Raw genomic sequence first — 105,670 nt, 5'->3', positions numbered from 1 at the left:
GCTGCGTGGAATGTTCTGACTTCTCCACCTGGTGAACTCCTACCATACTTCAGTGCCCCACTCACCATCACCTCCTCTAGGAAGCTTCAGGTCTGCATGGGGGCTCACACAGGCTTTCCTCTCCTTCCAGAGGGTATTAGTTTACTAGGACTGTTGTAACTAGGTACCACAAACACGGTGGCCTACACGACAATTGAGGTGTTGGCCTCCCAAGTCTCTGGGGTTATGGGTGTGGGTCACCAAGCCCGGCCTGACTCTACCTGTCTTTAAAAGGAGTAGGTCATTTCTCTGTTTCTCTGGCTATAAGACCTAGAATGTACTCTCTTCTTCTGTCTTGGTAACCATCAGGTATGGGCGACAGTGAGGATGCCAGAGAGAATGATATGCTTTGAGCTCAGATTGTCCCCATGAGGTGCAAAGGGGCCTGCGAGGCCCATAGGCCCCAGTGTCTGTTTTCGGGGCAGCTGGGAGAGACCCCTCCCCTCCACCTCTTGTCCTCAGGAGAGCAGCCTGTTAAAAGAGCAGGTCCCTCTCTGTCACTGGCTCCCACCTCTTGTGTTTAACCCTGTTGTGTCCTGTTTTGTCTGGGGCAGTGCCGGGATTAACCAGGCCTCAGGCTGCAAGTGCCCCACTGAGCCACACCCCAGGCCTCCAGCTTCTTTCTGGATCCCAAACAGACCAAGCCCTTTCCTACTGAGGCTCTGGGTCCCTTTTGTCCTTCAGGCTGGAATGTTCTCTGCACAGAGAGCACACCCCTCCCCAGCAGGATGGATGTGTGAATTCTGTTTAGACCCGCCATGAGTCACGTGCCTATTGGAGTGCAGCCATGTGCAAGAGTTCTCACCTGCCTCCCCTGGAGCTCACAGTCTGTGGGACAGAGAATTTCTCAGCCATGATGCTCAGAGGAGGTGTCATTCGGGGACACTGGGTTGCAGGGCAAAAAGTGGCTGAGCTGGGTTCTGGAAAACGTGAGAAGCCACCAGAAACAGAATGCCCCAGGGATGCCACATGTGCAGAACATGCATGCACGTATACACACACACACACACACACACACACACACACACACATGCATGAAGGCACAGGATGGAGGAGCTGGCTGCTGCCCACCCTTTTCCCAAGAAGGGAGCTTTTAGCCAACCTTCCCCCAGCCCTGGGCCTGCAGATGCCCTCCCTCCAGACAGGCCACCTTCCAGGGACTAAGGACAGGCTCCTTCCTCCCCCTGCTGGGGTCCCAGCGCCCCTTGCCATCCCCATCTTCCTAGATCCTCACCCAACCTTGTTCTCCCCCCAAGCAGGACTTGAAACCCCAGCCTGGCCCTTCAGACTTCACCGGACACATGGGGAAACACACAGAATGTAACTTGTGAACAGCTGGAAAAAGTAAGCAATCTGTAACAATCATGTAAGCAGAAGGGCCTGCAGAAGCCTCTGAATGGGTGAGGGAGCAGGGGGTTAGGACAGACTTTAAACTTGTAGAGTTTGGTCCACTGAAGAGTCCAACCAGAACTTGGAAAACCTCAGAAGAGAAAACTGAGAAACTTTACCAAAGACCGTCAGAGAATGCCCTTGAGACCCTGCCAGTGGGCGGAAAATTCCAATGTAATATTCAATGCCAGCTCTCCCCAAATTAATGTGTGATTTCAGCGTACTCTCAGCCAAAACTCCAAGATCATTTTGCATAGAATTTGACGAGCTGCTTCACATGAAAGGGAAAAAGCACAATCAGGACAATTCTGAAAAAAAATTGAAACAACGAAGGAGCTATATTCTATATGTAAATATTTATAAAGCAATGGTAAATGAGAGCTGCTGTAGGTTAGGAACAGGTACCAAACTGGAATAGACCAGAAGCCAGAGACAACCCTGCACATATATAGGAATTAGTGTAAGATAGAGGAAGCACTTCGTGAGTGGAGAAATGAACCATTTAATAAATGGTGTTGGGGGATCCATTTGAGAAAAACTGAATTTAGATGGAATTTCTTCCTACTGTGTACATCAGGAAGTTCTCTATGCATTAGAAACCTAAACAGACTAAAATTATAAATGTATTAGATAAAATATAACAATCTGTTTATAACTTTGGATTAGCAAAACCACCTTTTTTAGCATTTATTTTTACTGTAATTGGACACACAATACCTGTATTTCTTTTTCTTTTTTAATTAAAATACCTTTATTTTTAATTTTTTTAATTTTTATATGGTGCTGAGAATTGAACCCGGGCCTTGCACATGCTAGGCGAGTGCTCCACCCCTGAGCCACAACCCCAGTTCCCCTTTATTTCTTTCATGTGGTGCTGAGGATGGAACCCAGAGCCTCACATGAGCTAGGCAAGCGCTGTACCACTGAGCCACAACCTCATACCAGCAAAGCCACCTTTTAAAGACCAAAAAAAGAAAAACATAAAGAAGATAAACACATTTGGCAATACCGAAATTTCATTCTTTTATAAACCAAGGTACCATGGGGAACGGGGTGCAGCTCAGCGGTAGAGCACCTGCCTAGCATGCTGAAGGTTCTGGATTCAACCCCCAGAATCACCAAAAAAAGAAAGAGAAAGAGAAATCCAGAAATAAATGAGAAATAAAAAATTTCCCCCTATCCTCTGACCACCATTCACAAAGGAGGGCAGCTTAAAATGGGAATTCTTCTCAAGAAATGGGCTGGGAGAGGGCCAATCACAGTCCCCAAAACACAGGTACAGACAGGGAGGTGGACCCAGGGTGTGGCTCAGTTCTAGAATGCTTGCCTAGCATTCTGGAAGAACTCAAGTTCAAAGCCAGCCTCAGCAATTTAGCACTAAACAACTCAGTAAGACCCTGTCTCTAATAAAAGACAAAACAGGACTGGGGATGTGGCTCAGTGGTCGAGTGCCCCTGAGTTTAATCCCTAGTACCCAAAAGAAAAAAAAATTAAACTTAATAATAATTTAATTATTTACATGCTCATTTAAATGTGTTCAATTTTTTATGATTCTAAACAGACTGAGTTTTCAGAAATTCTTTTTAATTTAAAATTATCTTTACATCTAGAATCAAGTGAAACATATTTTAAATACTGGACTTAGTTTTCTTCCATCCTATGGGGCTTCATGAAGCAAGAAGTTAATCTAGTTAAAATAAGTAAATAGTAAAAAATAGTAAAAAGAGTAGTTTGCTGGTCTGGCACAGTGGCACAAGCCTATTATCCCAGCAATTTGGGAGGCTGAGCCAGGAGGATAGCAGGTTCAAGGCCAGCCTGGGGAAGTTAGTGAGACCCTGTCTAAAAATAAAAAATAAAAAGAGGGCTGGGGATGTGGCTCAAGCAGTAGCACGCTCCCCTGGCATGGGTGCAGCCCGGGTTCAATCCTCAGCACCACATACAAACAAAGATGCTGTGTCCGCCGAAAAACTAAAAAATAAATATTAAAAAAAAAACTCAGGTGGCACAAAGCCTGTGTCATTTATTTTAATAAATAAATAAATAAATTATAAATAAAAAGAGCTGGGGATGTGGCTCAGTAGTAAAGCACCGCTAGGATCCATCTACAGTACACATTTAAAAAAAATAATATTTTTGCTACTAATTATTCTTTTTTAAGCAGGGATTGACCCCACGGTTTCATGCATGCCAGGAAAGCACTGTCCAACAAAGCAACATCTACATCCCTCTTATTAAATTTTTGATTGCACAAAAAAGATAAGGATTAAAATTTGTCATGTGGGGCTAGGATTGTGTCTCAGAGGTAGAGCGCCCACTTTGCACCGGCAGGACCCGGGTTCGATTCTCAGCACCACATAAAATAAATAAATAAATAAATAAATAAATAAATAAAGGCATTGTGTTGTGTCCATCTTAAAAAAAAAAAACTTGTCATGCCATTGTAAAGGACTCTTTGGGAATTCAAGTTTTGTCTTCTTTCTATCCTGATTCCTACAAAGATCCTATATCAGCTTAATTTTTGTTTGAGTATAGTATGGGTTACTACATTTTGATTTTCAGTCTAGTGTGTTAGGGCCTAGAGTATAAATTAGTCCAAAATAGCCACCACTTAAAACTGTTATCTGACCCATTTTTATTTGTATGGAGGATTTAGCTCAGAGGCCCTTTACCACTGAGCTTTATCCCCAGTCCTTTTTATTTTTTTATTTTTAAACAAGGTCTTAACATGTTGCTGTGGTCTTGCTAAATTCAAGTGTTGAGGCTGGCCTCCAACTTGCAATCCTCCTGCTTCACCCTCCCCAGTTTCTAGGATTACAGGCATGTACCACCATGCCTGACTGTTATCTAACATTCTTTAAAATGTCATTGTTCCTTAGACGATGCTTTTTTTAGGATAAAGGGCCCTGGTGCTGTCTGGGGCTCAGTGTTGCGTAGGAAATGCCCCTGTAGGAAGAACCCTGACACTGAAAGACTCTAGGTGGTGGCAGCCATGATGATAGGAATCCATGCTTTGGCCCCCATTTCTTGCTCCCAAATCTCCTTTCACCCTCTGCAGCTTCAGACATGAAAAATCGGCCTTCCGAGGGCTGGTGGTCAAAGCTGCTCTCTGGCTTCAGGCCCCAGCTCATATTTGTTAACAATCTTCTTAAGCAAGTTTGCTGAGCTGATCCCCTGGAAATACCCTTTACCTTGTCTCCCCTCCACCCACACCAGCCCCTGCCTGTCAGGAGCATACTGAGAGTCCTTATCAGCGCAGCTGCATTTGCTCAGTGAGCATCTGCTGAGGCCCAGGCACCTGGATTTCGGCACCTGCCGTGTTCCCAGAGCTGGGGCCAGAGGTGGTCAAAACCGGCTCATGAACTAGGACAGAAAAAAGAAAAGCCCAGGGTCAGGCAGGAGGCCCTAGTGGACCTAGGAAGTCATCTCAACCTGGTAAGTGACCCACCCTCTCCAGGCAAGGCTGGCGGGAAGAAGAGGAGCCCCAGGCAAGAAAGGCCTGGCATATTCTGGAGCTACTTTTGTCCCTGGGTGGTGCATGGCCTCTGAGACCATGGGAAAGGGCTCAGATTTGTTCCAAGAGTAACGGAAACACCTAGAGGGATTGGAGCCTTCTCAGTAAGAAGTGTGGGATCCAGTTGTTAAGATCCACCTGGCGCCTGGTTTTGTTTTATGGATTTTTGTAGAACTGGGACCAAAGCCCAGGGCCTCGCAGGGCTGGGTGAGCACTCTGCATCTGTACCTCCTAGACACCGGCCCAGCCCCACCAGTTCTTTGAGGCCAAGATGGGACTTTGGCTTAGATTAGGACTTGGGATGTTCCAGCTGTCCAGGGCTGTAGGACACACCTGAGCTGGGCCGTGTAGATCTGGAACCATTGCTCGGTGTTCCTGGCTCGGGAATTTGAGAGGCACATCAGGAACAATGTCTCTGCTCCCACGAGTAGGACCTCCCCTCAGGAGGTCTCTTTTTGGTATGAGGTGAACCCAGGGGTGCTTTATGACTGAGCTGCATCCCCAGTCCTTGTTTATTTATTTATTTTTTGAGACAGGGTTTTGCTAAGTTGCTAAGGCTGACCTCCAACCTGTGTTCCTCCTGCCTCAGCCTCCTGAGTGGCTGGTATGTATACCTCAGCACCCTCTGGTTCTCTTCTGTATGTGGCCTGATGCCCACCAGGGCCTCCTTCTCAGCCTGGTGGTCTCAGGAGGGCTGAGCTTCCTACATGACAGTGGCTCCCAAGGGGCAGGAAGCCCAGCCTGCCAGGTGTGTTAGGCTCCTCCCCAGGGCCCAGGTTGACATCCTCCTGCATATTCTATTCCTCGGAGCAGGGCTGTAGCTCAGTGGTAAAGTGCCTGGCTCAGTCCCTTATACCAGGCTCAACCTCTTATATCAGGCTCAAAATTAAAAGATAAAATGAGGGCTGAGTGTGGTGGCACATGCCTGTAATCCCAGTGACCCAGGAGGCCGACACAGGAGTATCTCAAGTTCAAGGACAGCCTCAGCAATTAGTCAGACCCAGTCTCCCAATAAAAGCAAAAGGGCTAGGGGTGTGGCTCAGTGGTAGAGACTCCCTGGGTTCAATCCCCAGTACCAAAAAAGAAAAAAAATTAATATCCTGTGGATACTAGGGGACTGCTGAAAATCTTCCTGCCCATCTCACCCAGAGCTCTTAGTCTGGGTCTCACTGGGCACATGGCTTCTCTTGTGAACACCAGTGTCTCTGAGCCAAGAATGACCAGTTGGTCCAGTCTGGCATGGAGACTTGAAAACTGTATGGAAAGTACTTGGCACGTGCTAGGAGCTCACTGGGTCACCGGGTCATCAGGAGCCTGACTCTCCATCCTCTCCAAGGCTGGGAACACCCCAGGACACATCTGTAGTCAATTTCTCTGAAGAAGCCCAGGGTTCAAAGCAATCTGGGTGACCCGAGTGCAGAGTCCAGGACTCTGCCCCCAGTCCAGGAGGACTTCTAACTCTGGGCCCAGGGACCCTGCTGCCTTGCCACCCAAGGCTAAGGGTGCTCTTACAGAATGCAAGCTCATTGCTGATCATTGGAGGCCAGTCCCTCCCTCCCCCACTCACTTCCAATGGTTTGAAATACTCAGACTCGACCTGCACCACCTTGTGGGCCAGCAGGGGGAGGTGCTGGAGATGTATCCCGCCCTCCTGCATGCTAGGCAGGTCTGGACCTGAGCTACACCTGCAGCCCAGAGCCCTCCTCTGCTATTTGCTGGTTCCATTCTAATTTGTCTGTGTCAATGCTGGTTTCCTTTTGAAGGGCTGGGGCTCAGATCCAAGGCCTCATGCCTGCTGGGTGGGAACTCTGCCCCTAGGCCACACCCCTGGTCCTAGTTTCCATTTCCAGGCTGAACAATGCAAGCTCCTTGGCATTTGCTCTCTTCTGCTTTTATTTATTTTTAAACTGGGGGGGCTGGAATGACCCCAGGGTCTTGCGAGTGGAGCTACATCTGTCTGCTGTTTTTGTGTTTCCCAGTAGTGAACATCTGCCCGTTCGTTCTGTTGGGACCTGCTTGGGAACAGACACACTGGGCAGTGCCTGGGGCCGGGCCGGGCCTGGTCTTGGCTGCTGGTTCTGTGAAAAATGAAGAATTGAAGGGCTGGCGTGAGGCAGCAGGAGCCTGTACGACAGCGCCAATCCGTCCTTGGTTATACATAGCTGTCCAGCAGAAGGTTATGTCATTGACTAATCAGGAGTGAGATGGGACACAGATGGGCCTCTCCATGGCAGGAAGCACATCTTCTCACTATTAGAAGTTCTCTAGTCTGATGTGGCACACGCCTGTAATCCCAGCCACTCAGGAGGCTGAGGCAGGAAGATCGCAAGTTCGAGGCTAGCCTCAGCAACTTGGTGAGCCCCTGTCTCAAAAATATAAAAGTAAAAAGGATTGGGGATGTAGCTTAATGGTAAAGCACCCCAGGATTTAGTCCTCAGTACGTCTCCAAAAGGAAAAAAGAATTGAAATGTTCTAGGGAATCAGCACATGGGCTCTAGAGATGGAAGTCCTGGGTTCAGAAGTCCTGGGTTCAGGTCTTGCCTCTGCCCTCATTTACTGCATAACTGCTGATGGCTGTTTTGACTGGAATGGATTTGTTGGAGAGAGAAGCTTCAGAAAAAATGCAGTTGAAGTGGTAATTCACAGTCCCTGTAACCTTCAAAATAAATTGAGGCCATTTCGGGAGAGGTTTTCCCCTTTGGGTGAATAGGGTACACAGAATGGAGTAAACCTGAACTAAACACTCATATTAAGTGGTAATGGGAATGCACAAACTTGCAGATTATTTCCAACAAATGTAAATTGTGAACCAAGTGATCGGCATCCTCAAGATGGTCCCAAATTGTAGTTTATATTAAGGTCAAATTCAGGATCCAGGGAGTGACCACATTTTAATTCTAAAACACAAGGAGACAAACTGATTTTTACGAGTGTAGGCAAATGACTATTTGAGGCAGTCTGCATGGTTGAGAGTGGATCAATGAGTGGTGGCTGGATGCAGGAGTCTAGCGGTCGGTCAAAACCAAAGCTTGCAGAGGGAGACTTGAAAGGGTTGAGCAAAGAGGAAGACCCTTGGGTTTCCTGGATCTCTGCAAAGCCTCTTGTGGAGGTCATGGGTTTCCTCTTTGGGGTGCTCCTCTGCTCAAAGCACCTGGTGAGTGCAGAGCCCCCTGGCCACTCTCCAGTCTGCATTAGGCAACATCAATCAAGACCAGCAAGACGCAGGGCTCTAGTGTCAGATGTCATATCAGCTGTGGTCCGCCTCTGAACAGAAGGAAAAGAAGCCACCAACAGCACACACCTGTCACCCAGGGCAGCTGATGGCCAGGGTGGCCCAGGCATGGTCACATCCCAGATGTGACGTCCGCCCCAGGATGAGGTGTGGCTTTCTGCAAGAGTCACAGAAGCTGTCCTGCAGGAGGGCTTACCTCTGGGGCTTGCTGGACTCAGAGAAGGTGCCTCCAAAACACAGTGGGGTTTGGGGTGTGTCGGGCTCATGACCTAGGAGAAAGCTGGTGGCTTCTGCCCACCCAAGCACCTGGAGCCCCAGGAGTTCCCTGATCTATGCGAAGAGGAGGCTGCAAAAGGGCCTCCTCCACCCCCACCTTGAAATCCCCTTATCTATCTCAGGAAAGAAGGCTGGAGGTCGCTGCCCCTGGACAGATGTCCCTAACAAGATAGCGTTTGTCCCTGGGGCTCATTCAGATTGTAAAGAGGATGCAGCCCAGTGGTCATACCTACTGGGTTCCATCCCCAGCACATGTACACACACACACACACACACACAATTCTGGAACTATTCATTACCCAAATAATCATTTATATGCTCTCAAAATTGCCAACATTCTACATTCTCTTCCTGCTATATAGAAAAAGTGACATATAAGTTTGGCAGGCACAGGGGTACATGCCAGTAATCCCAGAATCATGGGAGGCTGAGGCAGGAGGATCGTGAGTTCAAAGCCAATCTCAGCAAAAGCAAGGCACTAAGCCACTCAGTGAGACCCTGTCTCTAAATAAAATACAAAATAGGGCTGGGGATGGGGCCTGGCAGTTGAGTGCCCCTGAGTTTAATCCTCAGTACTAAAAAAAAAAAAAAGCTAGCAGTTTTTCAACAAGGCCTGATGGTACACACCTGAAGAGGATGAGGCAGAAGCATCACAAGTTCATGGCCAGCTTTAGTAATTTAGCAAGACTCTGCCTCAAAATAAATAAAAAAGGGCTGGAGATGTGGCTCAGTGGTAGATCACCCCTAGTTTCAATCCCTGGTACTGAAATATATATATATATATATAGATAGATAGATAGATAGATAGATAGATAGATAGATATAGATAGATATGTATATAGAGATAGATAGATAGATAGATAGATATAGATAGATATATATAGATAGATAGATAGATATAGATATATAGATATATATAGAGAGAGATAGATATATATAGATATATATATATAGATAGATAGATAGATAGATAGATAGATAGAGCAGTTTTTTTTGATCACCCAGTAAATGGGTCAGAGCAACACATCCAAATGAAGAATACAATATCTTTCAAGTGCAGAGGTGCCCAATGGCACCATGCTGCTTTCTTGGACGTAGGGGTACCAGATGGAGCAACTGTAGAAGGGTATCTCAGCATACCCACACTGCTGGACCCCTAGATATTTTGCTGAGGTAGAAGGCTCTGAATTCCAGCTGGACTTCCTCCCCCTACCCCTCACATGCACATGGATCACCGAGTGTAGGACAGTCACCACTTCAGCGTGACGACGTCCATGTAATGGGCCAGGTGGTCCCTCGTGGAAGAGGAAGGTCATTGAGATCTCTGTGAACTAAGTTGGGACGTTGATCTAGAGAGTTGATACACTCCTGAGGCAGGACAATGAAGGTGTCTTGCTGTCCTTTCCAGATCTAAGAAAGTCCCTTGTGATGGCCATGATGGACAGGGAAGGGGAAGGAAGGCAAGTTGCAGATCAGTAGCTGTGTGCCAGAATTGGGGATTGGAGTGTGTCATTTGATGGTGTGGGATGGAGGTGAGCATGTCACATGGTGGCTTACGATGGGTGTGAGTGTGTCACATGATGGTTTGGGACCGTGGGACCAGATCATGACACTGTATCTAGATGGTGGCTGCAATAGAGTCACTGAACTTATAATAACCCACACTCATTCCCCTGAGCCTTCTGCACAGACCAAACAGATGGGGGGGATGGGATGTGGTGGGAATCACCACTCCTGCATCTTTCAAGTCCTGACGGTGACAGTGACCTCTGAAATCCCTCTGGAAATGCAGTGTGCTTTTGGTTTATGAATTTTTAAGGTAGAGGTGTCCTAGTGGCTTGAGTAAGGCACTGGGTTCAATCCTCAGCACCACATAAAAATAAATAAAAAAAGGTATTGTGTCCATCTACAATTAAAAACTTTTTTAAAAGAAGATTTCATAGAGTACAGGTCTGGTAGTAATGAATTCTCTCAGCTTTTGTTAATCTGAAGAAGTCTTTGTTTGACCACATTTTTAGAAATTTATGTATGATAATATTGACTTTTTGTATGTACAGTTTAATGAGATTTGAGACATGTATAGAATCATGTATCCACAATCAGGATACAGAAAAATTGTGCTTTCATTTTAAAGAATCCTTATTTTAAAATAATTATAGTGTGCATGTATGAACATGTAACAGTGAATCCCACTATTATGTATGATTATAATGCACCAATAAACAAATTTTAAAAAAATAAAATAATTATAGACTCACAGGAAGTTGCAGAAACTTGCATAAATATTCCTATGTACCCTTTACCTATCCTGCATAAATATAGCCAATGTCAAAACCGGATATAATCACCTCAAAAAACTGTACCAGTATAATACTGTTAAGCAGAATACAGACATTATTCAGATGTCAATAGTTTTTGTATGCATTCTTTTCTTTAATAGCCTTATAGTAAGGTTTTTGTTTTTATTTATTTATTTGTTTTGTTAAGTACTAGGAATTGAACCCAGGAACACTTAACCACTGAGCAACATCCCCAGCCCTTTTTTAATTTTTTATTTTGAGACAGGGTCTTGCTAAGTGGCTTAGGGACCTGTTAAATTGCTGAGGCTGGCTTTGAACTTTTGATCCTCCTACCTCACCTCTCATGACACTGGGATTACATGCATGATCCACCATGCCCAGCAATGGATGCATTACGATTTTTGTTGTTGTTGTTGGTTGGTTTGTTTTTGTACCAGGGTTTGGATTGAACCAAGGGGTGTTTAACCACTGAGTCATATCCCCAACCTTTTTTATGTTTCATGTTGAGACAGGGTCTCGCTAAATTGCTTAAGGCCTCAATAAATTGCCAAGGCTGGCTTTGAACTTGCAATCCTCCTGCCTCAACTTCCCAAATTGCTGTGAACACAGGTGTGCGCCACAGTGCCTGGTCAGGCTCAAATGATCCTCCTGCCTCAATCCTCTGATTGGCTAGAACTACAGGAATGTGTCATTATGCCCCACCAGTTTAAATTTTCAGAGACTGTTTCTGCACCTGTAAGATGAAGCTAATAATGGCCATGTCATAGCTCATGTGAGGTAATGGTTATAAGGGCTTTTCTTTTGGCACAGTGGCTTGTGCCTGTAATCCCAGTAACTCAGGAGGCTGAGGCAGAAGGATCACTTGTTCAAAGCCAGCCTGGGCAACTTATAGAGACCCTGACTCAAAAAAAGAGGGGCATTCTGGTGATGCAGGCCAGTGGTAGAGCACCCCTGGGTTCATTCCCCAGTTGTGCGCACGCGCACACACACACACACACACATAATTTAGAGTACTTTGTGGCATATCGAGCTTACTAAGTATCAGGTTTTTCCTTTGCTTCATTTTAATCCATTCATTCATTTAACAAATATTGAGAAGCTACATGTCTAGGAATTGTGCCTGGTGCTGGGAGTGCCCCATTGAGTGAGATTGAGTGAGATGGGGTTCTTGTTAACTACAATAAAGGCAGTCATTGCATAAGTAACTGCAAGTCCAAAGAGCACTCTGGGAGTGGCATTGCAGGGGAATATAAAAGTGCGTTCTTGGGCTGGGGGTGCAGCTCAGGGTAGAGTACTTGCCTAGCAAAGGTCAGGCCGAGGTTCAAAACAGTGCATCTCTGAGGTAGTCGTCTTTCAGCTTCACAAACAGGAACTTAGCAATTTTCCAGGTACAGGGTAGGGAATTGGCTAGGTGTGGGGCTGTGTGTGTAAAGGCTGACTTAGGAAGTGGCTCAGACAGACACAAGCAATTGGAAGAAGATGAGGAGGCTGAAGATCAGAGAGAGACAGCTTGGAGGCAGGGAGAGAGAGAGGTGGGGACCATTGACTGTGTCCTGCAGGCCATAAGGAGGATGGACTTCATCCTCAGAAAATGGACTCTAGAGAGAGTGTAGGGGCTGAAGATATAGCTGGTTGGTAAAGCACTTGCCTTGCATGCACTAGGCCGTGAGTTTAATCCCCAGCACCACCACCACCAAAAAAAAAAAATCCACTATGGGGAGTATAAGCAGGGAGTGGAGTGAATAGCGTGGTTCATTTTGGGTTCTCTGGCTGGTTATGCAGAGAACAGACTGGAGGAGGCTGGAATGGAGTCAGGGAGGCCAGTCAGGGAGCTGAGAAAAAAGGAGAGTGTGGCACGTCAGGACAGCAAGGAGCCTACACTTGGACCTAAGCACCAGTTATATTTCCTTCCAGAGAACTAGAGCAAACACCTGGTTCCAAAGAGGGCTTAGGCTGGTTCATTAGTGAGGTCTGATGCAGTTTAAGATATTACCACCAGGTGGCACAAGAACCCAAAGAGATGCTTAGAATCAGCAGAGTCCTTGGGGGAAATGAGTCCTGGGAGGCAAAGACAGCCAGAAGGGGGTCCCCTTCCTTTGCCCAGTCAGATGGCTGACTCTCGAAAGCAGGAAGGAAACTGGAAGGAATCCTGAACTGTGTGTCCGAAAATGTGAGTTCAAGTCCTTCCTCCACAGCTTCCTGTCTTAGGCGAGTTATTTTACCCCTGGAGCCCTCAACATCTGCAAGAAGGCAGCTAATTATCCTTGGCAGTGGATTTAGAGAGAGGTCCTGAGTTTAATTTCCCCTTAGACTGCATACTGACTCTATAACTTAGGTCAAGTGATGTCACCTCTCGGATAAACAGTTTGCATCTCTGTTAAATGCATTTGTGTGTGTGTGTGTGTGTGTGTGTGTGTGTGCCAGGGATTGGACCCAAGGGCACTTTTACAATTGAGCCATATCCCCAGCTCCTTTGTATTTTATTTAGAGAAAGAGTCTGCTAAGTTGCTTAGGGCCTTGCTAAGTTGCTAAGACTGGCTTTGAACTCCTGATCCCTTTGCCTCAGCCTCCTGAGCTACTGGGATTATAGGCATGCACCACCACTCCTGGCTTCAATGGGAATTTTAACCTATCCCTTGCGTGGGTGCAAATTTTAAATGAGATACTGTCTGTATGTAGTTAATGCAGGGCTGAGGGATAATAATTGTTCAATACATGTGTATTATTATAGAAATTTAACTCATATTTATTAAGTATTTCATGAATTTCTAGGCCTGGGTCTATGCTACTATCCTCTGCCAATAATTCTGTTGGGGCAGAAGAGAGGAAGAATCCTTCTTTTCTGAGCCTCAGTTTCTCCAACAGAGACACAGGGAGTAAGATGGGATTGGATACTCAGTAGGAGCCTTTCCAGCCCTGATATTCCAGGCTTTTCTTCTCCCTCCCTCCCTCCTTCCTTTTCTTTTCTTCCATTTATCCATCATTTATTCATTCCTTCAACAAATATTTATTGACAATCTACTATATTCCGGGTGCAGGAACCAAAACAGACCCACATTAAAATGGTTGGGCATCACTGGGAGCCAGTCCATTGGAAAAATGCTGGTTCAAAAAGCTTTGTTCTCCCTTCCAGCCATCAATCCTTGTGAGTTATTTTGTGTTTGGAATAGGAAAAAATCATGCCAAGAGTTTATTTCTGTGCCTCTCTGTGTGATTACGTACACACACAGGAGCGCACAGACTCATTTATATAGAACATTTGCAACCCATTGTCATGGGAACCATTCTTTTTTTCAGTGTCTCTGGGCATGAGGGCTGCCTGTGAGTAGAGGAGCTTTTATGGAACACTCCCTGCATGCACTTTTGTGTGGTGTGAGATCCTGCTGCGAGAGCTGCCTCCAGAGCCAGTGTGGGCCCTTTTGATCATTGCTGCCTGCTTCCCTTATTGATCTTGTCAGATATGAGTGAATTTGACTGAGGGAACCGAATGTCTAACTCAGTGACTAGTGGTCAAGATCCTCTGGGACATTTGCCAACTTGGTGGGACACAGAGGTCAGAGTTTGAGGGTTTTTTTTTTTTTTGTGTGTGTGTGTGTGTTTTGAAACCCCCAATTTGAGACTGTTGAAGGATTTGGGAAAGACTTGGATGAAAAGACAGAAAGCAGCCAGGGAATGTATTTTCAGAAACAACAGCTGCAGCAGCCACTTTTGAACTCAGTGGGCAGTGCCAGAGCCAGGAAGGGGCAGAGCGCCAGCCCAGAAGGTGGGGCAGGAAACCACTCTCCCCTGAGCCTCCACTCTGGGGGGGCCTGGCTCCTTTGTCAGGGCTTTGCATGTGGGATCCTCTGTAATCCTCAAATCAGCTCTGTGAGAGGGACATTGTCATTCCTATTGGGAAACTGGGATCTGGAGGGTAAAGGAGCCAGGAAGTGGTGGAACAGATTCAGACCTACTTTGAGTCTGACCTCAAAGTCCACTGTCCTGGTCCATTTTCTATTGCTGCAACTGAGTGTCACCAACTGGGTAATTTATAAGAAAAATAAATGTATTTCTTATAGTCCAAGAGCCTGGCATCGGCATCTGGTGAGGGCCTCCTGCTGCAGGAGAACATGGTGGAGTGCCTTACACAGTAAGGCAGAGCAAGCAGGCTAACTCCGGTCTCTGTTCCTCTTTTAATAAAGCCACAACTGCCATCCTAGGGGCCCCAACCTTGTGACCTCATCTAATTCTAATCACTGCAAGACAAATGATCTCCATCTATTGATCTCCACCTCTAATTACCATTATCAAGATTTCTGGAGATGAAATTTCCAGAACATTGGAGGCTTATTTAAACCATGGTACCCAGTACACTGAGCCACCTCTGCAGTCAGGTTTCTCCTCACCTCCAGGCCAGGAGTGGAGTGAGGGTCAGCCAGGAATGGTAATCCAGAGATTCTAGTCCTTGCAGACCTCAAGTCATGGTGGCAGGTCCTGTCACGGGGCAGCTATGAGGCTGACCAGACCAAGTATAGCAGGAGACTTCTTGAACACAAGAGCTGGCTTGCATTCTGGTTTCTTGAGAGCTTCCTATCTATCGGGAGCTCTGATTTATTTTGGTGCTGGGGATGGAACCCAGAGCCTCATGCAGTCTAGGCACACACTCTACCATTGACCTTTACCCCCAACAGGTGCTTTCCACTTTTCCACTTTTTCATTTATAAAGTCTTAGGAGATCAAGGCTGGTATCATCATGACTACACTACAGATAGAAGCTGAAGTTCAGATCACACGGCTAGTAAGCTGAGATGGGAACCCAAGTAACCTAGCTCCGAGGTCGGGACTCTTAACTGCTGTGCCCTTCTGGCCCATGATTTAGAGCTCTGTGCTGCTACCACAGAGCCGTGTGGCATTTCCCCTCCCCAAAGAGCTTCAGCTGTATGAGAGATAAGGAAGAGCTGAAGAGGGAGGGGGATCCCCATTTATTGACAGTCTCCTGTGTGTGTCCAGAACTGTGCTGGATCTTTCCACCTTGCAACTTCCTGGGAACATTGGAACTATCATCATGTCCTATGCACAGAGGAGAGGAATTGAGGTCCAGAGGGTGAAGCAATTCAACTAAGGTCTCGATCAGTCTGGGAGCCCCATCCTGACTGCCCTGAGCAGAGGCCAGTTGGTCTGAAGCCGGTGCCCTCCCCTGCCAGCCTCTTCGTGGACTCCTCCTCGTGTCTTCCTGACTATGTCCTCTCAGCCAAGCTAGTGCCAGTCCCTGAACATTTCAGTGATTTCCCCAGGAGCCCTTGACTGTAGTTTCATTTAAGTTATGAAAACAAAGCAAAATTAAAATCTCTTCTCTGTCTCACTCTGTCTGCACGCCTTGGGCTGCCCAGGTTGGCCGGGAGATGACTGACTTGGCACACATGTGGCATCGGTTAAAAAAAAATCAGCCAACCAAAAGGGAGGCCTTGAGGACCCACTGTGTGCTAGACAGTCCCGAGCACCTATTCCGTACAGGGTAACAGAGGCCGAGCAGAGTTAGAATGACACCAAAATCAGCTGTCACCACGTACTGACCAGTAAGCCTCTTTGCAAATTCTTGGGCTATTCCTTTTGGATCCTGGTGAGTGTTAAGGCTGGGAAAGCTAGAAACTGGACCCCAACCAGAGCACGGGCTAGGTCACCTCAGTGGGTCCCACTCTGAGTGGTCTGACCTATCAGAACCCTTGGTCCTGGTGATTGGCCAAAGAACTGACACATGTCTCAATGAGAGCCAATGAGTCTTGGATTGGGGAATGTGGTTGAAACTATTGGGAACAATGAATCCCTATTTCTGTTGGAGGTGCTGAGGCAGTAGGATGTGAGCCTGGTATTGCTGGCAGCCACCTTGTCATCATGAGGCGAGAACTGCCAAAAACAGGCCAGGAGAAAAGGAAACTGTTCTGAGAGATGGAGTGAAGGATATTGAATCCTAATGGCATTGTCTGAGCTCCTCAAGGAGCCATGCCTAAAGCTAGCTTTCCCCTGTACTTTGTAGTTATATAGGCAAAAGAGTTCTTTGTTTTTGGTTGGCCAGATTAAATTGGCTTTTCTGCCAATTTGAGCCCTGATGTTCTATGACTGAGCAATCGCTGTGACCAGAGGCTGGAGTAGCTCTCCATCTCTAGGAGTCTAACCAGGGAAACATGTTCTCCCAACCACAATCACCATGTGTTGATCAGAGAGGGCATGAATGTTGAGCAGATGCAGGAGGCCAGCAGATGAGAATCCCTTCAGAATAGCTGTGCTTCCTGGAGCAAATCACTTTCCCTCTCTGAATACTGATTTTCCCACCTGCAGTGTGGACGTGGGTGGCCATGGGATATTATGGGAATCATAACATCTGTAATATAGAATTGTCAGAATTACTAAGAAAATGCCACAAAGCACCTACCAAATGATAAATGTCTGGCACACATTAAATGCTCAATGCTTACTACAGCTGGTGTTCCCAGAGAGCTTGGGGGAGATGACCTCTGAGGACCCCAAGGAGACAGAGGTAAGCATTGGAGTTGGCAGCAAACTTCAAGTGCTTCCCCTTGAGCCGCATAAGACCAGGGGCTGCATCTCCCAGGGCAGCCTGGGGGATGGAACAGACTTGGCTTGGTGTTGGGAGGCACTGGTTCTGCTGCCAGCCCAGTGAGTGGCTTGGGTGGCCCTCTGCTCTTCACCTTGCTCCCTACCTGTGGCACTCCACACGCCTCCTGGCCATCCTCCCTGTGTCCTTCCCTCTACAGTGAAGAATTCTGAGCACTGTCAAACAAAGGGGGCCAGTGCTGCAGAGAGTTATTTGCTCAGAGCCCCTCCCCGCCCTGCGGGTCCTCATACCAGCTGCCCAGGACTCTGCACCTAGCTCTTCTCTCCCTGGTATTCCCAGGGTCACTCTGAGCTAGTTCCTGGACAAGGGTCCAGCCAACTGCTTCTACTGTTCCCTCCCAGTGTTAGGTTCTCTTTTCTCCTCAGTCCACTGTCATCCCCAGCCAGTTCAACCCTTCGTCCCCTGTGGGGAGTAGGCAAGACTTCCCAGGTCTTTCCTTGGGAGCTCACAAACTCTTAGTCATGCTTCAAAACCCAAGTCCCAATTCCTCTAGGCTGCCTTTGCTTTTCTTAACAGGTACTCATCATGCCAGCTCCACATTAGTTCCTTAACCCAAACATAGAGGATGGTGAAACACACACAATAAATGCTCAACGCTTTCACGGCACACACAGTGTTTTTCTCCCTCTGTCTCACAAATTGGGCCACAAACAAAGTTGTAGCAAATCCCTAACCATATCCCTCTCCTGTGCGCACATACACACATGCACAAGAGACACCAAAAAAACCCACAGGGATTTGCTCTCTTCTTGATTATAAAAGAGACACAAAGTCTCTTTCCACCACACCCTTGCACATACACAACATAAAGCAAATGTACAAATTACACATCATAAAAACATACAGAGAGGCATGTTTTCTGTTTTATTTTTCCTGCTTCACCCGCACCTCCACAATGTACATGTAGAGACAGTTTCTCTGCTGAATCTACCAATGCACACACCTGGAAAGCCCGTGCTCCTCTCTGCTTCCCTCCCACACCCACTCGTCCCCCCCCTCTCTCTCTCACACACACACACACACGTGCAGTAACAATCCCCAAATATAGCCGTCTGTCTTTCCTTCACACATAAACACACAGGCATGCAGAATCCACCCCTTCCCCCTTCTCTCTCTCTCTCTCTCTCTCTCTCTCTCTCTCTCTCTCTCTCTCTCTCTCTCTCTCATACACACACACACACACACACACACACACACAGCTGCAGAGCACCGGGTCATACTCCAGTGCAGGCGCCAGGCAGGAGACAAAGGTCGCCAAGACTCCCGCGCCCCGCACAGGACACCACACAGCCTCTCCCCGACTCCTCCTGCCCTCAAAGCCAGTCTCGGCGGGTCTGGACTCTGCACCGCGAAGCCCGAGGCTGGAGCCCGCGCCGGCCCCTCTGAGGTCCCCAGGCAGCCCTGGACTCGAGCTCCCTGCACGCCAAGGGTTAAGGGGCTCACGGGGGGGGGGGGGGGGGGGCGGGCGGGGGGGCAGTCTGGCCTCCGCGTGTGATTGGCTGTGCCAACCGGCCCGGGCTCCCGCGCCCCGCCATTGGCCCGGGGCGGGCCCTGCCTTCCAGGGAGTGGACACCAGAGCCTCGAGCGCCAGCGGGGAGCCAGGCGCGCGGCCCGGGCCAGCCTGCCGCGCTGTCTGAGCTGCGCAGCGCGCTAGGAGCCGGAGACAGAGTCGGAGCCGGAGCCAGAGTCGGAGCCGGAGCCGCCAGCCGGAAGCCGCGAACCGGGAGCCCGAGCCGGGCCGGAGCCGAGCACACGCGCTATGGTGAGTGAGGTTCCAGCCTGCGCACTGTTCAGGTCCAGCCTCGACGGTCTCCGCCGGCCGCCGCGGATGGCACCCGGGCCCGCCCGACTCGCGGGGCCTGGGCGCCCGCTGCAGTGCAGCCCCCGCTCGGCCCTCGGGAGCGTGGAGCTGAGGGGCGCCCGGGCAGGGCTCGGGTCGCCCGGGTCCCCACGCCCCGCTCTGGCTTCATGGCCTGAGGCCGGTCGCGTGGAGCTTGGTTCTGGGCAGCCGGCCCGGGCTGGGTGGGGAGGACTCGCGGTGGCCGGTTCGGCTTGGGGACCGTTGGTGCGGCCTGATTTGGGACATCTGGAAGTCCTTTCACCCTGCTTGGCGTGCAGACCCTTGGCAGCGCGCTTGGTCGGGTTTGAGGGTGGTGGTGATTCCGAGGCTCTGAATCCACCTGGACCTGAGTGTCCGGAAAGCTGGGGGCATTCTGGGGCTCCATTGGGAAGTGGTGTGTGGCTGCACCGTGAGCATTCGCAGGGCTAGACTGGGACACTCCGAGACTGCTGATCCCGCTGTGGCATAAGGGTTGGTGATTGTGGCCAGGCCAGGATGGAGGCTGTCAGTGACCAGGGGCACTTGGAGGCTCCACGTCCAGAGGTCTGGTCTCCCCAGCGTCTCCCAGCAAGTCTTCAGAGGAGGGGCCAGGTGCTGGCAGGGATGGGCAGAGGCACCAGAGAAAAGTGGGACCAAGGGGAGGAAGTTTCATGGGGGTCTCTGAAGCCCTCAGGGAAATCCTTTTGGTCCAGGCTGATCCAACATGGTCCTTGTCTGGAGGGAGTTGGCTCCGCCCAGAGCCAAGGCCTCTGGTCACCTCTCCAGGGCCTGGAGATTTCCTCTCCATCACCAGGAAGAGGCCACCTGCTTCTCTTTGGCCCTTTTCCAATGGACAAGTCCCTCTGATTCTGTCGCCTACCAGTCAGGTTCTGTGCCCTCTGCAGTAGGCACAAGGCATCAGGTCAGGCCCCAGAAGAGCATGTGCCAGTGATGGTGGATGCCAGTCCCAGGGATGCAGCTCTTCTATTTCTCTTGTGATGCTGCTGCCAAGACTGAGGGGCACATTGGGAACAGCTGAAGAGCCCCCAGTGACTACCCAGGACCACTCCCTGCTCTGCTCAGCTCCAAGAGACTCCTTACAAACTCCCTTTCCCTGTCAGTCACTTCTAGAATTTTCTTCCTTATGCACCAACTAGAATCTTCCTCCTGTGTACCACCACCTACCTCTTTAGAGAACTGTGGCTTTATTCTACCTGCCAAAGCACCCAGACACGGTCTTGGACTCCACCTACCTCTGATTTAAGAATCCCACAGGAATGCTCTGCTTGGTCAGTTTCACTGTTAGGGTGCATTACCCGGGGACCAGCACTTGATTCAAAGTCTTAAAATATGAGTCATAAAAGAGGGTAAGTCTGTGAGATCATGTCACCCATTGTGCCTTCAAGCCCACTCTGACCTAAGTTACATGGAAGGAAGTCTTTTTTCCTCCTTAAAAACCATCATAAAGAGGAAGAGGGAGAGGTCCCCACCTTGTCTTGGTGACACTTTCCAGAACCTCACATCTGAGAAGCCTCCCAGCCCATCAGGAAGATTCCAGATTCTGGCATCAAACAGTTCTGGGTTCGAGTTCCAGCTCCTTTACTTCCCCACAGGGACTTTGGTCAAGTTGCACCATTTTCCCTGGGTTACAACTTGGCTCATCAATGACAGGAGATGATAAGTCTTATCTTCTAGGGATGACTTGGAAATTGGTTGAGATAACCCAAGTGAGAATGTTTTGCTTGGATATAGCTTAGTTTCCTTACTTTTACAACCTTGAGCTCAGGTTGGGAAGTTCTACCTAATGTCTGACCTGTTTGAAAGTCTGGAAGAAAGATTAATGTTTATCATGATATGAGGAGAAGAAGACAGTGATATGTAGATAATATTTTGTGTGTCATTCAACAGAGATTTATTGAACACTTATTATACCAAACCTTGTGCAGGGGAAGAAAAAACTGAAATACCATGTTAAGAGAGCGTCCACCAGTCCTTCAATGTCTACCTGGTCCTCAGGCTATGTGGCATGTCCTTAGGAGAGGTAGCAGTATCACACCAGGAGAGGGCTGACTTCTGGCTGGAGAGATGAGAGAAGGCATCACTGAGCAGGTGGCATGTGAATTGGAAAATTCATCCCAGTTCAGGGACCTGGGTGACATAGGAGCTGAGTGACATGGAACTCTGAAAGCCCAGGATGGAGCTGGCCTGGCAAGTGTGTGAGGGAGCCGGGAAGAGGGGGGGAAACAGGTAGAGGGGCGCAGGGGCAGAGAGCAGGGTGCAGCAGGCTGAGTGGAGGCCCCAGGGTGGATCCTTGACACACCACCTGTGACAGGCTTCCTTGGCCCCTGTCATTTAGCTCTCCCCCAAACAGGGGTCCCTGGGCCATCATTCCTGAGGTGGGGGTGATTCAGGACTGCCACAGCGTTTGCCCCTGATCTCCTGCTCTGTGGACACTGAAGTCTAGTGCCCTTCCCCTCCAGCGTGGCCAAGGTTCCCCTGGGTCCTGATGGGGCTCCTTGGCAGACCGTGTGGGCTGCTTCCTGCTCTGCTGCCTGACTCCCCCAAGCTCCGCTCCCCACCAGGTCTCTCCCCCGTGGCAGGGAGTCAGCACTGATCTTAAAACTCAGTGGAGGGTCTGGGCTGGGGCTCCCGGGGGGAGTGCTCCCCGGGTTCCAGCTTCAGCACCACCTGAAAATAAATAAAATAAAGGCATAAAAATATAATAACATTATTAAAAAGGAAAAAAAACCCAGTGGACCCACCCCACCTCCGTGCAGGCTGGGGATGAGGTGGCTTTTTGTACCCCGTGCCTCTGGCTGTCCTCAGACCACCCAACATCAGGCACAGAGAGGTGTGTGAGGCTGCCAGGGCACAGTGCCAGGACAGGCACCCATCGCCTGGATGTTTGAGACGTGAGCCAGACAGGCAGGCTCTGGGGAAGAAGACAAGCCCAGCTTCCCCTCTGCCCGCACGGTGCCTTCCCGTTCCCAGCGGGGACCTAAGAACTGCGGGCCATCTTTATTCCCAGTGGTGGAACTGAGGACAGGTCCAGGACCCAAGTTTGAATCCTGTTGAACTACCAACTTGCTGTGTGACCTTGGGTCAGCCACCCTCCCTGTCTGTGCACCTTCCCTACCAAGGGGGGCAGATTGCTCCGTTTCTTGGGGTACCATTGTGAGGACACAATGGGTGCGGACACCATTAAAAACACGAGGGGCAAGGTTATCGTTTGCAGGTAGGAGGACGGCTGCATGCCAGGCCACAGTCGCGCCTCAGCCACTTGGATGGCCAGCACCTGTCTGGTAACCGGGTTACTCATGTTTCCTTGCATTGCTAGGTTTGGGGTAAGTAAGGATGTTGTCGCTTTGTGTCGAGGGGTGAGCCCTCGTTTCCTGCCAGCAGCCGAGGGCTCACCCCTGGCAGACGAGGAGCAGGGCTCCGGTGCAAAGCCCTGGGGTCGGCGGCAGTGCCCTGGCCTGAGCTGAGATCGTGGCTTAGCTGAAGTCCACGCTCTGGGGTTTATAGGGAGGGGGACCTTCAGCAAATGGTGACGACCTTTTGTGCCTCTGCTCAGTGTCTTTTCAGCTGGCAAGGCCAGTGCCCGGGCCACGGCCAAGGAGCTTTGTTCCTATATATACTCAACAAGTGCCTGGCTCAAATGGCGCTGGGGCCGGGGTCAGCATGGAGGGCAGCAGGGTCTCTCTGCCACAGCTGGGGACAGGCTGATGTGGGCAGGAAATGACCAGTGTAGTTACAGTTGCCAAGGAGACATGCGGAGCCAGGGGAGCAGAGAGGGTACCTGAAGGCAGGAATGGTAGGGGGCAGTTAGGAGGCCACGAGAGGGGCCTGGGGGGACACCGGTGGTCGGTCGCCGGGCACTGCCCTGCACCCCCAGGCCACTCCATCACGCTGCCTAGAGGGTCACGAAGACGAGGAGCTGAGGGCCCCTGCAGCCCCTTCCCCTGTGGGCCCCGGCCTCCCCCCCCCTCAACCTTCCCTCCACCAGGACAACACCAAGCGCCATCCAGGGTGTGATGCAGGCCTCCCGCCAGGGTGCGCGCATCAGGGAAGCCATCCCGGGGAGGTGGCGGCTGGCGGCAGTGCCCCTAGGTGCTTCACTCATCCACAGATAAGAATGGGGGGCTGTCCATCCTTCCAGAGCCATGTCAGCAGGCAGTGAGGAGTGGCACCAGTCTCCGCCTGGGCTGCCACCCTGTCTCGGGGCCCTGCAGGTCAGGGTGGCTGGGGTGTCTGCAGGCCTGTCCTGGCCCCTGACAAGCTTAGGAATGGCTCCCCCCCCAGGGCTTGGGGGGATAATATACAGAGGAGCAGATTTCTGGAGAAAATTCAGGGAATCAGCTGAGGGAGGGGCTGCCATCAGGGCCCAAGAGGGAGCTAAGCCCAGAATGCTTCTGCTAAAGGGGGATTGAGAGCCATGGGATGTGTATGGGGGAAGACTGAGGCGTGAAATGAGCACCTACTACACGCCTGCCTGGCACCTGAATGTGCCCTTTGCTGGGCGTGGTGGTGCACTCTATCATCCTGGTGACTTGGGAAGCTGAAGTAGGAGGATCGCAAGTTTGAGGCCAGCTTCTGCAACTAAGCAAGGAACTGTCTCAAAATAAAAACTGAAAAGGGCTGGGATGAGGATCAGCAGTAGAGGGGCCCTGGGTTGGATTCTCAATCCCTCAAAACAAACAAACAAACAAACAAATGTAATCTCCCTGATCTTTGCACCACCCCCAGGCAGCAGCCACTTTTTGAGTTGTGGAAGCCAAAGGCGAGGCTCAGGAGCCTCTCAGGAGCCAGGGGCTGGTGTGAGGCAGCGCCTGCCACCCCATTCTTCAGAGCCGTGGCCTCACCCCAGGGTGCCACTAGATTTAGTGAAACTCCACTTTCCTGGGAAAGCCCCCCACCCCACCAGGGGTGAAGCTCTCAGAAGCTAACGGGGTGGACAGGGTGGACGCTGGCCATGCTGAGCTGCTGATTATTTATCTTTGACCTTTGTGCTTGTGACAGGTAGAAAGCCCTTTCGTCCCCATTCACTAAGTGTCTTGGAACCCACTGGCAGGGCCAGGACTCAAACCCAGGCCTGTGACCCCCATCTCCCAGACTCCAGGCCCCCCCAGCTGTGGATGTCCCGGGCTTTCTGACCCCATGCCCCTGGCCCACAAGCCTCCTCTCCCCACAGACTCCTTCCCTCCTTGTCTGGGAGAAAGGAGGCGGCAGCCAGGAGGAGTCCAGTTACCGTGTAAACACAGTCATATCAATATTTACCTCTGGCTGGAACCCCAGCCTCCCACCTCCCTGCTGCCTCCCACGCCCAGCCAGGTGCACGTGGCCTGCTCCTGGCTCAGGTCTGGCCACTGAGAGTGAGGCCAAGGGTGGGGACCTGCCTTCCAGCCCAAGATGGGCCACTCACCTTTGATGTGACCCTGAACCAAGCACTCTCCCTTCCCGGGCCTCAGTCTTCCCATCTGTAAAATGACACGGCTGGGACGGACCAACGCAAGGGCTGTTTTCAGCAGTGACATGTAGGGGGACAAGCCCAGTGCTGTGGCCCAGACTCGAAGCTACGCAGACTGGAGTTGGCCTCGGACCCTGCTGCTTCCTCGCGCTGAGGCTGCGCGCACATGCTTGACCCCTGGAGCCTCGGTTTTCTCATCTGTAAGTGGGATCCCGATGGCACCTGCTTTGGAGGCTGTCGGCTACTTGCCGTACCCAGCAGAGCTCTTGGCACAGGAGAGGAGAGGGACAAATGGTCGTGGTGGTAGTTGTTATTCCAAATAAACATTTTATGACTCTCTGAATCCAGACGCTGGGTTGCGTCACTTGGGAATCAGAGCCAAGGGTGGGGACTCTAACCTCAAGCCCTCCTGCCTCTCTGGGGCCACAGGCTGGGCTAGGTGATCCCAGGGGTGGAGAAAGACCCCTAGTCAGCACCGCCCCTGTCCCCAGCTGCCCTGTGTTTGGAGTTCCTTCTTATCGGACTGAGGTCCAGGGCTGAAATGACCTCAGAGATGTGCCCTTAGAGGAGCGAGGGAGGGTGGAGGGAGCGGGAAGGGGAGGAAGGATGCATTTCCTAAGCTGCTATTTTGCGCAAGCTCCTGTTCAGGCCTGGAGCGGAGGGTAGCTGTGGGGAGGGACTGGCAGCCCAGAGTGTGGACAGGGCAGGATGGGGACAGGGGACTGCCGAGGTAGTAGGAGTGGGCCTTGGAGGTCTTTTGCAATGGGCCCAAATTCAAACCTGGCTGCGCCACTTTTTGCTGTGTCACTTGGGACAACGTGTCCCCTCTCTGAGTGGTTGCCGCCTGTTTTGATGGGAGGGTTTCATCTGAAGTGCTTCAGAAGAGCCGGGCTCTGGCTGGCACACGGGGGCTCCATGGCAGTCTGCTGCTGTGGCTGGCGGCCCGCACCTTCCCCAGGGCGGAGTGGTGCGTTCTGCCGGAGAGAGAGGGTACGTCGCAGGCAGCTTGACTGTCCCAAGGGCACACCTGCACACCACTGGACCAAAGTGCAGATCATGTCCCCAATCCCCACGTGGCCCTTTGCCAGTCCCCTGCCCTTGCTTTCCCCTTGGCTGGCCTGGTTTGAAGCGCTGTCTGCCTGGTCCATGCAGCGCACCGTTTGTGCCTGGTTTCCTTCGGCGGCAGGTGGCACCGTTTCTGAGGCCCATCCCGGGGGCGTGGGCTCCGGCCTCTGGTCTCTTTAGGCTGAGTGTGTTGGGGGATGGACGTGGCAGTGTCCATGGATGACATTGGGTTGGCCCAGTCTGGTGCTGCTGTGGCCTTCTCGGGGGTCTCCGCAGACCTGTAACCCCCGTCTCCTGGCACATAGCCAGGAGCAGAAACTGGCCGTTGTGCGGGTGGCCTGAGTCTGACCCTCCCAGGAGCTGCCCAGGATCCCAAGGGGCCATCCATTCTCAGAGCAGATGGGTCTCCTCTACTCCTCAGCTAAGTGGGTGCTTGGAGGCAGGCGGGACTCTGAGGGCCTTCCCTGCCCCAGGGCCTCAACCCCACTCCAGCCTTCCTGTCCCCAGTGCCTGGCAGCTCCCAGCTGCATTCTGTCCCATGCTGAGCCTCTGCATCACCTGGCGCTCTCAGGGGTCCTGGCGCTAGAGTCCCTAGCCATGGGGCCTGCCACTGTTAGGCTCTGTGGCCTTGGGCTGTCCTTCTCCCTCCCCATCCTTGGTCTCCTCCCACCAGGAGGCTGAGGAGTCCCTGGTGTCTGGTGGCCTCCCTCCCTTGGTGCCAATGGCTCCTGCTGACTGCGTTCTTCCGCCGCAGGCTGGAGCAGGTGGCAGGTCCTTAGGAAGTGTGAGCGGTGGACCTGCGGCCTCCTGGGACGCAGCCTGGTGAATGGCTGCCTCCTCACTGTGCTGCTGCTAGGCCTGCGGAGCCCGGGAGGTGAGGGTGAAGCCAGCCAGTCTCTTCAGGAGGACCGCTGGGACAGTGGGGCGGGGCTCACGTCCTGGTACCCTCCCTGAGAGCGTCATTGTGGGCGAGTGTCCTGTGGGCAAGAGCCCCCGGATGTGGACACTGCCTTGTGAGGCTCTCTGGAGACCGCCTGGGCACCAGGCCACCTTGGGTTCGAATCCTGCCACCCTCTTGGCCGGGCCCGAGCAGTCCTCTCCACTTCTCTGAGCGACAGCATCACCTTCTGCCAGGCTGTGGGGACCCAACGAGGCCACGACTCATTGCTGAGACCAGCGAGTGGGCAGCCAGGTCCCTGCCCCTGGGGAGCTCCATTCCAGGGGAGGAAGCAGGAGGCTAAACGGGAACATCGGCCAGCCAGAAAGAGCACGTCGGAGAGGACAGGACGGTGCCTAGCGAGTGGCAGTGAGGGATGGAGCTGCTCCAGGCGGTGCCAGGGCAGGAGCCAGCACCTAAGCTGAGAGCCAAGGTCGTGGGACTTCCCAGCAGGAAAAACAGCAAGTGCAGAAGGACGGACCGGGAGCCTGGGTGTTATGGGCAGTGGGAAGGCCCACGCAACCGGGCAGAAGCAGTGAGGGGCAGGGAGTGGGAAGAGGTGGGCATGGCGGGGGGCCATCAGGGAGGGCCTTCCTTGGAATTGGGGGCGGTGGCATTTTGTTCTGAGTGATGGGAAATCACTGGAGGGCGCCAGGGAGATGACTCAGTATGGACTGTTCAGAGGCCCTGGCTGCCGTGTGGAGCGTGGACTTCAGGGGGCAGCAGTGAGGCGGGGAGGCTGGTGGAGTGAGGGGTGAGCCTGACCTCCGCTGTGCACCTGTCCCCAGGGCCAGGAGGCTCCAGCATCTGGAATTTTAGCTACTTCAGGGACAGGAGTGAGGGGACAGGGCCTCCCAGATGCCTCCAGACATTCCCAGCAACAGGGCAGAGTGGGCAGAAGTTCCCTCCAGAGCCACAGACCTGTCCCCAGACCTCCCCTTGAACTCAGCCTCAGGACTCTTCTAGAGTGACCTCCATCCCACTCTCTCAGCCCCCAGAGACCCGGAGGGCACAGAGCCTGATCCTGCCTCCTCTGCTCCTGTGCACCCTGCCTGCTGGGAAGTGGGGAGAGGAAGTCCTGACTGCATGGGGTGGCTGTCCCCTCTGCCCTCTGGGCTGCTACTCCCATGACCAGGGGCAAGGCAATCCTGTGGTTTTGTGGTTCCTGGTGTCCTGGGCTGGTTTGGGCAAAAAACAGTACTTCGTCTTTCCTTGCCCCTGAGTGTCCGGGGTGGTGACTTGGTGTCCTGCTGGAGAGCAGTGGGCAGGGGAGGGTGGCAGGGGCCACAAGGGCTCACAGGCCTGAGTGGAAATGAGCTTTGGTATCACCCACACTAACTTACTCCTGGAGAGGCTGAGACTCAAAAGGGGAAAGGGACTCTGTCTGAGGCCACATGGCAGGTTAGATGCAGCCAGACAGTGCCACTTAGTCCCAGCTGGCTGAAGCAGGTGTCCATCTCTGACCCTCAGTTTCCTCCTCTGTGGCCAAGATGAAGCTAAAGCCCTCCTCAGGGTGGCGCTGTGAGGAGTGGCGGGTGGCTTCTTCTTTGTGATCAAGTGGTAAAGATCAGGGACCATGGGGCCAACTTGAACTTCAGCTTGTGTGGAGTTGAGAAGCTTGTGGGCTGGTGTGTGCAGCAGGTGCTCAGTGAATGGGAGCTGAGAATACCAGGGAGGGTCTGTCACCTGAAGCCTGGGAAGAGCTGGGAGGGTGGCTGCCTGCTCGCTCTCCAGTCCCGAGGAGCGCAGGGAGGGCGGGAGGGAGTGAGATCTCCGTCCCCGGCCCATCTGCAGTAGTTTGTTCTGTTTGCTTCCCCGTTATAGGGGGCAGGCCCTTTGCCCAGGCTCTTGACTGCCTCCGTCACCCAGAACATGCACACACGCTCATGTGAGCTGGAGCTGTACCCTCAGCGTGGGGCAGACAGGCAAAACTGTCACCCCAGGTAAAGACCGGGTGGCTCTTCTCTTTCTGCATTGGTCCCTCCTTCTTGTCCCCAGTACCCGTTTGTGATCAAGTGGTAAAGATCAGGGACCATGGGGCCAACTTGAACTTCAGCCCTAGATCCCCACTTATCAGCGGGCAGGTGAGTCTCCCTCTGAGCCTGCGGTTTCCCATCTGTGAAGTGGGGTTGATGGCTTCCCTTGGTGATTGCAAATGTTAAATGAGAAAATACACCCAGACAGGCCTGGTGCGCGTGGACTCAAAAAAGTGGGCAGCACTAATGACAGATTGGATCCTAAACTCCCTAGGCCCATTCTTCTTTCCATAGCTGCTCTCCCAAGCTTTCTGGGTCACCTCCTGGACCCTCGTGCATTTCTGCACCGCCCCAGCCTGTCTCCTCCCAGCTCTTTTGCATTCTCTGTGCTCTGGCAGATGAGGAGCTGGAGCTCTGGCCCAGAAGCCCCCGTCTGAACTCCCAGATCCCGGGTACCTGAGCAGCCGTCGGCAAATTGCTTAAGCCTTGGCGGCAATTTGCTTCATGAACAAAATAGGATCAAATTCAGAGTTGTTTAAATAAGTGATCGAAATCTTGTAAGGTGCTAGGATGGGTGCCTGCCCTACAGCAAGTGCCTAATAAATGTTAAGTGATTTGACACTAGGCAGTTTTCCACTGGACAGAGCCCCTTGCCTTTTCACTCTGATCCCCAGCACCTGGGAAGGGTGGTATCGGCTCACTAGGGATCTGCACTTTGGGCAGTGGAGAATCCATTCCAAGAAGACTATGTTTGAGACTTTGGTCAAGGTCACACTGTGAACTTATCTAGTGGGTGGATTGACAGGCTTTTCCCACAACCCTGCACCACTGTGTGCTGGGGACAGGCAGGGGAGGGTGCTGCCCTTACTGAGCTCATATTCTGTGGAGGGATGTAGGGCAGAATGGCCCTGACACCGTTAGAAATGACCAGCCCGGAGTGGGTCAGGTTGCTTCAGATTGGTCGTCCTAGGACCAGTGACACTTGATTCCTAGATGACACCAACTCTGACTACACTGGGTTTTCCTGCCTCTAGTGTTTATTGGTCTTGGCAGTAATAGAATGGTGTCTGTTCAGTGTTTGCCAAGTACAGAGATAAATATTCTGTAATAAAGTCACTTAATCTTCCCATCAGTCCTACAAGGTGTTTTTTATTATCCTTCCTTTCTTGGTGGGAAACTGAGGGACAGAGCAATTGGTAGAACCTTCTGTCTGTTGGCAGCAGACCCAGACAGGTCCTTAACCCCATGCTCCCACGCCTTCTCTGCAACTGAGCTTTCCATCGTCCCTGATGACAGCCTCACAGGGACTCTAGAGAGCACTTCACCTGGAGAGATTCCACAGGGTCTTTCTGAGGCCTCCATCTTGGCTCTGTGGTGAGCTGACATAGAACTCAGGAAAGGGAGTCTGACATTCAAACACTGGAAGATAGAGAGAGGGTGCAAAGCGCCTAGCTGGGGGAAGGGGAGCTCAGAAGGGGAACGGCTGGGATTCCAGTTGAACCAATACCAGGCACGGGGGTGCCTGGGTCCCCCAGGAAGGCCCAGCCTGTGGGAGAGGTGAACAAGTCAGGGGGGGCATTGCCAAATGGTATTTGGTAAGCAGTGGACAGGAGCCCTCATGAGGCCCGGTGAGACTGGACAACTAACTGGCGCAGGGAGTCCACGAGTTGGGTCTTGAAGGATGAATAGGGGTTTACCATTCAGGGCAGTTTATCCCAGGGGACTCTGGTCTGTGTTCCCACTCACAGCGGGTGCTCCGCTCCGCTGCCCTGCAATGTCTGGTCTTGGGAAATGTGACTTCTGTGTCACTCAGTGGGAGCCAAAAGCAGTCCCTGTTCTGTGCCTCATGAATTCCACTCCCAGCGCCATCTGGCTCACAGGTGTGAGGCACTGGGTTTGATCCTCAGCACAACCTGAAAATAAAAAAATAAACATAAAAAAACATTTTTTAAAAGTTAAAAAAAATACCCAAGACTGAGGTGTCCCGAGCACACAGGGCCCTCACCCCTGGTGTGCCTGTGGCAGGGAGACCCCGGAGCGTTGAGAAATCACTGGTGGCATAGCAAAAGCCTATTTTCTGTGAGTACCAATTATTTAGACAAGAATTTGAACAAGATATGAATCTCTTGAAAGAAAGATTTAGAAAAGTGGTAATTTTTAGCTTATCGACATAATAAATGTTCATATTATGGGGTACCATGTAAAGTTTCAGTCTATTCAACACTGTATCATATTACCATCAGGACAGATTTTGAAGCATATTGACCTTATGTCATGGCTTGGATCTATATTGTCCCCTAAGACTAATGTGTTGAAGGCTTGGTTCCTAATGCAGCAATGACCAGAGGTAGGCATACAGCAATCTGTATACTGGGTAAAGTTGGGAGTTCATAACCCACTTGAATCAAACTGTGAAAGATGATGTATTAAGAACTGTGTAATGTTTTGAACGACCAACAATAAAAAAAAAGATGCCCACTCTTCTCATTCCTATTCAACACTAAAAAGAAAAAGCAATAAAGACACACAGATTGGAAAGAAGGTAATGAAACTGTTCTTCACAGATGACATGATTTTCCCTGAGGAATGAACAACAATACTCATTGGTAGAGCACCTCTGATTCAATCTCCAGAACTGGAAAAACAACACTAAGAACTCCTGCTCTTCGGAAGATGCTATGAAGAAAATGAAACAAAAACCACAGATAGCCAAAAAAAAAAAAAAAAGAAAAAGATTTGCAAAACATAGATTTGAATTTAGTATAGAGAACTCTTAAAATTCAATTAAGATTTTTTTAATATATGCAAAGATTGGAGCAACAACCTTACCAAATATGGCCAATACAACATGAAAATATGCTCAACATCATTATTCATTAGGAAAATACAAACTAGAGCCTTAATGAGATACCACTACTCATTTATTAAGCAGGCTACAATTTAAAACAAAATAACAAATGGCAGTGTGAAATGTTGATGAGGATGTGGAGCAACTGGAATTCCCACACATTGTTGGTAGAAATTGGAAATGGTACAGTTGTTTTGGAAGACAAATTTGGCAATTTCCTACAAAGTTCCACACACATTTTACTTTATGACTCAGCAATGCTACCTCTAAGAATTTACCCAACAGAAATGAAAACTTATGTCTGAGCAGAGGAGGAAGGACAATGGCCTATGGCCTGACCTATGGAGTCACAGGTGGAGGAGGACCAGATACGGCAGTGGTGGGGTGGTGACTAAAAGGATCGGAGGTGATGCCTGTGCATCAATGTTTGCAGCAGCTTTATTTATAACTGCCCAAAACAGCTGGGCACCATGGCCCACACCTGTAATCTCAGCAGTTTGGGAGGCTGAGCCAGGAGGATTGCAAACTCAAAGCCAGCCTCAGCAACTTAATGAGAACCTAAGCAACTTAGTGGGAATCTGTCTCAAAATTTAAAAATAAATTTTCATAAAGAAAGAAAAAAAGAGTGCTCAGGGGGTTGCTGGCAATGTGGCTCAGTGGTTGAGCACCCCTGGGTTCAATCCTTGGTACAAAAAAACCAAACCAACCAACCAAACAAACAAAAAGTACTGGCAAAAACTAGATACAATGTAAAAACAAAATCCTTCAATTGGTGAATGTATAAATAATCCATAGGGAATCCATACAATACTACACAGCAATAAAAGGAAATAAACAATATGAACAACAACATGGATGAATCTCAAATGCATTGAACTAAATGAATGAAGCCAGATGAAAATGGCAACGACCCCATTTATACGGGATCCTGGACAAAGAAAAAACAGAAGGGCACAGGGAGGAAATTGACAACAAAAGATCATGAAAGGATTTTATGGGGTAATCAAACTCTAAGCTTGATCATGCTGGAGAATGCAGGAGGATCCTTTGTCAAGATCCCTAACTCTAAAGCAAAAGGGTGAATTGTACTGTTTGTGAATTATTCCTCAATAAATGACTTAAAAAAATAAAAAGTGATTGGATCATGAGGACTTTGACCTCCTCATTGATGGATTCATAATTTGATGGCATTTTCTGGGAAGTGGTGGACACCTTAGGAGGTGAGGCCTTGTCAGAGGAAGTGGGTCACTAGGTGTGTCCTTAAAGAGTATACCCTGTCCCTCTCTTACTCTTGTTTTATTTGCTTCCCCATGACTGTAAGACAAGCAGTTATGAACTATCACATTCTCTCTGTTATGACATTCAGTCTTGCCTCCCGTCAAAGAGGTGGGACCAAGTGACCAGGGACTGAAATGTCTGAAACCATGACCCAAAAGGAATCATTAGTTGTTTTTCTCAGTCATGTTGTCACAGTGATGAAAACCTCCCCAGCACAGCTGAATTTTAAATAAAAGAAATCAAATAAAAGATGTCTGAGTTCCCCAAATATTAAAGCAGGTTTTCTGTTCAGTAGCAGATAACATTTAACTTATAAATCATTGTTGGATATTCCTGTTTCAGGTGCTAATTAAATTTGAATCCCAATATAAATTCATAATATAATAAAAGGTAGTTAGAAAAAGTAAAATGAATCTTAACATGATGCTAATATTTTGAAGCATTGGAAACTTCAGCTAATAAATTATCTTCCAAAAGCATAATTATAACACTTTTGCTGCAAACAGAAGCTTGATGTATATAAAATAAATCTGACTTGGTATCCTGACTATGATGCCAGTGGATCAAGAGCTTAAATACCTTAACACTGATGATGAAGATAATAACTGGTTGGTTGTTTGTCTTTAAAAAAAGAAAGGGTCCTGAGTATGGCCAGTTACCCTTCCAACTATGAACTGGCATCCTTTCCTTGTTGTGAAGGAAGAACAAACAATTGGTTCTCTTAAGTTGGTTCTCTTTGGCATTTGGGACTGGTAATGTCAATGTAAGTATATTTTCAGATTTAATTTGCCCCAACCACATGTTATTAGAGTGGTAAATAGTGGTGGTTAGTAAATTAACTTCTTTCAGTATAGATAAACACAATCTGATTTCAGTTAACGCCTTTCCAATGGAAAAATCTGTTTAAAAGTCATGGTATTTCCTCCATGCTGTGCCATAAAAGGAGAAAGTATTGGCTTTCTTTGATGGCTTCAGTTCCAGTCCTGCTTCATTTGGGACAAATAGAGATCATTCCCTAGTTCTTTATCCATTAAGTGAGAGGAATCAAAATGTTCTGTCTGATTTCATGTCTTCAGAGTGAACTTATCACTGGATGCTCACATAGCAGAAGCTAAACAGTTCCAGTTAATTTGATCTGTCTTTCAGGCTGGCCACCTGCCCTGTTACACAGTTCTCCTCTCATTGACCATTTAAAATTTATCTTGATCTTGAACCCAGTCTGGTCACTGGCTCCCCTGATTTAATCTATGCACTGTGTCTTTGCTTTCTCCCTGAGTCCTTGCTCCAGTAACTACTTGTATCAATAAGACCACTTACCTATCAATGACAAAATTATTTCAAATTGTTCTAATGAAAAAAAATCAGGGAATATTGGTCAATAAGATTTTAAATTTCAAAAGCAATGTTCACTGCAGGACTACTGAGATCTAGCAGCTCAACAATGTCAGTAAGTCTCCTATTGTCTTCTCTTCCTCATTTTCATCTGTGTCATATTAACAATATAAACCCTGGGCTTCCTAAGTTGTAGAGGAGATGGCCACTGTCAGCTCCAGCTGTGTAAACTACTAGCTTACTAGCTCCTTATAGTTCCAACAAAGTTGTAGGCTAGAGGATCATTGGTTCTTATTGGCTTAGTTAAATCACACGATGCTACTTAAAACACATAGATCATTACTGTGGTATATCAGATACAATTAGGTTGTTCTAACCATAAAAGGCAAACTGGATTCTAGATAATCATAAACATCTACCTACCATCCACCACATGCCTTGTAGGAGAGAGTGTCCTACTCAGCATAGACACTAGATGTGCTCAGTGTTCCTGGGTGTCAATATTTTCAGCTTGAAGAACAAGGAAAAGTGTATATACTAATGTATGTAGAGACACAGATCTATAAACTTTTTTATGTAACTGTATCTAAATTAAGCTAAATGTGAGTTCATATCGTTTTCTTCTACTCTAATTAATTAATTCATGGGACATTACAGTGACTTCCTTTTGCTTACCTGGCACTGAAAAATGTAACCCCAAATCCACCATCCATATACTTATTTGTTGAATTTCAGCTTTTATATATGATAACATCACAGTCATTAATACATGCACTATATTGGACTGCAGTGCTTATATACAGTTCCTCTTTTCTTTGGTCTTATAGACTTTATTCATTTCCACAGTTACATAGGATAGCACATTTCCCTCACATCAATGAGTTGTTTCATATATTTATGCCACAGTTAGCTTGTTAATTTATAATTTCATCCTGGATCTCTTTTCCTCCCAAATGATTTTTTTTTGTACCAGAAATTGAATCCTGGGGCACTGAGCCACTGATCCACATCCCCAGTCCCCAGGCCCTTTTTGTAGCACCACTGAGCCCAGCCCTACCTAGTGATTTTTGGATTTGCATACATTAAGGTTTGCTCTTTCTTTCTTTTTTTTTTTTGATATTAGGGATTGAACCTAGAGGCACTTTAAAACTGAGCCATATCCCCAGCCATTTTTATTTTATCTCTTTTATTTTGAAGTGAGAGTAGGATTTCACTAATTTGCTGAGGATCTCTCTAAATTAGCCAGGTGGCCTGGAACTTGTGATCCCCCTGCCTTTCAACTGCATAGTGCCATGAGTGTGAAACTGCAGTATCATACAGACTACATTCATTGCCATAAAACATTGCCTGTAGGCAGCCTATTCATCCATCCTCTGAATGCTTGGCAATCCATAGTTTTTATTATCTTCGCAATAGTTTTGTCTTTTCTGAGAGGTTTCAAATTGTCTTTCTAGACAGGCATCTTTCACTTAGCAATATACATTTAGGATTGATACATGTATTTAATTTTTGTTTCCTTGTCACTTTAAAGATTTCTACTTTTTTTCTATTTATCTCAAATGAGATTTAGCATCTTGAGTATGTGTCTAGGTGATAATTTGGATGCTTTTCCTGACCAGATTTTACTCAACTTCCTGAACATGTAGGGTAATATTTTGTGATGAAAATATTTTGGGATATTTTCTCACTATTATCTTTTTCAATAATTGTATGTACTTCCTCTATATCTTTTTGGACTCCAATTATATGTACGTTGTGGTGTTTAATATTATCCTATGTGTCTCTGAGGCTTTCCATTTTTTTCAATATTTCTATTATTTGAACTATAATTTTCTCTTATTCTTAATTTGATTTCCTACTATTTCTTCTCTATTAAATATGCCCTCGAGTTCATCTGATATATTTTTCAATTTAATTACTGCATTTTTTAGATCTAATTTTTCCATTGTTGTCTTTTTTTGTAGTTTTCATTTCTCTCTCACAATTTTTCATTTATTCATTATTTGAATATATCTCTTAGATTACCTTAACATGTTCCTTGTAACATATCTGTATCATGTGCACAGAAATATTTGCTCTAGCTAATATGTGGTCCCCCTTAGAATCATTTTCTATTGCTTTCTTATTTCCAAAGCAGATAAAACATTTTCCTGCATCTCTAAATTCTCAAAAATTTTTGGTTTTGAACTATGTATTACAGAGAGCACATTGTTACAACTTTGCATTCTGTCTTAAAAAAGTACTTTTCTTATCTATGAAAATTTTTCATTTATTTTCTTGTTTGTTTATTATTTCCTTAGTTTTTCTATATAATTAGTAGTCAACCAATGATTTGAAGTTAAATATTTTACACTTTTGTTGCTTGAATTTTGTGGAAGTTGAAGAATACATGTAGATGTATAGGGGATTCATGTTTCCTAGTGCATTCAATATTGCCAGACTCTTTTCCCCTGCATACATGTAATTTAGAAGTCAGATAGAAATGTGTGAAGAGTATATGGCCAGAGCTCTTCTACAGATCTCCTCTCTCCATGTCCGTGATTTAAGTTTCTTACTGTTCTACTACCTGACCCAAACTGAGTCCACCACCTCTTGCTAGCAAATATTTTGAGTTTTTATTGCTCAAGCTGAGAGAGAGACATTCATCAGACAAGAAAGTTATAAATCTGCTATTCCTGTTTAGAATAATAATGACACAATGTGTAGTAAAGACATAATGTTTATGTCAGTAAATTACTTATCTTTCTAAAAACATTTTATGTATGTACACACACATTTTGCTTAACAACGTGGATACACTCTGAGACGTGTTGTTAAGTGAACTTGTCCACACATGGACATGATACTCTGCACTTTCCAAAACCTAAATGGTGTGGCCTACTACATGCCTAAGCTAATTAGTCTGTATGGCATGGCCTACTGTTCCTAGGGCCATGATGAACAAAACAACATGAGATTGTATAAAGCACAAGAGAAAGTGATGCCATCAAGAGATGCAATACACATGGAATGTATAAGGCACCACCATCAGAGCTTGCAGAATGTCTTACAGTATACATTTTTTAAAATGTGTCTATTAGTGCATAATATTTACCATAATAGTGTTTTGACCTACTCATATATGCATGGAACGTGATTTGCTCCACTTCAGTCCCCAGTGCTTCCTCTCCTTCCCTCCTTCTTCCCCCTATTCCCCTTTCTCTACACTACTAGTATTTCTTCTATTTATTTATTGTTTCTTTAATTAAAAACGTGGAATACTTTACAAATTTGCATGTCATCCTTGTGCAGGGCCCATGTAATCTTCTCTGTATCATTTCAATTTTAGTATATGTGCTGCCAAAGTGAGGATGATGGTCGACATTTTAATGTAAGCAGAAGAGGTACTCTCTAAAATAATGACAACATGCATAGTAAATACATTAGCCAGTAGCATAGTTATTTGTTGTCATTATCAAGTGTTTTTTATTATGCTTTATGTATTGTGCTCTTGTATGACTGACAGCACAGTAGGTCTGTTACCTTGAGCACTACCACAACATGAGCAATATTTTGTGCTGTGACCTTGTGATGGCTACAGAGTCACTAGGTGACAGAAATTTTACAGTTCCATGATGATCTTATGGCCCTACCTGGATCATGATTGACCCAGACATTGCAATGTGGCACATGATCATAATAGCAGTGTGAACATGTTAATTTCAATCTGCAAATTTTTCTGCATCTTTCTTTTTCTGTAAGAAATATTTTACACACACAAAGACAATTCTAAATTTCTTTGTGTATTTATTTTATCCAATAAATATAAATTAAATTTATGTATTTGATACTTACATATTTAATATTTTTAAAATATTTTGTTATCAAGAAAAATGCCACAACTAGCAACTCACCCCCAATTTTAGCAGCAGTTTTTGAATCAAAAGTTCATAAGAAGTTTGGCTATTGGTTCTAAGAAGCTCTAGAAGTAATTAGTTCTCCATCCATTCCAAGTCAGGCAGGCCTTCAGTTTTAGTGTCTGGCTTCTTTTACTTTTAATTATGTTTTTGAGTTTCTTTTATATTCTTATGCAAGCATGTATTATCACTTCTTTTCTTCTTAGGGCTGAGTGACATCACATCACATGGAAGTACCAGTTTTGTTTATTGCTTCATCAGCTGATCGGTGTTGATAGTCACTATTGCTAATCTTATGAGCAATACCATTGATTTCTGTATCTTGATGTATTGACATTACCAAACCATACTTTCAAAATGAAAGCTATTAGCAATGTTACAGGAGTTTTTGTGGAGCAAGCACATTGTTTTTCTTTTGCCCACAATTTATTAGTTTACCCAATAAATGGTCAAGAAACAGAACTGGAAAGAAACAAAAACTAATTACCAATTAAGAAAGTGTATCATTATAGACTCTGATAAATACCTGAGAAGAAATACTTGCTCCTCCACCTTCAAATCCATTTCTGGGAATAGGGCATTTGATGACTCATTTTCTACCCATTATAGGTAATAGGCGGCTTCTCTGGGGTGTTTTAAGGTTGTGTCAGCTTAAATGAGTTCTGTTGTTTTTGACAATGGTGAAAATGTATCTTGTTGTGAGAGTAAACCAAACATCTCTTGGAATAAGAAAACCAAAGAACATTGCATTCGATATTATTTTCCTTGATTTCTATGATTTTTCTCACTGGCTGTAAACTAAAGAAAAACATTGCTTTTCTCTCTGAAGAACTTTGCTACTTTGCATCAAAGACAATCAGAACTTCATTAAACAATTCAGAATTGTGTACAAAACAACAATGATTTTCTACTGTGATTTTGGCAGCAGTTTTGTGTTGAAATATTTCATCTTTATTTTGATTCAGAGCTTTTGTGCTTTTTGGTTTTGTTCCTTCAAATATGCAGTTTAGGTACAAATGTTTGCAGATGTTCCAAACTTGATTTATTAAAATAGTTTCAGTACAAATCCCCTATGCAATTAAATGCCTATTCATGTGTTCTTTTCAGAATGAAATGTTGTTAACAAATAGCTCTAATATAATAGCATAACAGTTAAGGGAAAACTTGGGTGCAAGTGGCTAATAGGTATGAGCTGGTTTGACTTTTTTTAAAAAGTAGCATAGTTTTGTTTACTCTGATTAAAAAAGCACTCTGTGCACACTGTGGAAAATTTAGAAAGGACAGAATAGTACAAAGACTACATGTGGCATTTAATCCCAAACTCAGAAATGAGCATTCTCCTTTGCTATTTGTCGTTTCCAGCATTCTCCTTATTCTTATCTTGAGATTTAGGAATTCAGGGATTTTATTTGGATTCATCTCAATAACCATCTCTTTTATGAATTTTGCCAGAAGAGAATATATGTCACACTGCTTTAGGCTTGATTGTCTTCCTTGAAGCGCTTCTTCCTATCCCACTAGGAAAAGAGTCCCACGTGCTTGCTACAGCTGAGCCAGCATGCCCACATCCAGCCTTCTCCTGCTCTGGTTAACCCTCCCTCTCCAACCTCATCACCACTGAATTCTCATCAATCCTTGTTTTAGATGTGAGGACTCAAGGAATTACTGCTCTCTTTTTAGTTTAGAAAATGTATTTGTACTTTTACTTTAGTTATTGCTTGTTTACTTTTTTCCTCTCCTCCTGAAATTTGTGATGTGTATTATTTTCATGTGTGAAGCCTATTTTAGATTGCACATATAGTAAGTCAGAGTGAGCAGTATGTTTCTTGCTGTGTGCTGTTTATTTAACTCAGCATGAAGGTTCTCCACGTTGTCATAAATGGTAGCTTCTTGTTAAAGGCTGGTGATGTTACATTGTGTATATATACTAATCTTTCTTTATCTAATCATCTGTGATGGACACTTGGGTTATTTCCCTTCTTGACCTATTAGGGCTGATGCTTCAATGAACATAGGGGTGCAGATTATCCCTGTGAGGCACTAATCTCATGTATGTAGAGTACACATATAGAAGACAGACAGCTGGATTATATGGTAGTTATAGTTTTCTTTTTATTTTTGAGGAACCTGTGTATCATTCTCCATTAATAGCTTTACCAGTGCACACTTCCACCAACAGGGTACCATGGCTTTCCTTTCCTGTACCTTCGCCAATACATGCTACTTTTTGTCTTTGGCAGTAGCTAATCCAAGGGTTGTGAGCTGATAGTCATTTTGGTTTTGACTTGCATTTTCCTCAAATGCAAAATACTAGCCTCATTGAGTTCTTTTTCATTCATCTTTTGGCCATTTGTATGTCTTTATTGGAAAAAAAATAGTTCCTCAGGTTTTTGTCCATTTTGTAATTATTTTATTTATTTGTTCATTTACTTATGTTATATTGAGTTGTGTGAGTTTGCTATGTGTTTTGGATATTAACCCTTTATCAGATGTATGATTTGTAAATATTTTCTTCTAATCATATGTTGCCTTTTCATTTTCTAGATTGTTTTCTCTGCTGTGCATAAAAGTTGTAGTCTTGTTTATTTTAGCTTCAAACTTTTGGTGTCATACCCAACAAGTTTTGCAGAGACCTATTCCATGAAAATGATCCGCTGTATTTTCTTCTAGGAGTTTTATTAAATTTTACTTGTTAGTGTTAATCTAGTTTTACTTGATTTTTAGGTGTGATCGAAGTGTCCAATTTCATTCTTTTCCATATGGGTATTCAGTTTTCCAAGAATCATGCATCAAAGAGTCTGTCCTTTTTCCATTGTGTATTATTGGTGTCCTTATGAAATCTTCATTGGCCATGCAGGCCTGGATTCATTTCTGAACTCTGCACTCTGTCTCATTGGCCTGTAGGTCTGAATCATGATGCTTCAGTTACTATGGTTTTGTAATGTAATTTGAAATTGAGAAATGTTTTTCTTCATTTCTTTTTCTCTTGATGGGGATTGTGTTAAATGTGTACATTGCTTTGAGTATTATAGATATTTTAACAATATTGACTTCTCATTCATGAATAAGAATATATTTTCATTAATGTGTCTCTCATTTATTTTCTTTCATAAATATTTCATAGTTTTCAGTGTGTGGATCTTTCACTTCCTCAAATATTCATAATTTTCTGTGTTTAGTCATATAGCATTATTCTTTAGCTTATAAGTATTTTATCATTGTTAATGCTATCATAAGTGGGTTGGTTTTCTTGATTACCCTGTTAGATAAATCACTGTTAATGTATAGAAACAACTGATTTCTATGATGGGGTTTTTAGCATGCAACTATATCAAATCTGTTAATTAACTCTAATTTTTTTGTTAAATATTTAGGGTTTCCTATGTATAAGGATGTGTCATCTGCAAATAGATAATTTTCCTTCCTCAGTCTCTGTTTGCATGCTTTCTATTTCTTTTTCTTATCAGATTCCTCTTTCTGGTACTTCTGCTACTATGTTGAACAGAAGTGTTGGGCACCCTTGCCTTGTACCAGGTCTTAGAGAAAATAACTTTCATTTTTTCCCATTGACTATGATGTTAATTGTGAGTTTTTTATAAATGTTCTTTATTGTGTGAAGAAATTTTCTGTTTAAATTCCTATTTTGAGTTTTTACCATGAGTGGATGCTTAGCTTTGCAAAATGCTTTTTCTGCATCTATTGAGATGATCAGGTAGTTTTGATCTCCCATTCTGTTAATGTGATATGTCACATAGTTTGATTTGCATATGTTAAACTACCCTTGCATAATAGAGATAAATCTCACTTGATCCTGATGCATAACCTTTTAGATTAGTTCCTGAATTTGGTTTGTCAGCATTTATTTAGGGTTTTCTGCAGGTGTGTTTATTCAGGGACTGGTTCTCTTTCCTCATTCCCCACACCCCCAGCTTTGGTACTGGGGCAATTCTGGCCTCTTAAAATGAGTTTGGAAATATTTCCCCCGTGGAGAGATCTTTTCTCATTTTGTTTTTATTCCTGCAAAATTTACAGCATGACAGTGCTTTAGCTTGCCTACTGCTTGTCTCTCTTTTTTTCTTTTTTTCTGGTCTGAGCTAGAAAGACTGCACTGCAAGTGAATACGCTTAGCATTTAAATGAACACAAACAATTAGCTTTGCTAATGACAATTATGCTGAAAGTGCACTTCCATTATTTTCTCATCTGTTTAATGGCAATTTTCAAAATCTAAATATGTTTAAGGGGCATTTACATAGCACGTTTGATTAATTTTAATAGCAGTTATCATAAGTAAAACAAATTTGTGAATCTGAGCTAAATGCCCTTCCAGGAGCTTTTCAGGAGCTCTTTACTCACAAGATTACACAGATTTTATGCTAGTTGAGAGTCAGTCTTTTATCATTTTGATGTAGTGTCCATATATGTTAGTACTGGTCATTTCTGTGTCCTCTCCAAACTCCTCTATTTTTTACTGATTTGACCTTTAACTTTGCAGCAATAGCCTGTGTTCATTAATCAGTCAATGAACTGATACCTTACACCATAGCTTTGCATGTTAGTAATTCCAGTGCATAATCTCTTTGATTAATCCAGTCAACTGGTGTGGCAAGCCTGTGACAATGTGCCAGGCACTGAAGTAGGTCCCAGAGATGACATGACCCCTTGCCTTTGCAGTTCTTCAGCTCTGTTAACAGACATGAATAATGTACAAAAGGTAGCCTCATCTGGTCCCAGTGAAAACATAGGACTTGAGTGCACACTTAGAGCCACTTATTCCAGACCTGGGGAATAAGAAGAATTGACCTAGAAACTGCTATGCCACTGGTATGTGGAAGAAAATTAGGCAGAGGGGTCCTAAGGAGATGGCAGTGAGTAAGAATAGGAGTTTGGAATGACAAATGGGCAGAGTGCAAAAGACACAAGCTAGTGAGACATTTGGTGACTGAGAAAGCAAAAGAGGGTGGTGGCCTAATCTAAGTTCCTTTAGTGGGGTGAAAACTGGATGGAATCAAGAGTTATTCAGATATCAGAATACTATACAATTTTGCAATTGATTTAATTGGGAGGAATGAAGAAAGGCATTTGTCTGAACTGTTCAATCATAAAGACCAAGTGAAAAAGGCTTTAATTCACTGATTCTTACCCAGCCTCAAATTTGTTAAATAAGAAGATAAGCAAAATTTACATTTAGTACATAGTACTGGTAGTGCTGATAGTCTCAAAAGCTTGGAAACACTGGGATAAAGGACAATGTTCCTATTGTTCACTTAAGTGACTGAGTAGATCAAATACATTGACTCTGATAAGGACACCAGAAGAGAGGATGGGAGTGGAGAATGTGGAATGGAGAAAACGGTGAAACTGATTTTTGAAACATTGGGGGTCAGCACCTGTTTAGATTTGGAGAGGTGGTTTGCAAGCACCCAGACAGGGAGGATTGATGCTCATGGACACCATCTAATTACAGGTGCAGCCTCGAGAAGCAAGCGGGTAGTGGACTGTGTGTCTAAGAAGGATGATGTTAACAAAAGTCTGAGCAGGAGAGGAGAAGAGGCCTACAGCCATTCAGGTGCCTATGGAAAGAACTTCCTGCAAAGAAGTCTCAGCAAGAGCAGACAGATATTCCTGAAAAAAGTGAGTGACCAGTATGCTATCCATGGTGACAACTCTCCAGAAAATTGAATGAAACATTGAATAGACATTAAATCTTTGCATTTAGCAATAAGATGTTTATGGATAGTGAGCTACATGTGGTAACACATGCCTGTAACCCCAGCTACTTGACAGACTGAGGCAGTAGGCTCCATTGCAAATTCAAGGCCAACTTTGCAACTTGAGGAGACTGTGTCTCCAAATAAAATAAAAATGGATGGGGATGTCACTCAATGTAGAACACCCCTGGATTTGATCCCTATAGCATGGAAAAAAATTTCAGAAGTTTACTTGTGGCAATAATTCAGTTGAGTTTTGGGTAATACAGTCAATTTTAAATGGCTTAAAAGGCTTTATTTTTTTATAAAGTGTATCATAAAAGAGTTGTTTATATTAAATATATAAATATATTTATATTATAAAAGATAATATAACTCAAAAGCAAATCTTTATTGTGTATATTTCAATGGGATCCATGTCTCACCTGTATTTGTATTGAAGTTTTATGACTTGTTCCAGTAATATTAGGGATTCTTGGGTTATTCTTGTTTAACTAGTTGAATAAACAATATCTTAAGATAATAGAATTTTACCCAGCATGTAAGTTCAATTTCCATTGGATGTTTTGGTGTCCAAGGACTGGTTACTCTCTTCCCCACTAAGTTGCCTCCCAGCCATTAATCACTGCTGATCTTTGATAAATGGGGTTTGCAATCTTTCCTCTTGTAAGAATCCCTCTAAATTAAAATCACCCACAGAAAGCCAATAAGGCTAGTGAATCCCTAAATAAACTGCTTCACTCTCAGTCTCTCTGAAGAGTTAAAATTGTCGGACTAACTTCTGTAAGGCATTTCCTAACAATTTTAGTGTCTGGGCAAGCAAATTCAAATGATCCCAGGTTTGTCTGCAGTTCCAATATTATTATGTTGGAAATAAAACAGGAGTTGTTTCTATAGTGCACTACCTTTATATTCATAGATTAATGTTGCCCTAGAGTCAACCAAAATTGAAATAAAAATGAAACTATTGAAAAAACAACTTTTTATCTGATTTTTTAACAGCTTTAATGTTTTACCTGATTTGTGGAGTAATTATTAATTAAATAAGTACTATAAATATTTTTAAATGCCCAACAGTGTATATGTATAGTAAAATATTCTATTGTCTTTTGTTTGCTTGTTTGTTTGATTTTCAGTCTAGTCTTCAAATCCTTGGTCCTGTTCTCAAGAGCAAATTATTATTGCCATATTCTCTCCATAGCATACATAAAGTTAAGTTTGTGTGCATCATGAGTCTTAACACAAACAGGAATAAATTTTCATGTGCTTCAATTTCAAGGAGATTAGACTTCATTTAATATCTTCACATTTTTAAAGGTGCTACAGCCTATGAGTTTATTGTTATTGAATAAATTCTAACATCATAGAAAGATACTAACATACTTGGTCTATGTTAATGACAGCATGATCATGACAATTACTATTTAGCCATGACATATTATATGTCCAACCCACTGCATTTAATGCTTAATTTGATCTTTACATCTTCTCTACATGGTAAAGATCATTTGCATTTTTCTATGACAAAACCATGAGATAATTTCCTCAAACTTAATTACCAGTAGCAAACCCTCAAGTCTTTGACTCAAATACATGTTGGTTTCAGGTAATAGAAAATATCTCCCAAAAGAATCTGGGATTAAGGGACTCTATCCAGCAAGAACTACAAGGTATTATGAGTAGGACAGATCATAGCCAAAATCACTTCACATACAGTCAAAAAAATGGACAGACAGTAATTTTAAAATCAAAATAAAGGGGAGTAAATAATGTAAAACATATGATCAATGACCAGACTGAACATACCATCAGAATGGCAAGGGCCTCAATCTAGTGAGAGTGGGTACATTCCAATCTGAGTCCACAACTTTGGACCTAGCACTTACTTTCTTTAGGCCTCCTTTCTTCATCAGTTCTTTTATTCATTTTTTTTTTTTTTTGGTATGGAAGGTTAAACCCTGTGGTACTTAAACACTGAGCCACATCCCCAGCCCTTATTTTTTTTAATTTTTTTTTCCTTTTTTTGCATTTCAAATATTTATTCGAATTTGTTATACATGATGGCAGAATGCAATTCATTTCACATTACACATATAGAGCACAATTTTTCCAGTCACTGATTATACACAAAGTATTTTCACACCATTCGTGTCTTATACATGTACTTAGGTTAATGATGTCTAACTCATTCCACCATCGTACCCCTTGTTCCCTCCTTTTGCCTCCTTCCCCTTTGCCCTATCTAAAGTTCCTGCACTCTTCCTTTGCCCCCCAGCCCCATTATGAGTCAGCATCCTCATATCAAAGAAAACATTTGGCCCCTTACTTCACTTAGCATTGTATTCTCCAACATCATCCATTTACCTGCAAATGCCATGATTTTATTCTCTTTTAATGCTGAGTAATGTTCCATTGTCTTCACATTTCTTTACCTCATTATTCTTAGTGTTTTATGTGTATTAAGAATTTTAATAAAAAAACAAGTACATGTATAATGGCATAAATTGACGAACATACTTTATTTACAGAGATATGAAAAATTGTGCTTCATATGTGAAATAAGGATTGTAATGCATTCCACTGTTGTAAGCCAGGAATATTCAATAACTCATGTCATTCTTCTACTGGAGAATATTTAAACTATCTTCAGGATTTTGTAATTGTAAACCATAACCCAATAAACATACATGCAAAAAAAAGTTTTCATAAACACAGGTGAGTGAATCTATATCTCTAGGAGACATTTTTGAGCAAAAGTTATTTTTAATACTTGAGAAAGCCAACAAAAGTTTTTCTACATTTATATATATTTTATATAACCATTGCAGATTCTACTGAAACAAAATCACAGTGGTGAATGTGAAACTAGAAATGTAGGGATGCTTGGAACAATTCTGATTTTTATGTTTTAATCCTTCTAACTCTGTCAGTGAGCATAGCCACTGGTCTACACAAACTCTGACACAGGCCAAGCCCTATGCTAAGCATCTGTGGAGTCAAAGGCTGACATGGTACATCAGTTAATCTAAACCTCACAGTATCCTAGGATGTAAGCAGTATTATTATCTCCATTGAATAGATAATAAGACTGAGTCTTTAGAGAATCAAATTCCAAAGTTTGGCAGCTTTGTGACTTAGAAACTCTTTACTTTTATATTAAAATTAATGATGGCCTAGGATGCTAGTAAATACAAGATTTGAAGTTATACAGGAATCACATCAGCTGTTTTATATAACCCATTGAAAGCTAAAAATCATGTTTTTTTAACCAGCTAATCTAGAACAAGAGATGGGGATTCACCTTGGGATATCATTAATTAATGACTTAATTAATTAATTAGTACCCAATTAATTAATATCATTAATTGGACAACCTTGAGACCTGGTCATTATGACCTTATCACTGCATGGTTGCCTAGAGCCACGAGGCTACGTTTTCATTCTCCCTGTTTGATGCTATTGTACAGAACTTATTTCACTGGGTCTCATAACTTTGCATAAGTGATATCCTCCTTTAAATTTATTATTTATTCTTTCTTTTCTTCATCCATTCATCCCTCTTATTCACTTATCATTCAATTATCCATCCAATATTTATTAAACAGGAGAGATTCAGGACCATAAGAAAATTATAAACTGAATATTTGTAAGAGAAATGAGCTTTCTGATTAGTTTTCCACTAAGCGATTGGGGAATATGTAATTACAGAATGTTATAAATGGTAGGGTAGATATCAAAGTGTGGCTTGTGCCTGGATCTGTGCATAGACATGCCGTGGGTGCTTGCTGAAGGCACGCTGTAGTTGAGCAATGGGAGTTTTATTTTCCTCAGCTTCAGTTAATTGAAAAGCATGTCTGTTAACAGCAAATGTCCAGTACATGGTGGACCTTATTTATAGCACTGAAAAGTTTCCCATGCTGTACTCCTGCTTCTGCGCCCAGGACATTTCGGACATTATTTCTCGCTTTCACCCTTGATCTCCCCATGGGCTTTGTCCTGCCCCCACCCCCAGCCCAGGGGCCTTCCTGTCTAGGAACTTGAATTTTGCTTTTTGCTCATTCTAAAAAGCCCATGTCCCTTGATTCCATGTGGTTTCTTTATTCACTCTTTCAGGTCTCTGTTCTTTTGCATTGTTCTGTTTGGGGCCAGGGATTGAACCCAGTGCCTCCTATATGCTAAGCAGCTCTATCACTAAAGGACGTCCCAGCACCCACATTATTTTTTGAGACAGGTTATTACCATGTTGCCCAGGCTGACCTTGAACTTCTAGACTCAAATCATTGTCCTGCCTCAGCCTCCCGAATAGCAGGAACTACAGGTGTGCATGACCTCCCCAGACCAGGTCTCTATTCTTCTTTGTGTTATCCAAGGAGCTTTTCACACCATGTCATGTAAAGGAGGAGGTGGGTGCCCTGCATGTCTCACCAGCTGGCATCATTTCTCACTCTATCTTCCCACTTGGTTTTTTATTTGTTTTCTCATGTAAGTCTCACTGTTAATAATCAAGTTCCTAAAGTGAGGCACCTTTGTTGTTCTTAGACTTTGTGAGGACACTATCTCGAGCTGTGCGTTCAGTGGGTACTTCAATCAATATTTGATGGTTGAGTGAATTGCTTAATTATTTTGACCACACACAATGAATGAGTCCTATTCTAGACCCTGACATTCCTAGTAATTGAGAAGAAAAACTGAAGGAAAAGTTTGGAACATGGCGTGCTTAGCTTTACAGACCCCCCCAAGGTTTTCATCCCCTGGTTGTTCACTTAAACATGGAACTTCTGTATCTCCAGGAAGGGGCTTCATAGAATTAGACCTTAACACATGAGGACTAGTCTCCTGAATTACCCTGTTAAGTCCAGTGTAACCTTGAGTCATTAAAGGCATTGAATCCTTAAAAGCAGAAAAATTTCTCAGGCTGGAGTCGGAGATACGAGAGGAGAGTAGAAGGGATAAGACAAAGAGATCCAGAGTAAGAGAATGGCACCCATTTTGGAGGGGGTTGAAGATGGAGAAAGGGGGGTCTCAAGTGGGGGGATGGCACAGCTGAGAACTGCCTCTGCCCCCAGCCAGCAAGGCCAAGGTAGCTCAGGTGACCAGGCATGGATCCTGCCAACAGCCTGAGTGGGTGCAGACCTGAACCCTCCCCCACGACCTCCAGAACTCTTCACTTGGGGCTGAAGCATCATCAGCAGAGATCCAGCAAAACTCACTGGACTTCTGAACAAAAGAACTTGAAGATAATAAACAGGGATTGTTCTAAAGTGTGGATTTTTGTAGGAAGTTGTTTTAGCAGCACAGAAAATTATTATGTGTATTGAAATTATACTCTTTGTTCTCAGATAAACACCATGGTAGTAAGCAATCTGTACATAAAGTAAAGGGAGAAAAATCATAATGATCTAGGCAGAATATGTTTCCAGCTTCTTAATATTTTGCTTTTTATTCAGCAACTGGAGACTGATAATAGAAATCATTGAGGTGAACTGTGTTTTACTAATATAATTATGATTCTGTACTGCTGATCCGAGGAGGAGTATGTATTTTACTTGTCAGTGCCTAAAAAGGGGGTTTCTTTTACTTGACAATGAACTTGGGGCATTACTTGTGCCGTCTACAGGTAGTGCAAGGGAACAACCCACCATGTCAAACTTCTCCCAGAGCTTCAATGGCAAATCCCAGCATTTTATTTAAAATAAATAAATGGAAATACGCTCACATGCTACTCTGAAAAATCACTTCCATTTTAGTAGTTAAAGGCCAGTACAATTAATCAATTATCTGCAGGATTTTTAGCAAATCACTTACCCGCTGTTCTTTGAAGATTCTCCTTCTGCCTGCAGGGATTGATCTAAGAGGGCACAACAGGTGCAAAAAGCCTTTCATGAAAGTTTGCCCATTAAGCCCGTGTTTGGATAATAGTTACAATCAGTCTTCTGTTAAATTTCTATTTCCTTTTGTTGCACTATTTTTTAAATATACCTTCCTAGAAATTCCTTATTCTTTTGAAAATTATTGGGGTAAATCTTCCTCTTGAGGGCCATCCTTGAACTCCTCCAGTTTTCCCTCTCATCACTCCTCCTTCCCTTTCTTCTCCATTTCTCTATCACTTGTGTCCAAACTACGTCTTTCCCAGGAATCTTCCCCTAGAATGGTCCTCCCTGAAATGCACAATGGCCTGTCTCAATCAGAGGAGCTGGGCTATATCCTGAAGTTCACCATGTACTAATCTTTGCCCTGGAAAACACTTCTACAACCCCAAGCCAGAACCAAGAATGAAAACAGAAAAGTGGTTCAGAGAAGGCTATTCAAGGCAGAATTACTGTTGATAAAAAATGAGTGGAGATATACATATGTTCATTAATGGGTAACTTGTTAGATAATTTACAGTGTATCCACAAAATGGAATGTTTTGGGGAAAAAAAAAAGAGAAAGATCTCTTTTAGACTATCTAAGATAACCAAATAGTTAATGACGAAAAATTCTCTTTAGGAATGTTTTGGTTAATCAATGAAAAAGAATGATGGAATTAGAATACCATTATTTTACAACACCTGAGAAATTAATGGATTTAGGCAAGAATCAGTAAGAAGCAGCCAGATGTGTTCTTCTAAATGTGACTTAATCTTGCACACACACACACACACACACACACACACACACACACGAGAGAAAAAAACACACCATGTATACACACAATTGAATTTGAATCTAATCAAGCCTGGAGATTTAAATGTCAATTTTCAGAAAATCCTTGGAACTTTCAGACCTGTGGAACCCCACCAGAAGGACACAATCAGCTAAATTCAAATAATTTAAAATCAAACAAGATACTTCTAAATATCCATGGATCAAATAGGACTCATAGGAGAAAAAAAATTACATAGAACTGAGTAGAAATAAAAATACAATATGTCAAAATATGTGGGCTGCAACTAATGCATCTCTGAGAGGGAAACTTGTGGAACTAAAGTGCCATCATTGGAAGAGAAAAATAAAGCTCCAATTAACGTTCTAAATATCTAGTTTAAAAAAAAAAACTTGAAAAAGAAGATAAAAATAAACCAGAAGCCAGAAAAAGGAAAGAGATAATAAAGAGCAGGTATTAAAATTTTTAAAAAAGAAGATAACAAATATAATTAATCAAATTCTGATTCTTTAATACAAACTACCCTGGGGAAAAATAAATCATTGCTAAATCTCTAGTATAACTAACAAAAATAAAAAGTAAAGATAGCAATCTCCTGTATCCCGGATGTAAAGGGTAGCTGCAGAGCTCACAGCCATTGGGAAGGCAGGTATGCTGCCGCAACAGGCGGACTTCACAGCTTAGATGAAATGGAGCCTTTCCTTACATGACAGAGACCATGACAACTCATCCAACAGGAAATAGATCACTTAAATTGTCCTATAATTATTAAGGACATTTAATTCATAATTTTAAAACTCAAGTAAAAGAAATTTTCAAGCCATTGTAGTATCAGTGGGGAATTCAACCTAACATTTTAAATAGATTTAACACAAATTATACACAATCTCCTTCAGAAAATGGAAAAGGCAGAGATATTTCTGATTCCTTTTGAAAGAATGATCAAGGCTTGCCATTGGAGAAAATGCCTGTTTATTGAGGAATATCTCTGCATGTTATAGAGCCAGGGGTGGTTTGACAGTTGGCATGGGGTGCTTTTTGATTGGTGGGTAAGGATCAGGTGAGCCAGCAGGGCTAGTCAGTTTGATGGGTAAGGATCAGGTGAGCCAGCAGGGCTAGTCTGATTGGTGGGTAAGAATCATGTGGCAGGATTATGTGAGCCAGCAGGGCTCACCATTGGACAGTTCTTCTTGGGGGAAGTTAGTCTTTGGAGCTGAGATGACTTCCAAAACCTTTTATGAGTCTACTCTTCTCACTGGGGCCTCACATGGCCATTCCTTTGTGTGCATGAGAGAAGGAGAGAGGGAGATAAGGAGAGAGAGAAAGAGAGGGGGAGAGGGAAAGAGTGAGGGGAGAGAGGAGGAGAGAGAGAGAAAGCACATCAGGTAGGAGAATGAGCTCACTAGAGCAGATTCTCTTTGTCTCTTCTCACAAGGGCAATAATGCAGTCTATTCTCAGGCCTCACCTTCCAAATATAACCACATTAATCTTTAACATATGACTTTTGGGTCAAATAAACATTTAATTCAAAACAGCACTACATAAATAATATTTTTTTAAAAATATCCTCAAAATTTAGCACTGAAACTTCAATTAGAAACCAAGCAAAAAATATGAGCAGAATAGTTGTTGCTTATACAAACAGGCATGTGAAAAGATGTTCAATGTAATTAGCCTTTAAAGAAATAAAAATTAAATCCACAATGAGATATCATTACAAACTATGATTAAAATGTTAAAATAAACATGAAATTTACAAACAAGAACTCCCTACGTGCCCTGCTGCTACTCAGTGTCCCTCTCTTGGAAGTTTGCACATGAGGTACAGAGCCTGGCTCTCTAGGGGGCGCTCTGGAGCTGGGCTCTGTGTGGCTTTGCATTGGGAGGCTCATTTGTCTATGGTCAAATGAAACATCTGTCTGCAGATTGAAGCAAAGGCAAGAGCTAATCATTTCCCTTGGGCTGAGGAAGGGGAGGGTGGGGCAGTGCTGTTACCTTGGCTCCTGCCACCATTCTGCTTCATGGATCCAGTATCTGGTTCACCCAGTAGCACTTGGAGTACTTGTGATGAATCTCCCTTCCCTTGGCGTGACTGCTTTTGTTTCTCTCACAGGGTCTTCCTGACTCAGAGGGTCCATTTAACGACCTCTTGGATCTTCATCTTCCTTTCTTGCTTCTACTGCTTTATTCTGGATCCTTCTCTTCAGGATACTGAACATCAGAGCACTGGAGATCAACACCTTGGAGCTGGCAAACTTGCTTCAAGTACAGCTTGACGGTTTTGTGAGATGGTGAAATGACTAAAGTTACCTATTTTCCAATGAAAATACACTCCAATTCCACCGGGTAATGTCACTCCTAAACCCAGGAATGGAACAAATGTAAAGTTTTAAAATAAATTTGAGACACTATACCCAGTGCCTACATCCATTGCTTGTCTGTGAGGATGTGGACATATTTTGATCACATTGAACAGTTGAAAATTTTAAATATTATAAAATGGCAATTAAAATTAAATCACTAAAAATCCTGTGTTGATCAACTAAACTTATGGTAAAACCAAAGCCTATATTCTTGTTTATTACATACTCTACTATACTAAACCAGTACATTGGCACTGTTCTTTGTTTTATTTATCTAACTAGACCTGGTAGCTTAGATGGGAGAAAAAAATAGCCGTTAAACCAATTTATTGGTGTTTCATGTCTTTGATATCTAGGTTTGATCTCAATTTCTTACTTTTCCTCTCATGATTTGTACTGAGGCAATAATTTCTAAATATATTTTCTGAAGAACTTTAAAGCTTTCATAAAAGTAGAATAATTTTTTAAAGTATTTTCCATTCAGGTAATACCATAATTATGATGAGATTTGGAATATTCTCTTCTCATGGAAATGAAAATTTTGATGGATAGAAATAGTTTACATAAAGAATTAAATGCAACAGCTTTTTAAAGGTCTATTTGGCAATTTATTTATTTACTTAGCATTTCATTTGTTAGACTGGAAGTAGTCAAATAAACTATCTCAAAATAACAGTTGAATTTCTTCACTTAATATGTTGTTAAATGCACATGGAAGCAAGTTGAATGCAAAGCTGTCTGCACCCAAACACTTTAATTGTTGAGAAATGAGCCTCCACAATATCTCCAGTAAATTAATACATCTGTAGACTTTGGGACATGATGGTGTGGCTTAGTTTAATTTCACTTCAAAAGTCCATTAGAAGTAAAATAGCTGATCTTTTTGAGTGTTTTTATGAATATGACATAAACAAATAAGGAAAGTCTAAGCTAAAAGTCTAAATTTTAAATGGTGTGTGGAGATTTTTAGACAGAAGCAGGATAAGTCTTAGTTTACTTTGGTTTGCTCTGTGGATCTGTTATGTCATCTGAATGTAAGAGATTTCTCAGTAATAACAAGCAATAAATTCAATAACCACCAGGTACTTTTCTCACACATTGAGGCTGTAACCTTATAAAACAAAGGAAATTTAATTATTAGCCTTTGAAAATGAAAACCAACACTCAAATGTTATGTACAATTTTAATTTGTGTTTATTCTAAAGAAAATCACATTAGTAGAAACCACTTCCTGAGCAGGAAAGAGAAAGCTTAAATAATTTCAGCACAGCTAAAGCACCCAAAGATATGGATTCTAGAGGAAAATAACAAAAATATAAATCTGGAATTTCAACAGGCTAGCTTTCAGAGCCCTCCTGGGAGAAGATGAAGGCAAACGCGTCACTTCCTGATTAGTTAGAGCTGAACATCCAATTTATATATTACATGGCTCAGGCTTGGGGCGTGAAGCTCTAAATTGCTTTGGATGAAACCCCAGTTGTCAGTCTTTTTATACAGCAAAATCAGTTTGCTATAGAAATCAAAGACATGTACTATGTACCAGACCCTGTTCTAGGCTGAGTGGATATTGCAACAAAGAAAGAAAGGGTGGGTATCTGTAGCTGGAAGGGCAAGATGGACATTAAATAAGACAAAGGAGTGGCATAGATAACATGTCAGAACAAGAGGGCAATTGCCAAAGAGAAAAAGAATCAGGAAATGTGGACTGGCAATTTTGTAGTGAAGAAAGGTCCAAATTTAAATAGAATGGCCAGGGCAGAGTTCAATGAGATGTTTTTTGACTAAAGACCTGGAGAATGACAGGGAGGAAACGAAGAAGGGAACTCCGTGGACCTGAGGCAGAGCATGCTAGAGTGGCCCAGAAGAAAGAGGGGACCAGTGATGCGGCTCAGCACCTAGTGAACCTGGTGAGGAAAGTAAGAGGTGAGGTTATGAGGAGTAGCGTGGGCTTCCTGATATGGGAAGGTGCTGGAAGATAAGTGAAGGGCTGACTTGATGGGATTGAAATGGCCACCGTCTGTTGTGCTGGAAGTATACTGGGGTGTCTAGGTGGACAGTTGTAGAAGCTTCGAGAACAGCCCTGCCATTTTCAGGCAAATTACCCGCCACCAACACACACACGCTTTAGTTTCTTCATCTTCGAATTGAAGATGATCATACCTCTCCCTCAGGGTTGTGAAAGCAAAATAAATTGTTATCTATGAAATACACAGACTAGTGCCTGGTACCTACTGCACTGTCACCTTTTGCCAACATTGCTGTCATTACTGTAACAATGTAGCAACAGATGAAGGCTGTTTTCCCTAGACTGGTTGGTAAAGGGAGCTCTGAGTTTATCTTCTGAAGGTAAAGCCAACAGGATTGGCTGCTCAGCTGGAGGGGAGGTGAGCACAGGAGAAAGATGGTGATGTCAACATCTGAGCAGTGGGGAGTACACAGGTCGAGGGCCCTCTAGATGAGTAGCTCTGGGGGCAAGAGACTGTATCAGGATCTCAGTGTCAGTCCAATTCTTGAGATGCCTTTTATTTCATCCAAACAGGGACCCTACTTGAGTGAGCACCTGTATATAGAAATTTGTCCATATAGAAGGCCTCAGCTCAGTTGATTGAAAGTACATATAAGATTATGATTCCCTTATTTTCCTACTTAGCATTAGTTTTATATAGATTTTCTGCTATGTTCCAATGACCAGCATTTTTACATCAAAATAATCTATTTGATATGAAATAATCACATTTAGCACACAATTACAAAACAATCGAGAATTATCACTTCCAAATCCAAGACACAATGAAGAGGGCTGATGTCACTTGCAGCTGCTATCAGAATCCTAGTTACTTTCAGGATTTTGTATGCTATTAATATAATAACATCATTTGCATTTACTGTTAGCATGCAATTATGAGCACATATTGACAGTTTACCAGCTTGATACTTGAACTCACTTTGCAATACTGGAAATATTTCTTCTTTTCTAAAGTCATTAGAATGGGAGTTAATGGTAGCTTTTACACATATCCTTTTGTGGGAGACAATTCTAGAATTGTTGATGTGCTTTTAGTGGTAAATAAGGAAAGCCACTTGTCTCTATCTATAGCTAGAAGTAGAGAAAAATGTATAAACAGTGCAGATGTATAGAGAGTCTCTTGTGTCTCATGTGCTGTGCTATGCATTTTAAATGCATCCCCATTTTCACATACAGGTAAAGAAACCCAGGTACAAAAGGGTTTAGAATTTTGCCTCTGGTGACATTCTACAGAATGGAGCTGGGGTTTGAGACCCAGACACCTAACTCAAGCCCACACTCTTTACCCTACAGTAGACTGTTCCGAGCTCCAGTTCGCCTGCTTTTCCTATCCCAGACCCTTAGGGTTTTATCCTTGGTGTGTGCTCTAACTTAACCTAGGTTTCTACTTTCTTTCTCTACCTGACTATCCTACTTCCCAATTGTCATTTCCAGAAGGGATAAAGAGTGTACAGAGAAGCTGAGAAAACAAACTAGTAAAGTTTTTCTAGTTGAGATATACTTAGATGGTTCAACTTGGAGCCATTGCTGTCTAAAGGCAGAGTGCAGGGGATGGGGTGGGGCACAGGATAAATGTAATAGACAGAATGAGGTCTGTGGATTAGTTCTGGATTTTAATTTCCTGGTCACTCTATTCAGTAAGGAGTATTCTTTCTAGTGGCCAGAAGAAAAGAATTGCACAAAGCTCCCTAATTCCTTCTTATAAATACTTTGTTTCATGGATGTCACTACCTATTACCTCTCACAAAAACCAAATACCTAAAGACCAGAATTGGAGATGAGAACTGAAAATGTGAAAAGTGCTGACACAGGCTAAATCTATTTGGAAAAAAAAAAGATTAAGAAACTCCTTTCCCTTTGGATTAAGTGCAGGTTATGTATTTTTATCTGGGAATAAGTCCTATTACTGACATTCAGAGGCCGAGCTTCAGCAGCTTTTAAATATCTTCAGGAGTGAGGAAGACTATTTCTCAGCATTGCTTGGCATTATTTATTAAATGATTTGCCTTAGCTCCTTTCAGAGAAAGAGAAACAAAAGATTTGCAATTCCTTTGGCTGCCCTTCTTGATAAAACTCACTCCGCCAGACAGAAGCACACATTGTGTTCATCCACAGCAAAGAGCAATTTTTTTTTGTCTTGAATGTCATCATGACCACTGGGATCTGAATTAAATTAATGTTAAAAACAAATTCTGACATTCAGAGTTAATGGTTTCTTAGAAATATATCTGCAAGGGGCCACTGCTATTAGATCATATGCATTATTGTGTGTATAGTTATAGATGATAAACTAGTACTATTTTTGATTACAGAATCATAGAATCATTATGGTTATTTTTTTAAGATGAGATTCTCCGATGCTATTACATAAAATTTCACAAATGTAGTTGTGTACCATGATGAGAATATTACTTCAGAGAAAAACATTTTTTTGGGTTGCTGGTATCTAAACCCCCTTCCCATTTTGGGGAACTTCTTCATTAGGAGGGGTTTGATGGGAGGAAAGACCCAGCAACCCTCAACCTCACTTCATACCTGAGAAGCACCAAAGGATCATGTATATTTTCTCCCCCTCACAGATGTGCAGCTGTGGGCATATAAATTATGCTCAAGCAAATGGAGTTTCTTTTTGACATATTGAATTTGAGCAATAATGCAAATATGACAGAATATATGGACTACTTTAGGATCAGAAACCTTAGGGGTTATGTCTAAGGTGAGTCCAGTGGCACAGCCTCTGTGGGACCAGTAGCCATAGCTGATGAGGATGAGCATGCTTGACCTTGGCCAGAGACACAGATGCTTCCTGTTTTCTGCTCTTTATCAAGGCCTATTCTCAAGGCCCCTCTCACTTCAGTGACCCAGTCAAAGGCCAATCAATATATACTGTATACATAGGTAGTCAAGAAACGGTTTCTCCAACCCATAACTCAGAAACTTGCCTGGTAAAAAAAAGCATTTGTAGATATTTACTTTAAAATTCATTTTTGATTCTCAAAATGGTTCATACTAAAAATGCAGAGAAGAAAAAAAATATAACTGAAGAAGCCCATTACAGTCTGGACTCTCTATAAACCACTTCTTCTTAAGGTGCTAAGCTTTATGGTCTCTTTTCCTCATTCTAGTTTTTATTGGCGTCATGCAGGTAAATTTCTTTTTCTAATTATTTATCTGTAAGAAGGTGAGCTCTTTTACTGAAGTATAATTAACAAACAAGAGACCATTTCTATTGCTCTTGAGTTTACCCACTGACAACTCTAAGAGGGTTGATTTTAAATGTTTTTTTTTTCTGAAAGACATATTTGAGAATAAGACTTGTGTAATCATATCCAAGCAACAAATTGTCCAAGTACCACCTACTGCTTTTATGAAGAAAAGGGACACGGGGCTTACTGCAAAACAGGTCCTGCAAGCCTACTGCTCAACGACACAACAGACCTTCAAAACCTGGAGAAATCCTTTATGTGTGTAGATGTTTTTTCAACCCAGTGTCCAGTAGATATTGACTTTATATGTTAACTGGGGGCTGATTTTTTTTTCCATTTCTACTACAAACCAGCAGAATGTTAACAAAAGTAATCTCCCATTACATGTGTTTATAACCCAAGTGTTTAATCTCCTGATGTGAAGTATCTTACCAGGCAAAACCAGCTCCAGAGTCTGCTCATGCCCTTTTATAGGATCAATTCAAAGCAGGTAGTCTGTTGACTGATTGAAACCTGAGTTCAAATCCATGAGTTTTTTTTTTTGTTTTTTTTTTTGTGTGTGTGTATGTGTGTGTGGTCTCATTAGCCACCATGGTAGCTGGGGCTCATTCTCATAGTGGAAGCAAGGTTCCAAAAGGAAGCAGAAGTACAGGACCTTGAATACTGGGCTTAGAGCTAGAATTTGGTCATTTTTCCCACATTCTTTTGGTAAATCAAGTCAAAAGGTAAATCAAGTCAAAAGGTCCTGCCAAGTTCAAAAGCGAGGTAAATAGCTCTCTTTTGGGGAGAGCTACACAGTTCACCACTGAGAACTGGAGGCCTCTTATGCAACATTCTACCATAAATTATTATAAGACAAGTGCTGCTTTACAAGCTTTATTCTTATTTTAATGTACAATACACAGAGTCACTATATTATTAGTGTATCTATTTGATGATAAATAACATGGAAGAAAAGGGAATGGTGTCCCAACATGGAAAAAATACAGTATCTTATCAGAGGTCAGCAAGGGGGCTTCTCTTCCCCTTCCTCCTCCTCCTCCTTCTTCTATACTTTGTACTTTTAAATCAGAGGAAGACAACAGAGGAGAAAATAATGCAACTTTTATGATGACAAGTTTCTTAAATATTAAATGTTTATTAGAAATTATGCAATGTATCTCTATGTTAAATATATCTAGTTGATGAAAATTAATAAAAAATCCTGTCTAGTAGCTGTGGTAAAAGCTATGGCTGGAGTGGTCTATGTGCATTTATTTCTGAGTTATAAGCATTTTGGTATAAGTTTGGAGTAGGCTGGCATTGACACCGTCTGTCTACTGGAAAAGGAGGCTCTATTTCTCTGAAATAGATCTCAGCCTTGGCTACCATACAATTCAGTCCATACCACATCAACTAAGCCAAGCTGAATGACTAAGGGGGCTGACTCCAAACAGTTCTTGATAGAATTTTTAATATTTTTCTTAGATTTAGGCACATACTACCTTTCTAGTAATTCTACCCATTAGTCATTTCTGTGATTAACCTACCTAGTAGAACCTTCCCTAACATTTCCTATTTACTTACATTGGTTTATCTTTATTGTTGTGCTTCCAGTCACTTCATTTTGGAATTTTTGGTTTGGCTTGCTTTGTATATCACTATTTTTCCCACCAGCATATTCACATTGAACCCTGAAGTTAAGGACTTGGTTTTGTCCACTGTTATTATCTGCCAGACATAGGACACTGTTGAGCACATGGGCAATTAGTAAACTTTGCTGGATATATGTGTGTCCCCCTTACTAGACAATAAACTCTATCACTACTTAGCATGGGAAGTCCAGAAATCTGAGAATACTGCTTTTTTTTTGTACCAGGGGTTGAACCCAGGGGTGCTTAATCACTGAGCCACATCCCCAGCCCTTTTTATGTTTTATTTTAAGGAAGGGTCTCACTAAGTTGCTTAGGGCCTCCCTCGCTAAGTTGCTAAATCATTTGAACTTGTAATCATCCTTTCCTCAGCCTCCCAAGCATCAGGAATTACAGGCATGCATCACCTGCCTGCCTTTTATATGTTTATCAAAATTCCTGAAAGAATGTTTAAAAATGGAAGCTGTGTAAAAAATAAGGTGGAAGGCACAGAGATATTACTGAGATATGGGCAAAATTAACATTGTTTGGATCATTATTCAAAGTTACGAATCCCCTACTGGTGCTTTAATCCAGGTTATATTTCTCCATGACTTTAAAGATATGAAAACGACATCTAAGTCAACCAATGTGTGATTGAAGGTAATAAGATATACAAAGAAGGAATAGGTCAATTTAAAAGAGTCATAAAGAACAATCATATTTTTAAAATAGGACAGTCACAAGGGAAAATTACAGATATCCATCCCAGGGAGAGAGTTAGAATTATCCTTCTGTCTGAAGAGAGCTGTCTCACTGAGAAAGTCTACCACCAGTGGACAGAACCAGTCCTCCCATCTAATGCTACAAAACCAGACCTTTTTCTTTATTTGGATTTGGGCACAGCATGTCAATAGAGAAAGGATGTATTGCTTATCTGATGCCAGTATCTTATTTCACTTTTGTTTCTCATTTGAATTCAGAAGTTTTCTGCCATTCTAGAAAAGCCTGTTAATCTCTGAGCCTTGTTGCTATGATTCAGGATCAACAAGTCGCGTCAGCTGCAGGACAATGACAGGAGCATGTGTCTGAGTTTGGAAAGTGGAAAGACTCAGGATTGGGTTGAATCCATCTTTTTGAGAGCCAGGGGCCTTCCAAGGCCTGGAGGCACCAGCCCTGTTGCTGGTGTGCAATGCTTTGAGTATCTCTTGCATTCAAATCAGAAATCATTCATGTGTGTTCCCAAAGTAGACCACTGAGACATTTTCATCAAGCAGTGTGACTATATTATTGTCCCCCAAATCAAATACATGAAAAAAAAGTAATTGAAAGAGTATACTCCTTGCTCTCAGGATCACCTCCCAATTTATTTTCCCAAATTATCTAAAACCATTATAGGAGGGGACATTAATATTTCCTTATGATTTTTTTCTGCATTTGTATTTACTCCAGATTGTTTTTTTTTAATTCAGAAGCATAATTCTCTAACTAGTGAACATAGCATAAGACTTATCTTTAGGTAGCATTCTTCATGCTGTTGTGAGATCTGGCTTCCAGATCCTTGGTGCAGATTTTTATTGCCAAAACTATTTTGTTTCTTCCTTTCTTTTTCTTTTTTCCTCTTGTATTAAGTGACACAAAAGAGTTGTGATATGCTCTGGGGAAATGAACATGTTACTTGCTGGATGCAATGCACGAGCTTCAACTATAATGGATTCTGTAAGAAAGACCAGTTCACAGCTAGAATTCTTTTATCCCACAGTGGTGACAGGGTAAGAGGAGCCAGGGATTTTCATCAGTGAAGAATAAGAAATATGGGAACTTTTCAAAGGATATCATGATGTACAAGTTCTAAAAATATTCCATTTGCATTTAAAACATGCTCTTATAGTTGACAAAGAATTTTTTTTTTAGATTTTAGATAATTATACTGACACATTGGTGCTTTTTAAAGTCACTGGCTATCTATTAGTTAGAAGAAAATAGAGTAGATTTAGGTATAAATAAAAAGTTTGTATGTATTTTGTGTACTGAGAAATATTAGTTTTTTTCCCCTTAGGCATCAAGTTGAATAATAGGAACACATTAGACGATTTTTGAAACTTGTTTATTTCAAAATGTGTGTTTCTAATGCCAAAGTCAAGTTTTCCTCTCTTTAGGGTTCTGTAGTTTTCATTGTATAAGTCTTTCACCTCTTTTGTTAGGTTGATTCCCAAGTATTTTATTATTTTTGAGGATATTGTGAACGGAGTGGTTGTCCTCATTTCCATTTCTGAGGATTTGTCGCTGATATACAGGAATGCCTTTGATTTATGCAATTCACAATAGCAAGACTGTGGAAGCAACCTAGATGCCCTTCAATAGACGAATGGATAAAATAAATGTGGCATTTATACACAATGGAGTATTACTCTGCATTAAAAAATGACAAAATCATAGAATTTGGAAGGAAATGGATGGCTTTAGAGCAGATTATGCTAAGTGAAGCCAGCCAAGCCCTAAAAAACAAATGCCAAATATCTTCTTTGATATAAGGAGAGTAACTAAGAACAGACTAGGGAAGAAGAGCACGAGAAGATCAACATTAAACAAGGATGAGAGGTGGGAGGGAAAGGGAGAGAGAAGGAAAATTGCATAGAAATGGAAGAAGACCCTCAGGGTTATACAAAATTACATACAAGAGGAAGAGAGGGGAAAGGGAAAAATAATACAAGGGGGAGGAATGAATTACAGTAGAGGGGGTAGAGAGAGAAGAGGGGAGGGGAAGGGAGGGGAGGGGAGGGAGGATAGCAGAGGATAGGAAAGGCAGCAGAATACAACAGACATGAGTATGTCAATATGTAAATCAATGGAAGTGTAACTGATGTGATTCTGCAAGCTGTATACGGGGTAAAAATGGGAGTTCATAACCCACTTGAATCAAAGTGTGAAATATGATATATCAAGAACTATGTAATGTTTTGAACAACCAACAATTAAAATAAATAAATAAATAAATCTATTTGTTCTTTTTTAGTTATACATAACAGTAGAGAGTATCCCCAGCCTATTCAGGCCTCCACAGTTTCTCTTAGAATTTATACTGCATTCTGAATAATGTGTTTTACGGGGCCCCTTTTGAGAGTGGGATCCTATAAAGAACTTCATTCAGAAAGAAACGATAAATACTCCACTGTAAATCTCTTCATCACAGAATCTAGAATAAAAGAACACAGTATTTTAACCAGTACAACATAGTACTACTATGCAGATTAATCTGAGGGAAAAATTCAAGGAAGTTAGTGACAGTTTTTTTTTTCTCGTCATTTCTCATTCTTTAAGTTTCTGATGAAAGATTCTCTAACTTATTATTACTTGATTGTTTTGTTTTTGTTTTTGTTTCTGTTTGCAGCACTACAGATTGAACCCAAGATGCTGTAAAGTGAGCTATATCCCCAACTCCCATTTTATTTTCAGTTTTGAGATAGGGAGGGTCTTACTCAGTTTCCCAGTCTGGTCTTGCACTTAGGATTCTCCTGCACAGCCTTCTGAACAGCTGGGAAGTGGGATTATAGGTGTGTGCCACTGCACTGACTAAATTTGACTTTTTCTTTTCTTTTTTTAAATTTTGATTTGTTATATATGATAACAGAATGTATTACAATTCATATTACACATATAGAGCACAATTTTTCATATCTCTGGTTGTACACAAAGTAGAGCCACATTGTTCTTGTCTTCTTACATGTATTTAGGGTAATGATGACCTGGATAGGGTGAAGAGGAAAAGTGAAGGGAGGAGCCATAGGGGTAGGAAAGATGATGAAATGCGATAGTCATTATTTCCCTAAATTTGTCTTTTTATATCCATCTTTGAACAGGGATTAGTCTCATTCTTGACCAAGTTCTAACTTGGTGAAAGGGTGGGGGCAGGGGGGCAGGGAGTTGTCGGTTAGTTTAAGAGTACTTTGTCTTTTGCAGAGAGACTGATGCAGCTCAGTGAGGAGCACGAGCCCTGAAATAACAGTCTCAAATTCTTATTCTAGGCCCACCTTTTAGCACCCTATGGTGGTCAGAGAGATCAACCACTTCTTTATTCAGCTCAGAAGTGTCCTGCTGCAATTTGGCTGGGCAAAATAACCGGTGGGGGGGGTGACAAGCAACTTGTGAAGGTTGATACAGCGGGAGCCGCTTTATTACGGGACAGTAGAGGTATATATACTTAACTAATTACACACAGCTTAACTTAATTAACATCATCTAGATACAGCAGTCAGTCATTAAGGAATCATCATCATCTTAATGACTCGCTGGCATTGCTTCACAAACCACTCCTCCTGGCAAAGTGCCAGGTGCCATCTTGACTTGATTGTGGCCCTCAACAGTGTCCCTAAGTGGAAAAGATTTCACTGTTTCCAACTATTTTCCTTGTTTCCACTGTTTCCCTTGAGACCTTCAGATAGGCAAGTGGCCTGTCTCCCTGGTTCTTTATCTGTACATCATGGGTAATAGTTGAAGTTAGTCTTGCCTAAACTTTCAGGATCTACTTTCAGCTTTCATTTGATATGATCAAACATGCTGGGTTTTAAGGAAATGCTAGCAAACCCTGTTTTGTCTATATGGTTGCAAAGACACCGTTTTGGTGAGTTACTTGTGCATAAACACTTTTCTTCTGTGTAGACAACGTGGAGATTTCTTTGCAGCTTTTTCTCAGTTCTGAGAAAACACTGTCAGAATGCTTATGGAAGATAAATAAACACTAGAGCAACAAGTAAAAGTGCAGGTTTAGAAGTGTCAGATTACAGAAAACTCACTCTTACATAGCATAAGACTGCCAATTTTTCATTTTTGTCTGTCTTAGGATAGTAACATGATACCCTAGGAATTTGGTTATTTCCCACACTGGACCTCCCATTTCATGGGGGTTCAGAATAAGCTCCACTTTGATGTTTCCTCAGGCATTTCATTTTAAACAAAGCCCAAGCTGAAATCATCATCACCCCCTAAAATTACGTGTGTGTGTGTGTGTGTGTGTGTGTGTGTGTGTGTTTTCAGTGTGTGGCACCACAGCTTACTCAGTTGCTCCAGCCTAGAGATTTGGGGATCTTCTTTAATTCCTAGCTCTATCTCAACTCCCTCATCTAGTTCCAAATCTCGGGAGCTTTGCTTTCTCATTTCCTTTCATCCCCACTGCCACTAATATAGTTTTGGACCTTCTTTCCTTCTATTTTTGCAACAGTCTCCTCATTGGACTTGCTGACCCTAATATGGCTCAGTCATCTCTTATCCTCTTGCACCTACTCTTTATTAAATAAATTAAAAATTTTCAACAATACTTGTTAAAGCATGGTCAGGAAGACTTTATCCTGGACCACTTCAACAGATACAGGGAGCACTGCAAACAGGTCTAGCAATGATTGGAGAAGATTGGGTTCAGCCCCAAATACAGCATGGGCAACTGGGAATTTACAGCCAAAGAGAAGACTGGGGTTAGTGGGTGGAGAAATTTTTAAAAGGAAACCTCAGAGGTAAGGGGATTGTGGCTAAACTGACCTAAGAGGATTATTGTTGAAGGCAGGCCAGTGTGATCAGACAATCCCTAGGGGAAGATGGAGGATGAGGAATCTGATGGTAAATTGAGGAGGAAGACATATTGAGGTTGGGGGATTCTTGCTAAATTGACTTATCAGGGTTCTTGCTAAAGCCACGTTTTACAAGGATGGGCACATATGGGTCTAGTAGAAGATTTAGAAAGCTGAATAAAAGTTGGTCAAGTAGAGAATCTTTTGTCACCTTGTAAAACAATTTGTTCTCTATACTGCTGTTAGAGCAAAGTTTCCAGAATGACCAATCACATACTTCCTTAATGAACACATACTTCCTTAATGGTTTAGATCTGCTGTTGACAAAGACTCAGTTCCCTGCTGTGCTGCCTTGCTCTGGGCCCAGTTTAACCCAGCGGCTTCATCTGCTGAGGGGATTATAGTGGGTTGTATTGTAATCTCCCCAAACTCAAGTGCAAATTATATCCTCTGATACCTGTGAATGGGGCTTATTTAGTCAAAGGATCTTTACAGATGAAATTATGAAAAGGGCCTCTAAGTGAGATCATTCTAGATTCATGAGGGTGGTCCTAATCCAATGACAAGTCTATTTATAAAAAAAAAAAAGAAAAAGTACAGCAGGGAAGAGAAAAACACTGAATATTTCCTCATGTAAAGAAGGAGGCGAAGCCCTGGAAAGCCAGAAGCCAGAAGAGAAACAGCAAGTTGATTCTCCCCCTAGCCCTTCCAGAAGGAACCAGTTCTTCTGACATCTCAATTTCAGACTGGTGGCTTACAGAATTTTTCCTGTATTTTGATCCACTAAGTTTACAGTAATTTGTTATGGCAGCCCTGGAAAATGAATACAGCTTCATTTTCTTTGGGGGTGGGAAAAAGGAAACATTTTCTCTACATTACACAGAAATCTTTGCAGAGCTAGCTGTGGCTCTGAGCCCTCCATTATGTGATTGCTGCCCATGCCCAGGATCATTGGTTGGCATTGCTACCTCTATTCCCTGGGCTAAGTCCCATTTTCCAGGACTTAAAATGCAGCTCAGGAGATGCATTCTTTGGGGCGCCTTTCCTAAAAGCCATTTCCCTGCCCCTAGTCTAGGTTTTGCCTCCCATGCTTTGTCATGGATTTATGGCATTATGTCATGTCCTCTGCTTACTTCATGGCTTCTCATAAAGTCTTTGAAGTTCCTGAGGTGGGGGGTATGAATGTTTCTAGCACCTGGAAAAGTTCTTGGCTTATGGTAGGCACTGAAATGTTTATGGAATCAATGGGGGAAAAATGGTAAGTGGCAGAGCTGTCAAAAATCATTTTTGGTTGAGTACTCATGAGCACAACCAAGGCAAGGCCATGATATCTGGTTCTATCTGCCCAGAGAAAGATTGTCTTTTTCTAATTCACACAAATGTGCCATTGGCTAGTGATGACCTTGGGGTTGGCAGGACTGACCTATTTGTGTTTAGTAGAAATGTTGTGCTTCCAGAATTTTTCTCGAAAACCCATCTGGCAGAAGATAGGACTATTTGGGTTGTCTAGGATAAAAGTGTGGTTCCAATTTTAGTGAGGAAGGAGCGCTTCCTAGGTGGTTGACATTCACAGAGTACATCCAGTAAGCAGGAAGTTTGGAGGTCAGAAGTTCTGTAGAATAGAAAATGAATTGTATCTGTCTTTTTGACTTCCAGGCTACTCACTTGTTTCTTCCTATCATTTGCCCTCAATAAACATGTAGGATTTTGATCTTGCCAAGCCTTTATGTCCTCAAATTCTTTACTTGAAAAATTAGTACTTGCTTGGCGTGGTGGTGCACACCTGTAATCCCAGTGGCTTGGGAGGCTGAGGCAAGAGGATTGTGAGTTCAAAGCCAGCCTTAGCAAAAGTGAGGCTCTAAGTAACTCAGAGAGACCCTGTCTCTAAATAAAATGCAAAATAGGGCTGGGGATGTGGCTCAGTGATTGAGTGCCCCTGATTTCAATCCCCTGTATCATCTCCCACAAAAAAAATTAGTGCTGTATATTTAGCATGTTTATATACCTTATTTCTTAATGAAGTTCTCAATAAGTTTATTCCCACTGGGATAGGAAGATTGACAAGTTGATAGTGTAAAAATAAGGACTCTTGAGTCAAACTGCCTGGGTTCAAATGCCACCCCTGCCACTCTCTGTCTGTTGTAGATCATATGTGGTAGAGCATCATCAGAACAGTTCTCCTTCGGCTTTTCTTACAAACTGACATTGATACTACTGTCATCAAGGTGTGGACGGGCTTGTGTTCCCTTCTCTTGGAAATTCACAGATCTGTTTTATGAAAGTGCAATTGTGTGACTTGCAAAGCTAGGACTTAAAAGGTGATATGTGGGATATTATTTATCAGTAAAAGGAACTATTGACACTTGTGTAGTTGGCAGATCCCAAAGGCTTAGTGGAAAAAAGCCTGTCTCAAAAGGTCATGTACTATATGTTTCCACTTATACAACACTCTTGAAATGACAAAACCATAGGAATGGAGAGCAGATTAGTGGTTGCCAGTGTACAGGTATGGGGACAGGCAGGGGTGGATGTGACTATGAAGGGTCAGCATAAGGACTCCAACTAAGTGCCTGTAAAAGCTGGCATAACACATGATCATCCAGCCCATCCCACTGGTGGGCGAGTGCTACTCTTCCCCCATTGGCAGTACACTTGCCCTCTGTGTTTTTGCTCTGTGCTCTGACATTTCATGCCAAAAGCAGGCCTGTAAATCCTTGAGGAAATGCTTTTTCCCTTTTCTTTTTTTTTCTTTTTTTTCTTTTTTTTATTGGTTGTTCACAACATTACAAAGCTCTTGACATATAATATTTCATGCATTAGATTGAAGTGGGTTATGAACTCCCAATTTTACCCCAAATGCAGATTGCAGAATCATGTCGGATACACATCCACAATTTTACATAATGCCCTATTAGTAATTGTTGTATTCTGCTACCTTTCCTATCCCCTACTATCCCCCTCCCCTTCCCTCACATGTTCTCTCTCTACCCCATCTACTGTAATTCATTTCTCTCATTGTTTATTTTCCCATTCCCCTCACAACCTCTTATATGTAATTTTGTATAGCAATGAGGGTCTCCCTTCATTTCCATGCAATTTCCCTTTTCTCTCCCTTTCCCTCCCATCTCATGTCTCTGTTTAATGTTAATCTTTTCTTCCTGCTTTTACTCCTTGCTCTGTTCATAGTTGTTCTCATTATATCAAAGAAGACATTTGGTATTTGTTTTTTAGGGATTGGCTAGCTTCACTAAGCATAATCTGCTCTAGTGCCATCCATTTCCCTGCAAATTCCATGATTTTGTCATTTTTAAGTGCTGCGTAATATTCCATGGTGTATAAATGCCACATTTTTTTTTATCTATTCATCTATTGACTGGCATCTGGGTTGGTTCCACAGTCTAGCTATTGTGAATTGTGCTTCTATGAACATCGATGTGGCAGTATCCCTGTATCATGCTCTTTTAAGGTCTTCAGGGAATAGTCCGAGAAGGGCAATAGCAGGGTCAAATGGTGGTTCCATTCCCAGCTTTCCCAGGAATCTCCATACTGCTTTCCAAATTGGCTGCACCAATTTGCAGTCCCACCAGCAATGTACAAGTGTACCCCTTTCTCCACATCCTTGCCAGCACTTGTTGTTTGACTTCATAGTGGCTGCCAATCTTACTGGAGTGAGATGGTATCTTAGGGTGGTTTTGATTTGCATTTATCTGACTGCTAGAGATGGTGAGCATTTTTTCATGTACTTGTTGATTGATTGTATATCCTCCTCTAAGAAGTGTCTGTTCAGGTCCTTGGCCCGCTTTTTCCCTTTTCTATATAGTTTTTCAAATATTCTAGGATGCTTTCGTGGCCAAAGGTGAGCCTTATCTATTCTGTTTTGTCAAAAATTTGCCTGGGCTACAGTATAGTGCTAAAATGAGTGCCCTGCATTCAGGAGGTTCTTGTTGAATAGCCATCACAAAAAAAGAAAAGGAAAAAAAAGGAAGAAAAAAAGGAAAAATAATAAGAAAGAAATTACTCCAAATCTGATATCTTTTTTTGGTTTGTAAGTATCTTCCTTTAAAACTAGTCCCAGTATTAAATGTATGTTTCAAATAGATATGGAATGTGTAATAATAATTATCAAATTGAATTAAAATGAGGTAGAGTTAGGATACTAGCAACTAGCAGGACATTCTTTTTTTTTTTTTTTTGTAATGGGGATTGATTAAACTCAGGAGCATTTAGCCACTGAGCCACATCCCTAACCCTATTTTTTATTTAGAGACAGGGTCTCGCTGAGTTGCTTAGTGCCTCACTTTTGCTGAGGCTGGCTTTGAACTGACAATCCTCCTGTCTCAGCCTCCCCAGCCACTGTGATTCAGGCATATGCCACCATGCCGAGCACCATTCTCTCTCTCTCTCTTTCTTTTTTTGGTACTGGGGAAATCTCTAGTACCACCACCAGCACACAAAAAAGAAGAGAAAAGAAAAAAAAAGACAAAAAATAAACCCCCAAACTGGCAAAACAGAATAAGTTCTGTCATTTTGCAAATGCTAATTTCCTAGTTATGATATTATTTTATAAAAACAGAAGATCTCATCATTGGGAGGAGTCAAGTAAAGAGTACACTGAATTCCATTGCTATATTTGTAATTCCTGGTTAACCTATAATACTTCAAAGTTTAAGAAATTAGGAAGGCAACACAACTTTTACCTGTCCCATTGGGATGCTGGCTTTTAGAGACTAGCATCAATCCTGTGGGGAAGTTCAGGCCACATAGACCATAAGTAGGGTTCTGAATGAGCAGCCTATCTAAGGTCCCAGCCATAGCCACCATCTAACTTCAACTCCATGGAAGACCCTAAGTGAGAATTGCCTCCCTGAGCCCAGTCAACCCCCAGAACCAGTGGAGGTAAAAAGAAAGTGATTATTGTTGTAAGCCACTACATTTTGAGATAATTTATTTTGCCATAAAGGATGAACAGAATACCATAAATATCACCTGAACATCTCTGTACCTCAACTTTTTAAATTTATGAAGTGAAGTAACACACAAGTTTACTATAAGCATGAAATAAATAACCAAATAAAGAACCTAAGGAGTGATTAAATGAGATTTATAAATGAGATAATAAATTATTGATTAATACATGTCATTATCCTAGGGTATTCAAAGTATAAAAAAAAGGACAAGAAAGATATGAAATAGCTCACATAACTTAAGTCAATACCAAATGACACCGAATGACTTTTTGCTTTTTGTCCCCAGAGATTGAAACTACGCCACAAGAACTTGGCAACAGAATGGATTCTATCTTGGGCACATCCTTAGATGACCTCTATCTCTTTGGTTGGTGTGTACCTTAAACATACATTCTAAATATAAATGATGGTTCTATTGAGATGTTCACTCCTCCTGAACCCCAGCAATAGTAACTTTTGTTTTTCTTTATTGGTAAAGGCCTGTAGAGTCAAAAGTACCTGAGATTGCTAATATGCCCCTGGGGTCAAAGGATATTCTTTCATGGATATTCTATTGCCTTTGCTATTTTGGAATCCCATTATTGTAATACACAGCATTATAAAAGGTCTTAATTCTCTTTTTCCAATGTATCATAATGTGTTAAATCAAGGTATATTTAAAGGTTCACTTTTACTACAATCATTTATGGAAAAAAATTATAATTACCATAATTTCCATTATGCTTTTACTTCCTGAAAAAATAGTTATTGTCAGTGTCTTTATCAGTAAGATCAGCAGACAGCCTTTGGAGGGAAGGAAAGGCAGAAGGAAAGGCAGAATTAATGAAGAGCTAGGGGTCCAGAGACCACCCTCAGGGCTAGTGCCTGGTCAGAAATCAGGATGGCCCATTTCCCCTAAAGATACTGACTATGGCTGTCTGGAAGGGCAGGCATGCACATTTGCTATAGAAGCCCTCAGGCAGCATTTGGAAAAGTACCTAAAATTTCAGACTCTGGAAAATAACAAATCATTAACTATTAGATTCTGGCCTATGCCCCTGGTCTGTTATGTTTTTTGGAGATTGACTAGGAATCTAGATTCACCATGGCTGACTCAGCTCAAGCCAATCTTACCAGTAATATTTAATCCCTAGACAGAAAGAAACAGAGAGAAAAGTGATAATTGGTGTCTGGACAGGGGGAAAGTTAAAGAGGGATGCTAGGGAAAGCAAAGATCTAAATACACACACACACACACACACACACACACACTGCAATAAACTGAGCACTGCTGCAGGGAGACATTGTTATATTTCCTGATTTATTTGTGGTTAATGGCCTTCATGTTTTTCATATGCAAAGTGGCTTTGGATGTGAATAAGCATATTACCCAGAAGATTCTAGGGAAGATGTCACAGACTTGCCTGAAGACTACCAAATGTCTTGGCAGCTGCAGAATCCAAAACTCCTGACAACAAATCAAAGGATTCTGTTTTAACAAAGGGTCACAGCAAGCCCTGCCACTCCCTGAACTCACTAGTGGAATTCTTAAAGGAATAACAATGACACCAAACCCAGATTAACCATTTGAGGTTCTGAAATGGAAGAAAAGCAGTTGAAATCAATAGCTTACAATAGTGGGCCTAAGAAAAAGTCTTCTACAAACAGAAAGTTGCTGATGTTAGCAAGGAACAAATTAATGATAAAGCTTATTGGATGGTCTTAGATTATATGCAATAGAGAGATTCCTGCAATTCATCATCATCATTGTGTTTGTCTGCTTCACTGTGACCAAAATATTTGACAAGAACAACTTACAGGAGGGAATGTTTACTTTGGGTTCACAGTTCAGAGGTTTAATTCCGGGGTGGGCAGATCCCATGGTTCTGGGCCTGAAGGTTAGGCAGAACTTGCTGGTGGAAGGGCATGGCAGGGAAAAACTGCTCAGCTCAAGGCAGCAGGGAAAGAGAGAGAGGTTAGGGTACCAGGAACAAGATATATAATCCCCAAGGGCACACCTCCAGTGACCTACTTCCTCCAGCCACACCTCTCCTGCCTACAGTTACCACCCAGTAATCCATTCATTATTCATCCATCAAATGGATTAATCCACTGACTAGGTTACAGCCCTCAAAACCTATCATTTACCTCTGAACTTTCTTACATTTTCTCAGACAGGAACCTATTGGGGGACACCTCATATTCCAGTCATAATAATCACCCTCTTTTTAAAACAGCTGATATTAGCCCATCAGGACTTTTTGAAAATTTATTACATCTGGTAACTTCACCTTTCATGGTTCTCAAACTTTACCTTTCCTAAAAATCACTTGGGGATCTTGTTAAACTGGTGATTCCTGGAGCTCTGCCCTCAGAAGGATTTAGTAGATGGAATTCAGGAATCTGCATTTGAATATCCAATTGGAGGTTTCCAATTGAATTCTCTAATTGAGTGCTCTGCTTATCCCTGGTAAGTCTCCTGTAGGTAGCCTTCGTTCATATTTTGGAAAGATTTATCTAAGATGCATAGAGAAAATGGCAGCTTGACCTTTGTTTAGCTACTTAACTGATCCTGAGTAAGACATTTCTATTCTCTGAGTCTGTTTCCTCCTGTGTAAACTGTAGTGATGGATTGTGGAAATTAAGTGAAAATATCTGTAAAGGACTGCATGCCTACATGTGGTTTCCCTAAACCTTTACTTAGAAACTGAAGACTTTCTACATTGCTTTTCTAAGAAATTATGTATAAGCGCTGAATAACTGAAGTCTCTGAACTCTGGAAACAATTTAAAAGTTTGCACCTTTAATCTGTATAAGGCTAACCTTATTTACAGATCATTTGTCCCCAAACCAATTTACCTTCTAATGCTATGGACTGTCTGCACAAATGCTAAGGTCCTTAATTTTACAGAACTCAGACTGTACTTTTCCATAACTTTAGTTTACTTAGTATAATCCCACAGAACTCAGTCTGTACATTTCCATAACTCCAGTTTACTTAGTCTAATCCCAGTTGTATATCCCCACCGCTCCAATCTATATCTAGAGTTTGTCACCCTTTCTCTATCTCAGCACTCTGTAGGCACTTATTCTTCCCTTTTCTTCCTGTTTCTCTCCTCGTTGACCCTCCCCCCACAGAATATTATTAGCTAACTTATTTTCTATGAGATTTAAATAGATCTGATTAAGAAAACAGTGCTGAGGACATTGATAGTTCCTCAAGGTTTATACATAGCAGATGAAGAAAATAATTTTAAATATATTAGCATTTGAAACTAAAATTTTAAAAGTTTCTACACACATTACATCTGAATAAAACTGAGTCTCTTGGGAATAACTGATATAATTGTTGAAGTAGTGGATTTCATTTGATTTACAAATGTTGCCTGTATAATTTATGTACATGGTCCCTGAGTGCTGATCCAGAATGACTGCAACCTTGCTAGTCTGCTTCTCTTTTTGGTGATATATAAAAGGTATAATATTTAACTTTGAGGGACAGAAGCCAAGACTGATTTATCACAATGTGCCAATTGGCTAGGCCACTGCCCAGCACATATGGACCATGCCCATTCCAAATATTTGTTGAGTAAATGCATAGGTTTGAAGTTTCAGTAAGAGATAAATTTCTCTTAGATCTTAATCAATTGTCTACATGATACTCTGTATTTTGTTTTTTCACTGATAATGATTTTATTGCCTTTGTTCAGGGTGATTCCTAATCAAAGACGGTGAAGAGGATCACTCTAGGAGATGGGAAGGTGACTAGCTTCATATAAATGAGTCAAACATTTATTTTTAAAACTTACAATTTTAATATAGTGTCCCCTGTCACATTTCTTCAATGTCTGATAGTGTGCTCCACCTAGTCCTCTCTGTCTCTTCCAGTGTGTCATGTTTGATCACCACATTTTGGCCACTCATGGTCACCATGGAGCAAGGCTGGCCCATTACAATCATCTCATATTGAAAGTGCACTCTTTCTTTTATTTTGAACATAAACAATGAAATCTGCTGAGTAGACAATGTAGAAGCTACCATACTGTCATTTTAAAGACATCCTGATTCTTAAATCCCTCCCCTGTGCCATGAAGAGAGTTTATGAGGCTGCCACATTGGGCCAGATATTTCCCAGTAACTGCCTGAGGAAACATAAGTGCATTCATGATAAGGCACCTACACCACTGAACTTCGCCAGTTAGTCAAGAATTAAAGCATTCGTAGTACTGAAAAAGATATTGCTTAGCCTGCTTTAGGACATTTGAAGAATGCGTTCATGGAAAACATAGACCCATGTTAATTCCAAATACATTTTGAAAGGCATTCCCACTCTAAAAATAATCACACTCAAGCCTGACAATGGCCCCACTGACTCGGAATCCATAACTGTTTGGAACTCAGCACTGGTTCAACTAAGAGCACCTGCTATGGTCTGACCTGAAAGACAAGAGTGTAGGTTCTATGGGACACTGATTTCCCATGATAGTGTTATGATGAGAAGACATACTCAAAACTATTTGTTGGATGAATTGGATTCAAAGACATAAGAAAGGAAAAACCCTCTCCCATAAAGATGGAAAAAAACATACTCAAAAGTTTGGCTGAGATCCAAGTTATAAGTCTTCATGGAATAGTACAAGGATAGGGCAACTAATTTGCAGGAAATAAGTCACCAAATATGCAGGTAAATACAAATAGAAATATGACCAAAAGAAACACGAACTCACTGAGTAATTCTACTAAAAGGAGTTGCAACTGGAAACCATGGAAATTTTTAAATAGGCAAGAACTGCTCTAGGACATCAGAACAAAAATGCAAATTATCAGTTTCTGTCATATAGTTTAGACATTTTGTAGTGTACCTGGGACATTTTTAGCATTGAAACCATGTAGGACTCAAAAATTCTTGCAGTAGGAAAAGCAGGAGAAAAATTTGGAATCTAAAAATTTCATGTTTTGAAAAATAGGAAAATTCAGTTCAGTTAGAATATATCTTAAAGCTTAACCTCTGAACATATAAATAATGTTCAAGACATTTTTTTCCAGACAAAACAAAGCAAGGCCAACCAGGAAAACAATTATTCTTATTCAGAAACCAAACGAAAGATTTAACCCCTAATGTTTCTAACAAGAAAGCATCAAGGCTTCCCCAAGGTGAGGAAACCAAGGTCCATAAAACCAACTAAGAAGCCCCAGAGGTCCCTAGAAATAATAATTGGTGTATGGTCCAATCAAGATTAGGGAATTTTCCAGTTGGATGGCAGAACATTTTCTTAGAGAGCAACTTTCTGACTTATGTTTGAAAAGATTGAGGATGATGTGACTGAAATAAATGATGTCACTTTCTCGATAGCAAAATAAAGGTTTGTCAGGAAGATAAGCCAGCGCTGGGGCGAAGGTTCTGGGCTTTATTCCAGGAGAACATGATCATATGCCAGTTAACTCAAAGGGATTCAGAATAGGTTTCCTGGTACATTTTTAAAAACTTTTCATGTTCAAAAGAAAGAGATACAGTAAACCACACAAAATAAAGGTAGAACTTAGTAAATTACTACAAGGCACTCCAGGAATCATGACCCTTGTCAAGAAATAGAACACTGCTAGGTGCCCTGAAGTCCTCCAGGGCCCGTCCCAATCCTATTTTGCCCTGCTCCATGGATTATCATCTAATCATGTAGCCCACAGATGTTAGTTGTTTCTTCTTTTTCTTCTTCTTCTTTTTCTTCTTCTTCTTTTTCTTCTTCTTCTTCTTCTTCTTCTTCTTCTTCTTCTTCTTCTTCTTCTTATTTGACTTCCTCTTCTTATTTTTAAATATTTTTAGTTGTCAATTGACCATTATTTTATTTATTTATCTGCAGTGCTGAGAATCAAATCCAGTGCCTCACACATGGTAGGCAAGTGCTCTGCCACTGAGCCACAACTCTAGCTCCTCTAATTCATTCTTAAAAATAGAACTTTCAAAGTGGATTCCAAGCCTGGCATGGTGGTGCACACCTGTAATACCAGGGGCTTGGGAAGCTGAGGCAGGAGAATCACACCACCCTCAGCAACTTAGCAAAGCACTTAGCAACTCAATGAGACCCTGTCTCTAAATAAAATATAAAAAGGACTGGAGATATAATTTAGTGGTTAAGCACTCCTGGGTTTAATTCTCAGTAACAACAACAACCACAAAAAGTAGATTCCACATCTCTCCAAAGGGTTAGGAACTGGTGGTCCCAGCACCCTAGTATCCTCTTATGTTTCTAATCCAGACCTGACTTTTAATGCTACCTTTAAGTTTTTAAATAAGTCTGTAGTCTGGAGATCCCATCTTGAAAATGGCAATCTCCCAACAACAATTTTTGCTGAGCCACTGGGGTGGGGCTGGTGGGAGGTCAGATCTAGAAAGAAGGCAAGGACAAAGACATTTTACTGGTAGAAAAAGAAGATTGTGTGTGATAGCCCCTTTCAGAAGAAGTGTCAATTAAGAAAGTGGGTGGTGATGTTAGGTGCCCTAATATATACAGAAAGTATTTTTCTCTTGTCAAATTAACTGCTTACAAAAAACTTAATGTTACAGTTCTCTCAGGACCCTACTTGATGAAATTCACACCTGGCCAACTCTGAGGCAATTGAAACATCAAAATATATAGTGATGGTGATGGATTATAGTCCATGGAATAAAATAAGAATCTGTGAGTACACACTAATGTCAATGAAGGAATAAATGGATAGAGGAAGAAAAATCTGTTCATTACAGTGGAATATAAACACTGATTATAATTATATCATATGTAAATTATGAGTGAAGTTTGATGATGCATGCATGGCATCTCTGCCTACTATGTGTTTACAAAGGGGAAAACAGTCCATCCACAGTGTAGGAAACAAGAACTACCTTAACCAATCGAGCAAAGATAACTTTACCAGTATTGGTGCAAACCAACACCATGCACACTTCCCCCTTTCTCCCCACTATTACACACTAAGGGTGCAATATTGCTTTGGTGCACTCTGAAAGTTCCTTTATCTACCTCACCTGATCTTCCAAAAGAAGAGCACAATAATTGTCTTTAGTCCTTTTACAGAAATATCATTAACCAGAGAAAACTAAACACATATGGTGGGTATAAAGATTAAAGTCTATCAACACACTTGGGCAGACTTCTGTCACACTGCATTGTCCTCTACTTTGGACCCACAGAGAATCATTTACAACCCATTGTCTGTTCTGCAGGGCCAAGGGACTAGGTCCCAGGATATTGCATGTTCTCTAAGCCCATGGATTTTTAAAAATGTTTCACTATCACCCATTCTTCACCTCCATCACCTTATATACCAGAACAAGGGGAGTATATAAGTTTCTGAATAATGGAAAGTTTCTGAATAATGGACAAGTTGTTTATCTCATTCCTGTGGTTTTTCTCCTTTCGTACGTTAACAAGTTTGCATGCCTTTTCTCCTATTTAATCTGTCTTTTTCTGTTTATTTCAGTGAAATTTCAAAAAGGAGAGAGAAAATTTTCCTTCACCTTACACTAGCCTATGTTATTAAAAAAATATCAAGGTTTAGGAAGACAAAGAAAGGCTGAGGACCTATTTAAGACAAGTGGAGTGTGAAAATAAAAATGAAAATCAGGTGAAAGCAACACCAGAAGAGTTTTTGAAAATGGAGTGGAGGGAAGGCTGGGGTTGTAGCTTAGTAGTAGAGCTTGCCTAGCATGGGAAGTCCAGGGTTCAGTCCAAAGTACTGCAAAACACACGCATTTGCACACACCATTAAGGAAGTAGCACTCATGTGCATCTCCAGATTATGTCTGAGAACCTGGGAATGTGAATTTTGGCCACCTCCACTCTTTGAGTGCAGGCATCTGAAATGACCAGATAATTATATCATGTTCAGAGACTTAAGATGTGGGTCAAAAGGTTATTGAGCTCTAGTTTCACAGATATTCTTACTAAGCACATATATTCTTTTCTCTATCTTCTACCCATCTAACAGTGCCCATTCTTTCCCAGTATTCAATAGAAGTTTCCTGTGTAACATTTTTTTGCCATTTTGTCATAATTCAGAACTGCTTGCCCAGGAAAGCTCCTTGCTTCCCCTACTTCTTTGAAACCATGATTTAGAACTGTCTGAGCTGTTTTCCAAATTGCAGATTCGAAGATCCAAAATAAAGTATTCTTTAGTTTCTGGTTTTTAATTGATAGACTGGAAGCATGACAACTACATGCAACATATGATCCTGAAGGTGAACAGGGGAAGCCAGAAATATCACTGGGGCAGTTGTTGAGATTTTAGTAGAGACTGTATTGCATTGTATTAATGTTAGATTTCCCAATTTGGATAATTTCACTGTGTTTGTATAAGAGAATATCCTTGTGTTTTTAAAAAAAATACACACTGAAGTATTTAGGAGCAAAGGATTAAAATTTCTTCAAACTACTCTAAAGTAGCTCAGGGAGTGTGGGGGAGGAGGGGGAGAGCATATTTGCATGCATGGGGCAGTGGAGAGAATATGATATATCAAATGGTGGAATAGTAAAAATGTCCTCACACTATTCTTGGAATTTTTCTGTAAATTTGGAACAGCATCAAAAGTAAAAGTTATAAACAATGCTACAATGCCTGCAAATTTCTACTCCTGCAGAGCCTGAGATATCATGGAAATTCAAAGTTGTTTCTTTTTCCAGAGCAATCAGCAATTCAGAAGTTATTTTCCTTAACATTAAAAAATAGGGACTGTGGAATAAAACCTCCAATATGAGAGAAGTGATAGGACTACAGCAATTTTACTGAGTGTTGACATAATATCAAGATTTCATTATTATTTTTAGATTAGCTTCTAATCCTCTCTCTATAACCACACTGTTAATTTCAGGGAAATTTTTATTATATAAAAATGTTGATGGGGCTGGAGATGTGGCTCAAGCGGTAGCACACTTGCCTGGCATGTGTGCGGCCCGGGTTCGATCCTCAGCACCATATACCAACAAAGATGTTGTGTCCGCCGAGAACTAAAAAAAATAAATATTAAAAAAAAAATTCTCTCTCTCTCCTCTCTCACTCTCTCTTTAAAAAAAAAAGATGTTGAAGTGGGAGATAGGAAGTCATGAGTTGGTGTCTTAGAAAAATTTCATGTAGAACACAGGGAATAGCTGTGATTCTAATTGTTAAGATTAACACTTAAATATTTTCAGTAAAAAAATTCTTCCTAAGGAACAGTATCTGCAACATTTAGAGAATTTCAAAGCCTGGAACTCTCTTCATTTCTGTCCCTGGATCTTCCTACCATCAATGTTTTCCAGGTCAACTATTTGGACTCTCTAGTTGTTTCAGAATAAACCATTACCCTGTGGAGGTATTGGTCAGCATCTGCTCATCTGATTATTTTAGAACATTAAGTATTTTTGGAAGATGCTGATCCTGGTGGCCAGTGGAGCAGCACTCATGAACTCCCAGGATCTGTGAGTGATAGAGGGACTTAAAGATCATCCAATCCCATGCTATCATTTGTTGGCAAAAGAAAACATTCGATATTTTCTTCTTTTACCCAAACCTGAAACAGGCAGATGGTGGAAAGAGCCCGATCTGTTATAGATTCCTGAGCACTAGTGGCTATCAATGTATTTTGCAATCTTGATCAAAGGCCCCATTTACCTTCCCCATGAAACGCTGAACAAACATGGGCTGCTATGTAGAGCAAAGGGATAATAGAGGATCAAACCCAAGCCTCATGCAAGCTAGGCAACCTCTGTACCATTAAGTTGCATCCCCAGTCCTGCTTTTTAAATTAATTCAAATCATATCAGTGGAAGGGGAACTGGGTCCTCTAATAGTTATGATGGCTTAGATGAGGAGAGTGAAAATATATTTTATTTGACAATTTTTTAGATGTAAACTTTAAATGTTGAAGTAATTTGAAAGGCCAAAGGTTCAATAATATGAAGGAACTTAAGTTTCACCAGTTTGTTGGACATCAAGGGGCTTTAAGGTAATATCAGCTCCAACTCTAAGTTAATCAGTCTAATTTTATGGTTTCTAATTAAAAACAGTTGTACAATCTCTTAAGACTTCAGTGAGAATTAAATGCAAGTAGAGAATTATGTAAAATAACTGATGTTCCTTGTCCTTCTAATCCAAATTTATACTATTAAACAAAAAAGATTTAGAAGCGTTAATGTTAAAATTGATTTGTTGTTATATCTTTATATTGGAACAAATACTAGCCAAAAAATAACTTACCAGTTTACAATGCTCTCAAAGCCAAACAAAATATAATGGCATGTTAATTCTAAATTTTGTAGAATCTTATTCATAACTATAGTTATATAAACTTTAAAAAAAATCTGTATGGGAGAGAAAAACATTTATTGCCTATTTTTTGAATAGTTTTATCTGGATGCAATGCTTTTTTTCCTATTGCCTGAGTGACATAGTTGATTGTATGAGAAGAATGGATATCCCATTCCCTCATCCCTCAAGAGAGCTCACGTGCCTTGCCTTCTAACTTCAGTTTGACTGGAGATAAATTGCCCAAGACATAGGGCCTTGCCTGCTTAATGATATTCTTCTGTGTGGGGCTGTTCAAGGCTCTAGAGCTTAGACTGGGGTGTACCTCAAGGGTAGCACTGAGGAAACGGTCAAATGTACATCTTGAGTTAGCTCTACCCCACAGGAGTCTGAAAAACTCCATGTATTATTGGGCCTACGGTATGCTAAGGAAGTGTCTGTGGCCTGACTCCAAGCTTGTCAGGAAATAGCCAAGAGATATCCACCCCAGCTTACTGAATTCTGAGGCATGAGAGTGCAAAACCTCACAGGGCCTCCCTCTCAAAGATGCTAGGATATGGACAGCCTTTCTCTAAGTATGGTAAGCTAGGGAAGCCTCCTCGACTTGTTTTTCTCCCTCAGCCCCCATGTGCCCTGCCAGTACTCATTCATTAACTTATCTCAGGGATTCATCCAGTTCTCAGTGCCACTGCTCCAGCTGGGTCTTAACTGTTTCCTGCCTGCAGTAATCCAACAGCCTCCTAGAAGGTTTTCCTCTCTCTATGTGCCCACCATTCTACCCCTCATCACCTATTTTTTTAAAAGAGCTGTCCTAAGTGCTACTTTTAAAAATGAAAATATAATCATGTCTCTTCCTTCTTAAAAGGCTTCATTGGCCCCCTACTAACCTTTAAGATAATGCCTGAACTCCTCAGCGGTGCATGGACAGAATCTATTGTCTAATTACTCCTTTAGTAATGACCTTTGGCCATTCTCATTCCTCTCGATGTAGTGGGATCCACCTCTCACTGTTTACTTATCCATCCCCCCTCCCCCCCAGTTAATTCTTGAGAGCAGAGATTTTCCCCGCCCCCCCAACCCCAGATCAAATCCCTATGGCAAGGAGCCAGAATAAGGCATAAGGCATAAGCATAAATAAAAACCCAGAAAAGAGTCATTAGCACTTGATTTTAATTAAAATTAACAGTTCAGATGAAGACTGGACTAGAATAGTGTTTAATATCAACCTCTGAGAAATCATATTTATATAAAACAAATGAAACAGGCCAGGAGAAGTCCAAAAAAGGTACAGTTTACATTATTGCACGTGGATAAAATGCTATTTAGGGTAGCAAAATGCTCAGGCCAGAGGAGGAGGAAGAAAAGACAAATACAGAAGATAAACCTCTAGGAAGTATTTATTTTGCATTATGAACTCCCCAGTGTCCTCAAAAGTATTTAGCACTTTGGACACATTCACTATGCTCTTGAAATAAAATGACTGCAGTGACTTCAACATGTTTTAGTTACACTTGCATTCTTTGTTCTAGTCATGTGCAAGATCAATGTGTAGCTACCTCACATACTGGGACATCTGTAACACCAAAATTCCCAGTGCCCACAGTCATGGACAACAAGGAAAGGGAGTAAAGTACTATATTATACAGATTTTAGGGAACAAATACTGTGGCTATTGTTAACCCTTTTGAGCACTCTTGATTTTGGTCATTTATATTGGAACATGTGAAAGAATAACATTGAATATGAAAGTAACTCCTAGGCTGCTTCTAGAAAATAAAACACAATTTAAAAAGAGTTCCCTTCCATGTTCAGGAAGGTGGAAATTACTGTATATATAAGAAAAGGGGTGTAAACTTATAGAAAAGATCAATGCCAGCTTACAAACAAATTATAAAATTGATTTTGTTTTAACCTGTGAGTGTAATACAAAAAAATGTAAACTTGTGGACCTAGTTACCAAGACCACTTATCCTCCTAAGCCCAGACATGAAATTAAAGTTTGGCTTGAGCTAGTTTTATCTTCAAGTTTTCTCCAAGTTTGTCCATGAACTCAAAGGTATTCAAGTAGTCAGAACGCTGTACGCTAAAAGGAGAGAAAAAAGGAAAGATGGAAATTTAGTTTGTTTCTAATATTGTAGGAGGTAGAGAAAAAAATCCTAAAAACACTACTTAACAGTATTCTATCTATTTCTAGAAGTCAACTGATTAATGTTACCAAGCTACAAGAATACAGACAATGACTATGTTTCCAGTTCATAGGGCTGACCCAGTCTTGGGCATCCTGCAGTGGAGGCTGAAGCACAAACATTCACAGTAGGTTCCATGCCATGTAGCTTTGAGGTTGAAACTATCAAAAGTTTCAGTTTAGACTAATCCAATGAGAGCAGACTCATCCTACTACTTAATTCTTAGAAATAACAAAACCTGTTGAGAGTATAGCCATGCTTTACCTACATTCTCATTCACCGTTACATGTTCTTAAAAAAGCTTAAATGTTCTTGTTTTCATCAGTGTTTTATTTAAGAAAAACAAAAAAGAATGGACTAACTGACATAATCATGCTGGTACATGCCCATCAAATAGGCTGCAAAGATCCTATAGATACTACATATACTATACAGATTGGAACATTTCAAACATTGTATTCTCGATGGAAATTCAAGTTAAGAAATTTGCAGTGATTGAGTATATGCACTTTATTGGGGTGTACTGAAATCTCTGAGGATATACCAGTTGGGACTTGGTATTAGTGTTAATTTTTTCTAAAATTTCTTAAGATGAGTCCTGGGAACTAACTCTGACTTTGAGAGAGTTATCTGATTAGCAGCTAATGCAATGGAATACTGGTTACCATGTCCTCAGAAAAGCCCAAGGCAATCAATGCACAGTAAGTTCCACTGTACCGAAGGTTAGTGGAACTTAAGGAAGTGATAGTAATCAATGAACATCTTATACTTGCACTACTTATTTGTCTCATTTGTAAATTAAAGAAAATAATGGGATGGAATTAGCTAGACTCTGAGTTCCCTTTTTTCCTAATTGACTATCATTTTCTTAAAATTAAATAAGTTGTTCATTCAATTATTGTTAACTAGATCAGCAAATTATAGCCCAGCCATAGAATAAATTTAGCCTGTAGTCTGGTTTTGTACACAAAAGTATAATTGGCAAGTTGCTGTATCTATGCATCTTTGTATTATCTATGACCACCTTCCTGCCACAACAGTAGATGCCAAGTTTAGTATTTGCATAGTTTTCAAAAGACTGTATGTCCCACAAACTAAAATGTAGCTGGGCTTGGTGGCATATGCTTGTAAGCCCAGCTACCAGAAGATTGAGGCAGGAGAATCACAAATTCAAGGCTAGCCTGGGCAACTTAGTAAGACCCTGCCAAAAAAAAATCCTAAAGATATAGCTCAATGATGGAGCATTCTTGAGTTCAATCACCAGAAACCCCCCCCCCACATACACATACACAATCTGAAATGTTTACTGTCTGACACTACATAATGTCTACTGACCCCTAAAAAGGATGATGGATATCAATTTACATAATTACAAAAAACACTGGTGTTTTGAGGCTGGTGAGGGTAAATGGCAATCTGACAACAGAGTTCAGGGCATCTTATACTTACTTGGGTAGACCTTTAATGCAAGCAGCCAAGTTTTTGGTCATAAAGCCAGTCTCAATGGTCTCAATGCAGACTTCTTCCAAAGCCTTTGCAAAGATGCCAAGTTCATTATTGTTATCCAGCTTTGCTCTGTGGGCTAACCCTCTGGTCCAGGCAAAAATGGAAGCTAAAAAAGAGAAACAGTCATCCCAGGTCTAAGAATTCCCAAATCTTTCACAATTCTCCCAAACAAAACATTTAAAAAAGTTTAGGTTGTGGGCTTTATTAGATGATATCCATATAGGACAGAAGTTTTAGGAAAGCTGGAAATACTTTCCCAAATAGAAACTACCCCCCAATACCCCAAAACCCCAGAGGAAAGGGACCAGGGGGTGGTGGGAGGAGGGAGGGGGAATGTGCTATGAAGTGATATTGGCCAAGTTTTGTTGTTATATTTTGCGCACAGACAATATGTAACAACAAACCCCACCGTTATGAAACTATAATGCACTAAGAAAAAGTGTGGGAAAAAACCTACATTTTAATGGTATGGTACTAGAGCTTGATGTTTAAGGTATTTCTGTCTTAGAAAAGGTCTCTATATCTTTTGTCTACATGTCTACATTGGTCTCCTCTTTTTAGGCTGCTATCTCTTTTTAAAGTGCTGTCCTTGACACCTTGTTGGAGGCATCTATCCATGTGACTTTAGATGTGTAGCCTCCAGTGACATTTCACTGCTCTAGGGACAGTTGATACACTTGTTGATAATATTCATTTCTGTAATGTATACTCTTCTACAAAATAGAAAAGCACATTTTGAGAACATTATTAAGCATGTTAAAATAGCTCCTATTAGTAGAATTCATTAGCTACTTGCTGATGACTTTTCACACAAAACACTGAGTAGCCTAAGGAATGTGCCTGAGTTCCTCTGGAGATCTCCTTTGGAGAACACTCTCTTGTCAGAAATCGATGTAGGAGTAGACACCATCTTACCAATAGGATTGGTGGATGTCTCCTGTCCTTTCTGGTACAAGCGGTAGTGGCGTGTTACTGTCCCATGGGCAGCCTCTGCTTCTACTGTCTTGCCATCTGGACAAATCAGCACACTAGTCATCATGCCAAGGGAGCCATAACCTGTAGGTGGCAGAGCATTAAGTACTGGTCCATCTGCGAGAAGACTGGCCTCTCAGCATTGAGAGCAAAAGACTCAGTCTTGTCAGGTCTTGGTAAGCAAAGTAAGCATGAGCACATGGAGTCATTGGTAGCTCCTCTGCCTTTCAGAAAATGAAGTATCCAGATCTCAGAGTCAAAGGATCTGGAGAAGCTGAGCTGTTTCTCATTTATCTCTGGTACCTGCACCATGATGGAGGGTTTGGGGTCTGACTGCCTGTTTTTCACCCTATTCTGTGACTTCATATCTGCTGTGACTCAGTTTTCCTACCTGTAAAATGAGAATAATAAAAGGACCTACTTTACTGTGTTGTTGTGGGATTAGATGAATATATATATAATTTGTGAATATATATTCATATTTCTTAGAAAAATATCTGCACAGTAAGAGCTCAATATCTTGTTGTTATTATATGCAGATACTCTGCTATTCTGAGGAAATAAGGATTAAAGAGTTGTCTCCTGCCTTCAATTTACTATAAACTCATGGGGATGGGAAAAAGGCTCATAAATACAGGATGGGTTAGATTCAAGAACATTCTAATTGCTCTTCCTTGTTCTCTGTAATACCCTCAACAAAACAATTCTCTTCCATGGTTTCCTATTCAAATAACCATATTCTAAGTTAAGTTAATTCACTTATTTTTTATGTACACTTTTTCACTTGAATTCAAGGGACCCTTTCTCCATTTGTGCCACCACCTATGAGTTCTCATTAAGTTAATAATGTAAACTTCCAATAAATAAACAAATGGCTACTTTTGTGTGGGCAGAGATCAAGTGGATCTACTCTAATTTCATTTTAGTTTTTGGTCATCTTTAAGCCCAGTTAAGAAATTTCTGTGTGGAATTAATAGTTCCTTCCATATCACTGTATTTCTTTGAGGCTTCATAGATACTCAAATTAAGTTGATTAGAGAATTCAGGACCCTACCATGGTGAATTTGTCTATTTATTAATATTAGGATATAAGCTTATGTCATTATCAAAACTGAGGACATAAATGAAATGGCCTGAGTCTGAAGTAGTTTGTGTCTCTAGAGTTGAATGAACAAAAAGATAGCTGGGCTGGTTTTCATCTATTTAGCTGAGATCACCTGATCTACCAGACTCTGGTCTTGAGTAGGTCTCTTATCAGGGCCCATGGTACTTAGATCTCTTGCTTCATAGTCCTTTAAACTTTTATAACTGGACATTTACATCTGAAATATTTCTTTTGATACTCTCTTCTTATTGCCATGAGAACCTTTAAACATGGAATAACTTTGGGTCCCTCTCCCAGAACTCCAATGACAAGGAATAGCTCTCCTCATCTTCTGTGGAGTCACCACTAAGCAGTGCACCTTTCTGTATGTATTTAGTACCAACCACCAAGGATCTGGAGACAGAGGAGGTGGGAGTGGTGTTGGTAAAAAGTTGTGTAATTCAGTTATCTGATATAAAAGTAATCTTGGGGCTGGTCTACTGATTTTCAAACTGATTAGAGATGTTTAACTTTCAAAGAGAAAAAGTAGTACTTCCTGGGAGAAAATAAACATAATTAAAGCCTATGCAAACATTCATCTGGGGAGAGTCAAGTTCCTACAGCTACCAAGAGTAACTGAAACTGAGCAGCAACTTGGTGCTGAGGAAAACAGGAAAAGGAGAATTTCTGTTGATTTGGCCAATTCCCCTGGCATGAAGTACCTGGTTCCTGGAATTTCTGTGAATGGCCCTGGACTTCTTTTCTCAATATTTCTTTGTACAATCCCCTTTGTTAAAAGCTAAGCAGTAAGCTTAAATTAAAATATATATATATATATATATATATATATATACACACACACACACACACACACACACACACACACACACACACAGACATAAACACATACAAATATATATTTATATACACACACACACACACACACACACAGTAACAAAGCAGCCTGATTCAAGGCTGGCAGTAGGGGCATGATCAGGACCTGTTGCCAGGTGAATGAGCTCCTGGAGATACTGCTCACAGTTGCCCGACAACCCAGGCCACTCACTTTATTGCTCCTCCTTGCCTGAGTACACTTGGTTTTCATAATATCACCAGAGGGAAAATGAATGCAGGAAAAGGGGGTGACTTCTGGACCAGGTAGTTGGCTACCTGTTGGACATTTTAAAACTTCAAGGAAAAAAAGGATGAGGTGAGTTTAACATAAGACTGGAGCCAGCAGTGTTAAACCCCTGCTTATTTCCTCTGTGACCTTGAATAATTCACTTCCCCATCTAAACTTAATTTCTTTATGTGTCAGAAAATGAATGATGGATCTAGGTGCTTTGTAGCACTAGCATTTCATAGTTTTACAACTAAGGACTATGAAATCCCTCTTCCCAAACTATAGATCTACCATGGAATGACCTCAGGGCTAACAGGCTCCATCTACCTCCACCTGCTGCTCTGGCTCCTTACCTTGGGCCATGGAGTCTGACTGCACATCACCATCATAGTTTTTACAGGCCCAGATGAAGCCTCCCTCTGATTTCATAGCTTGAGGCACCATGTCATTGATGAGCCTATGCTCATACCAGATCTTTTGGGCTTCAAATTGGGATTTGTACTGCCTAAGAAACAAGAGAAAAATTAGAACAATTAAAAAAGAAGTTGGCTTTTCAGGGCTGTCATCTGCTTCTCCCAAAGGCTTGGAAGAGGACAGCGAGCAGCCTTTTTCAGTAGACGGAGCACAAATGTGGGACTCTAACACAGGCTAAATCTCTGCTCAAGCATTCTCTGGCTATGAAACCCCAATTTGGCCACCTGTCACACCTTGCAAGGAAAGGTGTGATACAGTAGGCTGACCCAACTATTGCTTTAATTTCTAATTTTCAATATAGTACTGATCATATTCTTGAGACTCAGAGTCTTTTAAGAATGTAGCAAAGGAAGCTGAGTATAGTGGTCTATTCCTATAATTCTAGCAACCCAGGAGGCTTAGGCAGGAGGATTGCAATTTCTCAGCAATTTAGCAAGACCCTCAGCAACTTAGCAAGACCTTGTCTCAAAATAAAAAATAAAAAGGGCTGGGGTATAGGTTATTAGTAAAGCACCCTTGGGTTCAATCTTGGTGTTGAAAAGAAAAAATAATATAAAAAAGGGAATAAAAGATAATCCAATGACATGATATCATTCAGGAAACTAGATATACTATGGGACAGTTTCTAGGCTTAGTACAGATGGATGGTTGGAAGAGGGAATCAAAATGCCTTTGAAAAGATTTTTTTATCCAGAAAAACTGCATCTGAACTGAAGAGTTAACACAGGCTCACCTCACAGGTTGTTGGGCCCGAGGTTGTTATAAATTTATACTTAAGTTCAAAAGACCATGTAAGGTAGAGTTTCAATCATTACAATGATTTTTAGAAAGAAGAAAATGGGCCTGACTCATAAACTGACATATTTGACAAATCAGAACTTTCTATCACTAACAGGGTACTTTAGTCAAATACTAAACAATCCTGGCTCTGTGAAAAATTAAGGATGGGCCCTTTTTTAGAACATGTTTATTTTCCAAAAGCAATTCAGAGTGGTTTTATTTCACTCCTGCTAAATCTTAGTTTTGCTCTTATGTAATTTAAGGATTATTGAAGATTTTCACTTGATTTGTCACAGAATCAAAGGGATAAGGAAATGCAAATTCAATACCATAAATGCCAGCTTACTTGGAAACAAAAGAAAGAAAAAGGAATAAAGAATGGCAGTTACTTGTCATATATCTCCTGAAAGATGTCTTTAAAGCGCCCATCATATTTCTTCAGAATAGTGTTTTTGGTGCTCAGATACAAAGGCCAACCCTTAGACAGAGCCATTTGGAAGGAACTGTGTGCAAAATCTTCAATTGACTTGTCTTCATTGTACATTTCCATGGCAACTCCACCACCCACTGCAGGGAGCAATGAGAGAAAAAAAGAAAGTAAACGTGGGATAGCTGGAACGAGGTTAAAGGAATCTCCACAACCAAAATACCAATTCTTGGCTCCCCTGGCTGAGCCTAGACTTCAATTCCCTGGCAGTCTTCCAAAATGAACAGTTCAGAAGTTTTCAAGGGACAGGATAGGATGAAAATAAATTCTAGATAAGAATAGTCTAACTTGTTTTGGAAGGGCCACGGAAATAAGAAAAGCATATGGTCTTCAGGATCCCAAAGATACTGAAATACCAAAAACTACTAATATGGGGGCTGTGGCTGTGGCTCAGCGGTAGCACACTTGCCTGGCATGTGTGAGGCACTGGGTTCGATTCTCAACACTGCATATAAAAATAAATAAAATAAAAGTCTAACAACAATTAAAAAATATTTTAAAAAACCTGCTAATGTGACAGAAATATACTCACAAATGGGCAAATAATTTTGAATTTGTTTTTTATGTACTTTAACAATTTCCAACATGTATTTTGAACTTAAGGGTGTACTCAGCCCATAATTATTGAGAGAGATTTGCATTTTAAATACTAAATGAAAATTCTTGTAATTTCCAGAAGGATACAGAGCATGCCTACTGCAATTGGTGGAAATAATTATGCTACATGTAATCATTCATGTTTCACAACTTTTATTAGTTGAACTCTGAAACTTGAACCCATACCAACTCCCAGGGTGCTGAAACTCACAGAAGTAGATTCTATTAAGATGACATTATTTAAAGGAGGTAAGGAAAAAAAAGATATATAGGTGTTATCTTTTTTTAAAATTTGTTTGTTTAAATTTTTTAAATTTGTTTGTTTAAATGAGTACTATCAACAACTTTTGGGTGGGATTGCCCTAATGAAACTTTGAAGCTGCCAGGGAAGAAAAATCAAAAAAACAAATGTTTCACTTTCACAGGATAAATTCCCAAAAGGGTAAGGAGAAAATCTTAGCAAATAATGCAACCATTTCTAAATACAAACCCCACCAGAGCAAAGGGTAGGATTGCATGACAGATGATTTGGGGCTATTAATGTTTAATTTATACCATTTGTGCATAAGATATTCCTGCAAATCTTCCCTCCATATTTTAAGACAAATGCATAAATGTCTCCTTGTCATTGCCTATATGCATTTCCAGTTAAGTGACTAACCCCTTCATGCTTTATTCATGCCATGGGAGGGTATGGAACCAACTACTTTTTAAGTTAGATTTTAGGTCCTGTAGAAGTGTAGAATTGGGTTATATTTTTAGGCAGTCACATACTAATTTTGAAAAAAAACAGTAATAATGTTTCTAAATCATTTGTTTTTTAAAAAAAGAAGATGTAGCTTATGATGGACTCATACATACCTTCAAAGTTATGTACCAGGTATGTCACCTTCTGGGTTCCATCACTTGGTGTGTAGGTTATCTCTACTTTTCCAGGCCCAGGAACGACAAAATCAGTTGCTCTGTACTATATAAGTAGGAAAAAGGTATTAAGAAAAAAAAATATCCCAATAGGAATTATAAGGAAATATATATATATATATCTGAGAGAGAGAGAGAGAGACAGAGAAACACACATGAGCACAAGAAGACACCAAGATAAACAAGAGAATATAGCTTGTCCTTTTTTTTGTTATTAGGGATTGAATTCAGGGGTGCATAACCACTGAACTACATTCCCAGTCTTTTTTATTTAATTAATCTGAGACAGGGTCTCCCCAGTTGCTGAGGCTGGCCTTGAACTTGGGATCCTCCTGCCTTAGCCTCCTGAGTTGCTGGGATTACAGGCTACCACATCTGGCAGATCTTTAAAGAGATAGAAACCAAGATAGTCCAGAGTTCCTCTAGTTAGTGGTAATGCACATTAAAAAGTCAGTCAGTATTTATTAGAAGGCTACCATGTATGTGACAGTTTTATGGGCACTGATACAGAGAACACAGAGAATAACACAAGATACTTTCTTTAGGAAGCTTACCAACCTAATAAAGACAATACTAAGTGAGACGTGACAGAGAGTTTTCAAATGTCAGAAAGAGTCATAAGCCAATAAATCAATAAAAATGCTGCAAGGTGATGAAGAGATACAACCTGGCCCATGGGCTGAGAAAGCTGTCCTGCAGGGAGGATTATAATACTACTTGTGCTGAAAATTATGATAGAGCTGATGCTTTGTCCTTACTATGTATCAAATGCTTTAAGATGATCTCATTTGATTCTCACATCAATCTTACAAAGATATCAGTGTGATATAATGAAAATAATGCATCCTGAGTCCAGAGACTTGGGATCATTACTTAGACTTTCAGGGCTCAGTCGTTCCAGTTATCACTTGTCCACATGAAAAAAATCATCTGGAAGCTGCTGTGACAGTTGATGAACCCCCCCCCCCAAATCCTGCTCACCTCCCTCATGAGCATAAGCCATTCCAGTGGAGAAATGTGCCTGGTACACATGAGGTATTCACAAGTCATTCGTGCACTGAAACTTACTCAAAGACTTGGGTTAATTGGGAGACTTGGAGTTAGGAATTAACAAGCACCAGCCACACCTATTGGTTTATAGTAATACTAACAGTAGGTAAAAGAGTATTCAGATAACAAAAAAGATTAAATATCTACTCTACAAAGAACACTTATGACATATAAAGTCATTAACTATGGGTTGCTGATTTGTTCCCATTTCTCAAAAGGAAGAACTGAGACATCAAGGCACTGTAAATGCTTTGCATAGGGTTTATGTACATTTACACAGCAAATCAACCTGGCATTTGAAAATTTTAATCTTGACTTTAAACAACAGAATGTCCATTATTACAAATGACTGATGCTACAATTAAAAAAAAAAAAGACAGACTGAATTGGTAAGAACTGCCACCTATGCATCCTTGCCTGGGACTCTGGTACCTGTGAGGGGCCTGGCCAGGATGAAGGGACAGTATGAACCACAGGGTGGAACAAAGTTAACCAACTTCTTGGGGACTGAGCTGGCAACCCTGTCCCCAGAAACATCTTCCCTGGCCACACCATTTAAAGGGATGACTAGATAGAAGTGCAGATTTTGGATTTTAGCATTAGAGAATTCGTGTTTTTAAGGTTCTTGTAAGACATAAGCTTCTTTCTATGAAAATCTGAAACCTGCCTCAACACAATTTGGAATTTGTTTAATTGGCAGTTTTTCTGCTTAACTTGGCAATGAGTCTATTTGTATAGAAATACAGAATCCATTTTTGGTTTTCAAGTAGGAAAAAATGTTCTAACTAGATTGCTTTTAAATACTAAGCCAGTTATCATGTTTAATATCATATTTTGTGGTTTTCAACCCTATCTGTACATTAGAATCACTTGTGGAACTGATTCAAAAGCCTGAATTCAGATTTCAGCTGGTGGAGATGGGACTCAGATATTAGACAAAAACCAAAAAGGTAAAGCTAAACCTAACCAAACCAATGAATCATTCATAAGTGGATCTTATTATGCAGCCAGCATTGAAAACCACTGACCTGGTTGGATCATATGATACTACTAAAAAATAAAAAAAATAAAAAATAATTGGGCATTTGTGTGATATAACTAACAAAAGGATAAAGAAAGAAAAAAACATGTTTGGCAAAAATCATGTGGTGAGATGGGTATCTACAGTAAGTTTATCTGTATTTACCTCTACCTAAATGTGGGTAAATATACAGCTATACATACTAGAATTTCTAAATTTTGCAACTTTGCTTAATGGGTGTAGAAACCAAAAGATAAGGATAAAAACCCATATAAATCAGAATTGCTGGGTCATGTAAAAATATATGGAAAGTTATGCCCAAATGACTTACTTGGTCCCCATAAGCATGATGGCCTATGATGATGGGTTTTATCCATCCATTCACAAGTTGTGGGATATTTTTGCAGATAATTGCTTCTCTGAAGACAGTGCCACCCAGAATATTTCGGATAGTGCCATTTGGTGATTTCTACATTTGCTTCAACTTGAACTCCTCAACCCTCTTCTCGTCAGGGGTGATAGTATCACATTTGATGCCAACATTATACTTCTTTATAGCTTCTGCAGCATCCTTGGTGACCTGGTCATTGGTGGCATCACTATTCTCTATGCCTAAGACATAGCTAGAAAGGGAAAAAAGTATCAATACTTCAGGAAAATAAATAAGTTATAATCCATGACCCCACTGGTGACACGCAGAGGTTGCTATGCAGAAGATAAAGGCCTCAAAGACACCTAAATCTGTCAAGTTTTAGCACTGATGTATTCTAAACATAGAAGATGACTGACAATTCAAGAAGGAAGTAAAGAGTCAAGAGAACTAGGCTAGTGGGCAGTTGTCTATCTGGAAATTGAATGGAAAACAATGAACTCTGCCAAATTGCCCCCTATTTTTTACCATCTTGAGGCAATAACAACACATGAACAACCCTTTGGCATGGCTTCCCTCTATATAATTAGCATACAAGTTAAACCTAAGCACTACCTAATTTTCCCTTAGTAAATATTGTGCTTGAAAAATAAAGGTGTGGAAGTCTTAAAGGATGTTTTGTATTCTGACATTAAAGTGGTGAAGGGTATAGAGATTACTGTTGTGCAAAAAATACTAATGACTGCTTCATTTATGCCAGTTAGTCATAAGGTGAACCTTCCCCTAATTCTTGGGCAAGTCTCTATGTTCTGGAAACAACCCTGCAGTTTATTGGATAAGTAGTAGAACCCATCATCAGTTTCATATGCACCAGAAAGTTTTAGCTCAACGTACACCAACACCCATACTGCAGGTCATTCAGAGCTGAATGAATGTTGGCTGTTCATGGAACACAAAAACATGATTTTATGGAAAGTAGTAAAAATAAAATAATAGAATAACTTATTTTGTTCTCTAAGAATTTAAAGTTTTTCAGCTCTCAAAAAAATTGCTAAACCAAATAGTCTCTAGATTTCTGTTCTTAGTTTTCACATCTTCTTTCCTTAGATATCCCAACTGCTGATGCAAACACAGAAATAGCAATCTTGATTGATTCACAAATAAAAAAAATGTCTAATGCTTCAACTTTAGATAATTCACATAAATCTAACAAAGCCATATACTTTCTTATCTTCCTGCATAGAAAATGCTGAATATAGACAACGTCTAATCCCAACTCCACAAGAAGGATGGCCACAGTTTTCATGTTCCTAGGTATGATTCTCATCAGAAGAATCTACCAGAAAATTAGTGGATTTTCTGCTTCCCTTAACATTTCTAAAAGAAAAGAAGAAATAAATAGCCAGGACCACTACTGAGTCTTCATAAAAAAAACAACAACAAAAACAAAATAAAAAATCAAAAAACAAAATCAAAAACAATCAATCACTACACTTCTTTCAAAAAGAAGCAGAAATAACAGCAATTTTGGAACAACTTAAAACTTATTTGAACTTGCAAGAATTCTTTAGTTTGTAGCCACTGACTTTTTTTTCTGCCTAGGCATAAAGACACCCCTTTAAAAGGCCTTATGAGTCTATACTAAAGAGGCTAGCATTATTATTCTGGACCCTGTAACCCCTGCAAGTTCACATAATGTCATGAAAAGTTCTGAAAAAGGAGAGAGTTTGTAAAATGCTTCTTCAACCCACTTGGAAACTGTTTTTATGCTCTGTTTCCTGTATGTTTGGTGGACTCCTACAAGCACAGTCTTTACACCACATAGTGGCTGCAATACAGACATTATCAGCAGCTTAATTTTAGAACAATTAAAAAGGGCGTCTAATGACAGCATGAGAACTGAATGTCTAAACCAAAGCAAGTTAACAGGTCCTCAGGACACATTCTGAATACTTCTGGATGGAGACAGACACTTAATAGTTGCCAACAATTTGACTGAAACGTGTTGTACTATACCAGGCTTTAGCCACTTCACCTTTTTAAACATTCTGCCTCTACTTAGTTTGAATGTTCAAAAACAAGAGCTGCTTATAAAAGACACAAGGAAAAAATGAGAGAATTATGAACATACTTTCACATCTGCCCCCAAACACTGTAAAGACGGGGCAAAGAGACAAAGATGACCTAAGGGAACTGGGGCTTGAGATGGGTGTCTCAGAGAACCATGAGGGTTCTTTCAGTGCAGCAGCTGTATGAAAGGGTGAAAGGTCAAGAACGAAAAGGAAACATCCACTGACTGATTAAGAGAATGATAGAAAATTGAGATTGAAAGGATAAAATTTACTTTACTATTTTTTACACCCTCTCGTTTTTTTCTCTTCCACAAGTAATACATTGTGCTACTCGTGGGCACTGATTTATTACAAATAAAACCATCACTGGAATCAAGGTAAGAAAGCCCTCAAAATTTGTTCCCCTTATGATTCTTGAGTTCTAGATAATGATAAATCCAGTTTTTCTACTAGAATGTTAAATTAGAAGGTTCATTAGGTATATTTAAGCCTGTTCACAAAACATGGCTACATCTATTTTTAAAAGCCAATTGCACCCTGAAATAACTTAAATTAAACTTTCTGAATCTGCTAGCTTCATGGACGAATAATTCATTTACCTATGCAGATCCAATTCCACATAAGGAAAAATGAGTTTTTCTTTAATCAGTTCCCAAATGATTCGTGTCATTTCATCTCCTTGCATCTCTACCACAGAACCGCCATGGATTTTTTGGGACATTTTTACTTCAATAAATCTAAAAAGAAGAACAGATTGGATATATGCCTTGTCATTATTTCATTATAAAGTGGAAATGAAATATAAACAATCTCGTGACTACTAAAAGAACAGTTCATAATAGTTTTTACATGCAAAGCAAATAACAATTATATTTACCATCAGAATCGAGAATTTTCTCTGTATAAAGCATTGTGTTGTGTTCTTTATATGTGGTTTGTGTCAGCCCTATTAGCCCTATAAGATGGAAATTGTTTAACCATTTTACCTTTAGAGAAAACTAGCTTTGCCCAAGGCCACCTTGCTAAAGGGTAGGGGTGTCTGACCTTGTACATGTCCTTAATAATGCAATCACTATTCTCAACTATTGGTTTGTCTTATGAAATGAGATTATTTTCACAATATCATCCTATTTGAACATATTTATCCAATTCAATTCCTCATTTTATTGGGCCCATAAGATGAGCAGAACGGCAAGTGCTAGTATTTGTCCTAAAAAGCTGTTTTGGTGAAAATAACTACCATTGAGGAGATTCAACTGGTTCTTATGACCCATATTCCAGATAACTTCAGAAGTGCAAGACAAAGAATTCCTGGTGGAACTGTGCAAAATAAAGAATTCCTGGTAGAACTCTGCTTTCCTAGAGACAATACAGGCTTCAGAGATGTGAAGCTAAATACAAAAGTGACTTCTCAATTAGAGAAATCTGAATAGGAAAGGTCCCCTTCCCAGGACCCAAGTATGTACCTGTCTTGTTATTTAGTATCCTAATTCCTCCATGGTTCCTCTGGCCCTTCACAGGCGAGGATAAGCTACCAGTGGGTGGGATGGGGGAAACAGCATTGTTTTAGGGAGGCATGGCCCTTTAAAAAATGGCATGTGGGGGTACAAAATACCAATTAATCTAATCCCATAAAGAACAAAGCTGGATCCTTTGGAAGAAATGAAACTGTGAGCCTTCAAAGAAGACCATGGTTTATGCTTATTCTCGAAGAGACACAGGCCTTGAGCCTGCTAAAAGAATCTGTTCCTTCTCATGACACTTTAATAGAAACTTTGCCCAGCAACACAACTGCAAATTACTTTTAACCCCTTAAGTTAGAGTGAGGACTGAAAAGTCAGGAGAAATCAATTGAAAAAAATAAATACAAAAATAAATAAGAAGATTAGATGAGAAGCTGAAAAACAGTCTCTCTTGAACAGTTGAGCTAAAGCATTCTGGCCTTTAAATAAAAAATTATAAGTAAGCTGTAAACCTTAGTTTCTTGTGATAAATGAGGATATAATCCCAACCCCAGGCGCACTTTCACTTCTCAAATTTGTAGTTCTAGATTCCTGCTTATTAGTATTCAGGAGGCTCCCTATATCTTACCAGGGAACTTAGAACTCAACTAGAATAAAAGAAATGAGCAAACTTGTGGATGAGTTAATTACTTCTATCAGTAATTTCAAGAACATTTTATAGTATAGCTTTAAGTGTATGAATCTGTCATGCTTAATCCTACTTTCATACCTGTCTTTGCTTTAAAACATAACAAATAAAAGCAGCGGCAAGCTTATCTTGGTTTTGATAGTACATTTTCATGGCCATGTTCTTACACAGTATTATGCAATAGTTATGACTGGGCTATTTTTCCTTGATGGCAAATACAGTTAATAGATCAGACTCTGTATTTAAAATGGCAAAACTAAGGAACAGTTTTTTTTTTTAGTTTCCTTCTCAGTGAATGCAAACATACTCTCTGCAATAATTTTTCTATGTGTTATAATGCATTACTGAACATTTTAAGTTTTCCCTGCATTAATTATGTATTAAATTTTCTTCTTTCAACAACAACAACAAAGAATTATTGTTACTACAATGTAAGGCATTAGTGTGTTTCTTCTGGATTTGATTTTAATGCCCTGGGCTTTAGATCTCACTGGATTCATTGAATTCTTATACCTCTCTGATTTTCTGTCTCCATCCAACCCCAACTTCTGAAAGAAGGGCTGTTTCAAGCCCAATAAATGAACAGCCACCAGTTCATTTATTGAATCTGAAGGTAGTTAAATTCCAATCTCCTGACATACTAGTGTAATTCCAGAAAACAAACTTGGAATAATAATACAGGGTAATTCAAGTAAAAAGAACCACTTGCTCTATTTTATTTTTGTTAACCTCAAATTTTTAGCCAATTTTTAAAGGCTATGTTTAAGAACTACAATAATTGCTGGCCAAATATAGTCTCTTGCAGATCAGAGAAGACGCTAGGCTAAAAGAAATAAAGCGGTTTTAATTTATCATTGGAAATATTCTTGACTCATTCCATTGCAGTATCTTAGCTTGCCCTCAAAACTAATTAAAGGCAGGATGGCCACATCAAAGAAAGTACAGAAGAAGAGAAATTATGAATTCTCACTTTTACAGTGAACGGACTTCTAGTCACACCAACTCCTCTCAATCTTGTGGACTCAACTGCAGTTTATCTCCTAAAACACAACAAAACCGGGAATAGAAAGTCTTAAAACAAACACACACACACACACACACACACACACACACACACACACACACACACACACGTCAGGAGGATTTAGCTGTTTTTAATACCAGTCAGGCTGCCTGATTTATCTGGTTTAAAGTACAGTGCTGAATATCCAGAGGAGCAAAGGGCAGCTTTGGGTCCACGTCCACCTTCCAAATAAAGGTCGAGGGAGTACAAATCTTTCTACCTGCACACATCTGAGGGTGTGTCCCTGGTCCGTAGTCTGTTAGCTGGCCTAGGGGTTTGTATGTCCTCGGGTGACGCTGTGAGCTTGCAGATGTCCCTGTGGACGTTGTGCAAGAGGGCTCCAACGGAATCTGGACGGGTTCCTCTTTCCAGATTTCCACTCTTGATGTTCCCTATTGGGTGCCGGGACCTTTAACACCCAGACACTTGGAGCTGGCAGAGTAATGCCCTCCTAGAACTTGAAATCCCATCTCAAGGGAGGAATGCTTTCCCGACCCCCACCGCGCCCAGGGTGACCTAGGGAACAGTCTTCAGATCCAAACCAGAGCTCCGCCCCCTCGCGCCCCCAGGCGGACGCAGCCTATGTGCCACTGCCAGTCCCTCGCAGCCTGAGTTCGCTGTCCACGCCCAAGTCCTCAGCTTACACCCTTCTTTGCACCCAGTTCCCCACTGTCACATGTTTTCTTCCTATTATATCCAAGACGGTCTTCTAAGCATCTTTGAAACCTCCTACAGAAAGATTTTCCTTTCCGTATGCAGATCTGGTCTTCCACTTGTCACTGCATCCAACTTCCTCAGCGCCCAATTTCTTCCTCCCATGCCCAAGAGCAGGTTTCCCTACCTCCAGCACCCTCTTCTTCCTTTTTTTCCCTTTCCCATGCTGAATACCTGGATTTTGTCCCTGCTTGAACTTAGGCCTTGCCGCTAAGTTCCTGCCTCCATAGCCAAGACCCGAGCTTTCTTTCTTTTCCACATTCCAGCCTTTTATGAATTAAAGCCTCCCACAACAGCCAGGTACCTGGGCCGCCCCTCAAAGCCTGAGGTTACCTGCAGGGGAAGGTACGTTGGCGAGCAGCCCGAGGCGCCACAGTTATTCACACGCTCAAACTCACACTCACACAGGCAATCCTCACTGGGCCCAGCTGTTTCAGCCTGTGACACCAACTCTACAGATCCAGGGACCAGTGGGCGGGTCAGGGCTTTTCCTCTTCCCGGCTTTTGTCACCTCCCAAGCCCCACCTCCTCAGCCCACCTCCCGGCCCCGCCCCTGTCTTCAATCGCTGCCTGCGGACTCCTCGGGTTGGGCGGGGCCAGGGCCTAGGGGCGGGCCCAGAGAAGCTGGGGCTCAGTACTTGGGGCGACCTCCGTGTCCTCCGGGTGGGGGAAGGGGCTTCCTTGCAGCTGGGATTCCTCTCCAAGCCCAGCTGCCGAGGAACGTGAATGCCACCTGCAGGCCGGGGAGCTGGCCGCGCTGAGGCTGTGGCAGCCCGGCCATGTACCAATCTAGAGCACTGCGAAGCGTGTTTTCAGGTCCGCAGTAAAGGCACCCAGACCAGCACCTCGGCAGGTTCCCTACCCGCTGCTGCCGGTTGGTCTGTAGATTGTAATGTGCCTTTGGAAGGAGAGTGTTCCAGCCAACATGGGGTTGCTTTGGGGCTGCCAGAATGCAAAGTATGCAACAGATATAAAAGCAACCCTGCCTGCCTCAGTAAATAATTTCCATCACAACCAATAACAAGATCTTTAGGGTTTTATGCACCTATAATTCCAGTTATTACCATAAACTATAATAAGCCCCATTTACAATTTGCATTAAAACATAATGAAAAAGATGATTATCCGGGTTCCAAGGTAGCTGCACTAAAGATGTGAAGCCTTAGAAAACAGTGGATTTTTTAAAAATTCCATTTCCTCCAGAGATTCATTTTTGTATGTGTATTTCTTAGTCTAGAAAACATGGGAAAACAGTATTTTATATTGCTATTTGTAGGATAATACCATGAGCAAGAGTCAATGTTCGAAATTTTATTTTTTAAAATAATCTTTCATTGGATTGTAATTGACAAGCAGGGCAAAATGCTCAAGGTGCATTTTGGACGCTAGAGGGCACTAGCGGAGAAGAAAGCAAAAACCCAGCCAATTTATTAGTTTTTAATATGGATTAACGGATATTAGCATCCACGTCTACTTATTCCTGAAAAAAATGGTTATAGAAGAGTGTAAGGGTGTATCTGCATCTCAAATCTCAGGTCTTTGGTCACCTGAGATTGTAAATTTTACTCCATATCACATCTGGTTCACGTGGTTTATTATCCCTTGCTGATTATTAAAAGTAAGCAATCATACCCATTCTTATTCAGGGCATCCTTCAAGTTACCTAAAATATAGTTTCATAAAAATTGTTGGTAACGGGCTGGGGTTGTGGCTTAGTGGTAGAGTGCTTGCCTCTTGCGCATGAAGCCCTGGGTTCCATCCTCAGCACCACATAAAAAAAATTAAATGTGTCTACAGAAAACTGAAAAATAAATATTAAAAAATCCTCTTTCTCTCTCTTTAAAATAAATAATACAAATAAAGGTATCTAAAAAAATGTTGGTAATATATGAGAAAAATGAGGTAAAAATAAAATAAATATAGGATATTATTCAAAACCACGGTGAGTTTAATCATAAAAATAGTCCATCAAATCATAAACATTTGCTAGAGAAGGGCTGCAAATTTGTCTCAAAGTCAATGTGATAGGAAAGATGACATGGGAATCTCATAAAACAGTGTTTCTTAGGCCACTAATATAGGAATGAGTAGATTTCAGGTTGACTTTAAATATTATTTTCTTGTAGATTTCACATTGACTTACATTAAAATATTATTAAATATATATTGAAAAAATTAAATGTAATGCACCATATGCTGATAATTCTTACACAACTTTAAAATAATAAATCTATAGACAAAATGGTTAGAAATAAAACTATGAAACAATAAATTACCATTAATAAAATCAATTAAATTTAACAATTGATGTTTGACTGAAATTAGATTGCTGATAGAAATGTGAATATGAAGCTCCCTGCTTACATGCAGGCTCTTTTGAATTGAACTGGCCTATTCTATTGGATGCCACATTATGATTAATTTAACCCACCACTTTCCCCAATTTGGTTAATATTGCATACTTTGTCATTATTTGCCTTTCATTTGATCAATAAAAGAATCTAAATATTTTAATAATATCTAACGCCAAATACTGTCATAAATACAAACTGAAATCTGGGTCATGAAATCTCTGTTAGGATTTGGTTATGAGACTATCATTAAGATAATGAGATTCTCCTAAGTATTCAAAAGCTGTTATATTTTCATTTTGCTGATCTTAGAGAATCTGCATATGAGTAGGGCTTGATCACTGCTTATTCATGAAGATTAAGGGAGAGACAACAGTGAAGGTGACTTCTTGATTTAGAGTTTGGGTGACAGGATACCCTTCAACAAGGAAGAAATAAAGATAGAGTTACAGATTTGATGACCAATATAATGAGTTAAGTTTAAAGTTTGTTGAATTTGAAATGCCTGTGGGACAGCAACATGTTGATGTCTAGGAGGCAGTCATCTGTATCTGGAGTTCAGGAGGGATGTCTGAGTTGAAGAGGGAAGGAAATCTGGTAATCTTTAGCATATACTGATAATAGCTGAAAACAGCATATGAGATCATTCAGGAGTACAGAATCAGAAGAAATCCTATCTCAGTGAGAACTGTGAGTAATACTCACATTTTTAAGGGCCATATAGAAGAAAAGGAGTTCCCAAAGTAAATGGGAAGAAAAATCTGGGGGGCAGTAAGAGAATCAGCAGAGTTTTCATGTCATGCAATGTTTTCAAAAAGCAGAAAATACCACAAAGAGATAAGAAAGACAGTCTGAGAATAATTCTGGCAAGCAGAAGGACCTCATGAATGCACATTTAGTAGAATGATTCTAAGAGTAATTTTGAAAGAAATAATAATAAAAGAGTTTAAAGTATGAATGGGAGGTATAAAAAAGGAGACACAAAAAACTTTTCAAAAAAGTTGATTGTGCCACTTCTATTCAAAATGCTTTATAAAGTTTTAGTAAACATAATTTTCTGTTATCTATATTACTTACCTATCATTTGTCTTGGTTAGAACAGATTAGATCATCTTAATTTCTTGTCATTTATGTTAGTTGTGTTGTTTCCTTTTATTTCTTCATTTTATTGTTTAAATAACTATGACAGATATCTTTAACTTACCTTTTTAAAAACAGTTGAATCATTTCTTTAGGCTACATTGCTAGAATTGGAATGAATGGATAAAGGAATTTTTAAGGCTTGTTAGATCTACCAAATCATTCTATAGCAGGGATATAACAATTTATATAGTTATATAAAGGGTAAAGGGGAGCTAATTTTATTATATCCTAGCCAGAACTGAATTTCATAATTTTAAAAAACATCTTTGCAGCTAGGTGCCATGGTGCATGCCTGTAATCCCAGTGACTTGGGAGGCCGAGGAAGGAGGATCCCAAGTTTGAGATCAGTCTGTGCAATTTATGGAGACCCTATCTCAAAATTTAAAAAAAATAAAAAGAGACAGGGTCCCATTGAATTGCTTAGTGCCTTGCTTTTTGCTGAGGCTGGGTTTGAACTTGCAATTCTTCTTTCTCAACCCTCCCCAAAACAAACAAACAAACAAACAAATAAATATTATAAATAGAGCTGGGGATGTAGCCCAATGATTGCACTTCCCTGGCATGCACAAGGCTCCAGGTTCAACCCCTAGTACTGCAAAAAACCAACAAAAACATCTTTGCATTACCTATTGAAGTGAGTTAGAGCTCTTTGTACAGAACTGACCGACTCCAAGCCACTGAACAGGGAAGTTCAAGATAAGCCTACTGGTCAAAAATTAGGAAGTGCTTTCAATGACAAACAACAGCTGACATCATACTCAATGGTGGAAAGTTCAAAGCTTTTCTTCTAAGATCAGGCAAGAATGCCTACTCTTGCCACTTCTATTCAACATAATATGATACAGCAATTAGGCATGAAAAAGGAATAAAAGGCACCCAAATTGGAAATGAAGACTTAAATTGTCCTTCTTTGCGGATGACTTGATTTTACATGTAGAAAACCCTAAAGATGACACAAAAAAACTGTTAGGAATTATGAACAAATTTGACAATATTGTAGGATACATCAACATACAAAGATCATTAGCATTTCTATTTACTAACAACAAACCCTCCTGAAAAGAAAATTTAAATAGTCTCATTTATGACAGCTACAAAAAATTAAATACTTAGGAATGAATTTACTTAAGAAGATGAAGGGCCTGCACACTGAAAACTACAAAACATTGATGAAATAAATTAAATAAGACACAAATAAATGAAAAGACATTCCATGTTCATGGATTGAAAGATTTTAATATTGTTAAAATGTGCATATTACTTAAAGTGATCTATAGAGTCAATCTATATCAGTCAAAATTTTGATGACTTTTTTTAAAAAACAAAAATAGAAAAACAAAGCAATGCTAAAATTTGTATAGAACATGGAACAATAAAGGCTCTGAATAGCCAGTCATCTTGAGCAAAAAGAACAAAACTGGAAGCTTCACACTACCTGACTTCAAAATACACTACAGAGTTGCAGTAACAAAACAGCATAATACTGGCAAAGGAGCAGACACAAGACCAATGGAACAGAATAGGTACCAGAAATATATGACTCTGGATGTTTAGTATTATTTATGGTAAATGGGTTATTCAGAAAGTTGCCAAGAACACACTATGGGAAAAGGGCAGTGTCTTCAATAAATGGTATTGGGAAAACTGGAGGTCCATATGCATAAGAATGAAAGTAGGCCAAGTGGATTAAATATCCAAATATAAGATCTGAAAATGTAAAACTACTAGCAGTAAATGTATGGGAAAAGGTCCATGTCATTGGCCTGGGCAATAATTTTTTTGGTTATGACCCCAAAGTTTAGGCAACAAAAGCAACATAGACAAATGAGCAACACATGAAACCAAAATGCTTCTGCAAAGCTAGGCAAACAATCAACAGAACAAAAAGACAAGCTACGGAATGAGAGGATATTTGCAACCTTGCATCTGATAAGGTGCTATTATCCAAAATATACAAGGAACTTAAACAACTTAATAATAAAAAAATGAAAAACACAACTATAAAATGGGGAATGTATGTGAATAGAATTTTCCTAAGATAGCATACAAATGGCCCATAGATATGAAAAATGCTCAATATTGGGGCTGGGGATGTGGCTCAGTGGTAGAGCACTTGCCTATCATGTGTGAGGCACTAGGTTTGATTCTCAGCACCACATAAAAATAAATAAAGGGCCATCAACAACTAATAAAATATCTTTTAAAAAATGCTCAATATAACTAGCTATCAGAAAAAATACAAATTATAACCACAGTGAAAGATACCACCTCACACCTGTTAGAATGACTATTATCAAAAGATAAGAAGCATTGCAGAGTATGAGTAAAAAAGGGAAGCTTGCATATTACTAATGTGAATGTAAATTAGTACACTCATTATGGAAAACAGTATGGAAGTACTTTAAAAAATTTAACATAGAACTACCATATGATTCAGCAACCCCACTTTTGGGTATATGAAATCAGTGTATCAAAGATATATCTGCATTCCTATGTTAACTGTAGCATGATTTACAATGACCCAAATTGAAATCAATACAAGTGTTCATCAGGCAGGGATGGATAAAGAAAAAATGTGGTATATATGGATAATGGAATATCAGTGAGTCTTAAAAAATCTTTGTGATAATAAAGATGAACCTGGAGGACATTAAGTGGAATGAGTCAGGCACAGAAAATTGATTAGCATCCATATTGATAGTAATCAATATAAAGAAAAAGCTATTTTCAGCAAAATGCAACTAATATATGGGGAGAAATATAAATATAGTACTATAACAATAGTCAATTTAGCAAGAATTATAAATGGAGGCTCAGATGAGTTTTCTGGGAGGATATTTACACAAATCATCTCTCTACAGATAAAATTCATCTGGAATGACTTTGGATGTTTAGTATGAGGTCAGAATCTAAACTGATTTCTCTCCCCACCACCAAATGGTAACCAGTTTTTCATCTTTTTTCCCCACAGATTATACTGTAAGTGAATACAGATATTGGACTGAAAAACTTATTGAGGACATGGACTATAATCATGTTCATAGTTTGATCCCTAGAGTAGTGCCTACTTAACACACATTGTTGGTGACTCAAAAATGTTTGTTACAGGGTCTGGAGGCACATACCTAGAATTCTAGGTATTTGGGAGGCTGAGGTGGAAGGATGGAAAATGAGTCCAGCCTGGGCAACTTAGTGAGCTATCTCAGAATTTAAAAAAAAAAAAAAAAAACATTAAAAGACTGGGGATGTAGCTCAGCGGTAAAGCACCCCTATGCTGGGGAAA

At 41.4% G+C, this 105,670-nt stretch overlaps 1 long non-coding RNA gene, 1 other non-coding gene and 1 pseudogene across 3 annotated transcripts; 1 reads left to right on the top strand and 2 right to left on the bottom strand.

Annotated features, from left to right (window-relative positions):
* The first annotated feature begins 18,849 nt into the window (after window positions 1–18,849).
* On the top strand, window positions 18,850–77,786 carry LOC144373095 (uncharacterized). 2 transcript variants are annotated; one of them, XR_013432880.1, is made up of 5 exons: window positions 18,850–19,122; window positions 43,445–43,611; window positions 70,355–70,439; window positions 73,758–73,808; window positions 76,610–77,786. It is a non-coding gene; the product is annotated as an uncharacterized LOC144373095 (long non-coding RNA). The 2 variants fall into 2 exon arrangements; XR_013432879.1 differs by lacking the exons at window positions 70,355–70,439; window positions 73,758–73,808; window positions 76,610–77,786 and adding an exon at window positions 52,449–52,746 and having other exon boundaries at window positions 18,852–19,122.
* On the bottom strand, window positions 37,329–37,434 carry LOC120888173 (U6 spliceosomal RNA). The gene has a single exon (XR_005731679.1). It is a non-coding gene; the product is annotated as a U6 spliceosomal RNA (small nuclear RNA).
* A 3,688-nt stretch (window positions 77,787–81,474) lies between the features above and the next one.
* LOC144364662 (isocitrate dehydrogenase [NADP] cytoplasmic-like) lies at window positions 81,475–99,382 on the bottom strand (annotated as a pseudogene).
* Between the last annotated feature and the right edge of the window lie 6,288 nt (window positions 99,383–105,670).

This window comes from Ictidomys tridecemlineatus, unplaced genomic scaffold (genome assembly GCF_052094955.1).
Source record: "Ictidomys tridecemlineatus isolate mIctTri1 unplaced genomic scaffold, mIctTri1.hap1 Scaffold_231, whole genome shotgun sequence".
Taxonomy (NCBI): Eukaryota; Metazoa; Chordata; class Mammalia; order Rodentia; family Sciuridae; genus Ictidomys; species Ictidomys tridecemlineatus.
This window is presented reverse-complemented; position numbering and strand designations above follow the sequence as displayed.